The sequence below is a fragment of the Pelecanus crispus genome, chromosome Z, assembly GCF_030463565.1.
Source record: "Pelecanus crispus isolate bPelCri1 chromosome Z, bPelCri1.pri, whole genome shotgun sequence".
Taxonomy (NCBI): Eukaryota; Metazoa; Chordata; class Aves; order Pelecaniformes; family Pelecanidae; genus Pelecanus; species Pelecanus crispus.
The window spans coordinates 58,382,149-58,526,327 of record NC_134676.1 but is presented as its reverse complement, the minus strand read 5'-3'; the positions used below and the strand labels follow the sequence as shown (position 1 = coordinate 58,526,327).

General features: G+C 40.1%; 2 protein-coding genes across 2 annotated transcripts; one reads left to right on the top strand and one right to left on the bottom strand.

Moving 5' to 3' along the window:
• The first annotated feature begins 35,122 nt into the window (after window positions 1–35,122).
• CHD1 (chromodomain helicase DNA binding protein 1) lies at window positions 35,123–89,795 on the top strand. The gene is made up of 36 exons (XM_075725831.1): window positions 35,123–35,316; window positions 52,808–53,012; window positions 54,078–54,182; window positions 55,471–55,538; window positions 57,737–57,886; window positions 58,179–58,456; window positions 60,023–60,248; window positions 61,099–61,199; window positions 61,455–61,633; window positions 62,660–62,787; window positions 63,346–63,562; window positions 64,182–64,271; window positions 65,114–65,304; window positions 66,420–66,608; window positions 66,930–67,092; window positions 68,706–68,858; window positions 69,666–69,737; window positions 71,588–71,737; window positions 72,336–72,484; window positions 72,773–72,869; window positions 72,958–73,053; window positions 73,997–74,173; window positions 74,377–74,537; window positions 75,863–75,904; window positions 76,633–76,763; window positions 77,177–77,315; window positions 78,051–78,201; window positions 79,194–79,316; window positions 79,693–79,830; window positions 82,135–82,398; window positions 82,826–82,966; window positions 85,108–85,286; window positions 87,098–87,194; window positions 87,408–87,465; window positions 88,392–88,602; window positions 88,811–89,795. The coding sequence occupies exons 1-36, from the start codon at window positions 35,264–35,266 to the stop codon at window positions 89,172–89,174; spliced, it is 5,436 nt and encodes a 1,811-aa protein (XP_075581946.1). The 5' UTR covers window positions 35,123–35,263; the 3' UTR covers window positions 89,175–89,795.
• A 14,283-nt stretch (window positions 89,796–104,078) lies between these two features.
• Window positions 104,079–121,176, bottom strand: RGMB (repulsive guidance molecule BMP co-receptor b). The gene is made up of 3 exons (XM_075726645.1): window positions 121,056–121,176; window positions 117,254–117,765; window positions 104,079–104,767 (listed from the first exon to the last, which is right to left on the bottom strand). The coding sequence occupies exons 1-3, from the start codon at window positions 121,174–121,176 to the stop codon at window positions 104,099–104,101; spliced, it is 1,302 nt and encodes a 433-aa protein (XP_075582760.1). The 3' UTR covers window positions 104,079–104,098.
• Window positions 121,177–144,179: the final 23,003 nt, after the last annotated feature.

Here is a 144,179-nt window from a genome sequence, read left to right as displayed (position 1 = left end):
GTACAGCAGCACTCAGTGGCGGCATCACTTCATTCAGGCCATGATAGTCTACTGTTAACCTCCACCCTCTGTCAGACTTTTGCACTGGCCATATGGGACTATTAAAAGATGAGTGAGTCTTGCTGATCACTCCTTGGCTTTCAAGTTGATGAACCAACTCATAGATGGGAGCCAGGGAGTCTTGGTTTGTGTGATACTGCCACCGGTGCACCGTCCTGGTAACAACTGTCCTGCTGTTGTTCAACTTGCAGAAATCCCTCTTCCAACAGGTCAGACAGGGTGGATAACTGTTTGATCTTCTCTACGTTAACAGCTGCCACACCAAAAGCCCATTGGTACTCCTTTGTGTGCTTGAAGTGCCACCTCCTCAGGTAGTCTATACCAAGGATACAAGAGTCTAACTGACCAAACTGCTGGAGAATTAATTCAGTAAAGCAGTGGATAATATCCTGCCATTCCAGTGAGTTAGGTCAACTTGGGGAAGAGTCAGGGCTGGTGTCAGAGGAGGAAAAACAAACCCCCTCCCTTCAGTTACATCAATTGCATGTGCAGTAGACCTTCTCAAAATTTCAGTCCCATGATTGTTAGGCAGTGCCTGACTGATTGCTGTATTTACTGTATGTTAAACAACTTTAGGAGGAGAGACCAATACTGCAACTTTACCTCAGAGAAATAGAAAATACAGTTTCTTTGAAACACAGCAAGCAGATACTTCACTCTAACAGAGGTGCTGTTGATTATTCTGCTGTACATCCCATTAGTGTAACTCCTGATCAAACCAGAAGCAAGCTTCCTATTTGAAATAAAAACTCTCTAAGAAAGACAATATTTTCCTCTTAAGGGAATTTTATATTCACAGCTGAGAAGCTACAGAACAAAATTAGGACAACTAGTAATCTGACTTTAATATCTAAGTTAGTTTTCCAAAGCACACTCTAATTAAGCTTTTTAAAATATTAACCTAAGGAGACAAAAAAATACCAAAGAAATACTATTAATTGTAGTCTCCAAATTTTACATTGACATTCCCTTAAAAATGCCACCACAGTGCAAACACATTGACATTTCAAAATCTACCTATGGAACAAGCTAAGCTAAGATAGTAAAGTCAAAGAGAACTATTTACCTCTGCATAACCAGAAGAAAATAAGTAGTAATACGCAATCAGTTCAATCTGTCCTGAAACTCCATTAGTTTCTATTATACAGATATCCTAATCTTGCATGTCTGTTTCCTATCAGTAATATAAATGATAGCCTATTTCATATTGACAATTCATTTTTAGTGAAAAAAAAATCATTTATGATTATTTATAAGGTAGTTCACAGCATGTAAACAGCACCTGAATTCCTTTGCTTCTAAATAGTGTTGAACTTAGGTACAATATTATATAGGAAAAAATAGAAGTTACTGTGTTATCTAGACCTGTTTCCTTGCATTTTTTTGAATGTAAGCTGATAAAAGTTTTTGATGTAACATTTACTCAACAAAGCTTTTTAATAAGTATATTCTACTCTACCCCGGCATGTTCCATGCTCTAGCTGTGCTTTTCTTCAAATTGCTGTGCCTAGTTACTCCACAATGTCTATGGGCACCAAGAAGAACCCAATCCACCTTCAAGTTACAGGGAAAAAAGGTGCAGCAGGGAATTACCTGCTTACAAATAGGAGAAATGGACTGTAGATGATAGAAAATAGAGATCAATAGAAAGGAGACCATATTTTCACCCACTTCTCCTAACACATGTCCCAGGTCCACCTACCGCCAATTCTGTTTGCTGTCTTAGCAGAAGAATGTATCAAGTGGGTTAGGCATCTGCCACACTGCAAAAGCACTAAATTTGGCTTAAGCGACAAGGCCAATGATGTTTATTCACTGGATGAGCTGTAAATTTACTGAGGCACTTAGATTAAGTAATTGATATATCTCCCTATACATATCAATCTTATAAAAACCTACTACTTACAACATCTTGGACAACAAAAACCACTTGCCCTTCATTTGATCTAGATGCCTTTCCCTGCTTCCATTAAATTATACCTTAGGTTTAACCGCATGTGGCTTCTATGAAGACAGGTTTTTAAACACCCCTCCATTATTCAGCTTTATATCTTTAATTTTTTAATTCCATATTTAATTTTTTTATTCCTCAGGTACTATTATTTCCCCTCTTCCACCTCAGTTGACAGGTAGCATCAAGACTTCCTACACATCCCCTGTCTACCAGCTGACATTTGGGACATAAATTAGAAATATTCAGTCTGTTTAGAGTCCTAGAAAAAAATATCTCAGAGTTTATTAAAATTTATAGTTAGAGTATCTGTATTTTCTTTTACTCTGGTCAGCTACTGGAAGGATATTACCCATGTGGTTCAAGTCATCAACTATTCAGAGCTGTTAGCTTTGTCCAATTACTTTTCAATTGGGGCCATTATAAACACCAATAATGTTTGCAATGTGATTCTCTAATCCTTAGAAAGAGCAGTTGTTAATATAATCTAGGGGTCATTTTCCGAATAAAGGCAGAATGCATGTACATGTTTAATGACTGATAATATTCCAGATAGACCTGGAATTTTTACACTGTGCATAGCTATTGTATTTTTGGTTACTCTGCATGGCCAGTATATGGGTATTTTATTCTGAGCTGTAGTGACTTTGGTGTTTCTCTCACAAAATCTACTTTTAGCTTTCTTCAGATGGTTTTAGTCCCTTGTTTATGGATAAAATGTAATTCATGTGCACCACTGAAGCTTAGAAACAACAGAGAAAAATTAGTTTTCATTTCTGTAATGTTTAGCAAGCAATTAAGGATCTTGGACTCTTGGGCAAGGTGTTTTATTAAACTTCTAAATATTGTTACAAAAATGCCCCACATAAAGCACATCAGAATAGGCTTGATTGGTTTAAAATACACTGTAGTATTTAGTGAATGATTTACAATCTAATTTCAGTATGACACACAAAGATTTCATTATCTTCCCAGATCTCTATTGTCAAATCTCACCTGTCAGAAGAAGCTTTTTTTTTCCATGCTTATAATTACTGACTACAATGAAATCAAACTCATACTTGATTTGAGTTTTCAACTTTCTTCTACTAGTTGTAGAACTTGTAGTAGAAGTTTTCAACTTCTTTCTTCTAGTTGTATACTACCATCAACAAATATTACATGCTGCTGAGCACCAAGTATAAATTGATACTCTTTTCAGGCAAAGTTTTCAGTTGAGCTTGCTTTTATTTTCTGCAAAATTCAATTCATTGAATTTGTTCTTACTCATACAGCAGGAAAACCTAGCATTATCATTCTGCCTCTGAAGAAAATGTGGCCAAGTTCCCACGTCTGCTCTTCCACCTTTACCTAAAAGGGCCAGCTTTTCAAGCTCACCATCTGAGACTTTACCTCAAATTGCAACAATCTTATATGCCCTTCCCAAGTTTCTAGTAGAACTAACAATCAATTTTCTTCTTTTAAAAAAAAAATGCAGCTCCAACCACAGGTAAACTGCAACATGAACACTTTCTTTCCATCACCTTCACTTGTGAGCATGCAGTTTCCTAACAAAGAGTAACCAGTTTTCTGATAAGGCCACGCTTAAACTTCTCTCTCTCACTCAAAGAAAAATCTTACCCAGACATTTATTTTGTGCACTCTTACTCCTGTTTGGTGCAGGAGAAAAGGTAATAACTTTCTGGGAAACAGTTCCATGTGTTCTGCAGTCAAAAACATATAAGTAGGTTATCACATAACAGAGTTCTGGTTTTGTCCTTGATATACATTTCTATGGACTTGTGGGATATACAGCTTAATTATCCACGTCATTCTGCATTTTTTTTTATTTTTAATTACCAAACTCTCAATTTGGGAAAAATTAAGTTTGCTTAAACTGATCTTTTATTAAGTTCTGAATCAGTTAGAGTGATGAGAACAAAAACCCCCAACAGTCTATTTTCTGTTGAACTTTGCAGAAAATCGGAAGTGAAGTTTTACTTTTCATACTGTGACCTGACAGAAAAAATGAATGGGAGAAAACAGAATTTTTAAAAAATCTTGACAAATTAGGAAAAAGAATATACTTCTTTTTGCTGAAACATCATGAACTCTACCTTCTTAGGCCTCTGTCATTTTGAGTAATTAGTAGAAAGTTTTGAAAGGTTGCAACAATCACTTTAAGCAAGGCTGTGCCAGCTGTGCCATCTAGGAGAAGTAAATAGTTTATACCACACCAACAGAGGTTGAGACCTGACAAGCTGTTCTTCAGCTGAATATTGACAACAGTAGTCATTACCTTGTTCTATTGTCAGTGCTCTTGTTCTCTTTTTAGACATGTCATTTTGCTATATCCCTTAATTTTTTCTCGCATTTGGGTTTCCTAGTCTCCTCTTAGGAAAAGAAAAAAAAGAAAAGTAAGTTGATTTATGGACAACTAGAAACAGAATAGGCATACCCAGAGTCCCCTTCTGGATAGAAGTAGATCTATCTTTTTTTAAATGCTGCCTTCTTTACCACACTCCACCTAATTCACTACTCTCCATTCTTTTTATTATTTTGAGAATTCACAAGCACTTTAATACAACAGGAGTAGCTGTTAAAAAAAAATTTAAAAAATCAGCTGTCAATCAAGTACTTAAAAGCAGCCTTTCATTCTACGTACTTGTACAGAAAGTCCTGCATTGATCACCCTGTGTAGCAGATGGAGCTCCTACAAAGTCAAACATCCTGTAATGATTTCCCCTCAGAGATCCGAGTGGGGAGCCAATGCATCACTTGACTGTTTGTGCATTTTTTCACTAGAGGGAGCCAAAATCTCTAAATATGTTGTTTCAAGTACCAACATTTACCAAGTTTTCAGCCTGTTTTTTTGTTGGAATTTAGGCAGCTGAACATAAAGTCTTGGTGTATAGCAACAAGTTATGCATCTGCATCTAGTACTAGTAAGGAAGTTATTTTATATCTAATCATCTCATGTACTCATTCGTGCTCAGAACTGCGTTGCGTCTGTGTCACTGTTTTCAGTGACAGAGGATAATCCAGAACACATGCTAATTTTGGGGTTTTGATCATGAGTTGGTCTACACAACACCAGGCCTGCTGGCGACAGATGGGGTACACCTTTCTCAAAAGACGAAAAGGATCTTTGCACAGAGGTTAGCAGGACTTATTGAAAGAGCTCTAAACTAGGTTTGAAGGGGGAAAGGGATAAAACCAGGCCTGCTAGAGATAAGCCTGGGGGTGGCAGACCAATCATTGAGAAATGGTGTGCTAGTGAGCTCCTTCAGTCTGCTACACGATGCGCTGAGCACATTTGAAATGTCTCTGTACTAACGCATGCAGCACCTTAGCCATCTCAGTGGGGTTAGGGGATGGGGATCCACACGGCAGCAAAGACACAAGCGTTATTGATGCATTTGAAACCATGGAAGCACCTGAGAACAGTCACATAGGAATTAGGGTTTCTCCCCCAGAAAAGGTGGCAGGATCAATATCCCAACTGAAGTGCATCTATGCCAATGCATGCAGTATGAGCAACAAACAGGAGCGGGAAGCCATTGTGCAGCTGGAAAACTATGATATAGTTGCAGTCACAGAAACAGGGTGGGGTGGCTCACACAACTGGGGTGCTGCAATGCATGGGTATAAACTTTTCAGAAGGGATAGGCAAGAAAGGAGAGGTGGTGGGGTAGCCCTGTATGTTAGGGAGCATTTTGACCCTCTAGAGCTTGCTGATGCTGATGAAGGGGCTGAGTGTTTATGGGTAGGAATCAGGGAAAAGGCCAGTAAGGCAGATACCATGGGTGGGAGTCTGTAATAAGACCACCCAATCAGGATAGAGGCAGATGAAATATTGTTTAAGCAGCTGGGAAAAGTCCCACAATCGCTAGCCCTTGTTCATGTGGGGGTCTTCAACTTGCTAGATGTCTGCTGGAAATACAATACAGCAGAGAGGAAACAGTCTAGGATGTTCCTGGAGTCTGTGCAAGGTAACTTCCTGACACGGTGGGTGAGCCAACTAGTAGGAAAGGTGCCCCACTCGACCTGCTGTTTGGGAACAGAGAAGGACTTGTGGGTGATGTCATGGTTGGAGGCTTTCACGGTTTAGCCCCAGCCAGCAATAAAGCACCACACAGCAATTCACTCACTCCCCAACCCGGTGGGATGGGAGAGAGAATCAGAAGAGTAAGAGTGAGAAACACACCTGGGCTGAGATAAGAACAGTTTAATAATTGAAACAAAATGAAGTACAATAGTAGTAGTAATAATAACAATATAATAATAACAATAATAATATACAAAGCAAGTGATGCACAATGCTCACCACCCACCGACCGACACCCAGCCAGTTCCCCAGCAGTGATCGCAGCTCCCCAGCCAAATGCCCCCAGTTTATATACTGAGCATGACGTCATATGGTATGGAATATCAATATAGCCATACAGAATATGGCTAGCCCTTTGGTCAGTTTGGATCAACTCTTCTGGCTGTGCCCCCTCCCAGTTTTTTGTGTACCTGGCAGAGCATGGGAGGCTGAAAAGTCCTTGACTAGCATAAGCAGTACTTAGCAACAACTAAAACGTCCATGTGTTATCAACATTCTTCTCATACTAAATCCAAAACACAGCACTATGCCTGCTACTAGGAAGAAAATTAACTCTATCCCAGCCGAAACCAGGACAGAGGCCATCTTGGGCATAGAAATCAGGCAATAATACTACTACCTGGGACTTCCAGAGGGCAGGCTTTGGCCTGTTTAGGGGCCTGGTTGACAGAGTCCCTTGGGAGGCAGTCCTGCAGGGCAAAGAAGTCCAGGAAGGCTAGACATTCTTCAAGAATGAAATCTTAAAGGCACACAAGCAGGCCATCCCTATGGGCTAAAAGACAAGCTGTCAGGGAAGATGACTGGCATGACTGAATAGAGACCTTTTGCTGGAGCTCAGGAAAAAAAAAAAGAGGGTTTATGACCTTTGGAAGAAGGGACAGGCAACTCAGGAGGACTACAAGGATGTTGTGAGTTTATGCAGGGAGAAAATCAGAAGGCCCAAAGCCTGACTGGAACTGAATTTGGCTACTGCAGTAAAGGACAAGATGTTTCTATAAATACATTAGCAACAAAAGGAGGGCTAAGGAGACTCTCCATCCTTTATTTAACGTGGGAGGAAACGTAGTGACAAAGGCTGAGGGAAAGGCCGAGGTACTAAATGCCTATTTTGCCTCACTCTTTAATAGTAAGACCAGTTGTTCTCAGGGTATCCAGTCCCCTGAGCTGCAAGACACGGATGGGAGCAGAATGAAGCCCCCATAATCCAAGGGGAAATGGTTAGCAACCTGCAACACCACTTAGATACACACAAGTCTATGGGGCCAGATGGGATCCACTCAAGGGTACTGAGGGTGCTGGCAGAAGTGCTCACCAAGCCACTTTCAATCATTTATCAGCAGTCCTGGCTAACCGGGGAGGTCCCAGTTGACTGGAGGTTACAAGAAGGGCCAGAAGGAGGATCCGCTGAACTACAGGCCTGTCAGTCTGACCTTGGTACTGGGGGAGGTTATGGAGCAGACCATCTTGACTGCCACCACACAGCAGGTACAGGACAACCAGGTGATCAGGCCCAATCAGCATGGGTTTATGAAAGGTAGGTCCTGTTTGACTAACCTGATCTCCTTCTATGACAACATGACCTGCTCAGTGGATGTGGGAGAGGCTGCGGATGTTGTTTACCTAGACTTTAGTTAAGCCTTTGACACCATTTCCCACAGCATTCTCCTGGAGAAACTGGCTGCTCATGGCTTGGATGGGTGTACTCTTTGCTGGGTAAAAAACTGGCTGATAGCTGGGCCCAAAGAGTGGTGGTCAATGGAGTTAAATCCAGTTGGCAGCTGGTCACAAGTGGTGTTCCCCAAGGCTCAGTATTGGGGCCAGTTCTGTTTAATACCTTTATCAATGTTCTAGACAAGGGGATTGAGTGCACCCTCAGTAGGTTTGCAGATGACACCAAGTTGGGCAGGAGTGTTGTTCTGCTTGAGGATAGAAGGGCTCTACAGAGGGATGTGGACAGGCTGGATCGATAGGCTGAGGACAGTTGTATGAGATTCAACAAGGCTAAATAACCGGTCCTGAACTTGACTCACAACAACCCCATGCAACCCTATAGGCTTAGGGAGGAGTGGCTGGAAAGCTGCCTGCTGGACAAGGACCCGGAGGTGTGGGTCGACAGAGGCTGAATATGAGCCAGCAGTGTGCCCAGGTGGCCAAGAAGGCCAATAGCATCCTGGCTTATATCAGAAATCATGTGGCTTGCAGGACTAGGGAAGTGGTTGTCTCTTTGCATTCAGCACTGGTGAGACTGTACCTTGAATAATCTGTTCTGTTTTGGGCCCTTCACGACAAGAAAGACATTGAGATGCTGAAGCATGTCCAAAGAAAAGCAACAAAGCTGGTAAAGGGTCTAGAGCACAAGTCTTATGAGGAGGGGCTGGGGGAACTGGGCTTGTTTAGTCTGCAGAAAAGGAGACTGAGGGAGACCTTATCACTCTCTGTAACTACCTGAAAGTAGGTTGTAGAGAGGTGAGTGTCGGTGTCTTTTTCCCAAGTAACAAGAGATAGAGCAAGAGGAAATGGCCTCAAGTTGCGCCAGGGGAGGTTCAAATTGGATATTAGGAAAAATTTCTTCACTGAAAGGGTTATCAAGCATTGGAACAGGCTGCTCAGGGAAGGGGTTGAGTCACCATCCCTAAAGGCAGGTGTGTAGATGTGGCACTTAGGACATGGTTCAGTGGTGGACTTGGCAGTGTTAGGTTAATGGTGGGTCTCAATGATCTTAATTTTCCAACATAATTGATTCTATGATTGTACTGCATTGCTAATACTTGTTATTCAAGATGTATATTTGAGCCTCAGTTTCTCTGAGGAGCCAAGGCAAAGCAGGGATAGTGAGTATATTGAAGAAAAAACATGTGAGAAACAGTATAACTAAAATTTGGGGTAAGTCTTTCCTCATTGAACATTTGCTTTCCTTCCCACAGAAAGATTTTGTATAGGACCTCAGAGCAGATGAGGAATTTTAGAACAGCACAGCCATGCTGCAATGTTAGAGCAGCTTCGCTGAAATATACATTTCGTAGGAACCCAAAGGCAGTATTCACCAAGCAAGCATACAGGAAACTGCACAGAACAAAACCTGGCTTAACAAAGTACGTAAGAGTACAGCTAGAGAACATAGTACTGATTTTGAGTGTAACAAAGGGAATGCTCAATTGTGCCTTTACACTGAATAACTGATCTTCTCTATCATTTTGATAGTGTGAAAAAGGTCAATTTTTTTTTATATGGATCTATGATGATTCCAGTGGTGTTGCCGTACTAAACTGGATTTCTGTTTGGCAAAAGTTTTCATGCAGAGACTGAAGGAACTGGATTTTGGGACTTGAGAGTATGTTTTTTTCAGGTTTTTCTTTTTTTTCCCCTTAATAACTTCAGAATACTATGGCCTTCATGTTACTCAAAATAAAATTTACTTTTTCTTAGCTATATAATTCTCTTTATCCCTCTAAAAATATTTGATACAAGAGGGTTCCATTTTTTGTGTAGATTGCTATGCTCTTCTATTTCTTATGTGGTTTTGGCTGTTAGCTATAATTTAGCTAGTACTCAGAACAGGACTAAGAACAAAGATCAACTATAGTGTATCAGCACCATGCATTGCTCTTTCTTTAGGTGATTTACCAGATGAAAAGGACATAAGGGACATTAAAAAAAGAAAAAAGAAGTTAGAATCTGAGGACTGCTTAATCCTGAAAGCAACATGTTCTTCTTGGCTTCTAATAAAGAAGGCAATTACCATGCTGTGTTCCAGGGGAAATGTTAATTGCCCACATCAAAATATCTTTTAGATGCTCCTTACTAGAGTGTTCTTTCTTTTTTTTTTAGCCAATTTCCATATTTTTTTACCTAAATGAGTTTTTCCTTTTCATCCAATCTCAGTGTCTAGGAGGGGGAAAAATACAAGAGTGTAGGGTAATTACTCTTTACCAGGGGAAAGTAACTGTCATAGATTTGCTATTGTAACAGATGGACAGCATAGCCATAACTAAGGCAATTTAAATAAAGTTAGCATTCCTCAAAACCTGAAAGCAGACTTTGATGTCTGAATTGCACTGCATTTGTGCTTTGAACTTACAGTCACATATTTGCAAAGTTTTGGTAAGATTTTAAGCTGGTTTCAAGAAACGCCATAAATAACTTGGATATAAAAATACAAATTTCCTACACATAATAGGAGTTAAGATCAGGTAACATTTGTTTAAAATATTTTAAAAGGTTGCCCAAAACAAAGCCAAAAGATAAATACATAATATTTGCTTTAGTATCTAAAATCCCTTCAATTTTCAGACCTGGACAATGTTGGATTGTGAAATCATAATCATTGGCTGCATAGTAACTACTAGTGCCAGCTTCAGCTTCTCTACCCTAACAGTTTATGACAGTCATTCTAGCCCATCCACTGTATTAGTGAAGTTAAGAGCACTTTCTAACTGTCTGTGTTGTTTATACAATTTTGTTGTCTAGAATATCTCTCCACGGCACAACAGCATAAGCATTGTCTCCTCTATCACCTACTGCCACACTACGTAAGTCTCAGTATAAACAAAATGCAGCTGGGGATAATTTCAAAGGAAGCTGTCTCAGTGAAGCATACAGAAACTGTAACTTACTTTGCATAACAGAATTGTGCCTGAAAGCACTTTAGAGATCTAATAAAACTCTGTGTGTACAGAAAATAGGAAATAGCAAACAAGCAGTAAAGATGTTAAGACTGTCTAATAAGTTGCATCATAATAATATTTATGCATTATAGTCCAAAAATATCACTTGGGGTACAAGTACGTATACTTGTACTGGCTCTGGCTGGGATAGAGTTAAATTTCTTCATAGCAGCCCGTAAGGTGCTGTACTCTGCATTTGTGACCAAAACAACATTAAGAACGCACCAGTGTTTCAGCTGTTGCTGAACAGTGCTTGCACAGAGTCAAGGTCCTCTCTGTCCCCTGAAGGAGTAGGCCAGGGGTGAGCAAGAGGCAAGAGCCTGGGACAAGATACAGCCAGGACAGCTGACCCAAACTGACCAAATGGAAATTCCATGCCATATAATGACACGCTCAGCAGTAAAAACTGGGTATGCAGCCTTTCCAAAGTAGCCAATGCTCAGAGACGAGCTGGGAATTAATGCACTGGTTAGTGATGGTGAGTAACTAACTGCCTTTGCATCATTTGTTCTTTTCTTCCTCTTCACTTACTAAACTGTTGTTATCTCAATGCATAACTTTTTCTTGCTTTTGCCTTCCCAATTCTGTACCCCATCCCACTGGAGGGAGGAGAGAGGTAAGCAGGAGAGGGAGTGGCTGTCTGGGTCCTTAGTTGCTAGCCAGTGTCAACACATCTTTGTATAAAGTGTATAATTGTTATCTACTTGTGTGTGACTTCTTATGTGTTCTATGATTGACAATAAATTGATCCAAACAGCAAGAAGCATCTCTTTAACCAGCTTCCTTATTCAGTCCATAGACCATCTTGCCCAGTTTCTATTTCTTAGTGGTTTTGAGGCAGTAAATACTTTAAAACTAGTAATATCAGGAATAATTACTAGATTTTCTCCCTGTTCTAACAGATCAATGTTATACAGCAATATTGTATATGTTAGTGAAAATACCAATACATGACATTTAGAAGGATATGAGCAAATAACTTAGGCATAGCAAGTTTTTTCATTATCCTGGACACATCATAAGAATGCATCAGAAGTAATCTATTTCCTTTCATACATGCAACTACATTCCATATGAAATTCTGTGACCTGTCATAACAACCTGTCACTGATTGCCTTTATTAAAACTTCAGGAAAAACATACCTCAAAATTTAGAATTTGGCCTAAGTATCTCCTTTTGCTTAAAGCCTGCAATAGGACAATTTTTTTCAATTATTAAATTAACAGTTAGAGGCTGCTGATCACTTTGATTGGTTTTCAATCAATTCATAAGTGTCTCCTTAAAAAAAAATTCCTTTGATCATGTATTTAAAGAAAGTTCTCACTAAGCTGTCATTTAAATCAATCAAAATTGAAGTACAATATTACAAACTCATTGAAAAATATTACGCTTGTGTGTGGTGGTACATCCCACCCACCCACCCACCCACCCGGTTTTTCTGTTCTGTTTTTCCCCTTCACTTCGGCAGCTTTACAATCTCGGGAATTCCAAGCCGCAGCTTTTGTGTAGCAAGTTGGTCAGTTAAGTGCCCCTTAATTGTACCAGAAACTCCTACACGGCTGGAGCAGAGAGCAGCTCTGTTCTTATCAAGATTCATATTATGGCTAACGAGGGGAACAAGAACAAACAGCTACCCCTGACAGCCTTGAAACAGGGTGGTATCATTGCTGCTAAAATTCCAACAACAAGCCGACCCGAATTGTGGCTCAGATGGAAATTTACTGGTGATTGAAGTCAATCATCTCACAATCCTATAAACGGCAGTCCTAAGTGAGGCCCTTTGAGCTCTCCTGGACTGCTGCGGGCTACAGCAGCATCTCCCTCTGATCGAAATGTCTCTCAGAGTCAGCAAAAACTAGCAGATTCCGAAAGCCTGCTGCTACCAGAACTCCATTGCCAGAGATCGACAACGGAGCCTGGGCTGCTGATATTCTTCACTCCTCGAGACTCTACTCTCGCCCGTTGAGAAATGCCAAGGCATTAGACATGAGTATTTCACTAAACTTGAGAGGAATTTTTAACAGGTATACTATTTTCATATATGCATTTATACTTGTGAGTGTGCATGCATGAATCAATTTAAGTAGTTTGTAGATGTATGATTGAATTTTAAAGGGAGTTTTATACTGCTGTATTATTCTTATAGCATTACTCTCACAAACCATTGACCAAGTCTGAGACTAAGAGTGGGCCCAGCTGCACCTAGGCTCCTCTCTGAGAAGTAATTTAGAAAGCAAGGGGGTCCATTCTGAACCTCGTGACTCAACGGGAGGGTTTCTGTATCCCCTACATACAATTTCTCTCTCTCTCTCTCTCATATAACCCGATTTCCTTTATACACTTTTCCTATGTACTAGACATACGTATATACATATATATACATTATCCTTATCCATATAAACCGTTGACCAAGTCTGAGACTAAGACCAGACCTAGCCGCACCTAGGCTCCTCCCTGAGAAGGAGTTTAGAAAGCAAGGGGGTCTAGTCTAAACCTCGTGACTCAATAGGAGAGTCCCCCTTATTCCATATACACGCAATCCCTTTATGAATCATTCTAACTCAGTGTGATTTAAGTCTCTTTTATTGCGCTTCTATGTAGCAATAGAGTGAACCTTGCCATCTTCGAATCTGTAACTAAGTCACTGTTTTGATCAATTTTGTCTAATCACTTTATTAATCATTGATGATTGAGTGCTATTAAAAATATTATAATCAAATTCTGCGATTTGCTACAAGTAAATTCTAACTGTTACTAAATCAAACTGTGTAAAGTCACTCATCCATAGTGAATTGACATAATCAGCAGGATTCACAAACCTGCATTCGTGACATTATGTTATTTCTAACAGCTGTATAAAATAACAGGCCATTTTGATAAATACATTTGAACCCCATTCATAGCTCAGGATGTATTCCCATGTACACAGAACTTCAAACTTTTGCATAAGCCTTCAAGAAAAAAAAAAAAGAAAAAAAACTGTTGAAAGACTAAGACTTTGCAAGCATGATGTGAAATAATGAGGAGTAAGGAAACAAAGGTCCTCTACCACATTACCAACTCTGTACTTTCATTCAGTAGTAAACTTTGCCCATAAATAATTTTAATAAAGGTAAAGCACTTGTTCCTGTCTATTACCTTGCATCTGGGAACATCTCTGTTCCCTGAACCTGTAGTAAGTATTCACAAGTCAGAACCATCCACTCTGCCAAAGCCACATCAACAATAAATTTATATATAGGAAATTACTCAAAGGTCATGCAAGACAGGGCATAAGAGGTCATTCATAGCTCATGAGTCTGTTTGATGCAGTTCACACAACCCTAGTGAAGACAGTTAAACTTCTGCCTTGGCATAAAGTGTATACGCAATGATTCGAAAACATTCACCAAGGCTTATGGTTGCCCTGCAACTTGCACCTGTTACACACAGTAAATACCGAGCTACTTGATTAACAAATGCCTTTAAAAAGGTACATAGCGAAGTTGCTGATGACTTACAAGAAAGAAGTCTTAAGACAATTGAGCTGGTTTTGCCTAACAGAAGGCTGCATTATCTCAATACTAAATCTATTCTTAAGGTCACATTATTCCCATACTAAACTGTAAAGAGCTCTTTGCAAGCTTTTATATTTTTATAGCATAATTTTGATTTGCAACTAAAATTACACCAGTTTCCACACAGGATGATATTTAATACAAGATTTCTAATATGGTGAAAACCATTTTCTCTTATTCAAATCTCTTAGTAGAAAAGCTTTTCTACTCAAAATTTACTTTTGTTCCTCCTAACTTGGTGGCGGTGGGGGGCTAGAAAGAGTTTACCAAAGGCAAGGGACTCATATCAATTCATGTGGCAGGGACTGAAGAATGACATGCTGAGGAAGTAAAAGTGTATTATTGTATGGGGAGGGGGGGAGTAGAGAGGGCTGTATTTCTTTTTTAGATCAAATGAATATGCAGCCCCTTCATATTTTCTTGAAGAAGAAACAAAGGATTCAGAAAAGCAATTTTCCCATCTTTTATTCTATTTTTTTTTTTTTTAACTAGCAAACTCAGTATGGGTAAGGCAGCAGCAATTTTATAGGTGTTAGTAGCTGGTAAATATGAAAATTTCTGCTGAGTCTGACCTTGATTTCCAACATTTCTTAGAACTGCACCTGTTTTAATCCAGGATTTTAAACATTACAAAATTATTTTGTTTCCTCAGGTATATACAGAGAATTCCAATTCTCATGGTGTTTCAACAATTTTTGGTAGCTCTGCTGAATTTTTACATACCAAGTTGCTTAGTCCTCCAGAACCACATTTACTACTTCACCTGTACTCATAGTTTATTATTACAAAAGTATACTTTATAAAAACCTTTATACTTCAGTTACAGCAGCGCAAGAAGAATTTTAAGCTGAACTTTTGACTGAAATTGGGTTTATTTTAGAGATTTTAAGGAATATCCTTGCTCTAAGGTTTTCTTACCTGAGCTACCAGTATTAGATCCTATGTTTTGTCATAAGTAAGGCCTTTCAGTGTCACTGGTTTTAAATTTACAATGGAAAAAAGCAGTGATGTATCTTACATTCTAGTAGAATGATTGATGACTGCTCCTAACAAAAATGCAAAAATGATGGTTCAAAACATTACAATGAAACTCCTCCCTCTACTGCAGAATTTGTAAAGAACATAAAATGTACTGAGATTCTCCATAAAGAACTAATGTTTAATTAATTTGTAGTCTTAATGCCAGCTGCATTTTAACACATGATGTTCTTTCCTATGATCAGCTCACCCTGCTTAAGCAGTAATTGTTCAGAGCTCTTCATTCAATCAAGAGAGAGCATGATGACACTCTGAAGGAGACAGTGTTAATAAAATGCTTATTCCAAAAAAAATCCACCATGATGTCTTCAACGATTAGGTGAGTATTTGCTTTTTTTAAAATCAGATTATCTCTTACAATTAGTTATCAATCTGCCCATTTCTCTGTCCCTTTCTAGCATCTGCTTTATTGTACTAAGTACCAAAAAGATCAACAATAAAAGATGTAGAGTGATGGTCTTGATTTTTAGTTTAGTTATTATGCTTTAATGACAATGTTTCTCAATTATCTACAGAGTTCATCCTTCTAGAAGGGAATAAGATCTTCCAGTTTTTGAGTTAATGTAATAGTTATGCAAAACAATCTAGAAAAAAAACAAACCAAAAAAACAAAAGGCAAGTCATCAGCAGTTGGTTTAGAATTAGTGGACCTACATACTAGTTTAATATAATAAGTACCTGTTGCATCAAGAGGGCTTTGGAAGGTACCCAATTTATCGTTATAAGTCCGGTCACATTCAGTGCACTGAACTATCACAATTACAGATGCACAAATAATGTAGGCACCTTTCGTCTAGTCGTGCTGCATGAACTACCACGGCCATACTTAAAGCATCTGGTCGCGTTCAATGAGAACTATCACAGCTAGACCAATGAATCAAAGCAATTTATTAAAGCAACAGACACAGAGGTTCTTTGGATTACTGGTGATAAATTCACTGACTGCAAGGCACATGCAAATACTAAAGCATGGATAACAGAGATGCATCAAAAGATATAAAGCAACTCTATATAGAGGTTTCTAAGTTTCCCGGGGAGGCACTTGGTATAACCAAGTGTTCAAATCTTACCCAAAGGCATCCCAATGTCAGGGGAAGAGAGGCTCAGCCCGTCGACTGATCCCAGAAGTCAGAGTGGTATGCGATGATATCTTCCCTAACATCCCCTCTCTCTTAGGTTAATTTATACTATTTTTTACCTGTCAGGTGGAGCTTGAGTGACTCTAGTCATACACACTTTGTTATGATTGGTGTAAAACTTTCTCGCTTCACTTTAAAGGTATAGGCTAGGAAAAATTCAAAGCGCAAGCTCAGTGAGGAGTGGTCGCACCTTAGAGGCGGGTAGGTTTTGGGATGGAGGTGTGTTTTGGTATTATAATGATATTAAAATGAGCAAAGTTTACCAAAGGGCAGCATTTGGCAAAAACATGACAGGTTGTTGGCCCAGGGTCTCATATTATACCCTTTCCTATTGTCCTTCTTCATTCATCCATCGATCATTTGCCCAAGTTCTCGCCATGTTCCATTATACTGCACTCTGTTCCTTTGGTAAGTACATCTACAATAAATTGCCATGTTCTGGCACAGCCAGGACTATACAGGGACTAAAAGCAGCAGCAATAAGGCAACAAATGCTTCGTCTTTCCATGTCCGTAGATAGACCAAGTCTTGGGGCTTGACAGAGTGTACTGGGGAATCCAAGGGCACAGGATTTGCCCCAGCTGGGCAGAATGCTTCACAGCAGTCCCATCTGGGGTTCCACACAGAGCCTGGCTGTGGTGTTTCCACATCACTCCACCCTCTGGGCAGTTCCTCTTAAAGCTAACACCCCAAGTTCCCCTCATGTTGCCGACATCTAAGGTTGCAGGCCCAGGGAACTTCCATGAAATGGATTCCTTGCGTGCCAGCTGCACTGCACCATGGAGGCTTCTTCAGTGTTGTGCCTTTCCTAAAATTGTGAATCTTAGTTTAATCTCTAAATCACCTCCAGCCATTACTCCACAGTACCTTCTATAGAACAGCAACTGTGGGTTATTACAAGTCAGTTATGACTACTTCAGGACTATAAAGATTAAAGGACTATAAAGATATGTAAAACTAACTTACACTTTAAAAGAATACTGAAGATTCAATTAATTGTATTGGGTCTGGCTGGGATTATCACTGGTGCTCTATCTACTGTACACTGACCAATCAGATAAGATCAAGTTTCAACAATACAAACGTAAGAACTTGTTAGAACATGATTTTCTCCAATTACTACATTTAGTTTGAATAAAAGTTCAAGTACCATTGTAACTTATATTGTAACTTACATTGCAACTTACATTGCAACTTATCAAAGTTGAAAACACCACTTGTAAAATCTATTACAAAAAATATTCCAATTATGTGGAAGTAATGGTTTGATGACAATGTGCCACTTTTCAATTCCTCTGTTCAGAAAGACGTTATTTGGTCGCTGAGCATTAACTGTTGCAACAACATTACAAATTTAGTTTTATTTTAATGTGTGATAATTTGGTGTGCACTAACACCTCACACATTTAATACGTCAAAACCATAATCTTAGCATGAAATTTTTAAGTTGTTCCAACACAGTAAGAACAGTGCATAGCTCAGAGGAAGGAATGCAGCTGAAAAGCAAGACTCAAAAAAAAAAGGAGGGTGGGGGATTATACACATTGAAGAAGACCACCATCACAGTACTATAGTTATAAACTATTAGCTATTATCAAATAAAATAATGCAGGTACTTTTCTAGATTAAACTGTTCCAAGTTTATAGAACTATACCAATTTCATAGTTAAATAAATGTTACACTATGACTGGAAAACATCCATGGTTATTGTTTTGACAAATGCTGATTGTTCCACCTATGTTTTTTTAGACTTTTTTCATATCAGTTGTAAATTATGTGCTTTTTTCTCTGAATTTTACTAGTTTTTCATAACACATACTATTTCAGATAAAATTAAACCCTCATATTACTTTGTAAACTCAAACTCAGTATATTGAGTTTAAATACCTGAAAAATAGTTTTAAAACACGAAGCTGCCTACATGGAATTAGCTTCCAAGTAGAATTTCCACTGAAGAACAAGTTACTTCAAGAAGAAGGAAGGCTACTACTTTAAGAAAATTTACTGTATTAAAGAAGTTTGAGTTTTCATTTCAAATATTACTAATTATTAATGAATTCACAATTTAACACTTTATAGATTAATATCTGCAGCTCAGATTGCATGCACACAGAAATACTTAGAATGCACTGAATACAGACTTTTGCACAACAGCTAAACAATAATCAAGAATTCCTAAGTGAAGAAGTATTATTTTTAATTTACCAACAGCTTCCCAGAGTGGAACTGCTGCAGAATGGATTTAGTATTTTTAATGTTGGGTAATGTTAGCCACCATAATAATCCTGTTTTCTTCTTAAGAATGACCAGCAGGATAGTACAAACCACAGAACTCAGCAGAATTTATAGTACAAAGAAAGACACAATACAGGCACTAATCCACCTTGTTGGAAGCAATTTAAATTGGAAACGAAATTTTGGGAAGTCATGATCACATGCTTACTTAAAGCTCCCATATAAGCATGAAATAGACAAATCCCTAAGATTTTAAATTATAGCACTGCTTTTCTTAACATGTCAGAAAGCAACCATTCAATTCTTTAACACGATCCTCAAAGCCATGGAAGTGATCGTCTCTGTTTCTTATACAAAAACTAACTCAGCTGAGAGCTGAATTCTCACAAGTTTCACTTTCCCCATTCTTTTATACCATCTTTCCTCAAATCTTGAACCATTCTTGGAAAACTGCAGTATTCACTAGTTAGAAAATACAACTCTGCTATTGTCCATGTCTCATTTTCTCCCTATGTGCTGATTCTGACTCATTGGAAAATAATTTTCTTGGAAAAAATTAAACATTTAGGATTTCCTTCTTTACCCTAAAATGAAGTTAAAATCTGAGTTCATAATGAAACGGTTAAATCTTATAAGAAAAGTCTATCAGAACTTAGATCTAACAGTTTAATTTCCAGGTTCCCACACAAAACAAATGTGTGTGCAAATCCTACTTGTGAATCAGAGATCAAAGAATTAAACTGATACTCCAAGTGCCAATTGAGGACCCAAACAATGGATTTACTACCTTTTCTGATGACTCAGTCTTCCTTGGGAAGCTGGCAGCTCATGGCTTGGACGGGCGTAGTCTTCGCTGGGTAAAAAACTGGTTGGGTGGCAGAGCCCAGAGCGTTGTGGTAAATGGAGTTAAGTCCAGTTGGCGGCCGGTCATGAGTGGTGTTCCCCAGGGCTCTGTCTTGGGGCCAGCCTTGTTTAATATCTTTATCAATGATCTGGATGAAGGAATTGAGTGCACCCTCAGTAAGTTTGCAGATGACACCAAGTTGGGTGGGTGTGTCGATCTGCTGGAGGGTAGGATGGCCCTGCAGAGGGACCTGGACAGGCTGGATTGATGGGCTGAGGCCAACTGTATGAGCTTCAACAAGGCCAAGTGCCGGGTCCTGCATTTCAGTCACAACAACCCCATGCAACGCTACAGGCTTGGGGAAGAGTGGCTGGAAAGCTGCCTGGCTGAAAAGGACCTGGGGGTGTTGGTCAACAGCCAGCTGAATATGAGCCAGCAGTGTGCCCAGGTGGCCAAGAAGGCCAACAGTATCCTGGCTTGTATCAGGAATAGTGTGGCCAGCAGGAAAAGGGAGGTGATTGTCCCCCTGTACTCGCCACTGGTGAGGCCGCACCTGGAATACTGTGTCCAGTTTTGGGCCCCTCAATACAAGAAAGACATTGAGGTGCTGGAGAGTGTTCAGAGAAGGGCAACAAAGCTGGTGAAGGGTCTGGAGCACAAGTCTTATGAGGAGCGGCTGAGGGAGCTGGGACTGTTTAGCCTAGAGAAGAGGAGGCTGAGGGGAGACCTTATCGCTCTCTACAACCACCTGAAAGGAGGTTATAGTGAGGTGGGTGTTGGTCTCTTCCTCCCAAGTAGTTAGCGATAGGACGAGAGGAAATGGGCTGAAGCTGCACCAGGGGAGGTTTAGGTAGGATATTAGGAAAAATTTCTTCATGGAAAGGGCTGTCAAGCATTGGAACAGGCTGCCCAGAGAGATGGTGGAGTCACCATCCCTGGAAGTGTTCAAAAAACGGGTAGACGTGGCACTTGGGGACATGGTTTAGTCTAGTCTACCCTTAATTGGTTTAGTGTGGCCTTGGTAGTGTAGGTTAATGGTTGGACTGGATGATCTTAAAGGTCTTTTCCAACTTAAACGATTCTATGATTCTATGATTCTATGACTCTGACCTCTCCCCTCCTTACTCAAACCTTTTTTGCCCGTCCCACAGGTGACTCCCTAGGGTGCATTCTTCCAAAGAAATCATGTCATATTCTGGTTCATTTTTGGTGAAGACATGCTTTGTAACTACAAAGGACAACCAGCATTAATATCACCCTTTGCAAGCAACTTTCTACAACGTTCTCTCTTACATAATACAATTACTTCAGAATCCTAGATCCTTCAAACATGTGAAAGAATTAGGGTGCATTGAAGGAAGCAACATGTATCTACATTACAATCCAGGCTTCTCTAACAAAGGTAGAGACATACATACTGTCATTTTGATGTACAACCTGTACATGGGCCCCTAAGCTTTTTCTGAAGTGCCAATTGTCAAAACGTTTTTAAAAATCTGAATAAACAAAGAAAAACCCCAAACCCACAGCACTGCAACGCAAATATTTCTTACCTAGCAGAAGAATTACTTTAAGACATTTATTTATATGTAACCATTTATGACAAGCTGGTTCAATACCTTGGTTTGCTTGTTATAAAACAATATCTTCATTTTCTAAGAGGAGAATTCATGTTTTGGAATCATCAGTTGTAAGAAGGTTTTTCAAGTTTGACTTATCTCACACAACTGTGATATAACAAGTAAAAAAAGCAGTTTTAAAATAGATATTATTTTTAAAATCAGTATGAGAAATCCTCAATTGCATCATTTTCAAGGTAAATCTCTGCTGTCCACCATAGGATATTTCATTAAGCAGAATCCATCTCTATGGATGATACATCATCTGTATCCAAGAAAATTTTTCTTAATTGCCAGCTCTGTCTCACACAGCTGTGTGATCTCAAGAAATTCACAATCACTATTTATCTTCTCACTTTCACAAACGCAACTCTGGAATTTTTTTCATAGCAACAGAGTGTACCAAAGCAGGGCATATGCACATACTTGTATTTATAATTTGAGGCACTCTGTCTTCCTCATTAGTCTTAACATTTATCTAATTTCTGGAGCTCAGGAATAAAATTTAGTAATATACAGAATAAGTAAATAGTTTTCTCCCTTTGAATATCTAAGCATGTGCTTCCTTAATGTCAGCATATATTTTAAATGATTTACAAATTGCTTGGCATACCATATGAAATTAAAATAAACTGAAGGTAGCACTCCTTCCTATTCTACACAACCATGATATTTAATATTGAAAAAATATTTTCCTGTCTGGTATTTATAGCCAAAGTCAAAGTCAAAAGTTAAGAGCATTATTTGACTTAAATTTCCTGGACTTTTAAAACAGAAATTGCTATTTTATCCTAATCTAAGACATTCTTTTTCTTTTCTTCAATGAAAACTCAGTACTTTGGCTATTCCAAATTCAATAATATAATTTATTTTTTTAAACAAACTTTTGGCATCTAAAAGATTGAGAGAGGGGAGAGCAGAGTCTGTATTTGAAGTCTGGGTGTATAGAAAGATCTGCTAGAATTTCTTGTGTATGATAGTATCTTCAACCACAAAAAAAAAACCCTGTAAGCAGCATTTTGCATGAACAGCTGAATTGAGGCATGTCATTTAATGTGAAAATATTTTTTATATCTGTAATAATAGTGAGAATCATCATATACTGCAGCTAAAGATCAGAAGAATTAACTAATTGAGCACTAATGGTTTATTTCAAATGAAGACACTGGTGGTATGGTTCACTAATTTGGTGATATTATTGTATTCCCCATGTCTTCAATGCAAAGCAAAAAAATAAAAAAAGAAAATCAGTTACTTCAATAACAAAGTTTGGGGGTTTGGGTTTTTTTTTCTTTTTTAAATGGATATTAAAAAATTGTAGATGTATTTTTGCAGTAGGGTTTCTAATTCATGTATTTGTATATGTATTTCCCAACTAAAAGATTGGATTAATGCTGTCCATATATTCTTCCTCTGACATTTTCTAAATTTTAAGTTGCCAGCTGCCTTAAATGATTAAGGGCCTCTTAAAGACAGTCACACATTGAAATGACATCACACTGTTGCTTTACCCAGAGTGCAGAGGAATGTTTGGTACCCATATCACTGAATGTTCTCCATCTAAAAACACAGAATGGCCAAGTGCACTCCTGCCATGAATATAAAGGTACTAGATTCCTCTGAGGCTTTTTTTTAACAAAAAATATTATTGCATCTTCTTGTTTCATAATAATTTACTAAGCTTGATGAAATCTCTCTGAGGTATAGCAATGCTTTTACTTCAGTTCTGCACCTGGCGAGCCACACTGCAGAAACTTAGACCAGATGTCCAGTATTTTTGCATGCCTAATTTGAAAAATCCAGGATCTGATTTGTCACCATCCCAACACATAAGTTTACTCATATTGTTGTCTTGAATATCATGCTAAAAGCAAGCAATGGAAAAGATGGAAAGACAGGCAGGGGACAGCTTGTGTTCACAGTCAGCTCCATACCTCCTGCTTTTTACATTTTACACATGTAAATGCAAGGATATAAGAGGACAACTTCCTGCAATACAATACAGCATTCTTATTTCCAGTCATCAGATTCCTCAGAGTCTTGCCACATAGCTAGCAATTTACTATGACTTCCTCAGGAAGTGGAGGAGCATCTCAGCAAACTACTTTGTTAGGGCCATCAAAAGGAAGAGATAATTGCTAAATCTCTGTTGCATAACCCACATCTTGGTGCACACATAATTTACAGCCCTCCGTGGGACAAAAATCAGTCCTGTGTTGTGTCTCCCGAGCTGGGCTTGGAAGGACTATCCAGTCCTAGAACAAATATTACACACTCCCTTTGAGGCTCAGGAGTGCAGAAAAAAACAGAAAAAACATCTTACTCGCAGAATTTTGGAGGACCAGCTCTCAAGCAGCCTGAGCAGCTCAAGTGGAGGCACAATATGAAACCTTTTGGAGATACTTTTTGGAGTTGTTTGCTATGGAAGTGACCCAAAATCTTAGTGTATTGGGTCTTACAAGGCAACATTTTGGTAGCTGGGGTGGTCTGCAAGGGTGTCCCTGTGAGGAGAGGCTGGGGTTCAGCCAAGATGGTGCCACCTCTAGGAAAATTTATTTAAGAAATGGTAAAAAGTGCTGCACAACAGTTGAGAGAGAGGAGTGAGAAATATGTGAAGCAGCCCTGCAGACACTAGGGTCAGTGAAGGAGAGAAGTAGGTGCTCCAGACACTGGAACAGAGATTCCCCTGCACCCTGTGGGAGAGACCTCAGTGGAAATGTTATTCCCCTGCAGCCCATGGACAGCCCATGCTGGAGCAGGTTTATTCTGAAGGAACCATGGCCTGTGGACCACCCATGTTAGAGCAGTTTGTGACAGATTGTATCCCATGGGGAGGACGCATCATGGAGCAGGGGAAGAAGTGGCAGAGAAGAACTGTTACGGACTGATCCCAGCTCCCACTCCTGACACCCCTGCACTGCTCAGGGGGAGGAGGTAGAGGATTTGGAAATGAAGGAATGAAGTTGAGCCTGCAAAAAAGCAGGAGGGTGAAGGGAAGGTGGTTTAGGTTTTTTTGTCTTTGTTTCTCACCATTCAATTCAATGTTAATTGGCAATAAATTAAATAAATTTTTCCCAAGTCTAGTCTGTTTCCCCTGTGACAGTAATTAGTAAGTGATCTCCCTCCCTTTATCTGTACCCATAAGCTTTTAATCTTATTTTCTCCCCATCCTGCTGAGGAGGGGGAGTGAGAGAGCAGCTCCATGGGCTTCTGGCAGCCAGCCAAGGTCAACCCACCACACGTAGTGGAATTTATCGCCATGAAGAAACAGAAGAGTCAGATAAAAGGATTCACTTTCATTGACAGACAAGTTAGAACGACAAAGTAACTTGTTTATTTAAAATTGCAGATTGTAGCAGAAACAAACAAACAAACAAAAAAGAAAATGTTAAAATTCACATTACAATTTCTCCTCCACCACGCCGCCTTCTAAGCAAGTCTATGAGGTTTTCTAAATTGCCTCTACAGTTCACATCTGCCATGAACTCAGAGAACTTTACTTTTCTGCTCCTGCTTTCACATACGACTTGATACTTTCTAGCACATGTTGTAAACCCTCTCTTCCTATTTCCTTGCCTCTTGTGACAAGGCAGTAGAGTCTTAAATGATAGCCTGACAGAAAAGTTATTTCTCTTAACTTTCTTTGGATTTTAGGGTTGACTTAGCCCTCTTCTACCTCAGTTAACAGATTCTTGGCTCTAAGGTATTTGTTCCTGCTAAAGTGAGTTCTCAGGTCTGCAGTCATTAACTTCTATAATCTTTTGGCAGAAGAATTAAAACTCAGTATCAGTAACTTCAGAAAGAACTTTTATCCCAGCTTGTAGGCGGTAAGACCCTAAGATAGAGATCTAAATTTCAATATGTTAATCAACTATCTCAGACAAGGCCTCAAAAATTGCAGAAGGTCCCATTGCCCTTTTTTTATTTACATTAGCAGTAGATGAATTATGCAGTTAGTGTCTTGAGAAAATAGACAGTCAGCGACACCATTGTGTCTTTTATGTCTTGCTGTAAAGTCCCTGCAGATTAGCATTTTATAGACTTTTTTTCTTCTGCTGCTATTATATAATTTTAATTCTCATTTACTGTGTAAGCACTTTTAGTGTTCATTCTCTTCCTATAACCTGGGGTAATACTGCCTCACAGGAAAATTTTGATGATCAAACTCTTAATGACAGTACAAACACTTTGAAGGAATTAATATATTCTGCATTTGTTGCGACTCTTCTCAGTTTCAAAATCATTGCTTTTCACCACTCTCTGTGTCAAAGAGCAAGTTATGGGTCTAACCCCAATTGTTACTGTTGTATACAGCAATATAATGCAGACCTTTTCAATAGACCTCTGCATATTTTGTATGTTATATGGTTGGGTACAGAAGGATGATTCCTCTTTCAGACAGAGCTCCTGTTTACCCTCCCTTTAGTAACTGCAAGAAACAGTTCACATGTGATTCCTTTGATTTCTTTGGTCTATTTTTCCCATCAGCAGTAGGGTTATCTCTGCTCAACCTTAGCTTTGAGCTGAACTTCTGCATGCTCAGATTATACTCAGTTGTCCACCCTTCGCAGAGCTAGTCTAAACTAAAGACTCAAAGACTGAAAACATTCAGTGACTCAAAGACTGAAAACATTCAGTTACTTTTTATAAACTTACTTACACCTGAAAGTAATAAAAGTACTAAAGTACTAAAAGACTACTCATTAGTATAATTGCTAGTATGACCCACCCATTATACTGGCTCAATTGAAAGAGAAAAAAACCAGTCTCATACAACTTGGACCAAGTCTAAGGCAATACATGATTTCAGTTCTCTAGTGAGAAAACTGCATTACTCCAGTATGCAATAGGCACAACGTTCAAGGTTTTGGCCCAGTAAATAGTTATACTAGTGTAACATATATTGGTCTGTTAAAATCAATGGGTAAGAGTAGCCTTCCTGCAGCTGAGGGGAAGCTCCAAACATCTGCATTTGTAAATGTTTGTAGTGTAAACTATGTCAGGTTGGGATATGAGTAGGGGAGGTTTGTGACTGAAATAGCTGTGCAAACAAATGGTCCAGGTGTAAATATAGTGTTATATATAGTGTCATATTGTTATGCCACTTTTTGCCTCCTAAATTCCAGTGAATTATAAAATCCAAGACTACAGTGATATGTTACAAAGAATGGGCATTTTATGTATAAGGTCACGTAACAATAATGCTTATCAAATCAAAAGTAGGTTCCCAGTAATACATGGTCACAGAGGAGGGCCTACGGCACAGAAGATGCCTTATGGTGGGAGTTCATTAACCAAAGGTGCATATTCCCTGATGGCTGCCCAGTACCATGCCTTTTGCTGTGGCAGTCCACCTGCCAACGTGTATATGGCCAATGCTCTACCAACCAGGCCAGCTGGCCAGCCAGCTGAATTTGGGAGGACTGGTCAGGAAGGAGACTGCTAGAAGTTCATGATACACCAGCATGCAAACACAAAAAGAAAGAAAGGGGCCAGATGAACAAGACCTATATGATATTACTGTTGCAAAACCTGAAAAAGGAAATCTACCATAGGAATAGTATAACAGCTCTCTAAAACAGACTTATGATGGCTTAAGTCTACATGTAGGAGGTCACATTTTTTGATTGTTCAGGCGATGTTTTAAGTAACTTCAAACTTAGTGTTTGCTTATGAGGTGTAAGCAAAGCTTTGAATCATACTTGCGCAATTATCAATGTGTTGTTTAATTTAATTAAACTCAAATAGTTAAGAAAATTTATGCATACACTTTTACTAGTTGAAACTGTTATATTTTGTTTTAACTTTAAAATAATTTAATTGAAGCTGATGTACAGATTTTTAAGGGATTGCATAAATAATGCAAGAAATTTATAAATAAACTATTAAAACCCATGCTTAGTCGGTCAAATTTACCCAATTTATTGAACTAGTCACTAGGATTTTTTATTTTTTCTTCCATATTTCCAGTTTCCATGTAGTTAACAAATCTGCCTGCATTTTAAGTATCTACAGATCAGTGACATTTAAAGCTAACAAAACCTTGTATCTTATTATGATTTAAGTATCTACACACAAAATTGTTTTGAAATGACTACCTCTGATCAGCTGCATGTGAAGACAAGACCTAAGCAAGTAGTGGATTTAAACTAAACTGCTTTCTAACAAGAGTACTCTAAAAATGGCCCATAGGCTAAACAGATAAAAAAATTTAGACTAGCTTTTTCCTGCTATAATTGAATCTTTTATTTTTCTTTTAGCAAGTTCTACAAAAGAAGTGATTTTTTTTGTCACCTTTGTTTTCTTCCAAATCTTAATCTCCCTAATCTTTAGCATTTTGCAGCTGGCTGATTGATGAAGTCCAAATGAGGAAGGGAGGTAAATGAGAAGGGTTATTTGGGTATAGTAAATAAAAGAGCTAGGAGGAGTGAAGGAGAAGGCAAGAAAGATGTAGTATTTAAGTGACAGGATAATGATTGGTTTACCTACATAAATTGTTAATGATGGTTTCTTAGTAGAAGGGAGAATGCAAAATGAAATGGAATAACAGTAGAGGTATGAAATGAATGAAAAGCAGGTAAACTAGGCTATGCCTGCTACATGTAACATTTATTGAGGCAAAATAAAATGTTTGTTGTTGTATTATATCGAGTATTGTGGTCTTTGAGCTCTTCAGGACATGTTTTAGAATTAACTGAAGAGTAGAAGGAGAAAAAACAAAGTACTAAGGGTGGTGGGGGAGTTGTTTAGAAAGAAGATAAGAAAACGGGAAGAAACCAGTACGTAACTTAGTGCATAGTTTAACGTTAAGGATATTTCTTGTGTCTATCTTGCCTCACTAAAGACTGCCAGATACATTTAAGGCTTCACTGCTTTAAAAAGAAAAAAGCTTCTTTGTTTAGAAGAGCTTCTAAATGTTAAGAACAGAACAGTGATAAACCTTGTCTTTAACATAAGATACTGTGATAAACATGAACCACTACCACTATCAAAAAGATATGTTAAGGTAAATGACCTGAAAACATTGACATTGAAATGGATTGTGCTAACTGTGTAACGGTGCACCTATCTTGGATCCTGTATATATTATGTTTGGTCCACAAACACAAATCCAACTCAAGAACAGACGGGGCCGGGAGGATAGGGGTGGGGTAAATCAGTGACACCTTAGGCACAATAAATATTCTCACCCACATCCTGGAAGCATGCCAAGAAGCCAGAAACCTGTAATACAGTTTCAGAAAAAACACAGCTTATTCCCATGGGGGATAGCTTTTCTGTAATAACAAAAATCTTTGTCCAGTTGTCCTTAAAATGTTGTGAATGTTGTGTGTCACATGTATTTGTCTCTTGATACAGACTAAAAGCTATGTGTATCGAAGTCAGTATACTTATGGTGTGAAATGCATACTTCTACGCCATCTGGGGAAGAAGGAATTGGTTAAAAACGCAATACAAGCAAGTTCTGATGTGAAAGAAAAATCCATCTCCCAGGGATGTGGAGAAAGATCTCCAGACATTATTGCGGCAATTTCTAACTGCTCTAACTAACCATTGCTGCTACTGTCTTACTGCACAAGGATCACTACATGTGCAGCTGTATGGTGAACTAGTTCAGAAAGTCAAAGTTGCCAGAAAGCAATCATTGGGCTAGTGGGCCTAGTTTTTAGCTGGTATGGCAGACAAGAGGATGGGATCACAGCAGCTCTAACTCCAGTTAATTTAAACAATTGTGAAACGATACCTTCCAAAGGGGATTTCCAAGGTAGCTGAGAAACCCTACCAAAAGAATCTAGGTGAAGGAAACTGAAGAAGCTAAGAAGGCTATTAAGTAAAACACAACTAAAAATGTAGACTTCTTCCAAGTTTTGTAATTAGGAGTTCAGTTCATATCCTGCTGAAACAGAAATTCATTCTGCTTGAATCTTAAGCCTGCCTTGTATCGCAGTGACTCCAAGTGATGTTACAAAATGTGAGGCACCTTTGTTTCTCAAACACAAATGAAAGGGCATGTGCAGGTACATCCTGGGGAACAGCACTTTGGGACATATTTAGAAGACTTAGGGAATGGAGGTTATCTCCTGGGTTGCAAAGCATAGGCTAGTATTTGTAACTGGTGTGTTCAGGAAACAAGTTTTAGTGAGCACACAGGCCAGCATGTCTGCTACAGACGGGAAGCAGAAAGACATCTCACACCTCTGAAACATGCAACTGTAAAAAAAACCTAAGGATTGCTCCTCATTGGAAAGGAGGTAGGTTTAACCTTATTAATTTGGATATGAAAACTACTGGTGTTGAAGTCCTGGAGGAAAAAAAGACTGTTTATAGCAGACTACCCAATAGTAACAGATTATGGTAAAGTTTACACAAAAATCCCATTCCGGTAAAAGGGTGTTCATAGCAGGTACAAGTATGTGTGTATCGCTTAATTAATCTAAAGCAGCACTGCCCACTTCAGAACCTTCTATCCAGCTCTCCAAGGACATCTGACATGCTGGGCTGCATGTAACTGTAAGGAGGATAGAGGTGCTATGCATCTGCAAATGGAATGTGCCAACAATTTTACAATCTTGATAGTACTGTTGGTAAAATTCTCTAACACTGACTCTGATTATTAATTTATGCTAATGTTCATTCTGTCATATGTTCACAGTTAGTTACTTTTGATAGCTGAAACAAGCTATTACAAATATACTTAATATAAATACAGTCAGACCTTCATACCATGCAGACAATCTTGCAGAATACAACCATCTTCTTTATGAAGCAGAGGCCACAAACACTCAAAGGAATGCGAAGAAATTGTACTTATATTTAAAATGTTTGATAATTTGGGGCATTAACCTGCAAAGTAAACTGTGTATGTGCATCGTGATCAGTATATAAATATAGAAACTGTCATGACAGTAACTCTAACCATGCAAAAGACAAAGTAGTAGTTGCCACATGAAATGGAAAACCTAGACTTTCTCCCTCAATTCTTTTCCTGAAAGAATACGTAGTTTTTGTTAATTCCTGTACTAATGGCTAAACCAACTTACTGGACTTACGGGAATACTACTTTACTTTCATTTCTTAACAGAAGTTGATTACTATTGTTGATGTTACCATGGACTAAAAATTAACATCTATCAAAATGAAATTATGCACAACTCAAAGCAGCAGCCTGGAAAGATATTTTCTAGCAGAATAACACTATTTTCTATACATAATTTCTCACAGAGGCGTAGGAAGGAGGAGAAACAAAGAAAAGAGAAGGATGAAAGTCACTGTATCCCTGTAAATAATTAGGAAATTGAAGAGAGGAAGTTGGCTAGCAAAAATAGAAGAATTTGACTAACATCTGCCCTCTTTATTGATGTTTAGCTTTTTGGATGGTTAGTAAGAATTGAATGCATTCTGTAGCTAAGCAACTGGAATTGCTGGAATTTGTTTAGTTTTTCTCTTTTTTTTTCATTCCCCTATCTTCTTTCTTCCCTGAGCATTTTTCATGTATCTCCAACTAGACAAAGTGTAGCAGTTTGTAAGAGATATTCTGTGAACAGAAAGGGATGCCAAATTCATGTATTTCCTTTTATTTGTATTTAGGTGTGGTTGGACTATTAAAGGTTTTACTGATTCTGTGGTTCATATTGATATTAAAGGCATAAATGATGTATTTACATATCTGTATTGACCTATTGGAATTTTACAACCAGCTCTAAAACCCACTGAAAAATGTTTTGTCGTTTATCCATGTTACTCAAATTAGTCATCTATGTAAGTCACATCATTTGTACACATAATACTTAGCATGTATCCAGATTCTTATCAACTTGGTCTTACCTCCTGCTAGCTGCAGGTAACTGCTTTTGTCCACAATTTCTGCATAAGGCCTATCCCTTCTGCTTGAACAAGGCAGTAGCTTTCTGCTGTTTCTTTCCTTAAAATTAACAAATCCCTAACTGTAATAAAAATCCTTCCATCAGGGTCTAAACTATCCTTGGTAAAGTGTTTTGGTATTAATTACCTTAATTTAAAAGTTACTTTCATTTTGACACTCTTAAATTCAAACTTCAGTCCATTGATCTTGCAGCATTCTTGTTTATCACAATAAAATATTCTCCCTTAAACTGACTTAGGAAAACTTAAGTGCTTCAGTAAGGAACATAGTGTAATAAAGCCTTCTTTTAAACTTTAAAGCTGTTTTCTTGTCTGAGCAATTCCTGGTGCATTTTTTTAACTCTAAGGGTAACTTAGGGTAACCACTGAGATTTTGGGGTACTTTCCTATACGGTGCTTGAGAGCTGGGCTAGTGTATATGCCTTGTCTAGCCTCTGCTGCTCCTCAGAAAGCATGACAGCCAATCCCACAATTCACCTGGTAGGCTGAAGGCACAGCTCGAGGAAACCCCAGCAACCCAGCTGAAGGGCAGCCGGTATGTTGGCTGCCCACCCTCCACTGAGCGCTGAGGCAACCAGCTTTGCTCCCTCTGGAAGAGCAACCATGAGGTAAGCTATAGGCCCTAGAGGTCTCCAGCTGATTGACTGTGGCTCAGACATTGGCTCCTGGCCAAGACAACTCTTCAGGCTTGAATTGTTTTGACAGCTACTGTAAGCACCTTTCTCTAGTATACCCACACAGTGAGTCGCTTCCTTCAAGCTTCCCTTCGTTGATGAGCAAACTGTTTCCATGCTGATCTTGACCTCTTTCACTCTTGCAGGGTGCTAAACAAATAAATGTCCAAAGGCCTGGTGCCAGATGTCAGTCAGCAATGACCCCACAATCCTCCTTTAGAGTGACAGACCATCACTGCATATGTGTCCCTCCAAAGGGGAGAAGGCAGCTAAATTGCTTCCTTTTTCCAACAGTGTTTGGCTGCGGCATTATGCTGTTTATAGCACATTTTTTCACTTAACGGCCACTACTGTCCTTTGCCACTCCGGGAACATTTGGACACACAACTACATGACTTTTTTCTTGCGTGGTTTATTTTTGGTTGGGCTTTTTCTGAGTTTTGTTTTGTTTCTCCCTGTAACTATCGTGAGGCACGGTAAACAAACGGCTCACGTTAATCACTTCGAAAAGAGAGAGGGTTACGTTCTGGAATGGAAGAAGGCCAGCCCCCATCCAGGGGATAGTCCTTGCGGAGGCAAGCGTCCTCCCACCAGCAGCGCGTCAAGCCTTCCTAAATACGCCCCGGTACTACTTGTAACTGCGTAGGTAGATTAAGAAATGCGGCCCTGTTTGTCGCCGGGCTATGATTTTACACGGAAAAAACCAGAGCAAACACAAAAACCACGCTACACAGAACGGTAACGGGCGGCGCGCGCCACCCTTACAGCCGCGCTGCTCGGGTCATGGCGCCCCTCCGGGCCAGGCCACGCCCTGCGCCTTCACACGGGGATGGGAGCTGCAGCCGCGCCGGCCCCCGCGCCCTTTCCATGTCGGCGGCGAGCAGGGAGAGAGGGCTGGCGCTGCCGCTAGCCCCGCCGGCCCACGGCGCGGTGAGCGCCCCGTCCTGCCTCCGCTACCCCTCTCTGAGAGGCCCGGACGGCGCTGCCCGTCACCCCCGGCTGTGGCTCCTCCTCCTCCTGCCGCTCGGTCCCAGGGCGCAGGGCTGACATCACGCCCGGGGTTTCCATCCGACTGAGGGAGGGGGAGGCTGAGCGGCAGCGTGATGGCGGCGGTCGGGAGGACTTAAGAAGCAGTGGCGGAGCAGAGCGGCGCAGCGCCCACCCTGGTTCTCCCTGCGCCCCTCCCTGCCCGGTTCGGGGCCCCATTGTTCGAGCCGGCGAGCTAGCCCACTGCGCGGGGCTGTGAGAAGCCGGCGGCCAGCGGGAGGAGCGGCGGCCCAGGCCCCGCCGTGGCCGCGGGAGCAGCCCCCGACCCTCGGCTGCGGCACGCACCTCCCCGTGGGGCATAGCGCAGTCCGGGGCGGCCCTGGGAAAGCCGGACCGGGCCGGGCGCACGCAGGTAGGCAGAGGCCCGCCATGGCTCCTCTCCCTTTCGCCGGCCGGGAGTTGTGCGCCTTCCGAAGATGGAAGGGGGTGAGGGGCGGGCGGTGCTGAGGAGATGGGGACCGGGGCTCGCTGTTGGCCGCAGGGGGGTCTGGATGCCCGGCGTGGCTCTGGGTTCTTGGGCCCTCTCGCCGTTTTCCGCGGAGGGAAGGAGCTGCGAGGGCCGAGGCGGGCAGCGGGGTTGAGCCGCTCTCACTGGCTCCTGCGGGGGGAGCCAGTGTCGAGCCGCCTGGGAGGCAGGAGAGCGGCCGTGGCTCTCCTCTGGCCATGGGGGGCGCCGGGGGAAGCGAGCATAGAGGACAGCGGCGGCCTTGGAGACGCTGCCAGGGAGCCTTGGCTGGGAGCGGCGCCTGTGCAGGCCGCGCCGCTAGCGGAGGGCCGTCCCCGGGGGGGCGGGAGGCAGCTCTGTCCCGGACTCCCGCGGGAGCGCCCTGGGGGCGGGCAGAGGGAGAGCGGTCGTGGGAGGCCGCGGGAGCGCGATGCGGGCAACCAGAGCTCGCGGGAGGATCGCCGCAGAGCAAGAAGCGGGCGGCACGGAGCAAGTTCCGCCGCTGCTCATGGTGTTTCCCCGGCTCCAGAGAGTGCCGGGACCGGAGGCGAAGGGGTATTCGTCCGCGCGGGAGGGCAGGCGCCGGGACGCCTGCTGCTGGGCGGCGCAGCGCGCGGCCTCGCTGGGCAGCAGCGGCAGGGCCGCCAGGATCCTCCCGGCTCGCCTCCGCGGGGTACCCGACCTCGCTTCGCGGCCCCTCAGGGGTTGCAGGGCTCCTTCCTATCACTTTCCCCTCCCTCATCGCCTTTGTTTGCAGGCCAGAGTGGCCCGGGTGTCTGAGATGGTGGCTGAGCGTAGGGCATTTCCCACCCCGGAGCGAGGCTTCCGCCACCGCCCCCGCCCAATGAGCTCAGGGTTGGGCAGTTGTATATTAGAGGAGAGCACCTCGGAGCAGGCAAACAGCAGGCGAGCCCCTAATCGCTTTCACAGTACTAAATCTGTGAGAAGCACGGCTCTTTATCTTATTATCAGTGAGTTTATACTTGCAGTGCATTTACCGTGAGCCTGAACTTTCTCTAGCTGCATACTGCAGTGATCTAAGATGCTCTTGTATGTGAAATAATGATCATTCACTGTGTGGGATCTTGCCAGTTTGATTTAGTTGAGACAGTTGTTTTAAAGTTGTTTTATCTTCCTGCGTCTACCCGCAACTGGCTGTAAGCATTATGTGTGTATCTGGAAATGCTTCTGTTAAATTGTCTTGTGCATGAAATACATTTTACTAAACAGATCTTAGCAGAACACCAATATCTATGTTTTTTACCTATGTGTTCAGGTAGGCAGTTTTTCTTTAAAATTTAGATGTGCTTTGTCTTGAAGTTAGTACTATGGCAAAAGTTAAGCCATGATGTATAGTGCAGGCATGCAGTAAGCTGTTCTTCTCACCCTGCAATGCTAAAAGGAATGTAATTTCCATAACATTTCCTATTCTGCAGCTAGTGGTTCAACAGAAATTGCCATCTTTACAGCACCATCAATGAAAAGTTCCATAAAGAAGCATAATGGTGTGTATGCTGGGACCCAACTGCAGTTGCTACACAGCTCTTTCCTTTCATGTGTTTGTGTATTTCATTTAGTTCTTTAAATTTTTTTAAGTCTTAACTAATAAAAAGACCTCTTCTTCTTTTGAGAAGAATTTTTTGTGGTTTTCACAGGTGTCAGGAAAGATTTTAATTTTTTTTCGGGCAAGAAAATGGTGATAGAATGATCAACCATGAACAGGTAACACACAAAAAGCTATTTTTCAGTTACAAACGTGACATCAAACGATGCGCCCTTTCAGTGTTAGTGAGAAACCAAGGGTTTTTTGTATCTTTTTAGTTGCAAACATACTTTGAAATTGTGTGAATGTTTTCCTTTACTATTTTAGGTATTTTGGGAGAAATCTTGAGTACCTGCAGAGAACACTAGTGCAAACGCATCACCTGGAAAACGTACAGAGTACCAAGTGGATTCTTGATATCCACCTTGTAACCTGAGTGGGCTTTTATTTACCTTTTAAACTTCTTAATACTTACAATGAATGGGCACAGTGATGAAGAAAGCATAAGAAACAGTAGTGGAGAGTCAAGGTAAGCACTTGCTCGTTTCAGTTATTCTGGGCTATGTATTCTCCTGTATTTTGTTTGGTAAAACTGGTTTGTATTTGAACTTTGTGCCAGAGCTTCCTGCTTAGCAAGCAGACCATATTTAGGAGGACTGGATGTGCTTTCTTACAGGTGCTTAATCTGCTTGTTACAGTCACATCACTTCAGCTAAGAATTGTAATGATCTTGTATACACCTTACAGAGTAAAGCTTAAATAGTATTAAAACCGTGTCAGCACCCAGCAGAATACTATTATTCTTTTGAGGGGAAAAAAAAAGTCTGAAATGTCAAAAGCTGAAACATTGGATTAGAGTGTTGAAATAAAGCTACTGTCTATAGCAAGGCACACATGCATAATATGTGTTGTATAAAACCCTAACTAGACTATATCTAGAGGTGGAGCAGTGAGCTGTTCATTTTAGGTTTTGATATACTTTGATTCTTCCCTCTTTAGAGCTGTCAGAGCAGTATAACTGAAAGTGATAACTTTGTATTTGTTTTCTGAAGTGAGAGTACAGTTTTCCAGCTGTTTTTTTTAATTTAAAAAAAAAAAAAAATCAGTCCTCTAATGTTGAATGCTAGTCTTCTAGCATGTGCAGAGTGCTCAGATGTTTGGAAGAGCCTGATTAGAACTTCCTTGCATCCATGCAGGGTGGCAGCCAATTTGTAGGGGTGAAATTAAGTTCCCTTTCTAGAACAATGCTAAGTTCCAAAAGTGCCTTCTGCGCTAGAAAGTTTAGGTTTCTAAAACTGGAAATATGATGAATGCTGAAGGTTTAAGAAGTTAAAGTAATCTTGCAAACAAAAAGTGGTTTTAGACTTCTAAGAGGTGGTTCTGACTGTGCTGTTAGTTTACCCATCTGTGTGTCTCAGCCCCTTTCTGATCACAGTCTGTTGAACCAGTTAGCTGATTCTGTCAGTCAGAGGGTCGTAAAGAAAACTTGTGTTCTGCAGACTTTATGGAAACGTCCATCTGGGTAGAGAGAGATCTAACTTATTGCCTCAAGTGAAGAAATGGAAAAAGAATATAATATCCAGCTGGTAGTAAGCATGTGCTGGCCATTAAGCTTGCACGTAGTGCAGCGTATGATGGAGTGGGAAGAAGAAGAGTGTTTAGGTGATGGTGCAAATCACAGGGAAATCTATGAACAGTAAAACTAACGAAATTTTTGTGTATTTTTATGTCAAGCTTCCTGTTATACAAAGAAATGTCCTAGAAAGAACTTTCAATCTTGTGAATAATTTGTAAGCTCTAATACATAATAATTTCTTCATATTTCTGCTTCCAATAAAGTTGATGCTGTTCCAGTTAGCAAACAAATTTGGAGTTCTTCTAGTAAGGGGCAAAATATTCCTGGTTACTTAGGGGGAAGGAAAAAAAAGAGGCTTGTCAGGTTGTTGTGGTTTAATCTCAGCTGGCAGCCAAGCACCACACAGCTGCACGCTTGCCCTCCCTCCCTGCTGGGATGGGGGAGAGAATTGGAAGCAAGAGAACTCATGGGTTGAGGTAAGAACAGTTTAATAATTGAAATAAAATAAAATATAGTAATAATGATAATAAAATGTAGTGAAAAGGAAAACAACAACAACCAAAAAAAAGGGAACGACACCCAGGAAAAACAAGTGATGCAACTGCTCACCACCTGCTGACCAACACCCAGCCAGTCCCCAGGCAGCGATTGCTGCCCCCTGGCCAACTCTCCCCAGTTTATATACTGAACATGATATCATATGGTATGGAATATCCCTTTGGCCAGTTTAGGTCAGCTGTCCCGGCTGTGTCCTCTCCCAGCTTCTTGTGCACCTGGCAGAGCGTGGGAAGCTGAAAAGTCCTTGACTAGCATAAGCAGTACTTAGGAACAACTAAACCATCAGTGTGGTACCAACATTATTCTCATCCTAAATCCAAAACACAGCACTATGCCAGCCTCTAGGAGAAAATTCACTCTATCCCAGCTGAAACCAGGGCACAGGTGAGAAGAGAAACGTGAACGAATAAAATGGTTTGAGCAAGGGTAGTCTTCTGAACTATAAGACCTCCAACAAACATGAACTTAACCAATGACAAGCCTCGTTATTTTTTGTGTGAATTTTCTTACTACTTGTGTGGGAAAACTACTTTGTTGTATCGAACTGTGACTGCCCATAAACACTAGTATATCAAAGTTATTTAAAAGCTGTAGCAATTTGTAGGACTAAACCAGCTAAACACTGTAAAGTTCCCAGCAACTTCATTAAAAGTAAGTATCAGGAGGATGCACTGTACTCAAAACTTGATACTTGCCTGTGAACTTAGACTTCGTTCCTCATCTTAAATGTCCTACTGAGCACATCTTAAAGTTTTAAAATGCTAAAAGCTTTTTTCCTAGGCTTGTATCAATCACTAACTTCATAGCCTAATTCACAGGCAGGTCTTGGAAAACTTATTTTCATGTTTGCCATGCATTGTCAGGGAACTGTTTTTGTAAATGAAAGGTGAAAGTTTTCCATTTTAAATGATGGGAGCCCTTTCAGTCTAGCCTAGTTCCATTATTAAAATAATTATTGCAAAAGGAGGGCGACATTTACGGTATATCTTTGTATGATTTGCCTAGTCGTCGTCGTCGTCGTCGTCTTCTTCTTTGTAAGTTTCCAGAACTCTAGATGCTTTTTGCTCAGGGGTTGAGGGCAGTTGCCTTAGCAAGCTGCAACTGCAGACAGATAGCTAACTGTAATTTGGGAAATGTTGCTGTATTTAGCCTTCAAATCTGGAAATGTGAATCCTACAGAATGGAAGTAGAGATCAGTATCAAAATATGTTTAGTAAGCTTCTAGTGGTCCTGTTCTATTAAGAATGCTAGGGAGGGAAGTGGAACAAGTGAAAGCAGTTGAGAACTGCTGCTGGGAGTAAATTGCAAAGAAGATCAAACTCTCAAGAACTGGTAGAAAAGAAGAGACAAAGGCGAATACAGTGGTAATTTAAGTAGTGGCACTGGTGATAACTACAGCAAATCTTCGGAAATTTGTGTCACTTTACAAATTTGACACTTTACAAGTGCAGTAAAGCCATTCCCTTCCCTTTGATGTCTGGTGTAAACTTCCAAGGACTATCATTCTGGAGTGACAGTCTTGATAACAATTAAATATAGCCTGATGTAGGGGAGCCACCATCATTACTTTACGAAGTTAAGAGAAGCAATGGATGAGGGCTGGATTTACAAAAATAGGCAGGCCTCATGGATACTGCATTGTATTGTTTTACGGAAACACTGTGACTTGCAAAATTTGTGGAAAGCCTGTAGTAGTCTGAGCAGTATGAGGGCTGGAGAAGGGACTGATCATAAACCTTCGATTTTACGCACTGGTCAGCATTGTGGTAAGGAATTGTAGCTGTCCTTTACTTGCTGTGAATAGCTGTGAAGGTGAATTACTTCTGAACTGTGTGAAAGAAATGGCCAATTTGCCATGCTCCTGCACTCCTTTCCAGCATTGCATCTATTTCTCTGTTTGGTAGATGAGCAGAAAACTTTCCCTTGCTGCAGGTGTTGAGCCTGAAGTTCTGTTTTGCTACAGGTGGAAAAGTGCATCTTTTATATTTTCATGGTTGAGTAACTGGCTGCACTGTTTGGACTTTCCTTGCCTGCTTCAGCTCTGAATCTACAAATCAGTACTAGAACCAAGCACGATGGAAATTGTAGACTAGCATAAACACTGTTACCTAATCTTGTTGCTTGATGTTCTGATTTCTATGTAATAATTACAGTAGTGTCTACTCTCCAGCTTCTTGTTTACTTGAATCGCTACTCTGGAATATTTTTAATAGTAGCTCAAGGTAAAATACCACAGATACTGTTCACCTGGACAGTGTGTGTAGACACAAAACCTTTATAGCAGTACTATGACAAGCTGACTCTTAAGCAAAGAATCTTTGTGTAATGTTCTTGAAAACATTCTCTTGCAAACTTGAATGTGAGTAAATACAGTCTAGTTAGATAGTAATAAGAAAGCTTAATCAGCAAGGAAGGGCAGTTATACCTGAACTGCAAGATAAGCTCCAGGTAGAACAGGGACTGCAGAATTGAAACATTGGTGCTAAGTGAGTAACAATCTGATTTCCCATCTCTCTGCTCTTCCTATGTTCCCTGCAGAACAAGAGAACCTGGAGTAAATCTTCCCTCTCTGTAGGTAAAAAGGGATGTATGTGCTCAGTGCAGCTTATCTGGAAAGTAGCTGGCTGGAATGTATTGTACTCCCATTTTTGCAGAAAGCAGCTGCTTACACCAAAGACTTTTACCATTCTTTACACACTTGAAAGCTGATGTTGATAGAAGATAGTAATTTCAGTGGGTTTAATTCACTTTGTGGGGTGAATAGCCTGTGGACCACAAAAGATAGTTAAGACACTGTCAGCAGGCTTCAGTTTACTATATGCATTCATACCTTCTGTAGGAAGTAAAAAAGATGAATTGAAAGCCATGACTTCGGGTTCTCGCTTTCAAGAAATCTAAGTGAGTTAAAACAGAGATTCCCCAAGCATATTTGCAGAATTACTCCCATGCGCTGGTTTCTTTTTGGTAGAAGTTTAATAGATAATAATAAAAATGTGTGTATATAGTAAGAGAGAGAATACACATAAAACTATACATATGTAGATACAGACTTATATGTTAGTCCATAGGAATTCTCAGATCAACAAAAGTACCTGAATGGTAAAGGAACTGTTGGTAGAACTTACTGTGAATGGCTAGTAAAGCAAGGTCTTCACTTCTGTTAGCAGTAAGTTGGTTAGTAAGTTGCTATTTTATCAGAAATGATCTCTTACAGAATTAAGCATACTAAAGCATGATAAGGTGTCCCGATCCAAGTTAAAAGCATCTTTTTGGTTCTTTTTGGGAGAGTTCAGATAGAATATGTATCAAAACCCGAGTGGTTTTTGTCTAGAAACCTTTCCAACTAAAAGAAGACATTATAAATTCATGATACAGCTTTTATTGTGCATATGGTCTCCAGTTTGGCTTTGGGACTCCTGCCGAGTTTATCCAGGTCCCAGTCTTTGTCTGACCTAACTGACTGGCAAATACTTGTTCCACATATTTTAGATTTCATTCCACCATTCTGAGAGTTTTAAAATTTTAGCTGATGTGTGCTTTTCATGTTCCTCAAGACAGAGTGAAGTTTTGTGATACAGGCAGTGTATACACTGGACTTACCCAGATGTGGCCCCACAAGTGGGTTTTTTTAATTACATTCCATTTATCTTTTGCTTGTGATCTATAAGGAGCTTCTGGTAAAGATATCATTGTGTTGCTCCTGGAACCAGCTACATGTCGAAGGATGGTCACATGGCACAACAGGGTAGTAGATCCCTGGGTAACCACTGATACCTCCTGCCTGTTAAGGATTTCAGTGGAACTTCTTTGCGCTCTTAAGATCTGTGACTTCTGGCTCTCAAATAAAGACTTCCAATGTGGTTCAGTAGGGTCATGAAAGTTGGTAGATGATCAACATAGTTTTGATGCCTTTGCTTTGGGGAAAGTTTATAGCAGTGGCAGCAGATAATAGTCTGCAGGACTGGAAATATAATGTGTCTCTTTGAGTTGTTAGCCTATATCAGGAAAATTCAATTGAGCATGCTTTGTAATAGCTGAGGACAGGAAATAATACTTGGTAGCCTGAACTTTATACTCTTTGTTCCCTCTGCTTTTTACTGGTGGTGATAAATAAGATAAATCTTCCTTATGCATCTAAATCAAATTAAATAGTTAAGATTTCTTTAAAAATAAAACAAAAAAACACTTAACGTAGCATTTGCCTGAAGAAACTTACTGGTGAACTTGCAATTTTAAGAGTTTGGCATTTAGTGTCTGCTAATTCTGCACATTTTGAATGGGGTCTTCATATTCAAACTTCTGGTTTATTTTAAAAACAAACAAGTGCACCCCCCAAAAACAAACAAACAAACAAAAAAAACCCCAAAACGAAACAGTCCACTGTCATCTCAGATGCTTTTCAAAGACCCTGCAGAAAGTAATCTTTTTTTTTTTTTTTTTTGGTGTGTTGAACTTTATTTTCCTCAAGTTGGTATTCTTTCCTGCTGTTCTTAGAACAGAAGATTCTTAAGGTAGCTTAACCTAATGAATGCACTTGAAATCAGTGATGATAAATTATCTGCTCTTCGTTCCATTATTAACCTAGACCTTACACAGGAGTTTAAATGCTCAATCATTTCTTTTACAACGTGGCTTGTGTAGCTTTCCATATTAAGATTTCTCTTCCTAGTGCCTTGTGTAAATTAGCAGACTTTGTTCGTCATTGCATGATCTTGTCAGGGGCACCTTATTTTAAGGGGTAAGCTAGTGAAGCTAAACTGAAGATTACTGAAAAGGACTAATGACTCTGTGACAGGATACTTGCTTTTAATCTGTTTCAGTGATCTATCTCTTTAAGACTGTCATCTCCCCAAAGCATTCTCCAGTTTCATTGCATTGGGGGGGCTGAAAAATTAACAGGTAAAAACAGATAAAAACAAATCTGAAAAATTATCTCCTTTTGTATTTTCATTAACCTGTGTTGCTTTTCTTGCAAAGTAGTTTGTAAATAAATACTGCATTCAGGCAGAAATTCCTCTTGAATATGTAGGGAGTATCCAGAGACAGTGTTTATAAAAAATGAACAGACAAATTAACTACAGTGTGTCAAAGTTCCATACCAAATCAGATTTGACATGTGCTGCTGTACAAATGCAACTACTCGACTCAAGGGCTAGGGGTGAGAGAGGTTTCTTGACTACGTCCTGGAAGGTGCTCTACATAGATTTCACCCCAGTTTGTCAACATGAATGAAACCTTTTTCATGCAGAAATGCCATCCTGAGAACGTCCTGCTCATTTTTAGTATATACTGTTGCATGCATGCTACTTCAAGTTCTTATTGACACCTAACTTTGTCATCACTGCTGTGGCTTGTTTGCATGGTAGAGAAATAGTCTCATTCCAACAGTACTGAAGAGATCATCATTATTGCTTTATCCATCATGTTTGTTTCTATTTCCATAGTCTTATGATGCTTCACTGTTTCGTACAGTCTTGTGTATTGCTGTCTTTGTTTCATTTTGTTTTTTGGGGTTTTTTTTTTCAGTTGAACAAAGTATGGTGAATGTCATCTAAGGTTTCTTATTCAGCAATGCCTTTAAACACATAATAGTGTTTTCATTTTACTGATTTTTTTTTTTTTTAAATAAGCAATATATATCATTTGCTTGGAGCTGGAGGAGTGAAGAAAGCTTATGTGACACATTATTAGAAGAAGGACTTACAAAAGCAGGAATCCCATTTTGAGTAATGGAGTTACATGCCTAAAAGCATAAATGGTCTTCAATGGTTAATATTAGCAAATATGTATTTCTGTATACGTTGTATTAACAACACCTCTATTCTGTAGCTTAACTTGCTTTGTCCTGTTGTTTCCATCTACCCCTCCTATTCTAGTCTTGATAATGTTTATAATTTCTGTTAGCATTTGGTTTCTTGGAAGCCCATTCATCAGTGAAGAAGATAGGAAGAAAGGCAAGTTAGACCACAAAATAGAGTTGGTTAGAAGAGGTCAGCAGTACAAGACCAGAGCAAAGGGAAGATATAATGTGACATGGTGGAATAGGTTAAATTTGACAAACATAGGTGGATAGTTAACTGAGAATGAAGTCTTGTGTGCTGTTTCTCTGATTATGTTTAAGGTATGTATGACTTTTCTACCAGAAGAGTTGAACGAAGAAGGTAGGCTCCAGGTCTGGATTGGCCTGCAGAGAGATTATCTTGACTGTGCTCGCAAAGGGTGAGGGAAGGACAGGAAGGTCCCAATTTATGCTAGCTGCTTGAAAGTAGTGGAGATTTTCTCTTACTTTCCAGCTTTAATCAGGATTTTTTTGAAGAAGGAGAAAAGCGGATACAGACACACAAGCCAAAGGCTGGTTAAGTTGTACCCAAACCATGTCTCTTACTCTACCTCAAGTGTCCACAGCATGGTGGGTATGGTGTCTGCTTTTGCCTTTTTCTGAACTGTTTAAGTAAAAGCATTTTAAGCAAAGGCAGTGACCCTGGCCTGTACGTTTTTATTGCAGAACTTATGTCCTGTTTCTTTAATGGAAGTAAACTGTCTTCCTCTCAGACAGGGTTATCTTGCCTTTTTTAATGCAGCAACTGGTTTAAAAGTTAAATTTTAGTACTGTGTGAAATGCTCTTGTCATTTGGTTTGCAATGGTAGCTTCCATTGATTACTTATAGAAAATATACATGTTTTCTTCTGAGGTTGTATCTCCTTTCCTTTTCTGCTTCAATGAAGATTAAACCATTTCTGGAATGCTGATGATACCAGTTGTTAAAATAAGAGATTACTTGGCTCCAAACTCTGAAAAGCTTGTAGACCTCTCTCAAGATGATTATGATTGGTTTTGCTTTGTTATCTGGCTTTTGGGGTATCAATTTCAGCAGATGAAGAAAATGTCATCTGAGCTACTAGAAATCTGTATGACGCTTCCATATCCTGTATGTCTTTTCCTATGAACTTCAAAACCAATTATGTGTTAAAAACTCTGGCAAACAAGCTCTCTGCATTTCCAGTGATGCTGGTAGACACTGCAGTGTAATAGGAGTTCTGCATGCTGTTGCCCTTTTTCTTAGTCATGTCAGCAAATGCCATGCTCCATGGGAAAGGGGAGAAGGTATTACACCTCCTAGCAGTTTAAGCACTTGGAAAAATGACTTGCAGTATGTTGTGATGCAGTGTGCATATTAAAATTGAAAACTACCAAAAATAACTTTTTCATTTTAAATATCTTTAGTTTTTTCTATACTCTGTATTGATTTGCACTGTTTTATACTTCAGTTTCAGGACGGCAGTCTTAAGAAATACTGCCTGTTTACCCCTGCTTGTTTGTTCCACTTCTTCATCAGCCCTTTAGAATGTTTATGAAAACAGAGGCTGTTTTACAACACTGAATCTGTTCCCTCTATGGATGGTACTGACACCACAGGAGGGATTGGAGAGGGCAGCTGTAACAGTGTCAGAAAAAGTTACTTGTGTAGAACCCTTTACCAACAGGTGAATGTATTGGCGAGGACTGAGAATGTTTTTCAAATTGTGGTGGCTCATACTACTGCTTGTACCATTGTTCAAATTGTATGAAAATTGCTGAAACTCAGAGCAAAGGTAGGAGCCGTCAAAGGGAGACTTTTAAGTTTGTTGTTCCTGAGTTTTCCCTTTACTGTGATAAGACAACAGATGTAAATTTTCTTCTTGAATGCATATGTGTGTATAAATGTAAGTACCTTTTCTTAAATAATTCCATCTTTACTCTTAGAGTTAGCATCTAGCATAGTAGGATTTAATCTGAATTAGTGCTGATGTGGAAGAAGGTCACAGGTAATCCTGTGACAGGGATTACAGATTTATATGCATTTTTAATAGCCAAGGCTTGCTTAATGCGTCTGGGTTAGGGAGAAGAGAAGGCTTTTCTCCATAACTTTTTTTTTTTATCCCGTAGTTCAGTCTCCACAATTTTTGTTTGCGTATTCCTGTTGATAAAATATACTTGAGCATGCACCTCCAATGTATGTATTTTCATTTATAAATTATATATGTGTACTGCTGTACTAATTCCTACATTATAAAACATATACAAGAAATTTTAAAAGGATGAGATAAAGATTAAATAATACTTGAAAATGTTTCACTCTGTTAATGGCAACAAACCCCTTTTTACACTCACTGAAAAATAATTATGAATATTCTTTATTAAAATTTTGGTTTAACACTGTGATACAGTGGTTTGAAGTTATGGTTCTAAGTTCAGTTTATGTTGGTACTTGATTTTAATGGCTGGTGTAACTGAAAAAGATATCTCACAAAGGTATTTAGATCCAAATGGAAGTGCATCATTGACTGTGCGTACTAAATCATGAGACTAATTTTTTCAATCCATCCACTATGCAGTGTTTTTTCTTGAAATTTGCCTAGTGTATTTCCATCTGCCCTAGGGTCAATCAGTTCTTGCAAATTAATCAGAAGGGGTTGCAGTTTTATGTTTCTAACAAATGGATGCAAAACCCAGTGAAACTTTTTTGAAGATTTTTAAACAGGTTAGAAGTTTCTGTCTCCAGCTTGTTAAGTTTACAGACATAAGTGACATGCATTGTTTTTGGCAATAAAATCTCATAATGATGGAAACCTTTCCAAACATCTGTTTTCAGAATGCTCTCTCTGTAGCATGAGTTTCTTTTGAAAAGCAGTTGCTTTCTCATTGTTAAAATGTCACCTTCACCTGGAAGGGATACACTAAGTGTGGTTGTTTGGTTTTGTTTTTTGGGTTTTTTTTTTTTTAAATATATGCTAGGTAGCATGCTGCTGGTGACCAGTTGTTTTCACAGAATGGGTCTGCAAATTTGGAATACTTGGGGTTTTTTTCTTCAAAACAAACAAACAAAACCCCCAGACCCCACCAAAAACTAATCTTCAAGGTCAACAGTGCTTTTAAACAGTGAACCTCTCTTGGTACGAAAGATTTTTGTCGTCACTCCCCATCTGATTGCAAAGTATTGTAAAAATGTTACTATGTAACAGTCTTGTTTTCATAAAATTAGTCACATCAATGACATCCGTTCATCCTTCATACACTTCTGGCTCCAGATTCTTTGCTGCGATAACTTGCCTGTGGTTGATGCAGTGGATGAATTTCACGTGTGACGCTGTCTCTGTCACCCTTGCAAGAATCCATTTTTTATTCCAAAGCAGCCACTCTGTCAGTGTTTACACTTGCACATTTTTTTCCTTTTTTTTTTTTTTTTTTTAAATTAAAGAAGACCTTTACCTTAACATATCTTCTCTGGTACATCTTCCCTTTAGTGGCTCACAAAAAAGTAGTTCTTTGTGTATTTCATCATTGGAACAGAATCTAGCAAATACCATAAGTTGGGACATGTTAGCAGGATCTGTACTTTAATCCAACCATAGAGCAAACCTCCTACAATGCATGATTTGTTCTACTACTTGTTTCTTCAAATCCCCACCAATGTTTTCCATGTGTCTTTCAACAGTGTTTGCTGACAATGAAATGCACTTTAGTTTGTCACTATTGTTTTCCATGCATTATTTTAGCCATTTTATACAGCACCAAGAAGTAAATTCTCCAGTGGCATGTGGCATTTTTGTCCCTTGCTCTTAGGTACAGGAACCTCAAAAGAGGCTTCTAAACATTTATCATGAAATCCAGTGAAGTGTTGTAAAGTACAGGATTGAGTATCACATGACTTGAAACATTGCCGGGAAAAAAAAAAAGAGATTTGTCTTTGCATTCTGGATGGTTAGTTTTCAAATGTCTTGCTGATTGGGATAACTTCATACTATCGTTAGCTAATATCTCAAGGCACTTAGGGTGAGGTTAATTGTTAACAATAGTGAATGTAAATACATATTTAAAATAGTCTTGATAATTGCAATTTTTTTGGTCCAACTTCTTGTCAGATGTGATTAAGTTGTTACTGTTTTTTACTTCACAATGTGGCTGATGAGCTTGTACGAGGAGTAGGAGAAGTGTCAGCTCTGTGATTTTCTTGTTTACTTGCACTCACTGTATTCCTATTACCTTCAGTCCACTGTTTCTTTGCAGGAATCTTTTTAAACCACTTCTCTATCTTGTGAGGGTTAGTTTGGTTAAAACTAGGTAATATAATCCATAAATCCACCTAACCAGGCAGAGGCAAATTGCAGTATGTCACAGAGCACAGAAAGGGAATGAAAGAGTGATTGCAGCACTGTCACCCCTCCTGCGTTGTAGAGCACAGGCTTCCCCCAGGACACCTCACCTACCATATGTGACGCAGGACCCTCAGACATATGGACTGAGTAAGACTGCCAGTGTCAGTCCATGTAGTAAAGGTTTATAAAGCTGAATTTGTGGTGGTCTGTTTGTTTTTTATCTGGGGTGTTGGTTTGTTGTGGTTTTGGATTTGGGGTGGGTTTTTTTTGTTTGGGTTTGGGTTTTTTTTTTAGATTAAAAATAAATCTAAATAGAAGTTGCAATATTTTCTTCACATACCCCCATGCATTGCCTTGCACACCTCCTGGAGACTACTGCCTTCGTGTGCCAGTAGTTTTGTCTTGACAATGAAGTGTGGGAGAGGAGGGAGCTGTTTCTCTTTAATAAACACCTTAGGACAAATACTACAGCAAAGAGTTTGGCTCCTTAGAGGATGGTAGAGCCTTTAGTTAAATCCTGGCATTCTTCACATCAGTTCATGGAAGTATGGATTGTCTTTCTCACCAGGGAGGCTGGCTTTCGGAGATAGGTTTCTCAGTTAAGTCCTGAGGCAGGGTGACTCTGGTTCTGCTCATGTGATGATAATGAGAAGCAATGACTCATTGTTAGATTTTGTCTAGGTCAGCACTACATGTGAAACAAAAATAAAAAGCCAAATACAGATAATGTCCCAGTGATTTTAATCTGCAAAGGCAAAGTGCTAGAAAAGGTTGGTCTCTGGATGTTGAATTGATATGGTATAGCAAACTGCTAGTATCTATGCTGAAGAGCAGTTGAAACTGAAAACTACTGCTATAGTAGTTTTCCAGTACAACTTCATTTTCAGTACCCCATTTTTTCATTATGGACGCTGTGTAAGAGACATGGCTAGAAAATGCCACAGAAACATTTTACTTTTCCATTTGTTGTGAGGGGAGAGGTAGTTTTTTATTCTCCTCTTTACATAACACTTATTCCTTTGTTCCAAGCAAGTCTTTGCATATTTTGGTGGCTTTCTTGATATTTAGAAAAAGATAGATAGGTCTATGTTTTTACTTTATTGCTGCTGCTATCTTACAAGTATGGTCTAAAAAGGAAGTAAGGTGTGCCTTTATATCAGAAGTTGATCAGTAGTCTGGCAAGTTGGTAGTCTGGTCTGATGCTGGTCTAAAACTGTTTCCCATGAGTGATTAATAAAACCAAGAAAAACCCCGGTAAGTAATGAAGTCCGTTCTTCCTTTCTGTCTGCCTTGTAGATACTTACCTTTAGAGACAGTAGAAGTAAGTCTTAGGCTTAAAATTTTCATTCAGTTTCTGTTTGAATAGGTAGCTAGTTCTTTTAGGCAATAGAGGGTTGGTTTGGGTTTTTTTGTGGTGTTGATACAAAAAGGAAGAAACTGCTGGCATTTCCAGACAGTTTGGTTAGGGAATGAGTTTTCCATTTTTTCTCTCCCCTTCCCACCCCACCCCACCCCCCCCACCCTGCCCCTGCATTTAAGAAAATTCTGTGAGAGCAGGAGCAGTGACTTTGGTAGAGAGAATGGCTGAAGTTAAGTTCTTTGTTCTTTGGCCTTCTCATGATGACACGTGTTAGTGTAAAATGGCTTGGTATTAGCTAGTAGTAAGTTTTTTCTTTTAAAAAATAAAAAATCAGTATCATAGTTTAAAATGATGACATATTAGTGTTACACGTTGTGAAAGAAGATTATCATTAGAAGTGTTAGACCAAACCTTTTTTCTTTTTTGAATAAGTACAGGAAAAGCAAGGACACAGTCTGCACCCAGAAGTGTGTGATACTTTGATCTTGGCATAAACATGTTCTCTTTTGGATCTTTGACTCCAGTAACTTAAGTGATGAAAATAAAAATACCAATTTTCTCCCTAATTTTGAAAATATTTTTTATGCTGAAAACTGAGGACTTAACTTGTAGCTCTTACTGTATGGTGTGTATTTTGCCTCAGGTTCCCCATCACTATTACTGTTGGTTCAAATACTTTAAATTTCTCAGAGGAAAGTCCTTTGATGTATGAACTGTTGCAGCTCTTGGGGTTTTATAGGTATTACATGTCATGCACTGCTGCTCAGTACTGTCTCACTATCTACAATGTGCCTTTATTGCTTAAGTTTATGCAGAACTTACTCATGTATTACCCCATTTCCTACCTCCTTTGCAAACAAGACCTTCAGGTTTCTGGGTTATAGTACTGTCTTTGTAGAGGTTGTGCCTCCAAGTCAACATTCTGCTGAAGCTCAGGTTGAAACATCGTGTGAAAGGACATGGAGAAATAAACGTGTTGGTAGTCCTCAGAGCCCATCAGTTACTTGTCCTGTGGCCAGTGAACAGGAAAGTTCTTCACAATTCAGTAGAAATTAAGTCACATTTGTTAACCTTACCTATTTTTTTATGTGCTGTAGTTGCATCAAGATCTCTGGGAGTATGTGGTGCACATGAGGAGGTATACAGGCGGCAACTCATAGTGTAGTTGACACATCTGTATTAATTTGGATGATTAGAGTTGAAGTAAGTTCTGCCCAACATAGAGTAGTCTTATGTGCTTGAACTCCTGTAGTGCTTTTTACTAGTTAATTTCAAACTCTTTTTAAGCATGTATGAATACTGCTATAGCATCTTAAGATTTGATAAATGTTTTAGCAAGTCCTTGCTGTTTCTCTAGTTTTAAAATGACTTGCTGCTACTCAGTTTGTGTTTTCCCATTTCCTTGTGCTAACACTGTGGAATAAGAAAGCTTAGTAAGACATTACTGATGCTTTTAAATTTCATTTTTCTGTTTTTTTCTGTTCTATGTACCAATTAGCTGTTAGTCTACAGTAGTGATCCTGCATTGTCCTTCATATGTGGTATCATTAGGGCAACCCTAAATCAGTTGTGAACCTTATTACATGTTCGTTCTTCTTGTTTCTTGTAATTTCCTTTCTTTTTCTCCCCATCCCTTTTACTTCTACCTGCAGGTTTGTTTTGTAGTCTTGCATTTATTAGTAACGTGCTTGAATATTGACTTCAAGATTTTTACTCTTGTCAGATGTTACTATTAGTTGATAATGCAGTTGGCTTGTATTAGTCTGCTCTTGTCCAAATCAGGCCAATTTATTGTGAGAAGCGGGGTTTATGAAATAGCTCTTACATTGCTGGTCCTGCTCATAAGCCTAATGGGAATTCATTCCCAGACTCCCAGCTTTGCTCAGAGGTAGTTGGCAAGGTAAAGAGTCTATGTGTTTTGTCTGAATATTGAATATTGTATGATCCACATCTGTTGACAGGTTGGTATTTATTACTTGACGGAGACCTTAGGTGGTAGTGAGCTGGTCTCTTCATAAAGAAAAAGATTTGGAATTGTTTTTTTTTCAATCCAACCCCAGAGCAACTGGCATTATCTACTAGACTTTTTTTTTTCCTATCTCAGTGCCTTTGTTTTTGAGCTTACTACTTAATTCCTGTGTTGAAGAACATCAAACCACTTAAAATTTCCCATCAGCTGTGAATCTGACTGATGTGATTTTGCTTACTTATCTAAGTAAACTGGATTTTTTTTTCTCCCTGCCCCGGCCCCACCCCAATCTCTCCACATCTACATCTCTTGTAGCTGGTTTACATGTTTCTCATAATGTTGGCAAGTTGTTTGACCAAGATGGCTTATTCCAGTGTCGGTTCCCCCATGTTACCTTAGAAAAGAGGTACTTTGTTTTGGTTGCCTCTGGCTCTATGTGCAGTTGAACCTATGCCTAGCGCTGTATTAGTTTGTATGAAATATTTTACTGTTGTATGGAAAGGTAACTTAATTGCCATCCTTATGGCTTAGTGTTTTGCGCCTTTTTTAGATTTGATAATCCACATCATTATTGCTCTTTTTGAGCAAGCCTTGTCCTGTATGGAAGTATTTGATTCCCTTCCCCTCCTCCAAGGTTATGTAGGATTTAGACTTTTTGTGTGGTTTTTTGTCACTGGGACTTGTCTGGCTGGTATTTACTTGCGTTTCACGGTTTTTCCATGCTGAATTTTCTTCCGTTTCTCTTCATTTATAGTTAGTGTTGACTTCCAGAGTCCCCCTGACATTTACTAATCGTGCTTTGCTATGCTGAGAAATGCTGTTGTTTTATAATGGTGTGATTTACCAGGCATTAAAGTTAAGGTAACATTTGCATACAAGACCACTATTACAATTAAAAACTCTTTGGAAGATCATCATGGAGTGCCATTAATTTCTGCTAAACAGTTTAAACTCTGATCATATTCTGTAGCGGGTGCCCTGCTTTATTTGGCACGTGTGAAGTTAGTGTTACAGCACTATGCCTGAAGTAAGCCTTTGATGACAAAAGTAGGAAGTTTGGGAGCAGCCGTGTTGCTTTCCAGTTTTCCTCTCAACACGTGCAAGGAAGCCCAGCAGCAGTGTGTTTCTCCTTATCTTCCCCCTTCAGAACAAGGAAGCTTCACCATGGTCTGTTTCTTTCTCTTTCTTTCTAAGTTGGCAGGTGCAGATGGCTCATTGAGGTGCAGTCTACAGTCTATTTATGGATAGCTTCATTTCTTCTTTACTGGTACAGTTTTGTTGGTGTTAGCAAAAGCAGAAAGAGGAGCAATTTTGCTTTGTTTTGTGGTTTTAGGACAGAGGATGATCATTCTGCCCTTTACCCCTCCCCCACCACCTCCAGCTGACTGCCAGCCAGATGTGCTGGCAGTGATCCACTAGGTTTTGATACCAGTTTTTGTTTCATCATTTTCAATTCTGGCTTCAAGTTTGCTCTGATTTTTAAGCATTCACAGTCAGCATGTACATAATTTAAAATTATTTTGCTTGATGGTGGTGTGATTCCAATGTTTTTTCTCATGGTATCTTTGAATTACAGTAGTATTAACCTAATGAGGAATCTTATGAAAGTTTCAACTTGGCTGCTTTATGAAGTTGTTGTAGAAAACCAAATATTTCTAAGGTTTTGAATGGTCCTAAAATAAATAAATATCTTTAAATATTGTGCTTTCTAAGTATGTTAATGTGGTGTAAAATGAATACAGTACAGGTGGAATAATCTGGCAGCTCACGTATATGCCAAGGAAAGTGCCTCGGCGCAAGTCATACTATCAGTGACAAATTCAGAGTTGTCTCCATGGGGAGTTTTTGTGTTGTTATTTTAACAGGAAAACACAGTCTGCATAGGTTGGTTAGTTGTTTTAAGACAGATACGTGCTTCTACTTTTTTTTTTTTTTTAAGAAGTACTGCTGATCTGTAAAGACTGAAAACAGTCTTTTATATTTTAGTTGGACATGTCTTTGTGGAGTAGACTTTACTGTTAAGAGGTATGTATGTAATGTGGGGTTTGATGGAGCTAAACAAGGATTTTGGAGCGGGTTGGGGTGGAAAGTTTGTGTGGGTAAGAAACATTTCTACCACTTTTATTTCTCTTGCTTGACTCATCGATATTGATTTCTTTATCTTTGATATTGATAAAGTTCTTGCTTTATCTTGCTTTTTTTAGGCTTCACAAAGAGTATCTGCTACACTCTGCATTCTCATTTCTTGTTTATTTTTCACTTTGTTAAATAACCTCAACTTATTTAATCAACTGTATCCAATTGTGTGCTACCCATTTGTCTGATCTAACTTAACAATTTATAGGTGAAGCTAAGGCAACTTTTTTTCTTTTAATTCTGTTACCCTGGCAGTTGTGTAACTTACTAACTTCCTGTTGCAGCCGATCAGATGATGATTCTGGGTCAGCATCAGGCTCTGGATCTGGTTCAAGCTCTGGAAGCAGTAGTGATGGAAGCAGCAGCCAGTCAGGCAGCAGTGACTCTGACTCTGGTTCAGAATCAGGCACTCAGTCAGAATCAGAGTCTGACACATCTAGAGAGAAGAAACAAATTCAAGCTAAACCGCCAAAAGTTGATGGATCTGAGGTAAACAAAACATAAATGAACCCTTTGTGGGGGAAAAATTATTTGAAAAATTATTTAAAAAATTGTCCTGTGCAGTTAGTTTCAAGAGCAGTTTTCATTTCAAAAAATAAAAAGATGTAATGAAGTGGTTTTAATTAGATTTTAACTTGGTTGGGTTAGAGAATGCATGTGCTTGGCTGTCTTAAACATTGAGCTAAGTATCTCATGGATAAGTACTTGAATTGATGCTTTTAAAATTCTCACATTTGTAAGTATTTTGAGTTAAATGCTTACCTAAATTTCATTGTGCAGAAGCCTGCACTAATTTACTGGAGCTTAGGGAAGACAAAGGCACACGTAATGTTGTTATTTCTGAAATTCTATTTTTTCCGTTGTTTCTCTAATGCTTAGTTCCCTTGTATCAATAAATGCTTGTATAAAAGTTTCAAGCTTACATACAGTTAGCTTTCTATATCAATGTCAACTAAATTCAGGAAGAAGTGGTGTTCAGAAATCTCTTAAATCCAGTGGGCCAGAATTACCTGCACTGTCCTGTGTTATATGGACTTAATTGGCATGGTAGACCATGTATATGAAAGGTAGTCATATATTAGTTACCACAGGAATTGAAGACTGTTACAGATTCTCTGTTATATTTATGTTCGTATACTTCAGTATTACTGTATGAAACAAAACCATATCAGCTAAGTGGTCTGAAAGGATTTTATTTGGCTCAGTTTAGAAATGTACTTTATAAATGTTTTACCTTAACAATACCTACACAACTGTTGTTAAATGTGCTGTAGAAATTGTCCTGGCAATTATTATATATACATATGTATATAATATATTTACACATAAGTACATATACATATATATACACACACATTCTCTTTTGTAGAAATCTTACTACTTTAAAAAGCTATCTGATGTTGTTAGTGTATGCAGTATTTTGTAGTGAATTTTTTTAACTGATAACATGTAAGATCAGTCTTAATAGTGATGCTACTCAGGAGAAGTAAATATGTGGTAAACTGGAGACTTTCAGTATGTTTAACTGACTCTTGCATCTCCATTCCTGTTCAGTTTTGGAAATCTAGTCCAAGTATACTTGCTGTGCAAAGATCAGCAGTGCTCAAGAAGCAACAGCAACAACAAAAGGCAGCCTCATCAGACAGTGGTTCAGAAGAGGTGAATAACATAATTTAGATTTTTAAATGTAAACATGCCAGTCTCGTTGTGTCATATATTAGAATAAAATTACATAGAGCCAAGGAATTTTCTCAAAGTGTGCATAAAAGTCTGGTCTTGGTCTATAAAATAACATTCGAATAACCAACATTTTTATAAAGAAAAGTAAAAATACCCCTAGTTACTTGCTTTCAAGTGAGTTGTGCCAGGATTATAGCAGCTTCAGTTATGTGGTATTTTTAGGTAGATATTCTGTGATGTATGGACAAAATTTTCAAGCCACGCAGTACTGACTTGCATTGTATTTTTGGCTTGAGTTTTATAAGGACAGTTAAAAATGCTAAAAGATTTTTTTCAACTTATTTCTGTATGAAGGTAGCTGCTGCGGTTTTCAAAAATTCTGCATGGAGTAGAAGACTACATTTTTACAAATTTTGTAATAGTTACTACAAAAGAATTCTTGTATTTTAAGAATGACACCCTGTATTCTAGGTGTTTTAAAACCTAAATCATAGGCTAAAGAAATGTTGATTTTGTGCAGTAGGAACATCTTTTAAGGACACTAGTGACTATGAAATGGATTGTATTTATAAAGTACACTTTTTCTCCTTCATTACAAAAACTATGCAGTGTAGTCACACTCGTTGGATTTCTGGTTTTGTCTGGTTTAGCAGCTCATCATTAAAACTAAACACAAAAGTTAATCACCTATCGTTAAAACATTAATTTACAGCTGTTGTTAAGTACTCTGTGAAAGACATTTTTCAGGATAAAACTTAATCTAAATCTACACTTAATGAGATTGGTTTTTTGAAAATTAATTTTAAGAGGGTTCTTGTTTTTTCTTTAGCATCTTTCTTCTTTCTCTATGCACATTCTCAAATTTTTCTTAAATTGGTGTTTAAATGTGAAAGACTATGGAAGGCGAGAAAGCTCCTGAGTGTAGGAGATTTTATTAGGACTTCGACAGAACCATCATCTTGGTTAACTTGGGGCAGCTTAAACCATAACTGATTTTGTGTAGGCAAAATGGTTATTTTTTAAGATGGATTTTTTTTGTGATGTTCTCTGAGCTGTACTGACACAATATATTCATAGATGGATAAATACAAAAATAATAGCTGTCCTTATCTCATTCTGTATTAACAGCTACCCTGTGGGGGATGAAGAGGGTGAAACATGAATAATACGCCTCCAATTTGAAAGTGGGAGCTGATTTATCTTTTTAATGTTAGAAGTATTTCATTCCTTTTGTGAAAATGAATTGGGTTTTTTTCTTCACCTGCAGGACTCATCAAGTAGTGAAGATTCTGCAGATGACTCATCCAGCGAAACCAAGAAGAAAAAACATAAAGAGTAAGATATTTTCATAAGTAATGCCACTTTTTTTTGTCATAATGACATATGTTTATAATTCATGCTTCATTTCTCCACACTTGAAATGCTTAAGTTCCCTTTTTAATTCATCTTGATCTTGCGTTTCCAATTTTGATAAACATTTTGGAATATTTAAAATAAACTCCCAAAGGAACACCTATATCATACTAATTTCTAAGCAAAAGGGTCTGCAGTATTGTTCAAAAACATTCATCAGTACTTTTGTTTTTAAAATACTTTGTTGCAGTTTATTTTTGAGATGAAGGCCCTCCCTAAAAATTCTTGTAGAAATGGGAAACTACTTACATAGGTTGTCTCACAACAGTTCAAGTTAGAATCCCTCAGTTAATGCCAAATTCTTTTTGTTAGGGTTCCACCCCCCCCCTCCCCCCGCCCCTGACAGGTTTAAAAGTTGTTTTGGTTCTGACAGTCGTTAACTTTATTGACTAGCAAAGAATTTTAACTGAAAATAAGCTCCTTCTAAGTGATAGATTAAAAAGTTTGTGAAAAGGATTATATGTTGTTATTATTTATATGTGGCAGTGAGAGGCAGTACCTGTGTTTTTTATGAATGGTGTGTAGAACTTGAACTGTTCGATCATTGGTCTTCTCCCAGTTCATGAATCACCACGGTGTTCAGGGTTGGTAGTATAATATCTTACAGAAATGGCAGTTTTTCAGGGGGAAAAGGCGGGGGGGGGGGGGGGGGGGGGGGGGCAAAAAAAAAAAGGGCACTAACTATGCAAAATGGTACTTTCCTAGCAATGAGCTGTTAGTCACAGTCTTTTGTTAGTTAAGAATTAGATTGCATCTAATAGCATACTCTGTTACAGGAAGGACATTTAAGTAATCACTTCATATATCCAGTACTTGAATTTTTGTCCTGTGGATCTTCTGAACAAGTATGTCTGCAGTTATCTGACATGCAGATGAGAGACTTCTCAGTATATAACTTGGTACATGATCAAGCCTTAAAGGATGGTGCTTTATATCTGTTACTTTTATATTTCCAAATAAATACAGGTCATGGATTGACATTATTTTTTTAATTTACTGTTTGCAGAAAAAGTATTTTAATAAGACATTCTGTACCATTGGCCATGTGCCATCTGTACAATAGACACATATTTGTATTTTTCTTGGATGACTGGAACAATGGGAATGTAATTTCCTCCAGGACCCAATGTCCTGGAAGACAGGAAAGAGAGAAGAGAGGGATCAAAGCCCTGATTCCTAGGCTTCCTGACTGGAAATTTCAAGAAGAGATTTCTTGGTAATATTCCAGCTTTGGACATTACTACTGCTGTAGCATCTTGGTCAAGTAAACCTAAACCAGATGATAGTATAAAGATTTAGCAAGGTTTCAATAATGTAGACCACATATTTTTTCTTTCTTTCTTTTCACGAAGCTATTAAGATTAAATTTGCCTGTATAAAGTCAGAGTTTGAAGCAAGGTACTGTTCATCAGTGGGTACATCTTCCTGTTGCAAGTAGAAGATCTCAGGCAGGAACAAGGAAATCCTGCTGCTCAGTCACAAGTGTCTTACTCATAGTATCTTGCCTTGTTGTAAAAGCACTCAACTGGGAGCTCAGTGGGAGCTTTTGGGAGCCAGTGCCACTCACAGGTTACTGCAATTCATGTTTTTCTGGGTGTTTCTCAAACCTGCCTGTATTATTTTTTGATTCCTGTTGCAAAGTTGCTGATTCTTCACGTGGGCCACAGGGACTGTAGGAGTTAGACAATATGTGACTCTCCAGAATATAACATGACAGGGCTTTATGATTTGAGCATGCGTAAGTTCTGATAAATATGTATACTTCCAGTTAGGGTTGTTAAGTGCTTTGGTTTCTTAATGTCATGTTAACTTATTTCTTCGTGCTGAAATTTATATAGAAATCCAAATTTTTGTTTTAATTTAGATTTTAAATCTAACTTGATAACAGAAAACTTAGTCCAACTCCCTTTGAAGCAATTGGGCATTTTTACTCATCTGTTATTAATTGATGACAATTTTCTGTCTCATCAGCTGAAATAACTGTTACAAGATTTTTATTTCTGTGAAGAATGTTGAAATTGCAGCAGATACCCTGTGGATGAATACCTGATTTAAAAAAAAAAAACAAAACAAACACCACCACCAATGTAAATTACTCTTTTGTCTTTCAATATGTATAGTGAAGACTGGCAAATGTCAGGTTCAGGGTCGGTATCTGGAACTGGTTCCGATTCTGAATCAGAAGAAGATAGGGAGAAAAGCAGTTGTGAAGAGAGTGAATCTGACTATGAGCCAAAAAACAAGGTCAAAAGCCGGAAACCCCCAAGCAGGTAAGAAGTCATGCATTGGGTTCTCTGGTACTATTTCTAATAAGCAATCAACTATTTACTCCTACTATACATGCAAATGAAACATTAATGCTTATTTAAAAAAAAAAATTCTAAAGCTGCATAAGGTGTTAATATACTGATGCTTTCTAGTGAATACCTTTTCCTGTCTGCTGTAACTGAAAGAGGAGTAACTGAGCATTCATGAAATACATGTATTCAGAAAGCAATACAGAAGATACATAGTTGTCCCTGTTGAAACATCATTGTTGTGTCATATCTTATTGTCTCCAAGAATTAAGCCAAAAAGTGGCAAAAAGAGTGCAGGACTGAAAAAGAGGCAACTTGATTCATCGGAGGATGAGGAGGAGGAAGAGGATGATGATGATGATTATGATAAGAGAGGATCTCGTCGTCAGGCAACTGTCAACATTAGTTACAAAGAAGCTGAAGAAACCAAGACAGATTCCGATGATTTGCTGGAAGTTTGTGGAGAAGATGTCCCACAAACTGAAGAAGATGAATTTGAAACTATAGAGAAGTTCATGGATAGTAGAGTTGGCCGAAAAGGAGGTAATGTTTTTTTTTGTTTGTTTGTTTGTTTTTGGTGGTGGTGGTCTTAAGATCCTGAAGTGCATTGTGGTGCAACTTCAGTAAAAGTTTTCAGCTGTTGGTCACCTGTGAGGTTTATAAACAGCAATAATTTTAAAGTTACCAAAAAGTCATCTTGTTTTGTCTTTCATATTCATAAGGATGTTCCTTTTTAAAGTACCTAAGTGTTGCAGAGTAAAATGTAGAAAAGTTGCACACCAAAGTAGAAAATAAAAATGAAGTGGAAGATAGCTCTGTATTGCATAAATGCATACCATATTGTTACACCACTTTTTGTATGGAGTAGTCTTATGTGATCAGTATAAATTATATACAGTGGAGTGGAGAAGGTGGACTAAATAGGAGAGCTGACTAGTAACCTGAACCCTGAAAGATGGTGTTGGCAAGGCTGAACCACTGAGGTTGTGATTTCAGTTATTGCTGTACAAATGGTCTCAATACAGTGCAATGTGTGGAATGACTACAAAATGCATCTAAAATTTCAATAGTGCACTTGCATGTGAACTCTTAAAAGTATTTTGTGAATAGGCATGTCATATTTCCAGCAATAATGGGATGCAGTATCTAGCAGTTCTGCTTATGTGTTTGAGTCTGCAAATTAGGATTCTAATTACAAAACCAAACACAAACATGCATCACCACCACCCCCCACCCCAACCGCCAAACCCTGGGCCCCTTGCACTTCAGAGCTACATTTCTCCATTAGTTTTACCCAATCTCTAAAGTTTCTGACCCATCTCAGAACTTGCACTCTTCTTCCTCTCAAGTTTCTTCTCCTGTGCTGTCCCAAATTCTAGTGTATCCTGGTCCAATGCATAGTGTTACTGCTGTGGTCAAAGCCTTTGGAACTAAGCTTCTTATATTCTTCCTGCCCAGATGATGTTGCTGCTTGTGCTGTCTTTTGCTGTTGCCACTCTCTGTTGTTTTATCTGGCCCCTGCAGCTTGCTGGGCTCATTTCCTTACCTGGCTGTCCTCACAGAAATGAGCCTGTTTCCTGCTGCTAGTATGCTTCAGCTGTGATACAGACTGTACTTAATTAAAAATTTTCCCAGGTAAGATAACAAAGGCAGAAAAAGTAGTAAAACATGTTTAGGAAGAAATAGATTTATAGTATCCCTAGTACTACCTTATTGATGTCTCGAGGCTGACCAAGCTCAGATGTCTCTTGTATGCTTGGAGATCAAAGCAATATAACAGAGAAGGTGATAAAGCAGCATAAAGTGTCCCTGGTGACACTTTAAAAACTAAGAATGCAAAGAAAATTCTCATGACAAAAGATAAGATATTGTAGGTTAGGTACAGAAGTTTTGGTTGCTTTTTTGATTCTCTTTTGACTACTTGTACACGTGTTAACATATCTACATCATAATTGTTCAAATAAGAGTAATGACATGAGAGCTGTAGATACTAGTCAAGTATATGCTCATCTAAAAGTATCACTAATTGCTTTCTACACTACATTTCTTACTAGTTAACTTTTGACAATGCACGCTTTATTAAGGCTTATGATATGGTTTCTTTCTCAGCCACGGGTGCTGCAACCACCATCTATGCAGTTGAGGCAGATGGTGACCCAAACGCTGGGTTTGAGAAGTCGAAGGAGCCAGGAGAAATACAGTATCTTATTAAATGGAAAGGTTGGTCACACATCCATAACACTTGGGAAACTGAAGAAACACTGAAACAACAAAATGTTAAAGGAATGAAGAAGCTGGACAACTATAAGAAGAAGGATCAGGAAACAAAACGATGGTGAATATTTTTATGTAGACTTCCACAATACTTATTTTGTAACAATGTAGATGTTCTTGTGTGTTTCTGAGACGTGCTCCCTCTTTTTGAGGGCATAATTTCAAGTGTCTATGCAACAGGAAGACAAAAACTTTAAAAGTTAAAGCCTCCCTAACGTGTTCCTGTAAGATAATCTTCTGAACCTGATTTTAGTGTGTGTGTGTTTATAAATGGAGAATTAACAAGATGGGTAGTGTTTAAAAATAAATAATAAATTGTAACTTTTACTAATTTTGTCATTATACTTTCATCAGTGTTCTTCAGGAAGCACTGCAGAGATTATGTGTTCTTGGTGCATTACCCATTTCAGATTACTTTGAAGAATTCAGTTTTCTTGGCTCAAGCCTAAGAACAAAAACGTTGAAGAAATCCATACATTTTAAAGTCACCTTTTTGATGTTCACTTTTATTAGTATGTTTAATATAATCAAGGAATACTGGTGGGATTTTTGGTGGCTTAATCATAAGATGGATTCTTATAGAGGGAGCCACCCTGAATACTGTTCCATGAAAATACCCTGTAAAGTACACTACTTATTGTTGAGAGTAGGTATTCTGAATTAGCTGCATGACTAGTACCACCTGTAGCTGTAGTAGTTGTGTCTCTTGATAAGTGTCCTCAGTCATTAGTGATGAGGCACCTAGGCCAGATGCAAGAATTTTGTGGTAGGAATATCTAAGTTGTCCCTTCAAAGAAGCTCTCTAAGCAACATTCCTGTGATGCTTACATTCAGACCTTTAGAGTTGCCAAATTTTCGTAGTTTTAGAACTATACAGTGTAATAAGTGTTGTAAATTAATTCCCATAACAGGCTGAAAAATGCTTCTCCAGAAGATGTGGAATATTACAACTGCCAGCAGGAGCTTACAGATGATCTACATAAACAATATCAGATAGTGGAAAGAATAATTGGTATGTTACAAACTTGCGGACAGAAAACAGTATTGAGCATTCTGTATGTTCACTGCTTGTATGTTGCATTTGTAGTTAAGAAATTTAGAACACTAATATCATTAACTTTAATCCAAAACAAAACTTCAGGTAAGGAGAAAAGTTGTCATACTGTCTGTGCTATGAAGCTACCTTATGTTGTCTTATTACCTAAAATGAGTGTTTTCGTAAGATACAGAAGTAAAATGCTGATTGGATATCTCTGTATTTCTGCAGCTCATTCAAATCAGAAATCAGCAGCTGGTTATCCAGACTACTATTGCAAATGGCAGGGTCTGCCTTATTCAGAATGTAGCTGGGAAGATGGTGCTCTCATTGCCAAGAAGTTTCAGGCACGCATTGATGAGTACTTCAGCAGAAATCAATCCAAGACCACTCCCTTTAAGGATTGCAAGGTGAGTTTGTAATTTGCAGTGGATTTATAATCAGTTTTACTGAGTCTGGCTGTGATAGAGTTATTTTTAGATTTGTGACCTAATCAGTCTTGATAACACACTAGTGTTTTGGCTGTTGCTGAACAGTGCTTGCAGAGTGTCAGGGCCTTCTCTGTTTCTTGCTGTGCCCTGCCTGCTGTGAGTAGGCTGGGGGTGGGCAAGGGGCCGGGAGGGAACACAGCCAGTACAACTGACCCCAACTGGCCAAAGAGATGTTCCATGCCATTTAATGTTGCGCTCAACAAGAAAACTGGGTGGGCTGAGCAGCGGGTTCAAAGGTGGCTGTTGCTGGGAGGCTTGCTGGTCATCAGTCTGCTGGTAAGTTAATGCATGACTCCCTTTCTGTCACTTGTGGGGTTTTTTTTGGTTGTAGGTTTTTGTTTTCATTGGTTGGGTTTTTTTCTTTCACCCAAAACTCTTCCTTTTGACCCACAACTTTTTCTCACTTTCACCCTTTCAATTCTCTCCCCTGTTCCACTGGGTTGGGGAGTGAGTAAGCAGCTGGGTGGCAGCTTAGTGGCTGGCCAGGTTCAAGCTACCACATCAGTTCATAGTAAAAATGTGAAAATCTTCTATGAATCCAGAGTTAAGATACATATTATAAAATATTTTTTAAAGGTTGTTTAGAATAGTAATAATGATATATAGTAATATATATGGAAAATATCACTACAAGGAGTAGGTTTTTGTAGATACCAGTCCCCTGCATTTTTACTGGCATTCAAAGATGGGCTTGTTTAGTATGGTAGTTTATTTTAAAAGGAGACTTTGAGTGACTTGATGTCACTCCCATTGTGAAATTTAGATTAGCAATCAAACTAATTTCAACTTGCAAATTGCTTGGTGTTTTTTTATGGCCTCATTTTCATCAATGCATAATGACCAGACTTGCTGACCCAGTAGATCCATACTGCTATTTTTTCTATGCGAAGACATTTTGCTAACTTCAGTCAGTAGTAGGACTGATGATCAATTTGCTTTTGACAGGTTCTAAAACAGAGGCCAAGGTTTGTTGCGCTAAAGAAGCAACCATCTTACATTGGAGGACATGAAAGTTTAGAGTTAAGAGATTATCAGTTAAATGGATTGAATTGGCTTGCTCACTCATGGTGCAAGTAAGTATAGCCTGAAATGAGTTTTTCTGTTTGTAAGCTGTAAGCACTTGTAAAACTTTGAAATTTACTTTTATGTATTTTTTTGTTTTGAAGATGGAGGGTTTCATACAGTAAGCTCAAAGTAGAGATCTGAGGGGAGTAGTTTTGCTCTAAGTAGTACCAAAGCTTATTATTCCATGGCTGTTCTCAGAAAACAGCTAAGCTCTGTTGTTGCTTTGCTTTTAATTTCATATGGGGTTAAGTAATATTTTTTTAAAAAACCTAAAACAGTAAAACCAAAGAACCCAAAGCAAACTCTTCTGAAAAGTCAACATTAGTGTTACACTTTTAAATTTAGACTCATGAGGAATACTTGCAGGCTTTTTGCTAATTTTGTTAATTAATTCAAGTATTGGGGGTGGGGGGGAGGTATGGAAAAACAGTGGAAAAACACTTCTTCCAGATGTGTACTTGCAGAGTCTTGCAGACTTGTATGAGTGATTTTTATGCTAAAGATAATAATTTCTTGTTGTCCAACCCCTTCCCCTCTCTGTGTTGCCTCTACTTTTTTTCTTTTAGAGGGAATAGCTGTATTCTTGCAGATGAAATGGGTCTGGGTAAAACAATACAAACAATTTCTTTTCTGAACTACCTGTTCCATGAACATCAATTGTATGGGCCTTTCTTGCTGGTTGTGCCACTTTCTACCTTGACATCTTGGCAAAGAGAGATTCAAACTTGGGCTCCTCAGATGAATGCTGTAGTTTACTTAGGAGATATAACTAGCAGAAATATGGTGAGTATTTCTCTTTATTATTGGAAAGGCTTATAGATAAACAAGACTCGCTTCATATTCCTGTCCTCTGCTAATCTCCAATATTTTGTTTAGGACTGAGCAAATACTTACTGAAACACTATGTGTTCAAGATGCAGTTTGAAAGCTTAGGTTTTGACCTGATATAAGCATGTGAGAAGGATTTCCTTCCTGCTTAATAGTGAACAGGATTAAGAATTTATTCTTGCATTTGAAAACAAATTATCTTCTGCCATATGATTATTTAGGTGGATATAGTAAAAATAAATGTGTGAGCAAGCCAGTCATGATCTTAATTTATTTTCTGAAAGGTTGTTGGTGTTTTCTTAATGTTAATAATCGTATCCATTAAAGCAAAAAATGTTTTGTAGAAATTCTTTGCTGTTTATTCAGAAATTTAAGCAAAATAATTTTGGATTGCTTAGGTTGGAAGTCCAGTCTTTTGTATGTTAATATATTGTGTTTCTGTTTTGTGATCATACTATTGTATGTCATTAAACATTTACATTGCTGCAGTACTTAAATCCATCCCAGTCAACAAGACCTTTTTTCTCTAGCTTGTAGTTCACTTGATTTTTTTGATTCTTTTTTTTTTTTGTAGATTAGAACTCATGAATGGATGCATCCACAGACTAAACGATTAAAATTTAACATACTTCTAACAACATACGAAATTTTGCTGAAGGATAAGGTAATCACACTTCTTCAGGGAAATAAACATCATTTCTCCACTGTAGAACTTTCTTTAGACTTGTATGTATTTGTGGGTCATTAAAATTATGGAGAGTGTCATAGCTTTTGCTTTTGGAAGTATGATAGTGTGTGGCTTGGGTTTTGGAGTTTTTTTGGTGGGGGGGTTAAGCACTTTTAGATTTTCTGTATGTGTGGTGAGGCTTTCAGCATTTTTGCATTTCATTAAGTGGGTAACACTTCTCTTTCTCCAGTTTGCTTGGGATTCTTATTACTGTAATAATCTCCCATCTTCAAGAGCTCTACTTCCTTGCAGACCACCATCAAGGAACTGAAAAAGAACCCAGCCCGTAGCCCCAAACATGATACAGAACTCTGAAATCCCACATAGTTTTTCTTTATTGTTGTGCATACAGTAGTATGTGTATATTTATTAATACTGCCTCCATAGTGGTAGCACATAGTTATTGTTAATGTGTCTAACAGTATGTGGAAATTTTTATAGGTAGTCAAGAAACAGAACATTTTTACTTCATTTGTTTGTACATGCTGGGAAGAAGTCAATAGTGATTTTTTTTTTTTTTTCCTGTCATATCAAAACATGGGTCAGACTTTTGGCAATTTTTTTCCTTTTAAACTTAATTTATACTTTCTTGGGGTGCTTGCACAGCCTTTCATTGAGCCTGGCAAATGTAAAAGCCATAATTAGTACTAAAAACATACAGCTGTCTGTACTGTATTAAAATAAACAAAAAAGTGATGGTCTTTATAGCTTGATTATAAAATGTGGCAAATTATGCAATGTGTTTATTTGTATAATGTTCCCCCCCCCCTTTCTTTAAGTCATTCCTTGGTGGTCTGAATTGGGCGTTCATAGGAGTTGACGAAGCTCATCGCTTAAAAAACGACGACTCTCTTCTGTACAAGACTTTAATAGACTTTAAGTCTAACCATCGTCTTCTTATTACTGGAACACCTCTGCAAAACTCCCTCAAAGAGCTTTGGTCTTTGTTGCACTTCATCATGCCAGAAAAGTAAGGAGGAATTTTACATGATTCTTTTTAACATTTTTTGGTCAAGTTTCTTGTTGTGAAGTAGTGTAGTGATTTGAAAACCAATAGAGGTAGAGAATCATACTGAAAGGTAATTTAAATATTCTATCTAAAGTATATGCATATGGGTTTTTTTGTGCTACTCCTGATAAGTAATGCTGGTAGCAGTTGTCACCTTTTTCCATTTTAGCAGACCACAGAAATGATTGATTGATGTATGGGTCAGAACCTGGAAAAAAGGCTTCGTCTTAGCCTAAGAGGAAAACCATATGGATTTACTCTGTGGAAATAGAATGGAATCTTTTCTGTGTTAGTACTACTAATGAAAACAAATTTGTACCAAGATGCCCAATATCTTGTAGTTCAGTCAGCTGGTTTTCCCATATGGTTTTCATACAGTAAGCTTACTGTATTGACCTCATTTTGTACTGACCTCTGCTTATACATAAGAGAAATTAGAGCTCATGTGTGAGAGCACATGTGCCTGTCAGAGGTCTTGTAAATGCCAAGCACCATAGCTCCATTTAGTTTGAGCTATAGATGGTACTGACTTCTTCAGAACTTTAAAAGCAAAGCAGCTATGGTCTAGTAGCCATTCTTCATTTGATCATAAAATCTGTTCTCCTAGTCTGTTAGCATAGAGAATAGTTACGCTTCAGCTAGACCATACAAGCTGTAAAAAGTACATTTAAGTAGTCTTTTGTTCTCTTGTGCAACCATGCAGCTGTTTTTTCATGCTGCTTTTGACACATGTAATAATGGAATTTCTGCAACCATCTAGGTGAGTATCCTTGGAGAAAAAGAAAAATGTTGGGTTTCCACTGGGGAAGTTAAAATTCCAAAGTTTTCATTCTGTAAATGTTTTTGGAAAATTCTGTTCTTCTATTTACATGCAAAGTACTTCGAATTTCTTGTGAGACGGCAATTCAGAAATTGGATAAATTAAACAGAAGGGAGTCGGGAAGAAATCCAGATGTGTTTGTGCTCTTGTGGTATATTTATACACATTCCGTGTTTGTGTTATCTTCTTGAATTTTGCTTCCTCAGGTGATTCAGAGTATATCACTATTTTGTGTTCATTCATTATTATGTTGAAGGTTTTCCTCCTGGGAAGATTTTGAAGAGGAGCACGGCAAAGGGAGAGAGTATGGTTATGCAAGTCTTCACAAAGAACTTGAACCATTTCTGCTGAGAAGAGTTAAAAAAGATGTAGAAAAGTCTTTACCTGCTAAAGTTGAGCAAATTCTGAGGATGGAAATGAGTGCATTGCAAAAACAATATTACAAGTAAGAAACAACACTTGTAAAATTGTTCTGTTTTAGTGATAGGTCTGGATACAATTTACTGAAGTACAGTAGTTCTTATAATGCAGTTTGAACTTGAGGATTCTATCGGGTTTCACAACAGTAAAATTCTATGAAGCAAGGGCTCAAGAATTACACTGGTCTAATGTCTAGTCATGTAGCTTCTTCTGTTTGTCATGTTAGTATGTTCTTTTGGAAGCTTCTTTTCTTCTTTAGCTTGTTTATATTTTGAGAGCTTACATCTATCTGCCTTGCTTCCACATATGGTTAGAAATTACTTATATTGTACAACTTACATCATAGGTGGATTTTAACCAGGAATTATAAAGCCCTCAGTAAAGGTTCAAAAGGCAGTACGTCAGGCTTTTTGAACATCATGATGGAACTCAAGAAGTGTTGTAACCATTGCTACCTCATTAGACCACCAGATGATAATGAATTCTATAATAAACAGGAGGCCTTACAGGTAATGTCACTTTTTTTAATTAAAAAAAGTTCTGGTTTACATCTGTAATATTCACACAATTTTACAGTGCTCTGGCAGTTTATTAATTCTTATTGAAGTATATTAAGAAAAAACGGGTTCTCTGGAAAATGTGCATCCTGGGTTTTACAGCTGAGTTAATTGATTCTTGTTTCTTAATTGGAACTGAATAACTGACAGATAATTGACTAAATAAAATATCCCCGATTTTAGTTACAGTCAAAATAAAGAGGAAGTAGTTTGAAACAGGCTGTGTATTTTTGTGCAAAATAAACTTGAGACCTATTTTAAACCTAAGTAAAATAAAGCAGGTAAGCAGGTTAAATGTAATGTGAGTGGAAATGCAAGTGACTGGCAAGGATACACCAGCAATCTGTGTGATATCAGGAAGTGATCTGCAGAATGCTTTTAAGCCTTTTTTATAATCAAATACTGTTCTCTGTATGCCTGCAAACAACCAAAGTGGAAGGAAAGTAACAAGCATCCAAAGCTCAGTCTGATTTTGTTGTTATTGTTGTAACAGATTAAAACAATTCTCATCACTACCAAAGATGGTCTGTTGTTTCTTTTTTTTTTTTTTTTTGTTAAGGTTAACTAATATTTGTACCAAAACTGTTGAGAAGCACAGCAACAGATGACTGTTGGTGGTGGTGCAGTTTATACCAACATAAATGTTTGTAAAGATGATTTTTTTTTCTGTAAGCTTTCAAGTTGATAATTTAAGTACCTTCCCAAAGCTACTAGTTTGTACGGTTACAAATATTCTCCTCCTTTCTGGCATAAAGAATAAAATCACCTAACTCAAGATTTGGCATTCCCTAAAATTCTGTCCCAGGCATCTTCATCTAAAGAGGCCTAAAGTTTTCAACATTAAATTTCACATTTGCTTGAGTTTCTGTTCTAGTTATTCCCAATAGACCTGAGAAGGCTTAACAGGCCTTAGGTGTGTTACAATGTTAGGCACCACAAACAACATTCCTCTCACTTTATCTTGCTTGAGAAACTTGATTGATAGGCTTTAAAAATACTTAGAAGGTTAAGCAGCAGTACTTACTTCTTAAAAGATGGGAAGTGAAGAGAAAGTAGTACTAAGATAGTTTTTTTTTTCTCAATCTTAGATTTTATTGGTTACCAAATTTTATTCTTTCCTTGGCAGAAAAGAACTGCTTAAATTTTTAAGTCCATATATTTACTTCATGTTTTAATGAGATGTTAAGATAGGGAACTGAACAGTGCATTTCCTTTAAAAATATAAGTTTGTAACCCTGTTGATTTCAGTTAGAATCAAATAAACTAAAATCAGAGTAAACTTTTGTGTTCCGTTAATGCTGCATACTAGTAAATTTATATAGCGATGTTGTCTTATGGTCACATGAATTTGGTGGGTTTTTTCTTTTTTTAAGCTCTAGAAGACTATATATTGCATGCACATTTTAAACTATAAAATTCCTAAGGGATGTCAGAATTTTCCTTTTTTTTCTTTTTCTTCCTACAGCAATAGGAAAGCAAACCTCGAATGAATGTCTAACCAAATGCAGTGTATATTAGTGTTGAGATGAACTTATTTTGCGATATGTATTTCTTGGTTTTTGTAGCATTTAATACGTAGCAGCGGGAAACTAATCCTTCTTGACAAGCTACTGATTCGTCTGCGAGAACGTGGCAACAGAGTTCTGATTTTCTCACAGATGGTGAGGATGCTGGACATCCTAGCAGAATATCTGAAGTATCGTCAGTTTCCCTTTCAGGTCAGAATCTTGGTGGTAGTAGCCAAGAAGCTTTGATCTTGAATATAAGAAAAATCTTTTCTTTACTCTGAGGGTGACAGCACTGGAACAAGTTGTCCAGAGGTTACAGAATCTCCATCCTCTGTGACATTCAGAAGCCACCAGGACGTGATCTTGGGCAACCTGCTTTAGCTGTCCCTGCCTGAGTAGGGAAGTTAGACAAGATGACCTCCAGAGGTCCCTTCCAACCTCAACTGTTTTGTGGTTGTGATCTTTACCACTTTCTTTAAGAAAAGATATAAGAACAAGTGTTCTATTTCTAGAAAGACTGGCAATTGCTATATGCTAAATAGTATCTTAATTTTTTTAACTAATCAGTTTAATTTCATGTGAAGTGTTGCGTTACACTATAGGAAGGATGGGGGCAATCTTTTTTAGCAAGGCCTGTTGTGACAGAACAAGGAATAATGGATTTAAACTAAAGAATAAATTTAGACTAGACATAAGAAAGAAATTTTTTACAATGAGGGTGGTCAAGAACTGGAACATGTTGCCCGGAGAGGTACTGGAGGCCCCATCCCTACAAACATTCAAGGTCAAGTTGGACTGGGCTCTGAGCAACCTGATCTAGTGAAAGCTGTCCCTGCTTACGGCAGGGGGGTTGGGCTAAATGACCTCTAAAGGTCCCTTCCAACCCAAAGCATTCTACGATTGTGTGATTGCTTTTTTCCCTTCACATAACAGTTTTGGCAGTTGAGAATTGAAGTTGCTCTAATTTTGAATGTAGTATAAGAATTACTCTTTAACTGTAGTATTCAATCTCTTTAGAGACTTGATGGATCAATAAAAGGGGAATTGAGGAAACAAGCACTGGATCATTTTAATGCAGAAGGATCAGAGGTATGGAATTTTTTTCCTAAGGAATCTGTTTTATTTTTCCCAAGAAGTACAAAAAAATGAAGGCTCAAAAGCACAAAAAAGTGAAGTCTCAGAAAAGTGAGGAATATATCAATAAGATTAAATTCATTGTTATTGCCTAGATGATAAGGTTTACAGCTGCTATTTTTTTGTCCTCTAAGAAGAGGTTAAGTAGAAAACATATAACTTACGAAAATGGTATTTAATCAGTTGTGTAGCTATAATGCTTTTTCTTTAATGCTCTTTACCAGAGTAATTTTAATTACTGTGTAAGTGCTGCAGAAATTTAACCTCAGCCTTGTTGCTGTGTAGAACTTAACCCAACGATGTTTACAAACACATTGAACTTACACAAGCAGTTAGCATCAAAAACATCCCTTGGCAGCGGGCAGAACTAGCTTGTGCATATCCTTGCATAAAGAACCATCTTTAACTGTTTCAAATATGGCTTCTATTATCTTCATTTGTTGCCACCTACTTACTTGCCTGGGAAAAAATAGTGACAAACTGATTTCTAGCCATTCTTTGTGAGCAACTTGTGAATATAAGTGTCTTGTGACAGAGTCTTTCTTTTCTCTTTGGAAAATTTGTAGCTTATTTAGCATTCCTAATATGCAAGCCATTCTGTACCTTTGATCAGCTTAAATCTTTTGTCCTACACTGGCAGATTTGGGGGAGGGGAGGTTTTGTGGGGGGGGTTTGTTAGTGGGTGTTTGGGGTTTTTTTGGGGGGGGGGGGTGGTTGCTGGTTTGGTTTGTTTTTTTTTAAATCAGTAATTGAAGGATAGCATTTGTCAGTTGCTGCTGAACTTGTTTCTGCTATGTTGGAGGGAGAAGGACCTAACTCCATAATGTAAACTTCAGATATTTGTTAAATATAGAAGTTAATTGTGTTTCAAATTTCTAGCACAGACATTGCTGCCTTTTTCTGAAATCTTTGCAGTCACACTGTACATTTTTTGAGATGAAGAGGAATTTAAACTTCATGCATTTAAAAAATGGAGGCAAACTATCCATTTGTGCAGCAACAAATTTATGTTACCAGTTTTATTTTTTATTTCTTTCCTCAAACTTCAGAACATTCTGTATGGTTTTTGGCCATTACTGAGCTAAGGTCTACATGGAAATTTCTAACACAATTTTTAGGACTCATACCTGAGCATAATGGTTTGCTGTTTCCTGTAACTGTACTGAAAATTGTTGTGGTTTGGTTTTTGTTTGGTTTTTTTTTTAACCCATTTATCTTGAATTTCATATGTTGTTTTATTGCATGTCTCAAGATCCTTCTGCAGTCCTCCATAGTTGTCTCTGAATGAATAATTCTGTATCATCTACAGGCTTTTTCACCTCATTGCTTATTCCATTTTCATATTGTTAATGAATATGTTGAACAGCATTGAACCTGACTTTTGCTTCCTGTCTCTTAAAGTTACTTGTAGAGTCAAGCATCTTCCCTGCGCAGACATGGCTGCTTAGGCTTCCAGAGCTTGGGGCAAGGGATGTGGGAGAGGGACTTTGTAACATACAAGGATTGAACAGTAGGGTTTTTGTACTTCTTGGCCAGTCATTTTTTTGGTTGGGATTTTTTTGGTTGGTGATCATCTTCTAGGATGCTGCTTCCTTTAAACTGTTGAGAAGTCAGTAGCTATTTATGAAAGAAATTGATATCAATGTTTGCTTTACACTTAAGCTATAACTATAGAACAGTTACGGAATTGGTAGTATATGATTTTGTAGTCTGTGCCACAGACTGCATAAACAAGTGTCATGTTGGTTCCTTTAAGAATATTACAAGTACTGTATATAAAACTATTTCTTATTTTATGATTTCAGGACTTCTGCTTCTTACTGTCTACTAGAGCTGGAGGATTAGGTATCAACTTGGCTTCTGCTGACACTGTAGTAATATTTGATTCTGACTGGAATCCACAGAATGATCTCCAAGCACAGGCTAGAGCGCATAGGATTGGACAGAAGAAACAGGTACGCCCATACAGCTTTAAGCTTCAAACCTGGAAGGAGGGTTCTGTACAGTAGGTGTCTACTCTGCACCATTCAGTCTTCACATTTTTAAAAATAACTAATACTTGCTGCGTATGTCCAGAAATGTTAGTAATGCTCATTTAACTTTCTTTTAAATCTCCCTACACGGAGAGATAATATGGCAGCTGTGATATATGGATGGGAGAGGGAGAAGAGCTGTGGGCTTGTCCATCCCACATTCATTGGCATTATGTCATTCTAGAAAATAATTGGTACATCAGGCACATCCCCCTTGCTTAAATATTTCTTAGTTCTCTTTCTTGCAGAAGAAAGGGTTCTTTCTTGCAGAAGATACACAGTAATAATGGGAAATATGACAGTTTTGCCTGTAGCAATGCTTGTGCCAAACCACTGATGTTTAAAAAAAGACGGGTCTACGAGTTTACTTCTCTGCTTTTTTAAAATGCTTATGTGAAGACTGTAGTAACATGATTGAACTAGTACTTCATATTTGAAACCAGTCAATAAATTCAGACGATATGTAGTGAAGACTGAGATTTCTCCTTGTTGTTGCTTACCTTTTTTAAAATATACATAGGTTAATATTTATCGGCTAGTCACAAAAGGATCAGTAGAAGAAGATATTCTTGAAAGAGCCAAGAAAAAGATGGTGTTAGATCATTTAGTAATTCAGAGAATGGACACTACAGGGAAAACCGTACTACATACAGGCTCTACTCCTTCAAGGTATATTTCTATTTATTTCCATATCAATTTACCCTTAAGTATATTTGACAAGTAAGTAAAAATGTAAGTTATTTTACTTGGTTAATGCAAGGCAAAATAAGGGTAAATAAGTAAAGATGCAAAGTATATTGTCTTTGTAGATTTTTATTTGCATATTAAATATATGTATTAAAAATATATGTAGTTTTTATTTAACAGTAAAAAGAAAGCTTAATTGACTTGTGATTATAGAGAACTTTTTCAGGTTGCTAAGATAAAATGTTTTCCCTGAAACATCCTTTGTTTCAGCTCAACACCTTTTAATAAGGAGGAGTTATCAGCAATTTTAAAGTTTGGTGCTGAGGAACTTTTTAAAGAACCTGAAGGGGAAGAACAGGAGCCCCAGGTAAGTAGTGTCTCTGGACTAGATACATAAACCAATTGAAAATATATATGAATTATTTCATTGTAAAGAGAAACTACTACTTTTTTAGGAAATGGATATAGATGAAATCTTGAAGAGGGCTGAAACTCGGGAAAATGAGCCAGGTCCCTTAACTGTAGGAGATGAATTGCTTTCACAGTTCAAGGTATTGCTCTGTTCCCTCCCTCCTGCCATAATTACACTTTCCTTTGTGAACGGTAATATTTTTCTTTTGTGTACCTTTCCATCTTTTCATTCTTACGAAATAGATTTAAGTAACTCAGCTCTGTATCTCTTTCTGATAAAATGTCTTTTCACATATACAGGATACCTACCATCAGTATAAACATTTAAAAAGACATTAAGTATTTTGCTAATAAAATAAGAGATGTTTATGAATGTGTTAGTGTTTAGAATTCTAGGTAGTTGTGTTTTATTTACTGCCTTTGTTGTTAAGTAGCTGTGGTATTGTTGAACACAAAATAGAAGGTTTGCATTTCTTAGTTGATGATTTCTAGAAATAGCTTTTAGCCCTGAAATAAACCTGAATGCCAGGTATTTTAAGAGTTACCAGTTAAACATATCATAATTTGGGTGCCAAAAAGATGTGGGGCACGATGTATTTATTTACATGAGCAGATTATTAAATAGCTCTCCTGCCTGATTATTCATTTGCAACATATTTTGATTTCTACAGTGTATTAATGTCTGGTTAGTTTTATATTATTATAGTTTCACATTAACTTAGGCATTCAGATGTCATTAGCTCTGTTTTGAAGGACATCATTTGAACATTCATACAGCTGTTGGGCATGTGTTTCATTATGCATCTGTATTAGTCAACTTTTAAAAGAAGAAAAAGATTCTCATCTTTTCTCAGCCCATGTTGCATGGAGTCTGTTTCATAAATGAATAAAAATACTTCCATTAGCGACAGTTTCATGAAGCATTTTGTATGTATAAATTTTATATGTATTATAAACAGTAGTATATATATAAATGCATAAAATATGCTATCTAGAAAGTTTCCTAAAATATTAGTTGCTTAGTCTTTTTCACGTAAAGTCATATATTGATGTGATCAAAACATGTATATTCTGATATACAAGGTGGCCAACTTTTCCAATATGGATGAAGATGATATTGAGTTGGAACCAGAAAGAAACTCAAGAAATTGGGAAGAAATCATTCCAGAAGTCCAGCGGCGAAGAATAGAAGAGGAGGAAAGACAAAAAGAGCTTGAAGAAATATACATGCTCCCAAGGATGAGAAACTGTGCAAAACAGGTGTCTCTTCATTCTGACTTGTACTTTTATGTTGCTGTTGGTTTAGTTTGTTTATTGGGGATTGTTGTTGGATTTTGGGTGTGGGGTTGTTGTTTTTTGTTTTGGTTTTTTTTTTACTTTTCTGAACACACATTTTTGACAGGCTAGGTAAAACTTATGTTTGTTAATCATGTAGCTTTGAACTACTTATTCTGAAATTCCAGATCAGCTTTAATGGAAGTGAAGGGAGGCGCAGTAGGAGCAGAAGATACTCTGGATCTGATAGTGACTCCATCTCAGAAAGAAAACGGCCAAAAAAACGTGGAAGACCACGAACCATTCCTCGAGAAAATATTAAAGGATTTAGTGATGCAGAGATCAGGCGGTAAGATATGGGGGGACATGCATGTTTAAAGGGACAAGACAAATTTTTTATTACTATTATTATAGAGCTTGAAAGTACAGAAGGCAGTTTATTTTTCCTGAATTTATTTGAAATTGTTTTATTCTAGGCATTTAATGTTTTACCTTGTGTACTTTGTGGTGCTGACATAGTGAACTGTCATGGCAAGAATTTGAACTCATTTTAATGAGGGATAAAATTACGTTTGAAAAGTATTCTTGATTGTTTTAAATTTTTTAATTTCTGCAACTCATGAAGACACTGATTTCAAAAAGCAGTTGTTACAATGGGTGAGCTTTTCTTTTAACATACAAGCAAAATAATCTGCTTCCCACCATTTTATCTAAAAACTGCAGTGCTGAAAGAATATGTAAATCTTTGGTGACAGCTACAAAAATTTGAGTGGATTTTGTTTTCTTTTTAAACTGGTTAACACTGTCATTGAATTAATGTTATATCATGCTTTTTTGAAGTAAAAAAATATAAAATCCTATTTGTACAGCAGGTCCCTTCAATATTTCATGCTAAAATATTTTTTTGCAAGAAGGAGGAGTAATTGTTTTGTTTTACCTTTTTGAGTTGGTGAAATGCTACTTTGCTTCTGAAATTTAAGTCTACATGTTTCTCTAAAAAGCTGTAAAGCTCTCAAAATATTTTTGGTTAGAGAAATAACTTTAAAGATCCTTTTTGCCTTTCCATTTCATCTAACACAGTAAATTGGTACTTTTTTCAAGGCTATTCTTGTGCTTGCACTAGCAATTTGAGGCCTTGATTGTTGAGGAAACTTTTTTTGAAATTACTTCTATTAATTTTATTTTTATTTAATTTCCTTTCTATTGTGGGTATCTTCAGTTTCTTTCCATCACTTACACATTCCTACAGAGAGTATCTTTCATGTCATATTTTCCAAAATCTTCAAATCATCTGTTGCAGAGTGCTCATTTTACTATATAAGGCATAGTGTAATGTTTGAAATCTCTATTTACTGTAAATCCACATCAAATTTTTTTTACTAGACACATCCAGCTGCTGAATCTTCTGTCTTGTGAAATTAATAAAGCAATTTCTGAAATAAATCGTACCTTCTATTGTTTTATTTACATCAGTTCTTAAACCATTATAACTCTGACTTTGTTTGGGTTATCTGGATATACTGAACTGTCCTACTCTCTGTACTCCCCTCCCTCCCCCCCGCCCTTTGTCCATATAGCATTATACTAAGATTAATAATTGTATTAATACAATTTTAAAACCAATGTAGTTAGTTAAGCATACATTTAAATGGAAAAATTATTTTCTGTTACTAGGTTTATCAAGAGTTACAAGAAATTTGGTGGCCCTCTTGAAAGGTAAACTTGTTTGATAATTATTTGTGTAGCAACTTGGAACCTTGTTTTCATAAAAATTAGAACAATATACTACAAAGCCTTAGGCTGAAGAGAAAATACAGTGACTAATCTTTTGCCTTGACTGTAATATGACTTTAGCTTAATATCTTCCCTTTCTTCATGTATGGTATATATCCAAACAGCCACACAACAAAACTTTCAATTTGCAGGACTGCTTACTCTCTTTCTTTATACTTTACCTGCTGTCTTGTTTAATCTTCATTGGTGATAATCATTCAGTTGTTGTGTTTGATAGCCTGTTGAAAGCCTATCAGTTTATCCAGTGTGATTGTCAAAGTTAGTTTTCCATTTTCCTTCCAGTCAGTTCTTATTTTTAAGATTCTTTATTATGCCATATTTTAAGGAAAACTTTCCATCCTCATTTTCCTTAAAAATATTTATAGTCTATATGAACATATTACATATAGTGATTCCTTTTCTTTTTTTAAAGAGATGTACAGCAATTTAACTCAAAACTGTAGGTTTAGGGTCCTTTACAGTTCTTGTTGTATCGTCCCCTGATACCTGAATCACCTTTTTTTTCCTTGGATCAAAATTGTACACAGCATAGCAAGTGCCAGGTGACTGATAACTTAACATGACCATTTCTCTAGTTTCAAAGTCTGAAGGAGTCATTCACAATTACTAAAGTTTCAGAGCTACAAAAATGTGTATTTGTTTTATTACAGGTTAGATGCTGTAGCTAGAGATGCTGAATTAGTTGATAAATCAGAGACAGATCTTAGACGTTTGGGAGAGCTTGTACATAATGGATGCATTAAAGCTTTAAAGGACAATTCATCTGGACAAGAAAGAGCAGGTACGATGTGTTCAGGGGGCTTGGGGGGCAATAAAAAACGTCAAGAAGTCTGAATTATTCTAGCACTGCTCATAACAGAAAACAGTTTTGTTGGGGAAAATGCAAACAAAAATGTTGGTATGCTGGGTGATTTTAAAAAAGGGTTATAGGAAGATGACTTCTTTTTTTTCCCCTTTCTGTGTGTGAATTGTCATTGGAGAATGTAGTATGGTTTTGCTTTGCTGTGAAATTTAAAAGTAATCTGTTATTATCTGGAAGACCTTTTGATTCTGGAGCTTAATTCAAGCATTTGGTTAAGAAAAAGTCATGTGGTGTATTTGCTGCTATAGCATCAATCTGACTTGGTTTTTACATTTTCCTGTATGATATTCATAAAGGTAAATACTTTTAATAGCTTTGTCCTTTATTTGAAGGAGGTAGACTTGGGAAAGTTAAAGGTCCAACATTCCGCATCTCAGGAGTGCAGGTGAATGCAAAGCTAGTCATCTCTCATGAAGAAGAGTTGGCACCATTGCACAAATCCATTCCTTCAGATCCAGAAGAAAGAAAAAGGTATTGTTTTCTTTTGGGGATTTTTTTAAAGGAAGTAGTAATGCTGAAAATTTTTCAAGTTTTATCAGCTTTTTTCAGACAACTTTGACTCAAAGCACACTATGACAGCATCGTCCCTCTATTCCTGGTAAGGACTGGCAGCAGTAAGCTGCTGCACATCTGTTCTTCTTTCTTCCCTTGCCATAGAAGCCAGTACCAGCTTTGGCTTCTCGATTATATCCACTGGGGACTCTGTTCAGTTACTAATAATAACCAGGACTCAAATTCAGGCTTGCTGAGGAGCTGGTTTATGTGTCACCTCTGCTTGAGGGGAAAGCAGTATTTCTCAAAGCACAGCAGTAGCTGTTTCTACCCTCTGAACTTTTCCCCTTGCCACCTTGTGTATCACAATCCCTAAACTATCCACTTAGTTAGCAGTTACACTTGGATGATGATTTATGCTTTTATTCATGGTTAGCCAACTCTGTGACACAGGTCATGGCCACAGAGAGATGTCTGTTCTTCGTATTTTAGTCTTGATCACCTTTAAAATACAGTTCAGTGCTGATTTCAATAAATATTTTATAGAAATCTTAAGAAAATGTAACAATAAATGTTTGGACTAATTTCCTAAACATACCAGCATCTTAGCAGAGAAGATAAATTTAGCTACATCACTTGCAGTGTTCCCTTCCCCCTTGCTAAGCTTCAGAAGTAAAAATCCCTTATTTGTCTTTTCTAATTTATTTCTGCTAGATATGTCATCCCATGCCACACCAAGGCTGCTCATTTTGATATAGATTGGGGTAAGGAAGATGATTCCAATCTGTTAATAGGCATCTATGAATATGGTTATGGCAGCTGGGAAATGATAAAAATGGATCCTGATCTTAGTTTGACACAGAAGGTATGTCATCTACAACATTTCATCAAGGACTCTTTTTGTTTCGATAATAATGCTACTAAAAAGTTACTGAAAGAGCTTATTTTATGATAACTGAAATTGCAGACATTATACATCAATGGTACTTCTTCATATGCTTGTGTAGGTCTTGTGTGTTCAGTTTAAGTATGCCTTCTTGCAGTCAGTTATATTGCCATATTTCCATGTAGTTTCGGCCTCTGTCATTTGACTTTTCAGTCTTTTCCTCCTCTGTTTGAGATGTTCAAGTTTTGTGTTCTTGAACTTTGGGAAGGGAGGGTTTTCTAGAGATTTGATTCGATTTCCCCATCCCCACTTAATTCCCAGGTTCTTCACTTGAAAGTGTCTGTCTTTCACTCACAACAAGAGAATAGCTGTACTAGAGAATTAGTGCAATAGCTCCATAGCAATAGTGAGCAACAGGTATTGAGGGAAAGACTGGGGTGAAGTAATCTTTGTGACAGTGCCAACAACCTATAGTTTCATGATTTGAGCAGACAGGGTTGTGTCCAAATTAGTTTAATTTCTACTCCTGCCTTCCATTAATTTGCCTGTTTTTTGAAACCACCCATTTACATTTTTGGCGTCTGCAATATCCTGTAGTGAGTTCTGCATTTAGATGAATGAGGCAGAGACAGGAATTCTGTGGATGACTGGTACAGGAGCTCAGAATTTCTTGGATAAACTATCAGAGTGGAAACAAGAATCTGAGGTTGGTTTCTTGAGTTTGTTTTAAACTACAAGGCAATTTCCAAGACTCTGCATTGGCTGCATGATTGGAGAGAAATGAAAACGTTTAAGAAATGTTCCATTGCTTCAAGCATGCTGGCATATTTGCTAGGTATAGTTGAAGTGGACTGGTTTTCCACCTTCTTTTATGCAGCTTTTTCTGTTCTGCATACTCCAGGCTAGGACTAGCATCTTCCAAACTTGATAATATGTACTCATAGCTGTGATACTACCATTGTTCTCCTCAGATTTTGCCTGATGATCCAGATAAGAAACCCCAGGCGAAGCAGTTACAGACCCGTGCAGACTACCTCATTAAATTACTGAATAAAGACCTTGCAAGGAAGGAAGCACAAAGGCTTGCTGGTGCAGTAAGTAAAATTTGTCATTCATTAGTGAGATAAAACAATACGCTTATGGGCATGTCAGCTGATCCTTTTCTTTTTCTTTTTTAGTTCTGCTCTTTGTGTAGTATTACTCTGTATTGCTAATCATATTACATGAGACTAACTCAAGAGATTAATTGCGAGTTTCATATTGTATTACTGTCTTATTATTTGTATGTATTCTCTACTGTTCCATTATGCTCTGTCTCCAGTCCTGAGAAAAGTGGTGGTCATTAGTGGCGATAAATAAAATAAAATGAACCCTCTGTTTGATGTTTAAAAAAAAAAAAAAACATTTTTTGTAACTGTGGTGCAAAGATGCTTCTCAGTTGGCACATTAAAGAGACCAATTTGCATTCAGGGCAATTCAAAGAGGAGGAAAACAAGAACTAAGAAGAATAAGGTGATAAAGGCTGCAAAAATGAAAGAAGAAATAAAAAGTGATTCTTCACCACAACCCTCAGAAAAATCTGATGAAGATGATGATGAGGATAACAAGGTAAATACCTTCCATATGGTAAAGATGGCTATTCAGTTCTTCCTATTAGTATTGATTTCTATTTTATCTTCTGCTTGACTTAAAATTGAAGCACCTGAATGTCATCCTTTTCCTGTGGCCACTACAGTTGATGTTGCATCAGTACAAGCACATGGAAGACTGTACCTATTTTAATTTAATGATAAGTCAGTAGCTGAGGAATTATGAGTAGTTTTCCAAACTGTATTATAAAAAAAATGTGGTGGTCTAATTACAAGTGGCATTGCTCGGTTTCAGCATTCTTTAAAGACTTCAGCATTGTGTCTGCTAGAAATGCAAACCTAATGTAACACACAATTATAATACTAACTTTCTGGCTATTATGTTACTACTACTAATAGTGATTCTTCAGGTGAAGCTCCTTATTCAGGTGCAGAAAAAGCCCATCAAGCTCAATTAGAATGAGCAGCATGAATAAGTGGTATTTCAAGACTTGCATGTGAAAGCTCCTGTATATGGCATGGCTTTCATTATCCAAAAAGACTGTTTAACCGACTTTTTAAACTTGTGTTCTGTTACTTCTGCTGTGTTCTTTGAGGCCTCTGCTTTTGTTGTGTCTTTTTATTTTGAACACTTATCACACAGCAGAAACCAGTAGAGATAAAAATTCAGATAAAGTTTAGGGTCATTTCACACCTAATTTCAGTGCAAATCTATGCATATCATTAAAATACTACTTGGTATAAACTAAATTGAAGTGTCTTACATAACCACTTTAAACTATTACAAATTATTTTAATTGTCAGCTCACTCTAGAGGAAAAAATGCTTATATGAATACATAGTTAAAACTGAGTCAGCCTTAGAAGAACCATGATACATCTATTAAAAAAATAGTCATTTTTAACTAAAGCATTCCTGTATGTATTTAAATTGTACTACGAAGAATAAAATGTAAAGCCAGGGGGAAAAAAAAAACAAACCAAACTAAAAACAACTTTGAATGTAGACTGGCTTATGTTTATAGATACAATAATTTGTCTGGAATGTGAGACTAAGAACTGTAAGTGGTGTCAGTGTAAGTGTTCCCAGTAAATTAACATGGGCAACTGAATCCTAAAACTAAGCAATGAAGTGTTTCATACTACTTAAAAAATGAGTGTTAGATGTCATCTCCACTCAAAATAGAAGATGCTGCCAGTCAGTTGGTTGATTTGTTTATGTTTTGGAAAAGTGCCCAGAATGTAAATACACAAATGCTGTTTGTATATTTAATAACAGATATTCATCACTTTTAATACTTTTGGACACAGACTAACAATTGCACTTCTGAAAACTGAACTATATGTAAAAATGGGCTTTAGCCACCTAAACAGTTGGCTTTAGCTATTTAGCTTCCATACTGTTTGCAATATTTGAAACTTACCTGTTTAACTGCTAGAACGTTCAGGAAACTCTTGAGGTCATTGGATTTTTGACGGGAAGCTTCCATGATACCTAAATACTGAAGTCCTGGTTGGGCTGATTACTTGATATCTCATCTAAGTAACCTGTTCGGATTCATGTATAGGGCATTCTTTCATGTTTTTCTGCAATGGATTCTATATGTGCCTTTCCACAGTGTACTTCAAATCAATTCAAAGATCATAATGAATCTTGCACCTGTACATAATACTTTTATTGCTTATTATAGCAATTTTCTTTGTCTGAAAGGATTTGAGTTTCCATTTCAAACCTTCTAAGTGAATATTACAAAGACCAGTGGTGTGGTATTTTGTTCACCTTCAAATAATTAAATGGGCCCCTATCAGACAATCTGTAACAGACCTTTTCTTAAGCCTAATAAAAAGAACACCTCTGGAAAAGAGAGAGCTGGAGCTTTGTTACCTTCTCCTGTGAATGTTTAATATGGAATTGGTAAAAAGTTACTGAGACAAAGCTAACTAGAACCGAGGTCTTCTAACATCCCCATCACTTGAGTGTGACAGGTCAGTTTTGTGGGACCTACTTCCTTACAGTTTTTAGCTCTTCAGAGCCTAACTACCTTTTAGAGGGACAGAATTCTAAGTTAATTCTAAGTTAAAATGGACATAATTTCTCACCCTGACTACCACTGCCAAGTTAGTAATTGCTTTGTCACATCAAGGAAGTGAGTGAGTAGTTCTCATCTTTCTTCATGACTCCATTCAGTTCTATTTGACAGGTGTTAAATCTATGTCCAAAAAGAAAAAAATGCACACATAAAAAGTATGTTTTAATCTGATGGTTACAAAACTTGTATAGATAGGAACTCAGTTTGTGTGACATATATGCTTGCGTATTGCAGGATGAGATTGTTTCAGTGAAACATCCACATAAAAAAATTAAAGCAGAAAAAGAAAATGAAGAAAAGCCTGAGCCAGATATTGGTATAAAGAAGGAAGCTGAAGAAAAAAGAGAGACAAAAGAAAAGGAAAATAAGAGGGATTTGAAAAGGGAGAAAAAAGAAAAAGAGGATAAGAAAGAATTAAAGGAAAAAGATATTAAAGAAAAGAGAGAAAACAAAGTAAAAGAATCTACACAGAAAGAAAAAGAAGTGAAGGAAGAGAAGGTAACTAGGTTTACTTATCTTATATAGCACTAGAAAAGGCCACTAGGTTTTCGTGAATGATTTTGAGATGAAAAGGTATTCTAGATCTGATCAGTTGTCATTTCATTGAAGTCTTTTACATAATTTAAGGTTTTATTTTTACTACCTGAAACCATGAGGACAGGCATATGAAATGGGAAATTACATCTTCAATGATATGTATCTTAGTTGGACTGAGAGTATAGTGTGTGCAAAATTGCTTTTATACCTTTTCCATTCTCCTTTTCTATCCCACAGAGAAAGTAAAATGTACTGTCATTGAATGTCAGCATAATTTTTATTCCTATTATTGAAGAGAATGCGGTAGTTACAGGAATTGTCATATATTATAGGATAGTTCCAGAGCCAAATTAAAGCTTATTTAAATATTTTTATGTCTTGTTCTTAGGTGAATGAAATCAAATCTGAAAATAAAGAAAAAACTAAAAAAATTTCATTGTTGGATACTCCAGTTCATATTACTGCAACTAGTGAACCAGTTCCTATATCTGAGGAATCTGAAGAACTGGATCAGAAAACTTTTAGCGTGGTAAGTCCCTTTTTGGTAAGTTAGCGTTTACGCTTGACAGTCTAAATGAGGACAATTTCTGATGTTCTTGATTGTTACTGGGCACAGTAACACAGGTGATCTTTTGCTAGTAAAGTCTCAGATCAATTAATGTTACTGACACTGTACTAAAGTAATTTTTGTCTTCATTCTAGCAGTTTTATTTTGTTTACTGTATTTGTGCAGGGTAGTAGGAAAACTTATCCAGTTATCTGCATGCTGAATAGATTTAAAATACAGACTGTAAAGATGTATCCTCAAGAATAACTTGTGTATCCTGCTTCTTAAAGAGCAGACATGAATGAACTTCAGTGCAATTGCTGGAGTCTCTGCCTTTGCTTTATATATGCCTTTATTTGTATATTTGTAAGATAACAAGAGAAATTTAAGTTTCAGCTGCTTCCCTCCTGAAGTATTGCAGACTTAAATTAGTAGACACAGGAAGGAACAAATGCTAAAGCCCTTAGAAAGGGCTGGGCTCCAGCCCATGTATGCTGGAGTAATCTCTCTGACACCGAAAGAATTGTGTTTAATCACTACTTCTGACTAAGAACAGAATTAATATTAGAGGAAAAAAGGTACGTACACACAATTTCTGTAAAGTTTTATAGGTCAGCTGGGGCCTTTGGAAAGGTAGCAGTGAGTTACTTTGGGTAGCTGCTCTCCTGTGGGTGTTTTGTGATTCAGATTTCAAGAGTTGTTTGTTTCTGCCAGGCAGGTTTATTGGGGCTGTTGTGGGTGCTGGCTGTGACATGCAAGTAAGATTCTCTTGAGTATGGCAGTGACTGGTTATGTATGGTTTTATTCTAAACATTCCAAGTAACTCACCTGTGAGTTCCACGATCAGCCTTGAGTAATTCAGGTGGATATGTTTGTGTGGCCAAGTGACAGAAAATGACTTGATTTCCATGTACAGTTACATTTTTTTCCGATCACTTCTATACTTAAGCAGTGCACTCTGTAAGCTGTCTTTTAAAGGCTACTTTAAGCTGTGGCTAGTGCAGTATGTAATGCAGCTGCTTAATTACATAGAGGCATGAGCTGGCAATGGAACAGCTTCACTGATTTTTCTGAGTTGTGTCTAGATGCTTACATGGTAATGGTGATATTCCATTTAATTCCATTCCAAACACTTGTTTGGTTTTTCAAAAATTTTTTTTTTTTTTTTTTAAATCTACAGACTTTCTTTTGGAATTACTGGGATTAATTCTACATTGGGTCTGTGTATAGAACAACATTTTTTTTGTCCAGGCTTTTTGTTCTGGAATGTGTGTATATCATTGTGCTGTGGTCAGATGCAGCATATTTAACTACACTTTCAAATGGAAATTACTACCATGGGTTGTTCAGGCTTAACTAATTTGGCTCTTTGTGACAAGGAGAATATGCATTTCATCTGTTTGCCATGCCATTGTAGTTGGATGGAATTCCTAAGCAAGTGTCTGTAATTTAAGTCATGCTAACTGGTTTTATCTGGATTTATTATTAAAACATTTGATTAAAAATGTGAAAATTCAAGAATGCACATATGACATATAACTGTGTTGCCATCACTGTTGTTACTAACCTAGATATACCCAAACTAGCTTTACTCTAGATAGCACAAGTTCTGCTAGTATCTGCATAGGACAGACATTTAAAAACTGCTCAGAGAAGCAATATTGATCCTCTGCTGAGTGCCACGTTTAATTGTTGCAGAAAGTATCTGTTTGAAATTTACTGAACACTCTTATATTTAATTTTGACATTGAGTTTGTATAGATTTCAAGGTGCTAAAAAGTGTAAGTCTTGTCCTATATACTTATGCTGAAAGTTATGATTATAAAACTCAGTTGTAGTAAGTCCTTTTCCTCAGAAAATCCCTTATATTAAATTACTGCTTTCTTAAATCCTTGATATCTGTATTTTATATAATTTAATGCTTTCATAGAGGAGTAGATTTCCAACTGGGTTTAAAATACAAATTTTTCCAAAAGAAACCTGTAAAACATTTTTAAGAGCTGCGAGCAAGTCTTGTAACAGTACTGTCTTTGCCTGTATATATATCTCACAATAAAGTCTGAGTCGCATTTTAGAATTTTTTTTTTCTTTGAATTAATACATCCCTTTTTTCTGTTTTACAGTGCAAAGAAAGAATGAGGCCTGTCAAAGCAGCATTGAAACAGCTGGACCGACCAGAGAAGGGCCTTTCTGAAAGAGAGCAGCTGGAACATACTAGACAGTGTCTAATCAAAATTGGGGATCACATTACTGAATGTCTAAAGGAGTACACAAATCCTGAACAAATTAAACAGTGGAGAAAGTTAGTTATTCTCATTGGTTTTGCTTGAAAAGGAAAATGTATAATTGCTTCTATTAAGCAGAATAGTTTTTAATTATTTCTCTCATTTCTTATTCTTGCTTTCTTGTATCTTTCTGCTGTTTTAAATAGGGATCTATAAAAAGATTATTATAGATGGTTCTGACTTTCAATGGATTGACTTTTACATACTGAATAGCAATGCATTTTGTACAGTAGGTGGGGTCATCTTCTTACAACTGAAAGCAAACACTAAATAACTTGTTATTTAGACTGTGTTTAGTGGAAAAGCATTCTTGCCTTTAAGGATTTGGTTTTTCAACTTTGAGGCTTTTTTTTTTAATTCCCGCTAAAAATAGGCAATTTTAAATTTGTGCTGAACTTTGTCTGATTTTGAGTTGCAGAATTCTTTATTCTAAAATATAGTCTAAAATTAAATCACATATTAACTATGACTTGATAAAAGTATTTGTCATAATGTACTCGGATGTATTTCAAAAATGAAAGAGGAGTTTGCATCTCTATGAGGTGACAATTTAAAAAAAAATAAGAAAAATTGTTGGTTTGCAAACTTCTTATATTTCATTGTTAAGGTCCTAATGCAATTTGAGTTACCTTCCTCAGAATGTGCACTTCTAATCTTCTGTGATTGCAAATACATCCTGCACTTCCATATACAAAAGTCTTAAGTGTTTCATTTTCTTGAAGATTTCTGCTAGAATAGAATGCTTCTGCTGTTTTTACTTGCTTTACTTCAAAATATTAAGGCGATCCGAGATATACAAACAAGATCCATGTCTTACATTTTGGTAAATGCTACCTTGCTTTACATAGAAACTCTTAATAGAGCAATTATTCATAATAATGTTACAACATTACATATAGGTTATTAAAATACATATTTCAGCTATCTTTGATAAGAAGTGTAGTTCAGCTACTTAGCTTATATAAAGTTATACAGGTGTCATTAGGCACACCATTGACTGTCTACTTTTGTAAACCTCTAGACCAAAATTACAATGTTTAACTAATAATGCTAAAATAAACACAGTGAAGGAGCAAATTTGCTTCCTGAGCCTGCATGCTTCAGATACTTCTGAACACTAGTATTCTGTAGTCTCTTGGACTTCAGATCTGTTACCTGTGATGATAGAAGCAAATGTTTTCTTCAGGGTTTTGGCATCTTGACAGCAAAACACTTAAATTTGTTCTTCTTTCATTCCTTCAAGCACAGATTAGGCACAAATTTATTGTCATGCCACTTCCATCCTCTGTCACAGTTCTCATTTGGTTTCAAAAGCTTTGACCAGGCTTTGGAATTCTGTGGAAAACTTCTCACTGATATTTTCATTAAATGAGGCTTGTAGGTCAAATGTCTTAAACTGTAAGAGATTTCAAGGTTTTTTTTAACTTACTTTACTTACCTAAATTTTTATTTACTGAGTGGTAAATACTCAAAATTCAAACAAACTTTCAGAAGACGTACATAAACTGATAACATTTTTAAGCAGTTTCACAAATCATTCTAGTAACACAGTTGTTATTAGTACTACTTTCCATGCACTTTGCACTCTGAAGTACTTACAATAAATATTACAAAATGGCAAACTGTTAAAGGAATTAATCTTTCAAATGTTTGAAATACAGCTAGGTAATGTTTGCTGTGCAGCTAGGCAATACTGTGTAAATTTTATAGTGTTTCTGGTTTACTGAAGTACTGTTTAAATAATTTCAGTTAAATTCATGTTCTGTTGCATAATACAAGAAAAACAAATGTATAGAAGAATTATAACTGCTCTTTTCTTTTTCCTCAGGAATTTGTGGATTTTTGTCTCTAAGTTTACAGAATTTGATGCCAGAAAGTTGCACAAACTGTATAAACATGCAATCAAAAAACGCCAAGAGTCTCAGGTAATGTTTTCAGACCCTTTCTAAATATACAAATACATATTTTAAGTATTACAACTCTTTTATTAGATTTAAAGGATTATAATGAACATAGAAATACACTTCAAGTAGCATTTGTGTTTTCAGTAAAGTAGTCTCTTTTGTTACGATATTTTTCTAATGAATTCAGATGAACTTTGGGATTTAGCAATGAGTTTTTGTACTTGTGTCTTTTAGCAACACAATGACCAGAATATTAGCAGCAATGTGAATACACATGTAATTAGAAATCCAGGTAAGAAACCTTGAGTTTATTCTTGTGTTAGATATCTTAGTTTTCACGTTTATTGCATTTCACATGTCTCCTAGATCTGTCTCCCACACTGCTAAGTATCAGAGATAGGCTGATCAGTAAAACTTTACTAGTTTGCTGATGAAATCCAGCTGAGGGCAGACTGAAGCTATTACTTCCTGGTTTTAGTAGCAAGTTTTGACCATACTTTAAAAAAATTTTGGAAGCAGTTTTTATGTTTAATTTGGGGGAGGGAGAGAGGTCTACTCAAAACCTGTACATTTCTTGGAAATTCTGTGCCTGTTTGTAGCTGTTGTAATGTCACTACTGTGTAAGAAAGCAAGCTATTCCTTGAGGTTTGTAATTAGTTACATGCTCTGTCTGGTATTGTTGACAATAACTGATTTTTCTATGCTCCCTCACCTGTCTCATTGTATAATACTTGCTTTTATCTTGTGTTGTGTAACACTTCAAGTATATATTCATGGACTTATAATCAGCATACTGTATTTTAGGAATACCACTGAAAGTCTTCCATTAACAAGGTGTACCTTTAAAATTCTTACTCATACTAAGGCCATCCCTTCTTAGAAAGGAAGTTGCTACCATTCTGTCTAAAACTGCTTTACTAAAGGTACCCCTACTCCCTGCTCATTTGGACCACATTTAGCTTCACAGACTGAATGGAGAGGTTGAAAAGTTCAGTTTCCAAGTCCTATACATCAACATTCTAGCTTGCTTCCCTCTTACTTCTAGGTTTCTTTCAGTTGACTTGCATTAGTGCATTTGTCTTTCAACGATTTAGATCTTGTTTCTGTCAAATTATAATGTCACTTTCATAGTGCTTTAGATCTGACAGAAGTGCTGTTTGAATTAGGTGAAGAAGAGACTTTATCAGATTTTCTTTTAACCTCTGCTTTATTAAACAGATGTGGAAAGACTAAAGGAGAATACAAACCATGATGACAGTAGCAGGGACAGTTACTCTTCTGATAGACATGCTTCACAATACCACGATCATCATAAAGACAGGCATCAGGGAGATGCTTACAAGAAAAATGAGTCTAGAAAAAGGCCATATTCAGCCTTCAGCAATGGAAAAGATCACAGAGACTGGGATCACTACAAACAAGACAGCAGGTAAGTTTCTTCAGCAATTTTAAAATCTGTTCAGAATTCCCTTCCTGTTTTTGTAGTATGCTTGCAGCAAGCACCAAAACATCTTCTTTTGCATTACTCAATGCAAAATTGCAAAGATATCTCTATAATGCAGTTCTGTTGATTTGACATAATTGTGGCTCTTAATATTTGTTCACCAACACTAATAGAAATAATTTCTATTTTTTAGATACTACAGCGATAGTAAACATAGAAAGTTAGATGACTACAGGAGCAGAGACCATAGGTCAAACCTGGAAGGAAGTTTAAAAGACAGCCGGGCTCATTCAGATCACCGTTCCCATTCAGACCATAGGATACATTCAGATCACCGTTCCACCTCAGAGTACAGCCATCATAAATCTTCTAGAGATTATAGGTACCACTCAGACTGGCAAATGGACCACAGAGCTTCGGGTAGTGGCCCAAGGTCACCATTAGATCAGAGGTCTCCTTATGGTTCAAGATCTCCCCTAGGACACAGATCTCCATTTGAACACTCATCAGATCACAAAAGTACACCTGAACATACATGGAGTAGCCGGAAAACATAACGAAGACTGACATTTTCTGGACCTTCTTTTAGCCATATACAGTAAACTAACACAGTAATTGCCTTACATGACTTGAAAGATACGGACTGGATATTCTATCAGTAGCGGTATTGTTACTTCTTTCCAGGATGCAAGGTCTATTATCCCAACAGAAGAAAAATATTTTTGTATTTAAAGTTTATGCTGCACTGTGCTGCAAATGTTGTGGCACTCTTTTTTTAAGAAATGGAAGATGTTTACTTTTACAGGGACCTCAACACTGCCCCTTTCAGACTGGATCTTACTATAAAATGCTTCATGTCAAAGTGGTTTTAGGCTGAACACACTTTAAATTATGTTTGTAAATGAACTTTTAAACACTGACCTGTGCTCATATTTCAGGAAGGAATGAGGAGTTTATTTTCTTTTGTTTCTTAGTAAAGAATTCTCAAGGACTTTGTTCACTTTCCAAAGCTACTTGTTTACATTGTACACTGCGACCACCTTGCCGCTTTTCATCACAAGCTTGAATATTTAAATTCTGTACCTATAACTGTAAAATAGCCAGGATTTCTCCTGTTTGTGATCAGTTATAATGCCTTTTTACAAAACAAACAAACAAAAAATAAAAAACAAAACACAGAAACAAATGGCTGTAAATTATTGTAAATTAATTAAATGAGCTTTTTTCCCTCAGGCTTTTTCTGACTGTTCCTTTCCCCACCAACTCAGGCCTTCTTGTCACAAGTATGAAACACAATCAGTGTACTTACATGTAATAAAATATCTTGATGGAATCACTGTTCAGAATGTAAAAATGGGGAAAGGGAACATTTTATTCCATTTAGTGCTCCTTTTTTATTGGATACTTTAGATACACGTTTTTGGTTTTGGGGGTGTTTTTGGTTTGGATATCCCCCCCCCCCCCCCGTTGAACTGTCAATGTTGTGATTGTTTGTAATGAAATGGTAAGAAATATCCAGCTAAACTGTGCTCTGGAAAGTTTTTCAGGTGCATTGGTTTTAAAGAAGGAGTGTTAAATATCTGAACACTTCAGAATCCAAATCAGCCAAAATTTATTGTAAATCCATTTGTGTTCCCTCTTCAACATGGGCAATAATGTCAAATGTGCTATGCAGCCAGTTAATATTTTAGATTTGAATTACTTTATTGACAGAATTGTTACAATGCACACTGATTGTACATAGATAACTTCTATCTGACAAATTAAATTTAAACTAAAAGGATATGTGGGCTCTTGTAGTTTTCTGCTCTGTTTTTCTCTACAGTGTTACTTTTTCAAAGGTTTACCCATAAAAACATTAAACGCTTTAAGTACTAATTTTAATACACAATGTGATAATTAGGGAAGGTATCTCACCTGGCATCATGTGGTGGGAGCTGTATCTGCTGCTCCAATTTTTCTCTGTCCTTGCAATGTTGAGCATTTTTTCCAATTAAACAGGTTTATGTGAAAGCATTAATATAGAACCAAAATCTGTCTACAGACTATCTGTTAGGATCTAACTGTAGGCATAGTTGCTGCACATTGTTTTAAGCTTATTTAATGTAGGCTGGGACTCGGTTTAATGCTGCTTCATTTCTTAACTCTTCATCTTCCCAGAATCTGGAGGTTTGAGTTATTCTGCTTTTGAGCTTAATTGCTGAAGCAGTATTTAGGCAGTGGAGTGGTGTCTGATAAGCCTGTGCATGTGTGCCATGTGTCTTCCACTTCCAGTAGTGAAAATCTAGAAAGTTGGGAGCATCTCCAGCTGCTGACTGATTCTTACTGCTTGGGTAGCGCATAGATCCATCAACAGAGCATAGGGAGCGCAGTCCCACTAAGCCTGGCTTACCATCAGTGTAGCTATATTATGGCATTGTGGCCGAGTCTAATGTGAGATGGTTAGTCTGCATCTGTTTTTGTGCATCTGCATCTCGGGTCTCTCTGAAATGAGCAAGACAGAAAATACTTACCTGGTGGCTTTGATGATTAGGGTCTTTGGCAATTGGTCCTCTTAGGCTGTGTTAACTTCTTGATGAGATATTTTATTGCAAGTTTCTCCATGATCAAGTTTTATTCAAAGAGCAAACTAATGAAATCCTAGCTTCCTTTTGTGTACTATGGCTAAAATGAGGTCCTCTCATTTTTATCTTTAGAGAAATAAATGTAGACAATCTCTTGCTTCTATCACAGAACAGTAAAGACTACTAAAATAGGTAACACCTGGTATGAGTCACCCACTTGTACTGACCAAGGTTTGTTTTACTGAACTATGTTGGGACAGATATGTAGAGCTGTCACTTGTATCCCTTCATTCTTCCAGCAAGCTATTAATGGTTGCATCCGAAATTTAAGCTGTGTTCTTAAAACTTCATGCTGAAGATTTTATTTGTGAAACACTCCAGAAGCAGTAGCTAAGAAACACAATTGTGTGAGACACTGCTAGGAGCAGAAGGAGGTTCATGGAATTCGTTATTTGTTTCTATATTTTTCTCTGTAGTTCAATTACCTGTCTTAAGATAAAAGTTCAGAACAAAAGAGTAATGGAGAGCACATTCTGGACCACCCATCCTTATATTCTTACACTGTATGGGATCAGTGAAAGAGCTTCCTTTAGATATGGCCTGTTCAGATATATCCTTTAGATAAAGCATGTTTCTAGCATGTATTTTCCAACCCCCTAGCCCTACCAATTTATTGGTAATTATCTTACTTTTTTAATTTTCAAAACTTTTTTAACAAGTGAAAAATTGCTTTGGGGTAAATAATAATTTAATGATGATTGTTAATTTGAATTTAAAAAGTAAGCATTGTCATTGTCATGTTGAAAAGAAAGTAACTATTTCTAGACCTAGCATACAAGGAAAATAATTATGCTTTTTTAATTTGTAGCATCTTCGTAAACCTGTTGTGAAAGCTGCTTACTTTGTTTTACACCCTAAAGCAGAGTCAGCATTAGGCTTTTAATTTATATCATAACAGTATAGTTGCCACTTAAGATACAGCAGCAGGAAAGATTTTTAAAAAATCTTAGGTATTTTTTCATATTCAGTATTATATATATTGTAGAAAATATTAAGGGGTATGTGTGTGGTAAGTCCTGGTCAAGTGCGTAATTTTCAGTTTATGCCAAAACTTCATTATTTACGTGAACTGATGAATACAGAAAATTTGCATGCATTTATTGTGGTGTATCAAGACTGTATTTCAAATTTGTTTTCTTCCATTGTGTAATATGACTTATCTTCATGAATCTTAATCATTCACAGGAAGTAAACTGAGCAACAGTCCTTTGAGATACGTAAGTGCTATCTGGATTTCATGAAGAAACCTCATAGCGCTTAATTATAGTTCTATGTTTAGTCAACATCTGAGATCTAACTGTAACTCCAAACTACTTAGTCCAAGCTTGATTCATTACAGTACTTCTTTTACTTTAGCTATAAGGAAAAATGTAGCTGTGTAATGGTCTACAAGAATATATATGAATTGTATGCAAGGGAGCTGCTCGTTGAACGTTGGTTAACTGCTTAATCTTTCTGCAACAAGTGACCCACAATGTTTGGCCACAGCAAGTAATGTGGCCTCATATGGAAGTTCCTGTGCACCTGGACCTCTCTTCCATTATGGGACTAACATAGAAGATATCTCTTGCACATATCATGGATGTATCAGTAGTCAAGGCAGTGGTGGTCTATTTCACCTAACCCTCCTGAACTGTTTCCCTGGCAGCATATGCTATCTGTTACATGATTGAATATAAAGAAGATAGTGATCAATTTGCTTCCCACCACATGGCCATAAAGGGCCCTGCAGCACTGTTGAGAAAGGGCAGCAGGACACAGACTGCCAGAACATTGCACAGGTCATACATTGCATCTTGGGCCACATTTGAAGGGCCTCTGGTAAAGTCGTCTGCAAGGGATGGGCCATGGGCTGGATCTGCCTGGCAAACCACAGCATGGCACACTCTTGCTGAGAAAATTAATTCAGCTGTACCAGACCTATTCTGGAATTGATTTGCAAACTTTTAATACAACATAGTGCCTTTTTGTGCAAAGGTTGTAGATGAACGCCGGTGAAAATACACACTACTAGCTAAAGCCATATGAAATATTTTTCTGTTTAGGATTTCCTGCCTAAACTTGAGCAAACTAGTGTAATTGTGAGAGCTGGGCATTACCACAGTTAATCCTGTATAGGTAGAGGTACCATGTTTGCACAAACAAAAAGGAGGGCATTGCTGGAAGGATAATAATCTTACAGCTGTGTATGGGGTGCCTGGCTATGCTTTGTGGGGAAGAGGAGTCAGGTGAGTGTGTATTTCTTGGGTGCCAGCCAAGTGATCATTTGGGACATTGTGCCCCAGGGTACTGCCAGTCCCTCTGAGCCCTGCTATTCAAACATGCAGTATCCAAGCCTAGCCTGGTACTGACGCCCCTGATTTTCCCAGCCCAAATTCCCACCCCACAGCTTCACCTTCAGTGTTCCTCAGTGTGTGTTTTTGTCAACCCACCCCAGATGCAAGGAAGGAAAGCCTTTTTCTCATCCTTCCTCTCCCCCTCACCATTGCTCTGCTTCTGAGTCCATCTTCCCAAATCTATTCCAGCTTTCTACCAATGCCCTTAACTGCACTCTCCAACCAATTTGTTCTCTCCAAGGCCTTCAACTCACTGCACTCATGCATGTAGCCTACAGCCTCTCCACAACTGAATTTTTTTTTAAAGGGTGCTGTGTCTGTTGCTAGCCAACACCACCTTTACTCTTGGCTGGCTGTTGCAGTTAGTGAAGTTTGTGCACCCCTGTAACATTGAAGCTTGAGTTCTCATTTTGGTGAGGATTTTGAAAACCCAGACAGATTGCTCTTCCTCAAAATCAACCAAGATAGTTTTCAGAGAACAGAAAAGGAAGACATCCCAGGGGAAAAGTTATTCATGTAACATATCTAGGATTCTGTGAAGCATGTTTTGTTCTTGGGAAGTGCTTAGTGAAGAGTTCATATCTGACTTAAGTTCATAAAGCTGAGTTCATACAGCGAAGATGGGGGCTTACTGTAATAACTGCTAGGCTAAAAATCATGTAGAGGAATGAAGGTGAGAAAGAGAAGGTGAGACATGCTGCAAGTCATTCTTACGCTGTTAACAAGGAGCTTGTAAAACTGCTAAAACTGGTAAAACCAGAGTGCTCCAGAGCAGGGAGGTTTAATACAGATGCTGCTGAATGTTGCAATAGCCCTGTTTTTGACAGTACTGCAGACCATCAGAGTAGTTCAATGGCAGATGAAATACTACAACCAAAAAACTTGTCATCCCAAGAGCAGCTGCTGTCAAAGTACATTTCATGAGCTTAGTTGAAAGCTGAAAAACACATTGAAGACACAGAAATTGTTGATGCCAGACTTTTGAGAGGTTTTAAAATACAAACTTTTGGTCCTGTTAGAAGGCTTAAATTTAGATCTAGATTGAGTTCATACACTAAGGCTGAAGCCCAAAGAACATACTTGGACATTATTATTTATTTGCTAAAAGTAAATATTTTGTCACAGGTTTTTCAGCAAGCTCAGTTTTAAGTCTGTTTTCTCTGAAAATAAACATCCAGAAATCATGTCAGAAAATCACATACCACTGATCGCATGTAACAAATAAATCAGAGAGCTTTTATTACTGCAGTACTCTAAGACCTCAGCTGAGTTTTAATTGCAATAGATTTAGCATTTGCTGAAGTAACTGGAGTATTTGGAAAATAATCTTCTGTAGAGATGGCAAGCGGTTGAATGTAATCTTAAAACTAAACACATTAGGCCTTGTTGGTGTCCCACATATAAATACCCTGGTATTCCCAGATGCCAAAATTACGCAGAATAAACAACCTTTGGGCTATGTAATTTACATTATCTGTGGAAAGCATTTTCTCAAAGTAGGTAGTTGTCTCACCAAACACTGTGGATGACTACTCCAGTGTATCTTCCATCTGCTTTAGGAGTGTGACAGCAAAGTAAATCTGTAAGGCATCAAATCTTTTGATGTTTGCCAAACACTGAACCTACCTGCAAGGCAGATACCAGCTTTGGAAGACTGGCCCTGAAATAACTGTTCCACAGAGACAGTGAAAAAGTCTGAATTTAAGCCAGCTGTGAAAGAAGTTGCTCCATAGTCATTCATGGGAATGCTAGCACACAGCTACACATGAAAGAGCACGTGTGCTCTGTGACAGTCAACAGCACGTGGCTCTCATGGCCTGCCCCTCCATTCAAGCTTCTTGGGAGCTGGGAGAAACAGGGAATTTAAGAGTTGTGTGGTTACAGCTAGTTAAAGAAAATACAAAACATCCTCTGCCAACACCCTCTCCTTGCCAAACAGCAGACTGGTGGATGCTACAGGAAGTTATTCACTCTGCCGTAACTGATTCTTCAACTACAACATCTTTAAGAATCGTAATTACTATGCGGGCTATAAGTAGCTATAGCACCCACAAGTCAGTAATTATAATTGTTTATTTAATGAACATTTGACCACCTAGATTAGGAGGCTTTAGATTCTATGGGGCCTGAGATTTTGGGTAGCAGGATATCCATTTAGTCATATGTAAAAGGAAATTCCGTATTATTAGTGGAAGCATTCTTTTGGGGATCCTAGTAAGGAAGAAATGCCTTGAGTTTTCTTCTTTTTTTTTTTTTTTGTGGCAATTTTTCAGATCCTGTTGTCCCAAAATATCTGTTGTGATTTCTAGCTTATTACTTTTATAACATTGACTTAAAACATTTGAGTTCTGCACTGTTCTCAGACTCTTTTGAGCCAGGTGCCTGATGTTATCATTGTGGGTGTACAGAAGCTTCCAGAAAATGTGAAATACTTGGCAAACAACCCCATGCATCTACAATGGGATTTTAGACTGAGTAAGGAGTGGATTTTTGAAGTGCATTTCCTGATCCCTTCCACTGTCTGCACTTTGATTTGCACTGTAGAGCAGTCTCCCTCTGCACAGAGCTGGTTAATTTCAGATTAAGCCAAAGGGGAAGACATCCCCAAGCACGCAGGCCACAAGAGCAGGCTAAAGCTCTACTGATGTAACCCCATCGTCCCTGAAGGTGTGGGGTGTGGACGTTGGGTCCTCAACTCCTTTTTTTACTCTGCAAACCCACTCCTACTGCACTGCATGATTTGCTAATGTAGACATAGCTTTCCTCCCCCCTGAGGAAACCAGTGAAAGACCGCAGAAAGATTGAAAACCTTGCAAACCCCACCCCAGGTACATCTCATCAGGTTGGTGCTTCCCAGCAGATGCAGGGATGTCCTGTCTGTCTTTTCCATGCCAATTCCAGCAGTTTCATGGTTACTCTAAGTCTTCTACACAGGGGTACAAATTAGTAAAGTGACGGGTCCTGCACTTTGGTCACAACAACCCCATGCAATGCTACAGGCTTGGGGAGGAGTGGCTGGAAAGTGGCTTGTCAGAAAAGGAGCTGGGGGTGTTGGTCGACAGTCGGCTGAACATGAGCCAGCAGTGTGCCCAGGTGGCCAAGAAGGACAACAGCATCCTGGCTTGTATCAGAAATAGTTTACCAGGTTTGCTGAACAGGTCAACAATAAAAACTGATCCATCTAGACAATGCCAAAAAGTAACCCACAATCTTACAAAGGTTAGCTGAAGCTCTGCTGACAAAGAAGAAACTCTTAGCACTTCTGTCAATGAACATGCATGTCTACTTCTAGAAAACTTTCAAGAACTCAAACACAGAGGGTCATCACTGAAGGACTTGATATTTTTTGACTGAGGAGTCTTAAGTAGTTGCGGGGAGAGGGCAGACAACTGTGACTGCCATAAACATAGGTGCATCTGAAATTATTTTTCACCAGTTATTCTTATTATAGAGGAATATCTATATCCGATTTCCCAATTAGACTATTTATTGATCACTTTAGCACACATAAAGGCCATCTCATTTGCAAGAAGAGGTGAGACGTGTGACTTTTTTATATGCACATTAAAAAAGAAAATTCTGAAATGGTGGCATTCCAAAGAATCACAAATACTACCTGTGCAAGCCACAGCTTATTTAAGGCATTTTTACAGGATTTATAATTGCTAAATTATTGTAAAATTACTAAATGAAAAAAAAAAAAAACCCAAACTTTATTTTTTCAGAAAGTCTATTCAGAGCTGTCTCTCATGGCTTAGTATCAACTTACTTACTCTACAGAGACTTAGTTCATCATGTTTTAAGCTGGGGAGAGATTATTGGCAGCACCTGAAGAAGCAAGACTAGATGAAGGTAGGTCATGCCAAACCACCGGCACTGCATTGAGGTCAGGACAAAGGGATTAGAGATGGCATCACAGACAGTGATGTACACTGCTTTTTAACTTGTCCTAGCCACCAGGAGGGTTTGCCACTGTTGAGCCATCTCTACAGAGAGACAAGGTTAGCGGAAGAGTTATTCCTCTGACATGAGATGCCACCTATAGAAAGTGGGCGTGACACATTTCAATCATAACACAGTCTTTGAAGGCAGGTCTCATGCTTCCAAGCAGACTGGTGTGAAAAAGCTGAGCATTTGTTCTGAGAAAGGACAGCTCCTGAATCAGGCCTCTGGGGTTCTTATAAAAAGGGGGGCAGAGTTAAAGGATTTAATCAGATACAGGTAGGTACTAAGCTATTTTTATTGAGGATGTTACAGACACCTGCAATGATTTCAAGGGTGAGCTGGGTTTTAAAATCACATAAATCATACACTGGACCTACGGTTCAGGCACTGCAGTGCTAAGAATCATAGCATGCAGACATCTGGGTTGCACTGCTATCTAGACTTTTTGAGAGTGACATACGTTGGACCAAGTAAGACTGTCAGAATGCACAGTTTGTAGCTTTTAGCTATCCAGTAGGAAATACTGGGGTAAAATTCTCATAGGACTTGACAACTGCAGACGTAGTGCTCTCCTCCACCAGAGTTCCCAGGGCCGCTTGCACTTTCACTTATCACTGCCACATAAAAACACATAAACCCAGGGGGATAATGATCATTACAGTCACCCAAAAAGGAAGGAAACCTTTGTTTAAACATGTCCTTTACATAATTTAGAGTGGGGATTCCAACACACACAGATCTCTTACTTAATACATTAATAATTTGGCTGCAGGGTATTTAAGGGTTTTAGCAATCTCACCTGTTGAAACTGTTCTGCTTTCTATAAAACACTTGTATGGTAATGACAGCAAGGAACACACCAAAAGACAGCCTAAAAGATAAAACACACTAATTAGAAAACAAAGCCCTTGCTCCGATGCAGACTTACGTTATCATTCATTGGTAAATGTAAACAGTCTGGGAATTAAAGGCCAAAATTGAGATTTGAAGCCTTGCCCACTACGATCCCACCCAATCTCTTCTTTCCTCTTTGTCCTCTGACTCCTGCTTCTCTCATCCCCCTGCCTTCCCCGAACTGCTTTGGGAGGGAAGAAGGGGCCAGTACAGAAAGGGTGGGGTGGCCTTGTTGTCTTCTTCAGGTATACTTTCAAGAGAAATCAAATATTGAAAGTTTCATTGTACAGGCCAGGCCAAGAAGGTCAGGTGTGAGGCTTTCAGAGGCCAAGGTGTATCCATCAGTCAGGCCTGGGAGACAGATGTGCTGTGCAGGAAATGCTGGGTCAGCTGTTTTGTCTCTAGCAAACATAGGTAGTCCCTGAATAGGAACCCAGGCTAGAATTTAAAATGTACCCATCAGGGCTGGACTAATTTCATCTGACTTCAGCTATTTAAAAATTACCTGCCTGGGTTTACCCTCTACTGAAGGAAATCAGTAGACACCTCCAGAAGACAATTCAACCCAACCTACAGCATTGCTATTTACTCCACTGACTACAGAGAATGCCTACATGTTTAGTTTACTGAATTCAGGTGAAATAACTCTCAAGTGTGAAGTATGCCTCCAATCTCTTTCAAGGCACCTAAGATCCTGTTTGGATAAAGCTATCGCTTTATAACAACACAGAATGGCACTTATTTGATAATAGCGCTCTCCCAAGATGTGAAAGATCGAGGCAGAGGAGGAATTTTAACCTGCCTCTCCCAAACTCTGGCAGAATGATTACCGCCACTACACTATAAACAATTCTTACCATCATTTGCCAAACATAAGTTAGCGGGGTCAGGTACCTGCCAAAAAAGTCCTGCAAGTAAACCATGCAGATGAACAACATGTGAATCTGGCTAGGGTGGCCATACAATCCTCAAGACTGCATTTTTCTTTGCTCAGCAGCAAAAATACAGGTTCCTTGAGGGACTTAACTGGATTGAGAAAGGTAGAGATCCTAAAGAAACGTCTGGGTTCAAGCTGAGAAGCCTTTACTGTGTATCTCAATTTTGGATTTAAACACTTCAACACACCAACTACATGTATAAAATCTTTTGTAGACCCAGCCTTCAGCACACAGTAGAATCAATGACATGTACATGTTTTGTGTATATCATAATGGATTATTATTCTACTGTTATGGTGTACAAACAGGTGGAAATTAAGCTTTAAAACTACATTAATCATGCAAATAATTCCTATAAATAAAAATTATTGGCACTCCACATACAACACATTAAGTCCTTTTTATATCTAGTTATCAGTTCTGATACATACCCTGCATATATTCAAAGTCTGTAATCAATCTTACTGTTCACAGTTGATTTACTAATCAGCAGCTTTTAATTTCAATGAAGTGTAATTTACAAACATAGTCAGACTAAAAGAATTCTGAATCAGATCAGATGCAGTTGTTCTACATGAGCATCACAATAAATTTACCTGCATACTTGTACTTGATCGTGGCTATGTTGCTCTCCAGAACAAGCTAATTAACAAGAATGATAAAATCTAATTAACAACATTGACCCACACAATCCTTGTTTGTTTTGAACATACATAGAGAAAACTAGCAGCACCACACAGAGAACACTTATCTTGTAAACAACAACAAAGAATACGTTCTAAAAAAAGGGACTCATTACTAGTCATGTCTAGGCTTTGTATAGATAGCAGTCTTGAATAGCTAGAATAAGGAAAGACAGGAATACAGTTTGTATCAGTCAAGACACAGATGAGAATTAAAATAATCCAAAGCATGAAAATTTCAGTGTAAAACACCACAGCTGTACTTGCATGAAGAAAATGAATGCAAGATTTGAAACTGCTATGAGTTTGTCAAAAGAGAAGAAAGCCACAAGCCACTTGGGCTTTTCTAAACCTGTCCACTAATGAAACCCTCATTAGGCAGTGCAAAGCTTGCAACATTGCTTGCTTCACTTCAGGGTGTATCACTTGCACATCCTCAAAACTCATAAAACAAATGCACGGTATCCATAATGCTAAAGTAAGAGAATGTAAATAGTTGGTGATCTATTTTCTGGCAGTACAGCAGCAGCTTGAAAGGAAATGCACTGCTGAAGGGCCCTAACTTGACCACCAGAACAAAAGCCAGGTTGTTCTCAGACCCTGCATTCTCTCAGGTTGTGTTCCACTTAACAGATGTTCTATGCAGATTATTCTTCCAGCCAGATTTTCCAGGGAGAGAGAAAAAAGCATTTTCAGGTTGACAGTCAGTTGAGCGTACTATTTCCTTTTATAATACCCCTGTTCAGGAGCCGTATGTACATACAAAATGAAGGATTAAGCACCAGGTTATCTGCTCAGTTCTGTGACATGCTTCCTAGGGAAGTTGTCAGACTCTACAACTACAAAGAACTATCCTCCACTGTTGCTAAGAGCTCTGTTAGCATAGCATTTCTACTCTGGCTAGAAATGCTCTAGAAGATACTTAACATAACCTTTTGAATAAGCCACTAATATCCAAGGCATCAGCCAACTTTTTTAAGTCAGAGGCCAACAACAGATAGCATCAGTAATTGCCTACTAGTTGTTACATTAAAATACTGATGATCATGGTATATTGTCTTCTGCAGAGCTTGTGGTGGTAGATCAACACCTTTGAAAGTAAGCTCTTACAGATACAATGGCCACCTTCTGTATACACTAAACATATATATTTAAAGTTCCCTTTGCTTTCTACACTCGTTTCCACAAAGCACTTCAATCATGTATCTACCACCTTAAGATTGTTCCCCACACACCGGAAATTCTAGTTGTAACACAAGCTTAGCAAAACAACACTCAAAGATGTGTTTATTAGGTCTACCTTTCTTGGTATGTATCTGACATAACTTGTTTTAAGTTTTGGCACTTTCAATTTACCTTCATACTGTGTGATTAGCCCTGCCACTGAAATATTAAAGCTCACATGTATACTTAGCAGATCACCTTTGTTATACAAAGATCTGTAATCTTATGGACTCTTTTATATCATTTCTTTCTTTTCTCAAACTTTTCTTCAGTTTCACAGCAAGTAATGATCTTTTTCAGGGTTCTTCTGATCTGAGAGCTCTCCAGTAACTTTAGAAGAGGATTTTCATAACGCCTCTCAAGATGGATGCAGCAGTATCAGATCACTGTGCTAAAGCTCTTCTAAGTATCTCCGCAAACACTGCAAAGGAACTGTACAAATGGGACCCTGAGGAGATGGTTCCTGCTGTTGGTTTCCTATACACTGTCTCTTCAGTAAACTGGCCCTGTTTGCAGCTGCTGGTCATAAATTTCACTACACAGCTTATTTAGCAGAGGAGAAACAAGCATCTGCAAGGAAGTATAATGACTGTACTAAGCACATTCCTATCCAACAAGTGATGGCTAGGCAACAAATTGGGGCTTTGTTTACAGATTGCCTGCCCAGTATGTGGCCCATGTCCCCAGTTTCTCTGCACCCCACCAGGGGTCACTAATACCACATTACAGACATTCCTCAGCAGGATAGGTGACTTTATTCTTCTATCATAATAATTTAAAGTATTTACACACTGCACAGCCACTCTTTTACACAAACATAGACTTACTGGGATATTCATGAACCACATGTAAAAGGTTTTGCAAAGACTGACACATTGTGGAGTTCCCAAGCATGAAAAAAAAAGATATCTGTAGTTATCTAAAAGACAGCTATTTGGAGGACCTGTGAAAAAAGTGTTCCCTCTAAGTTCTCCCCAGAGACCACTCACTAGCTTCAAAACATCCACATTTGGCATTAACTAAAGCTCTCTAGTGATGGCAGACTTCAAGAATGAACATGTGCAAATAACATTTTCTCAAGAAATCCCACAGCAGGAACAAGAAAATGGAAAACTCTTTAGGGGAATTACTACATTTCTGAAATATTATTTATGTGAGGGGCTCACAACTCAATGCTAGTATACATATATATAGCATACATATGTATATACAGACAGGATCCAGGGACAGAGGGAATTATCTAGCATATGGTGCCTGCCCAGTAAGTATGTGCACCACTGCAAGCAACACTAGGTTCATCCATCAGCTTTCAGACACAGGAACTTTAAATTCAGAGCACTGATGAGGAAGTTCAGCCACACAAAATAGGGAGAAGCCTGTCACCATCAGGTGAAACTGCAGAAGCCACATTATCAGACATAATAAATCCACAAGTCCAACTCATCTGAAACAGCACTGTCAGACAGCACAGACAGAACAAGCTGCCAATAGTCTAATCTAAAATAAATTTTTACCTTCAGCCTTAACTCCGTTCTCACTACTTTAATTTCAAGTATTCACAGAATAACACCTGTATGCAGTTACCCAGCCATACAGGGAATTACTTAGTTTCCTTGAGAAGACTACTCCTGTCCTTACCAGTCAGCAGTCCCTAACGTAGCCAGAAGTCTTCACAAAAACTAGAAGCTTTCATTCCATGAATAAACTCCACCTCCCTCCACCAAGGCAAACACTAGCTCAAGTTTGCTTGACACAGGCAAGTGCTCTTTGAGTCTTTCTCACATAGCACTTCTGACATATCAGTCCAGCCTCAGATGAACAGTTTTAAGAGTGAAATAAGCCCATCTTGGAGTTGGGTTTATTGTAGCACGTATTAAAAGCTTCCACTTCTTGCAGCAGGTTAAGGCACTAAGTAAAACCAACCTTTAGGCCATGAAATCATTCTTCCAGCTCCTCAGTAAAAGTAGTCAGAGCCAGCAGCCTCATTCCCCTCCTTCTTCTGAATGTATAGACAGAATTAGCACCTAAGCAAGGGACAGAATTCAGGCTTGTGATTTCTCCAGTCCATCTTGGCGAATGACTTAACCCTCCAGGTTAGAGGCAGCTACAATAGTTACGTTACAGGCTTACACAACTAGCCCATTGATCTCTTTTAAAATTATCTTCCCACTGGTTCTATAAAGCTACGTCTCACACTCCAGTGCATCCCCTTTTATTCTTTTGAAACTCATGCCATGAAACTAGGAAATGGCAGAATTACAAAGAAGGTTCTGTAACTCATGTTATCCAAGATGGTCATCTGAGCTAATGGGAAGAACTTCACTCTCTCCCTCCAAAGAAGCAATGGCCATTTGTTTGAGGGACAGAATAAAATTCCACTCTTAATGATTTTAACTAGTGAATCCAGCAATCACAGGACAAGAGACATGCTGCCTCTAGAGTAAGAGAAATTATAGAAAACCCCCACAAATTAATCCAGTTTAAAAAAATTGTTAAGCAGTAGTTGGAGGAAGAACTGAGTATTATATGCACGTGTTCATATGTATAATACATAGTTACTCGGATACACACATAAATATTTAATATATAAAAATAAAGTGCTTTCTATCAGGTCTCAATGCAGGGACATTATAAAACATTTTACCAACTGCAAAACAAATAGATACAAAGAATACTATATCAAACATACATGAAAACAGTTAACACAGTATGTACAATCTGGTGGGTGTCCCAAGACAAAACATCCCTTCATATACATGGTATATACATACATACTCATCTTTACTTAATATATTATGACAATATTTATTTCAAAACTTTGTTATAGACAAAAAACCCTACAAAACCACAACAACGATCAAACACACAAATCCAAGACCAACAAAGAATTTGCTACCCTTGCCCACACCACCACCTCCAGTGCTGGGAAAGATATGCCAGTGCTCTTTTCTGGGGTGCAGTGCTTCCACATCCTGCAAGGCACTGTGAGCAGCAGCCGTGAAGTTAGCATCACCAGTGGTGAGTAGGTCAAATACACATGAGTAAAAATAGATGTCTTTCACCAGCATCTTCTCATGGCATTTGGTGGTGGCAGTTTCCAGTGTGTACACTGACCAGGGATGAGCAGCACCACCCTGAGGGAGTAACTGCCCCATCGCAGGCAAAGCTAATTGGCCACTGTCATCAATACGTTCACTTGAAGGGCAACCGTTCACACACAGCTGCAGATCCTGGCTCTCCTCGTAGGCCATGACCAACTCTTGAGGCATGCGAATGGCCAATGTTAAGTAGTGCCCAAGCTGGCGTAAATACACCGTGGTCCCAATGTACTTGGCATGCATTTCGACATATTTGCCACTGACTTTCTCCACAATTTGCAAGCTCTTGGTGTTCCCATCACCTCCACTTGTTGTACCATCAACAAAAGCTGCCGGCAAGTCATCAGTCACTGCTTGATACACTTTCTGATCTGTACAGTCTTGGTATGATTTAAAGATAATAGTTATCTGGGGGGGGTATGGGGAGGAAAAAAAAAAAAGCAAAGTTAGTGAAAAAAACCCATCATTTCAATCCCTTTTCCATTTTGCAGCTGAACACCTCTGGGACTGCCCACTAGCTCAGAGCTTGATAGTTGTCCCAAACTCACGCCTAAAGGAAAACAGTCTGTACCCCCATGCTTAAAGCAATATTTTACCACATGGCAATGGTTAAATTTGTTCTTAGGTTGGCCTGGAATCAAGACTATTAGCATGTGGCAACAGCCACAAGGTCAGGAAAGGAAAAGGCTTTATATTTAATTAAGCATCACAAGTCCCTCCTGCCTGATGGTTTCTTAACACTTTGGAATGTATCCTGCAGTCACAGAGAAGTGCCAAGTAATTCCCACAATGCTAGCCACTATGGCAAAACCAGAATGCGACTGCGCAAAATCACAGAACAGTACAAGAGAACTCAGCTTCCCTAACTCACAGTATTTCATCGCTCCTTTTACAGTGACTGTATGACCCTTGTTGGGGTACTGTGCACTTGTTGGATGTGTTGCCAGGATTAGCTGTGTGAGACTACTTTAAAAAGCACTTACGTCTTTAGTGCTTTATCAGCCATCAACACAACAGGCAATGAGATGAGAGGTGCATGACCAGGAAGAACAAATAGTCAAATAACTGCTTAGGGCTCCTGGATCCATTAGTCCTAGGAACTGGGAGATTTGACACTACCAGTCCACTGTTGCTAGAAAATATGCCCACGAAGAAACAAAGCAAGACTGAAAGATACTCAGACATGCTTTTGAAGAGTGACTTCCAACAGAGAAACCAGGAGCATAAAGCAATTACTCATTGTTTTACAATTAAGACTGGCCTTTTAAACCTTTACACTTATTTGAATAAGCCACAACAGAAAGAGTAGGCCCTCCAGTCTTACTTGAAGGGAATAATTAGGCTACTTGGCAGACCAAGTTTGGAGTGTCTAGTGGCTTTTCCTAAAATAAAAGTATAATGAGGAATCACATACAAATATTAGAAACAGATATGCTACTTCCTTTTCAGTTTCAGAGTGGAGTGACTTCTTCACAAGTTCAAAGGGAATTTTGCACCAGGAATAGGTATTTTATTCATTATTTTCATCACTGACTGATTACATCAAAATTACTTAGACTATGATTTAAGCAGTCTGCTACAAGATTCAGAGTACTCCAAAACATATTAAAGGCATTTTCAATCTTATGTTATACTTCTTCCTTAAAATCTACTCTATAGCAACTCCACATTTTAATTTCAGTTAACCAGCACACTTCTGCACAACAGCTTTTGTTTCCTGGCCCTCTGCTTTGAAGTAAGAGCTAGAGATTAAATAAACAGCTGATTATAGATAACCCAAATAAAACCTCTACCCTCACTAGCCTCACCTCTCCATACCAGTTGTATAAGTCTTCCCTTCTCTCTCCTCCCACTGCAACAACTCCTCCTTTGGAGTATGCAGACACCCTAAACAGTATTACATTAGTTTTCAATGTTTGGTTTGTCCCAGTTGGTTGACACTCCATCAGTCTTTGTGTCTCACACACACAGACAACACTTGCTATTTTGATTTCATATGTTCCCACTGGTGCTGTCTGACTAGAATTTTTCAATGGTTTTTCTTTGCATTAATCAGTTATACAGCTAGCTTGAGACCATTTGTGGTCAAGCAGTTTGGTAAACTGATGTCTGTGGGCTACAGCTAAGCTTGAATGACTATGCCCAAAATCCAGAAAATGCCTAAGTGCCCTTGTTGCTGTAAAGGCCACTCTATGCGTAGTGAAGTAAGCTCAGCAACCCAGAGAAGAGAAATCTGAGATCTGTCATGTGATTAGTATGTCTGCATATAATCCAGAACCTCATGCAGTAAATTAGGTCTTATATTTTATGTAACACAGTTTTGATGAAACAGAGTTCTATCTCAGCCTGCTCAGACAAAGAAGCATTCCTACTTCCTTGAACACATTTGCATTGCTCTGCAAGGAAATAATTACTCACATTTCAACAGAAGTAAAGCTCTAAGTCTCCTCAGCACCTGAACAAGTCTGGAGTCAGAAAGAGTTAATGGTTTTAATGAGACACAGAACTGGCTACTTGATAAAACAGTTAAGCAAGGCAGCTGGCACAATTTATCAGGAAGCAGCCACCAAACTATTCTCTCCAAAGCTCTGTCCTCTGCAAGAATGAAATGCACACGATTTCAGAGACATAGAGGGAGAACAAAAGCCTTCACCCTAAGGCAAGATCAGCAATAAGACTCCATGCTGAGTGAGGGCTGAACAACTATTAAGTGAATGAAGGCCTCCACATACCTTGCAAGGATACTCCAGAGAAGCAATAGAGACCATTAAGACTTTCCAGGGACATACTCATATTTAAACACTGTGGCTCAAGAGATGAGGTTTGGATTTTGTGTTTTCTGTTGTGTGACATCCATCTAATCCATAAGCCAGATCAGTAAAACCAGAGTTCTGTTAAGATCCTTCCCTTATCACCCACTCCTACCTCAATCTCACACCCTGCTACTGAGGGATACTCAAGAGCTTGTTGCAAAGGGAGATGAAGCAAATTTCACTGCCAAGCTTTCTCTGTTTAAGTTCTCAAGGTAACAGAAAGCATTAAATAGTGAAAAAGGTTATTTCAAACAAATTTGACATGTGTTACAGAACATGTTTATGTTTAACGTGTTCTAGAACTCAATCTGGCCACGGTTGTAAGAGATAATAAAAAATGTTTTTACAAATACATGAACAACAAAAAGAGAGCCAAGGAGAATCTCCATCCTTTGTTAGATGCGGGGGGGGGGAACATTGTCACCGAGGATGAGGAAAAGGCTGAGGTACTTAATGCCTTCTTTGCCTCTGTCTTTAACAGCCAGACCAGTTATCCCCAGGGTTTTCAGTCCCCTGAGCTGGAAGGCAGGGACAGGGAGCAGAATGGAGCCCCCATAGTCCAGGAGGAAGAAGCTAATGACCTGCTACACCACTTGGACACTCATAGGTCTATGGGGCCAGATGGGATGCTCCCGAGAGTACTGATGGAGCTGGCGGAGGAGCTTACCAAGCCACTCTCCATCATCTATCAGCAGTCCTGGTTAACAGGGGAGGTCCCCAATGACTGGAGGTTTGCCAATGTGACACCCATCTACAAGAAGGGCTGGAAAGAGGATCTGCTGCACTACAGGCCTGTCAGCCTGACCTCAGTGCCAGGGAAGATTATGGAGCAGTTCATCTTGAGTATGCTCAACAGGCATGTGCAGGTCAACCAGGGGATCGGGCCCAGACACCATGGGTTCATGAAAGACAGGTCCTGCTTGACCAACCTGATCTCCTTCTATGACCTGGTGACCCACCTAGTGGATGAAGGAAAGGCTGTGGATGTTATCTACCTGGACTTCAGTAAAGCCTTTGACACCATCTCCCACAGCATTCTCCTAAGGAAGCTGGCAGCTCATGGCTTGGACGGGCATACTCTTCACTGGGTAAAAACTGGCTGGGTGGCCGAGCCCAGAGAGTTGTGGTTTATGGAATTAAATTCAGTTGGTGGCTGGTCACAAGTGATGTTCCCCAGGGCTCAGTTTTGGGGCCAGTCTTGTTTAATATCTTTATCAGTGATCTGGATGAAGGGGTTGGAGTGTGCCCTCAGTAAGTTTGCAGATGACACCAAACTGGGTGAAAGTGTCGATCCGCTCAAGGGTAGGATAGCCCTGCAGAGGGATCTGGACAGGCTGGATCGATGGGCCAAGGCCAATTGTGTGGGGTTCAACAAGGCCAAGTGCCGGGTCCTGCACTTTGGTCACAACAACCCCATGCAACGCTACAGGCTTGGGGAGGAGTGGCTGGAAAGTGGCTCATCAGAAAAGGACCTGGGGGTGTTGGTCGACAGTCAGCTGAACATGAGCCAGCAGTGTGCCCAGGTGGCCAAGAAGGGCAACAGCATCCTGGCTTGTATCAGAAACAGTGCGGCCAGCAGGAGCAGGGAAGTGATTGTCCCCCTGTACTCAGCACTGGTGAGGCCGCACCTCAAATACTGTGTCCAGTTTTGGGACCCTCACCACAAGAAGGACACTGAGGTAGTGGAGCATGTCCAAAGAAGGGCAACAAAGCTGGTGAAGGGTCTAGAGCACAAGTCTTATGAGGAGGGTCTTCTACACCTACTACAGGCAAAATTCCTGAGGAAAGAGTTCCATCAAAACCTGCCTAAGAATTAGACTTCATCTAGATGTTAAACAACACAGATATGAGGTACCACATGCAAGAAGGTGACACTACTTACTGAACTGGCAGTAACTCTGGAAAAATCTGAAGGTTGTTGGTTGTTCTTTTGCTGGGTTTGGGGTTTTCTGGGGTTTGGTTTTTGGTTTTGGTTTTTTTTTTTTTTTTGAAACGGAACAGGACAGAAGGTTCCTGTCCTTCTGTGGACAGATTTTGATCTTGCCTGGTTTTACTCATAATTTTACTGTAATAGCCACCAAGTCCATTTTACTTATCATAAAATCATAGAATGGTTTGGGTTGGAAGGGACCTGTAGAGATCATCTAGCCCAATCCCCCTACAGTAAGCACCGACATCTTTAACTAGATCAGGTTGCTCAGAGCCCCATCCAACCTGACCGTGAATGTTTCTGGGGATGGGGCCTCCACTACCTCTCTAGGCAACCTGTTCCAGTGCTTCACTACCCTCATTGTAAAAAATTGCTTCCTTATATCCAATCTAAATCTACCCTCCTTTAGTTTAAAACCAGTACTCCTTGGCCTGTCACAACAGGCCTTGCTAAAAAGATCGTCCCCATCTTTCCTATAGGCCCCCTTTAAGTACTGAAAGGCCACAATAAGGTCTCCCCGCAGCCTTCTCCTCTCCAGGCTAATCAACCCCAACTCTCTCAGCTGTCCTCGTAAGAGAGGTGCTCCAGCCCTCAGATCATTTTTGTGGCCCTCCTCTGGACCCGCTCCAACAGGTCCATGTCCTTGTGCTGAGGGCTCCAGAGCTGGACGCAGTACTCCAGGTGAGGTCTCACCAAAGCAGAGTAGAGGGGCAGAATCACTTCCCTCGACCTGCTGGACACACTTCTTTTCATGCAGCCCAGGATACTGTTGGCCTTCCGGGCTGCAAGCGCACTTTGCTGGCTCATGTCCAGCTTTTCACCTACCAGTACCCGCAAGTCCTTCTCCACAGGGCTGCTCTCAATCCCTTCATCCCCCAGCCTGTATTGATATGGTTGCCCCGTCCTAGGTGTACTTGCCAGACATCTGTCATGACTGGGTTGTGTGTTCAGACAAGGGCTTGTATCACCACGCAATCATGCACAACTTACCTTAACACTACTGAAGACCCAAGGTGCTACTAAATTCAAAGACCCACCCCGTCCTCCCTAATTACTACTCCAAGCACAGATTGCCACAATACATGTCTTGGAAAGATTACAGTCAGCATTCAGGTACATAACACAGAAAGATAGTTAGAGAGGCAGGAAACATTGATTACAAGTATGTTGTATTTAACAATTGAATACCCAACGAGTGGAATATGCGCATTGAAAGAGGTCTCCACAATGTTTCTTATAACATTAGATTTTGCTACTGAGCATTTCTTTTCCTAACAGAGAGCAGCAGGGAAGCAGATGAAATCCCACAGTGGATCTAGTGACATGTCTGTAAGTCTGCATAAAGCGCAGTAGGTCAAGCAGACTGCTGAGATGGCACTCTGATGCATGTGAAGAAACACCTTGCTATTCATGCTTGTCAGCTTTACCTTCAGCATAGGTCTGCATGCCCTACCTCACATCTAGCATCATGAGAAAACAGTCAGGTGCTCACCATTCAGTCTATGGGAAAAGATAGGGAAGAATGTTTAAAGAATAACACAGCCCTGATGATTTACTTATGATTTCATCAAGCACTGGAGAATAGGTAGGCAATGTTTCAGCAGGAGGTTTTAGGATAGTGGCCTATCAAATACGCCTGGGAAGCCTGCAAAGGACTAATAACCGATTTGTGAAAGGCAGCTATTGAAAGTTCATGGGCAGATAACTGCATAGCATACATGACATTTCTAAAGGGATCTTGCAATGCCATCCAAAAGCTTTTAGAGTTCATACACACATGCAGGAAAATTTAAACTTGAATAAATTAAATAACCTTCCAATCAACTGAAAATGTCACAGCTTCCCTTACCAGAGGCCTGCAACAGGTGTGAAGCATGTGAGTTTATCTCAGAAACCAAGCATCACTCATCACCTATTGAAACATGGCCTATGCCAAAAGGTGAAGTAGAGAGATTTAACAAGGGAAAATCATAAGGACTCATTGTCAAATTTTGATTCAATAGCCTCATTTCAAGTTACATCACAGGCTAGTTCCTTATATGCATAGCATGTCTTTTGGGATGAAACAAAACTGAAAGGTGTGTTACAAATGCTAATGACTACTCAGTCCGTCAGACAGCACTAGGCATCCAAAGCAGGATCTCTTTACATTTCTCTCCATATACCCCTGCTTTTGTGGTGCTCTATTTCCTGAAGTCAACATAGCTCAAGGATACCAGCAAGACGTTTATGTGCAAATGACACTTTGCCTCTTCCATGCATCTTGGGGGTGGGGAGGGCATGAGGAGGGCAAACTGTGCGGTGAAGATTTAGGGACTGCCTCAGTGATGCTGCTGGGGTAAACTTCTCAGAAGAAAGAACTGCTGGGAGCATTACAAAACTATAAACAAAGGAACGCCTCTTCAGCCTGCTTCTGTGCAGCACCACAAGACATATTACCATGACAGAGGAGAAAATGGGAAGGGAAAGCGTGTGGATTGCATGCACAGCAGAGAAATAGAGGAAGTCCATCTGAAAACAAGACAGTTCAGCATTAGACGATTTCCAAAAGGAAAGCCAAGATCACTCAGGAAAGCGTTTCTTGAATGTGGTTATGCAAGAAGGCCACCATTCATAAATCAGTCTAGAAATCGATCTACTATTGATTAATTTCAAAACTACCCAGAACTTGACCATAGTTAAGTATCCTTAATCAATGGGAACAGTAGCTAAAACATTCCACCTCCTTTTCTCAGAAGAAAGGTTCTCCCCTCTCCCTGCAGTGGGACTATAAAGGTTATATGGCAGCAAATAGGAAAGTAAAGCCTGTTTAAGGGCTTAACATTAACACTGAACTCCCATTGCCATGTCTGAGAAAAAAATGCCACTTATTAACTTATTATCTGACCTACTGCTGTCCCCAGAGGCTTTAAAGAGAGATAGATACTGCTGAGTATGTATGCTCTCTCCTTTCCTCTCTGACCCCCAAAGGCAGCCACTGAAGGCACTGAAATGCCTGTAGTAGTTGTCCAGCAGCCCCACAAACATCACAGACAAGACAACAGTTTAATGCCTGACAAACTGCCCCGGATTGTCTTAGAACACCACCTCCAGCAAAGCCAGGCTGTCCTCAACACCAGTAAACAGCACTGTTTATCTGTACACCAGTGAAGCTCAGTCAGTTTGCAGATGATCCCAAGTTGGGCAGCAGTGTTGATCTGCTTGAGTGTAGAAAGGCTCTACAGAGGGATGTAGACAGGCTGGGTCGATGGGCCAAGGACAACTGTATGAGATTCAACAAGACTAAGTACTGAGTCCTTCACCTGGGTTGTAACAACCCTATAGACTTGGGGAGGAGTGGCTGGGAAGTGGTTCATCAGAAGAGGACCTGGGGGTGTTGGTCAACAGCTGGCTGAATATGAGCCAGCAGTGTGCCCAGGTGGCCAAGAAGGCCAATAGCATCCTGGCTTGTATCAGAAATAGTGTGGCCAGCAGGACTAGGGAAGTGATCGCTCCCCTCTACTCAGCACTGGTGAGGCTGCACCTTGAATACTGGCCCCTCACCACAAGAAGGACATTGAGGTAGTGGAGCATGTCCAAAGAAGGGCAACAAAGCTGGTGAAGGGTCTAGAGCACAGGTCTTATGAGGAGGGCCTGAGGGAACTGCGGTTATTTAGTCTGGAGAAAAGGAGGCTCACGAGAAACCTTACCAGTCTCTACAACTACCTGAAAGCAGGTTGTAGCAAGGTGAGTGTCAGTCTCCTTTCCCAAGTAATATTGATAGGACAAGAGGAAACAGCCTCAAGTTAAGGAGGGTCAGGGGGAGTTTAGATTGGATATTAGGAAAAATTTTTTCACTGAAAGGGTTATCAAGCATTGGAACAGGCTGTCCAGGGAAGTGGCTGGGTCACCATACCTGTAGGTATTTAAAAGATGTCTAGATGCGGCACTTTGGGACATGGTTTAGTGGGAGCTGGCAGTGTTAGGTTAACAGCTGGACTCGATGATCTTAGAGGTCTTCTCCAACCTAAAGGATTCTATCATTCTATGATTCTATGATGTCCTCCAACAAAACTGTAGTATGTACTACTTCTGAAAGATAAAGCCACATTCATCTTTACCTTAGGCAGGATGTCCATAAAGATGAAAAAACTGATCACACGTGATCACTTATCTGATGCTCCTACCCTAGAACAATTGAATGGTAACTGGAAGACAAATGTTTTAATATTACTTAAAGGACACAATGTACACTGTGTTCAGTCTGCAACAATTTCCTGCAAAAACAGAAACCATGCTGCAGAAGAAATATTTAAATGTTTTGACTCTGGGAAAAAGAACACTTATACCCAATGTTACCCTACCCAGCTAATACCACCAGTTCCCAAGTTCAAAGCTTTATGCCTAGTAAATCCACGACAGTGTAAGCTCTGTGGTTGTTTCCTTCCCTGTCCTCCCATTCACTCTCTCACCCTCAAGCTACCCAATATGAAACACATGGATAGGAAGAGCTCCATTTCCAATTACTGCAAACAAGAAGGAAAGTTTTCCATAGGCAAGCCCAAGCATCTCTGCCTCATTTGCTATTCAGGGACAACTACACTAGTGATATCCAGAACACGTTTTCGCAGGAATGAAAGCCAATAAAGACTTTGTAGCCCTCCAAATAAAGCACACAATAAATACAACCCTTTCTATTTAATACAGTCTACAATACTCTTCCTACCTGCTCCCTACCTGCCCCTTGTAATAGCCATTTATCCTCAAGAAATCGCAAAACTGCTCCCCGGACAGGGGTGCTCTTTATAGCTGGAGAAATCAGACATAAAGATGGCAGTGACCTACTCAAAACTCATACAGGAATTCTGTCAGAAAGAGAAAGAAAGCAGAGATTGAACTCAGTTTCCCAGCTACTTTGTGATGATCCTTCATCCTCCATCTGAAAGGCCCTAGGATCCTCTTGCCAAGGGGCATAAGCACATCAGACAAGCTCAAAAAAACTGGAGTTTATAGAACATACAATAGCTTTGCTCACTGTGAAGAAACAGATGTTGTTACTATGGGCATCACAAATATGCAAAACACCTACAGACAAACTGCCAAGAGCATTTTGTGAATACATACACAGCTTCCACAAGAGGACGTACCCTTCCAATTAAGGAATTAAAGGAGGAGTTTTCGTGCTTTTCATACTTTCCTGCCAGATGCACAGTTTGGGGGTGGAGGGCAGGGCAACACTTCTATTCTTCACATTCTTTTTTAAAATCTCCTCCTGGCATTCTCTTGTCCTTTATGAACTTACTGGATAGCCCTCAGACTGCTGGCGTTACTGGAGTCTCATAGGTTTTGGAGAAAGGAGACAACTTACTTTACACATAATGTTCCCTTCAGTGCTGATTTCCTTCAAGCTTGGTATACCAGAAAGCTATGATGAATTTGAAGGTAATAACTACCTACAAGGCCAAGTGATGGAATGCCCCTTTCAAAAGCACACTGTATGGGGTGAAGATTAAATATTCTGTTCCTACAGCTTCTTAAATCACTTCCCCTAAAAACATGCATTCAGAAGAAACTAAATTTTCTACTCTTTTTGTCTTTGCTTTCATCAGGTCTGCTTTAGAGTGGATTAAGTAGGCTAGTTAGCAATTTGGTATTTGCTCTGGCTTCTGTACAATTTGAGTTCAGCACAAACCTTTGTTATTATTTCCATTAAACATCTATCTCAATTATCTGCAATGAAAAAGCAGCAAAACAACAGGTAATGTTCTGGAAACTTTTCTTACAAAGAAGGCAGAAGACCAATTTGCATGCTCTCAGCTAGGGAAAAACTACTAGGTAGAAAAAAAGTCACTGAACTTCTCTTGGTAGTTCTTCAAAGGTGCCTTAAGCTACCCTGTGCCAAAATTAGGAAAGTACACCCAGCAGCAGATAGTCCACCACCACAACCAAAATGGAACACTTGCAGATAAAAATATTAGAGGAATTAAACTAGCAGTGGTAGTGCAGTTTAACAAGCCTTTTCTGTAACTTTTATAGCAGCCTGCTCCATAAAGAAATACAGAAGTCAAGAGGACGCATTAGAGAGATTAAAACTTATCTTGCTAAGTTACTTGTACATTCAAACAACCTTCATTTTCTACAAACAGGTGTGCTGATAAGTTTGATTACCTGACAAAGAAAGAAAAAACTCAAGGACTGTACAACATGTAACATATTAGCATTAGAGGCATTTCTAATTTCTAAACCATGCATCTTATTTCATTTAATTGTTTCTACACACTTAGCTGTACTTGTACAACAGCACGGATCTTAAACCACTATTATAAAAGAGAAAAATGTATTACCACTTTATTCCAGAATGATGAGTCAAAGAAAAACATAAAAACATTGAGAATAAATAAAGACAGAAGGTACGCCCTTTAAAACGTACCTTCCCCCAATACGTACAGACATCTATCTCCTGAAGTTCTCCTCTTGGTTATCTGTTTGAGAAGACATATTCCAGCATAATATGCTACCACAGTCAATCATTTTCAGGATGTGGCTAAATGGTAAGACAAGATCACTTATCTACTGCCATCACACCCTAGCCACCCACACAATTTGTACACAAGACAACTCTCAACTTTTTCCTCCAGTACTACCAGGAACAAGGAAATAAAGAACATTCAGCAAGACTTCAGCAAAACTGAGGATAAAAGCTTACTGCAGATTATGAAATGCAGCTTTTTCTTGTATTTATTTAAGAGTATTTTAAAAAAAACCACTGGAGCAGATTTCAAGGGACCTAAGTCTCTTCTGCAAAGCTTGCTCAGGTTAGCCTCGTTCCCTCATTTTATGCTCCTTCAGAATTCATTCACAATGCAGACTGTTCTTGAACAGGCACAATTTTAGAAAAGGTGATTCTGAATTTCAGTGATGTATCAGTCCAACCTCTGGCTTCTGGCAAATGCAAAAGTTTGCCTCACTTATACAAGCATTGACATTAGTCAGTACCTCAGAATCCACCACAAATGCAAAAGCAAGACTGATTTTCACTTATTAATATTACTGCACAGCCGTCTGCATAGATGATGTGCAGGCTTTAACCTACTGTGACCGGCACCCCCTGCTCTTGACCCCGGTAATAAAAAACCTACGTCTGAGCTTAATTCTCCAATATTGATGGTCTTGAAACCATGTACACGTAGCCTGATACACCTTGACAATACAAGAGCTAGCTACACTACCACAGTTAAAAAAGGCCATTTCGCTCCAAAAAGAGAACGAGATATGTGACAGCATCAGCTTCAAATGTATGTTCCAGTAATTTCTTTTATTGATAGAAAGACAGTCCCAAAAGTTCAGAGCATTTTTCACCCCTGGTTCTGGAGCTAAGTCTAAGGACATATCAGCCAGGCTCATGCTTTATACCTTGTTTTCTTCCTACAGACATGCTTGCTATCTGCCTTCAACAGAAAGAGACAATAACTTTTCTTAAGATAAAGAAATGGCACAAGCTATCGATACTAGTACATGTATTCCTTCTATAGTCACCTCAAGTGGCTGAGAAGAGAGCAACCTTAAGTCTTGCCTGTCTGGACAGGGACTTACAGTCCCAGAATTTTCAGGCTGCTACTTCTTTAGTAAAGACAGGGTACTAAGACCTTCTGACAACCATCTGGCATCAGTGTAGGTTTTTTGCTACCTCAGTTCTCCACAGTTCCCCTTCTTGTCTCAGCTCTGAACCCTCAGTGTCTTGGTAACTCATTTGCTGTGCCACTCTGTCAGTATTTTTTGTTTTCTACTGTTATGACTATACAATTTAGAGAATTAATGAAAAGCAGAGACTTATACTCTTTCCTTGCTCCTTGTCTAGAATTTCTTCTTAGTGCAGAGGCAGTCACAGATGCTGCAATCTGGTAACTGTTTCAAAGCATTACATTTAGTATCCTTAAAAGCTTATGTGGTGGTATGTACGGGGTTTTCCTGTGGTGGGGAGGAGCAGAAGGAAGAAAAAGACCTGTTTCAAGTTTTGTTTGATTCTCAGAAAAGAGGCTAACAGTTTTACTTTCCTAGACTACCACATGGAATATTCTCAAGCTGCTACACTTCTTACCTGTTAAGGGCTCAGCGACTTACTCTACTGTTTTGGACTTTTATGCATGCACAGCAGTTAAGAACAATTCATACCTTATTTGTAGCAGTAGCACTGGATCCTGGGACCACAGGCACATTGGTCACTTGCACTGATAAGTAGTTATTGTCTATAAGGGGCCAAGCACCTTCCACTTTGCATGTCTGGAAGTGATCCTTAAAAGTCCTCAGATGAGGATCACCAAACAAGCCACAAAATAAGTAAGTATCAGGAGGAGTCTTCTCCCCTCCCTGATGTTCTCTGGCTTCCGTGTGGCCACTGTAATTGCAGGGATCATGGGTCACTTCAGGGTTGGTGGAGGATGTAGGTCCATCTTTGGAACAGTTTCTCTGGCTCATGAGGTCACTGATCCCAAGCACTGCAGAATGGTAAACTAGGTTTCCACGGCATACTTTGGAATTGCGATAGGTACAGGCAGAGTACGCTCGCAGGGCCTTGCAGAACTCCAAATCAAAGCCCTCAAGAGCTGAGTTTAGGTGTGAAGTTAAGGATACAAAATCGGTGGTGCACTTCTGGATTCGACAAGGTGTTTGCAGCTGGCAGTCACCTAAGCACAAAACAGATGGCAGAGAGAAATCAAGCAAACCTCTTAGATTGCAATACCCCATTCCACACCCACAGGTACTGTAGAAAGCAACTTGAAGACAACATACAGTGCTCACCCATTGGGGAAACACTACAGAAAAATGGGTCGGTAGGCAGAAAGACAGCAATACAGACTATCTCAAAGGCTGAGATAACCCATGCATCACTTAATCCATTACCTGATATTGTCTAGGTGGAAATTAAGAGCACTAACTCCTGCCAAGCATGACCCCAGCATTTCTTTCCAGATATCAAGGTGATGATGCAATTCTGTGCTTAAGTTAATCACTTAGTAAGCAAGTCTCCATTCAGTCTTTCAGTGCTTTACACTAGTTACTGAACTTTTAAATAGAATCTTGCCCCTTACACAGATGTGGTAAAGGTGGCAAGTGATACACGTTTAGACAAAAACAGACTGAATGAAGCAGAAATCAAAGTTTCTCTTCCAGAAAGCAGGGTCGAGGGAAGGAGGGTAGGTCATAAATTCAGTTTGTTTTATTTCCCTGGCACTGCCATAGCTAAAGAATCACTGCTTGCTTTCTGGGACTAATGAGTGAGAAAATCCACAGCTATCTGAAGTGCAAGTTGCCAGCTAAGGAATCCATATTCTGCAATAGCACTATCTCTTACAGTGCGTCGTGGTTTAGCCCCAGCTAGCAACTAAGCACCACGCAGCCGCTTGCTCACTCCCCCTACCCCGATGGGATGAGGGAGAGAATCGGAGGAGTAACAGTGAGAAACACTCCTGGGTTGAGATAAGAACAGTTTAATAATTGAAATAAAATAAAGTAAAATAATAATAATAACAATATAATAACAATAGTAATAATAATATACAAAGCAAGGGATGCACAACGCAATTGCTCACCACCCGCCGACCGATACCCAGACAGTTCCCGAGCAGCGATCGCTGCTCCCTGGCCAACCCCACCCAGTTTATACACTGAGCATGACATCATATGGTATGGAATAGCCCTTTGGTCAGTTTGGATCAACTATTCTGGCCGTGCCCCCTCCTGGCTTCTTGTGCACCTGGCAGAGCATGGGAAGCTGAAAAGTCCTTGACTAGCATAAGCAGTACTCAGCAACAACTAAAAACATCAGCGTGTTATCAACATTCTTCTCCTACTAAAGCCAAAACACAGCACTATGCCTGCTACTAGGAAGAAAATTAACTCTATCCCAGCCGAAACCAGGACACAGTGTAATTCAGTAATAAGACAAGGGGCAAAGAAACCCTCTCCCCACAAAAACCTGAAGCACTCATCAGATGTACACAACAGGTACATAGTTCAGTTTACATGAACAAACCAGTTAGACCTTAACCAGTCACCTGATTTCCGCAAAGAAAGCGTAATTACCATCCCAGCAAGCAAACTGGAGTTTTACAGCCCTCTCTTCCACAGCTCTCACTGTCATGATCTGAAATCCTTCCAGATTCTCATGGCAGTAACAATGGTCTTCTGCAGGTAACTTTTACACAAGAATCCCTGAGGAGCAGAAACGAAGCAAACAAGACTGCATGCTGTACTAAAGGAAACAGAGCCACACACTCCATGGGGGTTAAAACTAGGATGACCCCAGTCAAAGAAGAGATCAGGTTCCCTCCCATCCAAAGAGCCAAAAACAGCCATAACGGAAAAAGGACCTTCATAAAAAATATGTGCAAGACTACATGCAATAGCTGTCCAAGCACCCAAAAGTATCTACTAAAAACATGCTGTGCTTATTTGTTGCTTTTATGACCTATAAATTTAGCTGTGCATACATTAATCTGTAATTTCAAACTGCCATAAAGCAGAGTTTGAACACCACAAATATGCTTACAAAGATACATGGAAATGTCAAAAAAGGGAAAATACAATATACTTAACAGATACTCTTTTCCCTCCCCTCAACCCCCTTTTTACAACATTTCCCACTTGTTTTGTGTGTCCTCAAAGTAAAACAGGCATGGGTCTAGTCTGATTTTAACAGCTTAATTTAAATGTTCCTGAACTCCTGAGACACGAGGAGTGGAAAATGGACTGAATAGTAATGTAGCACTTTTTATTTTTAAACACAGTTGTTTTCTGCAATTCACACAGTAATGAGAGGATATTAGCTATTTCTTTGCTTGCCCCTTAGCTGACCTGTGAGTCAATACTCACATGACTTTGAATATCCAAACCATGAATTTATAAGGGCAACATGTTTTGCCAGTGATAGGTAGCTAACAAAAATCTGTCAAAATCCCAGGACAACACAGAGTAGAAGGAATAAGTCTCAACCTACAGCCAAGCATGATGATGACTTCTGTGAGGAAGCTGTAAGTTTCTCACTTGACCTATGTGCAAGTGATATGTACTTTGCAAAAGAACAGAAAAAGAAAACCCCAATCAAATTCTATGTTTTCAGGTACACAAAGAAAAGAGACCTCTGCCAAGCAAAATGACACAGGCAACATTAGTTCAGAGCCTGACTTTCAAAGCATCAAAACTTTTCTTTTATTTCCCTTCAGTTACGATTTGTGATAATATCTCAATCATATATAAATTAGTCTAGCTGAGCAAGTCAGTCAAGTTATCAAATAGCCCAATAAATCTGTCCCTCCACACTCCTTGCAACTTTAAGAAATTTGCTTGCTGCTTTCAGTGGATTCTTGGTACAGAGAGGGGCGAAGGAACAGCAATTTGACTGAAATCGGATGACCTCTCCCTAGAAGTTATTTCACTGAAACCATAAATTTATAAAAGCGCTCAAGCTAGACACATTTTCACAGAACTACAACTGCTCAGATCACTTCTGAGTTGAAAACACAGAGCACTTTAGCAGGTACCTGCAGAGGGCGGGGTACCCTCAACCTTCTCCCCAGTTTTCAATCCGCCAAGCAAAAGCTGGCTCTACCTAAATCAAAAAGGAAGTTCCCCGCGTCTTCACGCAGGCCGTCGCACAGCCTGGTGCTGCCCGGCTTCGCTCCCATCACTTCCAGCGCTCCTTCAGCCTCCCCATCCGCAGGCTCCCGCCCCGCCCCGCGCAGGGCGCTACCCGCACGCTACACACGCGGGGGGAGGGCGTGCCCAAGCAGACACCGCTCGCAACCCCGCACCAGCCCACGCCCGCGCCGCCCGTGCGCGTAACACCCTCCCCCTCAACCCCGGTCCCGCCATGGTCAGGCCGGGGCTGCGGCCGCACCGCCCCGCGGCTGCAATCGCCGCCGAGCCCGGGCCCCACGCGCTACGGCCCCCCTCGGGCCCCGGCGCGCCCCGGTACCTGAGCCCAGCAGCAGTCCCAAGGCGGCGAGAAGGCCGAGGGCGGCGAGCGACGGGCGGCGCGGCCCGCGACAGCGCAGCGGCTCAGCCCCGGCAGCGCGAGAAGGCGCAGCTCTCCCCATGCCCGTCCATGCAGGTCCCCGGGCTGGTGGCCGGACGGGGCCGCGGGCATGAGGCGGCGGGCGGACACCCTCCTCCTCGCTGCTTCCCCCTCCTCCTCCTTTTCCTTCAGTGGCGCGGCGACGACTAGAGGCCGCCGGGCCACAGCGGGACGGGCGCGGCGCGGCGCGGCATGGCGGCAGGACACGACCACAAAGGGAAAGACCAGGTGAACGGGCGAAAGAGGCAAGGAGGAAGGGAAGGTGGGCGGGCGGGCGGTGGCAGCCCACCGACCCCGCGCCGCCGAGCGGACTGCGCCCGCCCCGCGCGGCCCCGCCCAGCCCTCCGTCTCCCATTGGCTCTTCGGCCTGTCCGACAAGTCCCACGACGTGCCGTCACGCGGCCCCGCCCCCGGGGCCGGGGCTGATTCGACGGCGAGGGGTGTCCCCAGCTCCCCCGCCCCCTCGCGCTTCGCCTTCTGCCCGCAAGGCGCTGCGCAAAAAGGCCCTCCTCCCTCCCGCCGGACGCGGCCCCGCCTGCCTGCTGCCGGCCCCATTGGCTACGTCACTCGGCGGCGCGCGACCAATCGCGGCGGCAGCGCCCGTGGGCGGCCCCCAGCGGTCCGTGCGGCGGTGATTGGCTGCGCCGGCACACACGCGGAGGCAGGGACCGCAGTGCCACGCGCTGCCACCAGGGGTCGCCCGCGACCCGCGCGGATCGGGCCCGGCCGGGTGTGGCAGCGTCTCCGGGGCAGGGCGAGTAGCACCGCAGCCGGAGCGGCGCAGGGGATCTCCGCGAGGCAGGGATGAAACCTCCTGTAGACGGGCCCGTCCCGGCACAAGCCATATCCGCGGCTTTTTCATAGCAGCCAGACGGTCCGCACCGCCCGCTCACCCCCGGACAGTGTTCCAAGCACACCCGCGGCAGAACCGGGAAAAATAGAGAAATTAAACGGACGGGTCAGTGCAAGAAACATTACTGGATTTTGAACTAGCCGTGGTTTATTTTCCAGAAAGCAGGTGTGATGCCTGAGCCGCTCCCCCGTGGGCAGCACCTCCAATCACAGGAGGCAGCACCACGGGCGGCTCCTTCCGGGCCGTCCTGGGCGCCGCAGGTCGCACCGTGTTCCTCTGTACCCGCCCACGGGGAGGGCAGAAGTCCCAGCACTGCGCAGCTGGTAACTCGCCCGTGCCACACTAGGTGCCTACGTCTTGTTTGACTCTAGTGGGCTGAGTCGCTCACTAGGGTCAAGGCTGCACCGTGCTCCCCCATTGGACGGCACGAGACGCTTTGCAGATTAGGACCTGCATATCAAATGCGTGACAACACGGACATGGTGAGTTCTGCTGCTGTGGAGGCAAGAACAGGGCCTGCACAGAGGTGGTTCTGCATCCACGTTGTGGAGCATGCTGCTGTGGGCACGCCAGCCGGTGCAATACACATTTGGGGCCTGCCTGCCAGGGCTGCAGAGGTAGCATGTTTCTTGCTCATTCCTCTGGGGAAGCTCACACCACCTTCCTGCCCAATGACATTAATGTCATCAGGCAAAAACTGCAAAAAGATACCTGCAGAAAATGCATGCTGCTGGCACTGACCCCACCGGGGCTGCCTTTTCAGCAGCACCCAGTGGGGGCTACCCTCTCACCCACCTCGACTTCAAGAAGGGAACATATTTTAGGCACAGAGCAGGGAAAACCCTGTGGTACACCTGAAGGTGGCATTCATGGGAAGCACTCCATATCAGTTTGCTTTATAGGGTGCAACCTGCAGTTCGTAAACTCACAAGTGAATCCAGATGTGTGCCTGGACAGCTCAGCAGTACTTCCCTTCCTTCTTCTGTCCCCAACCTTCGAGATCTCGGCATCTCTGAGCACCAGCTGAGACTGCTTAAACGCAGGTGGAAGAAACTCAACACAAAGAACAAGCAAACTCGCTATCTGAAACGCGTCCCTCGTCACAGCCCCAGAGTCGAGCAAAGGCGCACGACAAACGACTCACCCCGAGCATCCCCTTCAACAGCTTGTGTTGCAGGTGGCGGGGTCCGGGCACAGCGGGGCTGGCGGGCAGCTCCCGAGGCGACGGGGTGGGCGGCTGTGCAGCGGCCGGGCTGGCGGGTGAGCAGCTGCCAGGAGTTGACGGGGCAGTCGGCGGGTCAGCGCCTGGGCGGGGCGGCCGGGTGGCACCCATAGCGGCAGCGCAGTGGCCGGCGTCGCAGGAGACGCAGCAGCAGAGCGAGCGGCCCGCCCCGGAGTGCTTGCCGAGCGCCCCTCTCTCTCCGGCACGGGCACAAAAGGAGGAGATGTGCTTATAATGACAAGATGATCTTTCTGCCACCTACAGAAAACTAATGGGAGTGGGGGTGGTGTGGGTAGGACAAAGCAGGCAGCATGGGCAGCCCCCCGGGAGTGCGGGGATGCTCCTCCACCTGCCTCTCAACTCCCCTCCCGGCTGGGCGCTGCCCCACCGCGCCCACGGCCAGCACCCGCCTGCCTGTATGCGCACCATCGGCCCGAGCCCGGCCCCTGGTCCCTCGCCCTCGACATCTGGCCTGAACCCTGACCCGCCAGGGCAGCTCCAGGCAGCCTCCTGGCCCTGCTGTGGCTCAGTGCACATCCTCCCCCCACCTCCGGGCTCTCAGGTGCCTCAGCGGCAGCAGCCACCAATACATGCATACTTATCCGAGTCGTGGGAGCCCACATGACAAGCTGTACACACAGCACAGCCCCCGAGTTTGGGTTTCCCCCTTGTAAGGCTGCCCACATCTCTTTTGTCTTTGCACCTGCTAGTGGGCTTCTTATGTTGGGCACCCCATGCAGGGACTATCCACCCCTGTACGAATAACAGTGACAGACCAATATACAACATCTGTCTGGAAATCTGACCTCACACATGCAGAGGCAGAATGTAGTAGATGGGCAGAAGGGTGAGCAGAGAGGTGGAGAAAACTTCCAAACTTGGCCTTGTGGCTGGGGAAGTCTTGGCTGGGTTGTTAGAAAAGCTATGGGTCCAACCTGATGTTCTTTCTCTGGCTCATTACTTTTTCACCCCTGAAATTGCTACACAGTGTTTTGGGGAGCAGATGTGCCTCTGATGTTTTGGGGGCTAGGGGCTGTGTTGTGCCCTGGGTAGGTACATCTTGAAATGACCAGCCCTTTGCCTCCTCTGCTGCATGTGTCACTGGTCTCTCTGTTCCTCAGTCCAGCAGTAGATAAATCTGAAGAAAGCCTGTTGGAAATTTCTTAAGAGGTTCAAGGCGCTTTGGGTGAGGCCCTACCCCAGAAGGGAGGGAGACCTTATGTCCTGGTTTTGGCTGGGATAGGGTTAATTTTCTTCCTAGTAGCTGGCATAGTGCTGTGTTTTGGATTTACTATAAGAATAATGTTGATAACACGCTGACGGTTTAGTTCTTGCTGAGTAGTGCTGACATTAGTCAAGGACTTTTTCAGCTTCCCATGCTCTGCCAGGTGCACAAGAAGCTGGGAGGGGGCACAGCCAGAAGAGTTGATCCAAATTGTCTAAAAGGATATTCCATACCATATGACATCATCCTTAGTATATAAACTGGGGGGCGTTGGCCAGGGGGCAGTGATCACTGCTCAGGGACTGGCTGGGCATTGTTTGGCGGGTGGTGAGCGGTTGCATCACCTTTTTTCTGGGGTTTTGTTCCTCTTCTTGTTGTTTTCCTTTTCACAATATTATTATTATTATTATTATTATTATTATTATTATTATTATTATTATTATTATTATTATTATTATTATTAAACTGTTCTTATCTCAACCCATGAGTTTTTTTACTTTTACCCTTCCAATTCTCTCCCCCATCCGACCAGGGGGGAAGGATGAGCGAGCGGCTGTGTGGTGCTTAGTTGCCAGCTGGGCTTAAACCATGACACTTCAGCTTGTTCACAAGTCTTCAACCACAGCCTGCAGTGGTCTATCAGTCATAGATCACTGTGTGGGGCAATGGGAGCCCAAAGGTCCTGAAACTTCCTTCCCCTTTCTGGCAGCAGAAGCAGGCTCTTCTTGTTAAGAACATTTCAAACAGCTCCATTCATAGCCCATAGGAACATGGGATTTTAATTTACACAATTGCTTTGGAGCTTGAAAATCCACTGTTGCAATCAGGAAAGTTGCAGCTTTGATTAAAAATCCTAAAGGGAAGACTCATGTTGTTTCTTACCCTCCTTGTATAAGCACAAAGGAGATTGGGTGCATAAAATAATGATGAGTGAGGGTTCAAAGCAATCCCAGAAATATGGCCTTAGAGGTTGTTTTCTAATACAATTCTAGCTCTTTACCGTTCTTCTTGTCGAGTAAGTGCCAACACTACAAATGTAATTTAGCAAGGCAAAGCTTCCAAAAACATTAGTCAATGTGTCTTAGAAGTTAGGTTGTCCAGTCTTTAAGAAATGCAGTAATTAAATAAACAGCTTGAATAGGGTCTGAAACAGAGCTTTCCTCTGTTATCAAGGCAAGGGGCCTGGTAAGGGAAATGTCTCTTCACCTCTGACTCTTGTCAGATTCCTGAGCTGTTTGACATCAAGAAGCATTATTACTTCCAAATTACTTCCAAACCATTTTTTTCAAGTGGTGAATAACTGAGGGGGTGGGACCAAAAAAAAAAAAGAAAAAAAAAGTAAAAAAAAAGCACAAAGAATAGACAACTCTTCTCTTTTGTTACCTTTTACAGATGAGCTGTCTTTTATCATTTACCTAGCAATCTGGTATCTCTGTACTTTTATAGTGATGTTCATTATTAGCAGGTTGAAATGTACCTCTGGTATCACTCTGACTTTAGCAGAAGTGATGTTTCACATCTGTATCACAGATATTTAAAGTGCATTCTAAGCAGGAATTGATGTTTGGAATATTCCCCTGAGACATGGCCCCTACACATTTTATCTGTACAGAAGCACTGTCATGCCAACACTGTCCCGGCATACAGAAGATTATAGTTCTCTTTTTTAAAAGGCAAAAATGGAGGGGAAGGTAAAAGAGAGAGGTCAAATACTAGAGAGAGAAAGAAAGCACTCTTAAGATTCTGTTAAGTCTGTCAAAATTTTAAAACTTTTATGATGAAACTTTATATTTTAATGTAAAAAGGCTATATGCCATCTTAAAAAATTCAAATTAAACATCACAACTACCTTCTGCTCTGATACTCATTTCTTTGCTGTGACAGAAATGCTACATACAGAAGACCCAGATCCATCTGTCTAATGATTCTGTGCAGAAAAAAATCTATTTAACTTAGTTTTCCCTTTTTTTTTTTTTTTGGCACCTAGAAAATTAATTTAATCCAGTAAGTTCCTTTTTATTTTGCAGAGGAGGTCTTAAGAGAAAGGGGTTTTGCCAACAACATGCGTGCCAACTGTTTCACATAACCTCATTCCTCTCAGCCCAGTATCTCTAAGCAAGTAACAGTTATTGGGATAGCAAGACTGGAACCTTAGCATTCTGTGACACACATTCTCTCAGTAAAGGGGATAGAAAAGGGAGGCACAACACACTTCAAAGAAATCAAAGTTTATAGAAAAGATTTTGGTAGAATGCCATTTTATGCATTCCTAAATACCACTGAAAGAAAAAAAAAGACAGGAAAAAATTACAGGAAATGCAAAAGAAAGGGTGACGTTACAGTCAAAGATGGAAGGTGAGCATCCTTCATCCCTACATTACTAGTACAGCCACTGTCCTAAGTAATGTTACTGGTTTACCCACATTCTTCTTTACAGAAATCCCACTGCTCAGTGTCTGGTGTGGCAGCTGCTAAGGGCTCAGTGGTTTTAAAATTTAGGACTTTCTTATTGCACATAGACCTAGGCAACACACATTTTTCCTTGAAGAGCTTAATTTCCTCCTCAATTACACTGATATACTTGCATTAGAGCTACTCCCAATGCCCTCTGGTAATAAATAAAAGGAGAAAGGTTAACAGAAGTCTTAAAACTAAGGAGCTTCTTTACTAATGTAAGGGCTCTTAAATAGTTGGTTTATCTATAAGTCTGGCAGCTGATGCATGTGAAGCCAGATAGTTTGGTGATTGGAGTCTTCTGAGGCCAGGCACGAACCTGAAAGGGACAAGCTAGTGGGAGGTGGGCCAGTTTGACAACCAGAAGCAGTGTAGTCACCTCCTGTGGAGGTGAACCCAAGATAATTACTCCTGAAGAAAGTGGTTAATTATTGTCACTAAAGTGACAGTGTAGCAGAGCTGGTATCTCTGCAGGCACATATGCTGAGTTTCCTTCTGCTAGCAGGCTACAGACATATATGTAATGGTGATCAAGGTCCCATTGCCACCAGAGAATCCAGAGGTGACATTGACACCTAGGCATAGGCTATAAAATGGAGGCAGGTAAGGCATGTCTGAACATCAGCTACTGTCAGATAAGAAAAAATTATTTTGAGTGCATCTACTTCCATGGCTTATTTTTGGAGACTTTCAGACAATCTTTTGGTGTGAGAAGATGAATGAATGGAGCTCACTTATGGAAACAGCAGCACAATTCTGACAAAGGAAGTGCCAAAAGATGGTCTCCCAACATCTGGTACAAAGTGCTTGGCAGCTCTTAGAGAAAAAGCTGGTATGCATGGCAGAAGACTGAACCTGCAGGGCAAAGCTGGAAAGTTAAAGGGGGAGTGCCAACCTCCAGTGAGCTCAGAACAAGCTCTAAAGTACCAGTCCTTGCTTTAATAGAATCTGGTTGATTCACTTTTTCAGGAGATGCTCCTGGGAAGGGTTTGGGTTTCTTGCCATTAAATGTTTGGATCCTGCAACATCCAAGGCTTGCAATGTTCTTAGATATGAATGTAGATGTGATAAAAACTTTTGACAGGTGTTTAATTTAGAAGTAAGCTTGCGGCTGCTTCAGATAGGAATATGGGGTGTGGCTCAAGAGCTGTTTTAACTGGCTGGAATGTGGCCCTTAAAGGTGCTGACATTGGAGGCTGTGGGTATCTGCTGTTGTGGGTATCTGTCCTGTTTCCTGAGTGGCTGCCATTTTTCATGAAAGCAGAACAGATTTTGCAGATTGCATGGAATTTGAATGGGGACCCAGTAACACAGCCAGTCATATTTAGGTCTTGAACTATACAAGGATTGTTCTTGCAGTGAGGGAAGAAACATGACAAAAGCTTTTTTGGAATTAGATGACAGTGGATGGGAAAAGACTGAGTGAATTTCAGTAGGATGATTAGAGGCAGAGAAAGGATAACCAGATGGAGTTTGGCAGAAAAAAATCCAAAGCCAAAAATTTTTTGACAGTAGGCCAAAATGATAGATATCTGTGAGACACCAAGAGAGAAATAATGTCCTGACTTTTAAATTGTTATCTATCGACAGTATGTAAATACTTAGATTTATCTAAGACAATCCCTTCCAAAATGGAATAAAATTATCTGAATGGCAGAGAAACATTATTTCTGTAGGGCTGACAAAAGAGGTGTGAAGGAAGCTAAGTTAAAGTTATAAGATAATCTCTTCATCTTGGATTACTGAGTCTGGTATCAAAGGAACATATCCTGAAATATGAGCATCTGAGAGCATCAACTCCAGTGTTAATATGATCAGCTATCAGAGGCATTTTAGGAAGCAAGTGTAATCATGACTTTGCAGTGTTCTGTGAATCACAGTTCTCTGAGACATGATGACAGATGACTTCTCAGATTCATCACCAGAGCATTCTTAGAGCATGAGGATGAATTGTTGCAAGAGAGACACTGGAAGGATAAGTTCTGTGGCCAAAAGCCCTCTGGGATAAGAAGAATGATCTCATTCCATGATTCATTATAATAATTTTGTTGTTCATAAAGCAAAGAGCAAGTTCCAGAGTCAACGTTAGGGGTGTGATGAAGGCTTTCCAACCAACAAAGGACTCCTGCAGGCAAATCTAGAAACTCCACAGTCTGATTGTCAGTTTGTCCTAGTTGCAGAGATTTTGAATGGGAGGCCTGGAGGGAGAGTGGTCCTTTTCACAGCCAACTGTGTTTCCAGCAGTTTGGCAATGAATGAAAGTGAGCTGTCAGGAGGCCTCTGAACTGGAATGACAGCCTTCAAATTCTCGTCTTGTTTGAGCCTACCATGGTTACAGAAGCAGGCATCCTTGTGTATGTTCCTTCTGTATAAAAAAGACTGCATCAAAGAAGTGACTGATCCCCATCTCCTCTTTAGAGAAACGACCTGCGAGGGCACAGATATTGGCTAATCTTTCAAGCAAAAATGAGCAACAACATTTTAGATCATTGCCTCAGGGACAGAAAAGTCTAAGATGGGCCAGGAGACAGAAATCACATAGTTGTATTCAAAAAACTTTTGAGTGCTCCTGCTACTGCTGCTGTTTCTTGTCTTTGTGTCCCTGTTTGGCCAAATGAGGTATTTTCAGTAATGCCAGTTTTATCCAAAAATGGTTGAACTAGCATTCTTGGAGACACAGCCATTTAAGTAGATAAGTAAAATCTGGATGTGTTAACTATTGCAGTTAACAGGGTTATTGAAAAAAATATGCTATTAAAAGTTTTTCCTGCTTGTACTGCTTTGTCTCCAAAAAGTTCCTGTCCAAGCACAGACAAATTGTGCTCGAAGGCTGTTAAAATAAAAGAGGAGCAAATGAGAAAGAGAGAGTAGATGGGACTGCAGAAAGGCATGAAAGTAGGGAAAGAAGAGAGCAAAAGTAGAATATGACTGTTTAGGAAGAAATTATATCTATGCTCTTCAGTATGAAACATCTAGTAGTTAATATCTGGTACGTGGTGGAACTTCCCATGAACAAAAACCACTCATGGAAGCCTCCCTCCCTGCTTTGAAACCGGATGACCCACATCATGTGTGTTTGGCTGTGAAAGTGCTGGCAAGGGAAGGTGCGGACCAGCTACAGCTCTAAGCAATTAGAGCTCTGGTGTGGGAGAAATGGCTGGATGTTTGCACTTTGAGAGCTGGTCTGTGCTGACAGTGAGAGTGAGCTTGAGAATGTGTGTGTAGTGGGAGTGCTGGGAGGGAAGGCACAGGTAGATCCCTAGAGTGTGTTTGGATGTGAAAGCGCTGTGAATGGAAGCTGAGGAGCAGCAACAGCTCTCAGCCCTTAGGCCAATGGTGTGTGAGAAATGGTGGATGTTTGCAGTTTGGGAGCTGGTCAGTGTCGAGAGTGACAGTGAGCTTGAGAAAGTGTATTGGGAGTGCGGGGAGGGAAGGCAAGGGCAAATGCTGTAAGTGTTTTTTTGCTGTGAAAGCACTGTCAAGGGAAGGTGAGGAGCAGCAAGAGCATTAAGCCTTCAGAACTATGGTGTGGGAGAAATCGCTGCACGTTTGCAGTTTGGGAGCTGGTCTGTGCCGAGAGTGAGAATGACCTATAGAATGTGTATTGGGACCTATGGTGTGGGAGAAATCACTTGATGTTTGCACTTTGGGAGCTGGTCTGTGGCAGGAGTGAGAGTGAGCTTGAGAATGTGTGAGTATTGGGAGTGCTGGGAGGCAAAGCAAGGGCAGATCCCCAGTGTATGTTTGGCTGTGAAAGCGCTGTGAAGGGAAGGTGAGGAGCGGCAACAGCTCTCAGCCCTTAGGCCTATGGTAGGGGAATAATGGACGTTTGGACTTTGGGAGCTGCTTTGTGCCGCGAGTGAGAGTGAGGTTGAGAATGGGTATTGGGAGTGCTGGAGGCAAGGCAAGGGCAAATGCTCTAAGTGTTTTTGGCTGTAAAAGCGCTGTCAAGGGAAGGTGAGGAGCAGCAAGAGCATTAAGCCTTCAGAACTATATGGTGTGGGAGAAATGGCTGGACGTTTGCATTTTGGGAGATGGTCTGTGCCTAGAGTAAGAGTAAGCTTGAGAATGGGTATTGGGAGTGCTGGGAGGCAAGGCAAGGGCAGATCCCATTGTGGGTTACTCTGTGAAAGCGCTGTGAAGGGAAGGTGAGGACCAGCAATAGCACTCAAGCCTTAGAGCTCTGGTGTGGGAGAAATAGCTGGACGTTTGCAGTTTGGGAGCTGGTCTGTGCCAAGAGTGAGAGTGAGCTTCAGAATGTGCATGTATTGGGAGTGCTGGGAGGCAAGGCAAGGGGACATCCCCAGAGGGTGTTTGGCTGTGAAAGCGCTGTCAAGGGAAGGTGAGGACAAGCAACACCTCTAAGCAGTTAGCGCTATGGTGTGGGAGAAATGGCTGGACGTTTGCATTTTGGGAGATGGTCTGTGCCTAGAGTAAGAGTAAGCTTGAGAATGGGTATTGGGAGAGCTGGGAGGCAAGGGCAGATCCCCAGTGTATCTCTGGCTGTGAAAGCACAGTCAAGGGAAGATGAGGAGCAGCAAGAGCTCAAAGCAATTAGATCTATGGTGTGGGAGAAATTGCTGCACATTTGCAGTCTGGGAGCTGGTCTGTGCCGAGACTGAGAATGAGCTATAGAATGTGTCAATACACTTTATGTGTGCACTGTGGGAGCTGGTCTGTGCCAGGAGTGAGAGTGAGCTTGGGAAGGTTTATTGGGCATACTGGGAGGCAAGGCAATGGCAAATGCTGTGAGTTTTCGGCTGTGAAAGCGCTGTCAAGGGAAGGTGAGGACCAGCTACAGCACTCAAGCCTTAGAGTGCTGGTGTAGGAGAAATGGCTAGACACTTGCACTTTGGGAGCTGGTCTGTGGTAAGAGTGAGACTGAGCTTGAGAATGTGTATTGGGAGTACTGGGAGGCAATGCAAGGGTAGATCCTGAGTGTGTGCATGGCTGTGAAAGCACTGGCAGGGGAAGGTGAGGACAACCAAGAGCACTAAGACTTTAGAGCTATGGTTTTGGAGAAATAGCTGGACATTTGCATTTTGGCAGCCAGTCTGTGGCGATTGTGAGAGTGAGCTTGAGAATGTGTATTGCGAGTTGTGGGAGACAAGGCAAGGGCAGATCCCCGCTGTGTGTTTGGCTGTGAGAGCGCTGTCAAGGGAAGGTGAGCAGAAGCAAGATCACTAAGTAGACCTACGGTGTGGGAGGAATGGCAGGACCTTTGCATTTTGAGAGCTGGTCTGTGCCGAGAGTGAGTGCTCTTCCTGCTCCTCACGTTCATGTTCCTGATACCTTCCTTAACCAGTGCTTTGGCAGCCAAACACAGACGGGGTATCTGCCCTTGCCTTCACTCCGATGAGTCCGCATACACATTCTCAAGCTCACTCTCACTGGCACAGATCAACTCCCAAAGTCCAAACATCCAGCCATTTCTCCCACACCAGAGCTCTGAGGCTTGATTACTCTTGCTGATGCTCGTCTTCCCTTGCCAGCGCTTTCATAGCCAAAAGCACACAGTTGATCTGCCCTAGCCTTGCCTCCCAGCACTCCCAATACCCATTCTCAAGCTCACTCTCACTCTCGGCATAGACCAGCTCCCGAAGTGCAAACGTCCAGCCATTTCTTCCACACCACATTTCTAGGGCTTGAGTGCTGTTGCTGCTCGTCACCTTTCCTTCCCAGTGCTTTCATAGACAAACGCACCCTCAGGATGTACCCATGCCATGCTTCCCAGCACTGCCAATACACATTCTCAAGCTCACCCTCACTCTCGCCACAGACCGGCTCCCAAAGTGCAAACGTCCAGCCATTTCTCCCACAGTATAGCACCAATTGTTTAGACCTCTCAATGCTCCTCACCTTTCCTTGCCAGAGCTTTCAGAGCCAAACACACATGGGGATCTGCCCTTGCCTTGACTCCCAGCACTCCCAATACACGTTCTCAAGCTCACTCTCACTCTTGGCACAGACCAGCTCCCAAAGTGCAAACGTCCAGCCATTTCTCCCACACTATAGTGGCTAATTCCTTAGAGCTGTTCCTGGACCTCACTTTACTTTGCCAGGGCTTTCACAGCCAAACACCCTCTGGGCATCTGCCCTTGCCTTCCCTATGAGCACTGCCAATACACGTTGTCAAGCTCACTCTCGCCACAGACCAGGTCCCAAAGTGCAAATGTCCAGCCACTTCTCCCACACCAGAGATCTAAGGCTTGATTGCTCTTGCTGCTACTCACCTTCCCTTGCAGGTTTGTTCACAGCCAAACACACACAGTTGATCTGCTCTAGCCTTGCGTCCCAGCACTGCCAATACACGCACATTCTCAAGCTCACTCTCAATCTTGCCACAGACCAGCTCCCAAAGTGCAAACGTCCAGCAATTTCTCCCACACTATAGCACTAATTGCTTAGACGTGTTGCTGCTCCTCACCTTTCCTTGCCAGTGCTTTAAGAGCCACACACAGAGGGGGTATCTGCCCCTGCCTTGCCTCCCAGCACTCCCAATACCGACTCTCAAGCTCACTCTCACTCTCAGCACAGAGCAGCTCCCAAACTCCAAACGTCCAGCCATTTCTCATACACCAGAACTCTAAGGCTTCAGTGCTCTTGCTGGTTCTGACCTTCCCTTGCCAGCGCTTTCACAACCAAACGCACACTGGGGGTGTGCCATTGCTTTGCTTGCCAGCACTCCCAATACCCATTCTCAAACTCACTGTCAGCACAAACCAGCTCCCAAAGTCCAAAAGTTCAGCCATTTCTCACACACCAGACGTCTAATTCCTTAGAGCTCTTGCTACTCCTCAAATTCCCTTACCAGCACCTTAACAGCCACAGACACACAGGGGATTGCCCTTGCCTTGCCTCCCAGCACTCCCAATCCACAAAAATTCTCAAGCTCACGCTCGCTCTCGGCACAGAGCAGCTCCCAAACGGCAAGCGTCCAGCTATCTCTCCCGCACCGTACAGAGCTCTCCGGGCTGAGAGCTCTTGCGGGTCTTCACCTCGCCTTGACAGCGCTTTCACAGGCAAACCCACTGTGGACGCTTGCGGTTTGGGAGCTGGGCTGTGCCGAGAGTGAGCGTGAGCTTGAGAACGTGCATTGGGAGTGCCTGGAGGACAAGCAAGTGCAGCTCACCGTTGTGTGAATGTGCGTTTTATTTGGAGTGCTGTGAGGCAAGGCCAAGGGCAGGTGCCCAGAGGGTGTTTGCCTGTGAAAGCGCTGGCAAGGCAAGGTGAGGATCAGCAAGAGCTCTCAGATCTGAGAGATACGTATGTTTCGTGAGAAATGGCTGCGCGTTTGCAGTTTGGCAGCTGGTGTGTGCCGAGAGTTAGAGTGAGCTTGATAACGTGTGTATTGGGAGTGCTGGGATGCGAGGCAAGGTCAGGTGCCCAGAGTGTGTTTGGCTGTGAAAGCGCCGGTAAGGGAAGGTGAGGAGCAGCAACAGCTCTCAGCCCTTAGAGGTATGGTGTGGGAGAAATGGCTGGACGTTTGCACTTTGGGAGCTGCTCTCTGCCGAAAGTGAGAGTGAGATTTTGAGTGTGTATTGGGAGTGGTGGGGGGGAACGCAAGGAGATGTCAGCAGTGGTTGTTCTGCTGCGAAAACGCTTGCAAGGGAAGGTGACGATTAGCGAGTGTACTAAGCCCTGAGAGCTATGGTGAGGGAGTAATGGCTGGACGTTTGCACTTTGGGAGATGATCTCTGCCAAGAGTGAAAGTGAACTTTAGAATGTCCAGTTGGAGTGCTGAGAAGTAAGGCATGGACAGGTGCCCCTGTGTGTTTGGCTTTGAAAGCGCTGTCAAGGGAACGTGAGAACCAGCAAGAGCACTAAGCCCTTCAACCTATGGTGTGTTATAAATCGCTCTACATTTAGCCCTTTGAGAGCTGATATATTGCGACAGTGAGAGTGAGCTTGAGAATGTGTAATGGTAGTGGTTGGAAGCAAGGGAAGTTCAGATTCCCAGTGCGTGTTTGGCTGTGAAAGTGCTGGCAAGGGAAGATGTAGAGCAGCAAGAGCACTAAGCTCTTAGATCTATTTTGTGGGAGAAGTCACTGGACGTTTGCAGTTTGCGAGCTGGTCTGTGCCAAGTATGAAGGTGAGTTTTTGAATGTATATTTGGAGTGCTGGGAGGCAAGGCAAGATCCCCAGTGTGTATTTGGCTGTGAAAGCGCTGGCAAGGGAATGTGAGGACGAGAAACAGCAGTAAGCCGTTATACCTATGGTGTGGGAGAAGTCACTGGACGTTTAGCACCTTGGGAGATGATCTCTGCCAAGAGCGAAAGTGAGCTTGAGAATGTGTATTGGGAGTGCTGGGAGGGAAAGCAAGCGCACATCCCGGGTGCGTGTGTGGCTGTGAAAACACTGCAAAGGGACGTTGAGGAGCAGCAACTGCACTAAGCCCTTTGGCCTATGGTGTGCGAGAAATCGCTTGACATATGCTATTTTGGACCAGAGCTCTGCTAAGAGTGAGAGAGAGAGAGAGTTGGGACTGTTAGGCAGCAAGGCAATCATAAATGCTCAATTTTTGTGGGGTTGTTAATGCTTCAGCCAAGGCAATGGGAGGACAAGTTATAGTATTTAGGCCTTGTAACTATGTTGTGGGAAGAATTGCTCGGTGCTTGCAATACAGTAGCAGACATCATCAAGCCTGAGAGAGAGAGAGAAGTGGGAGCCTAGAGGGGGCAAGGCAATGGCAGAGCCCAAGAGTTCGTGGGGCTGTGAACGCTTAGGCAAGGGGAGCTGAGGACCAGCAAGAGCATTGAGTCCTTACGCTTACGGTGTGGGAGAAAATGGTAAACGTTTGGAGTAGTGTAGCAGGGCTCTTCCAAGAGTGAGACAGAGATAAAGAGACACACATTGTTTTGGGAGCGTATAGGAGGCAAGGCAATGTCAGAGCCCGAGTGTTTGTGTGTCTCTGAAATGTCAGCCAAAGGAAGGTGAGGACTAGTATTAAGCCCTTACACCTATGGTTTGGGAGAAATAGCCGAAATGTTGCTCAATTGGAGCACGTCTCTGCGGACGCTGAGAGTCAGGCAGAGACACATACCGTCTTGGACCATTAGGAGGCACGACAATGATAGAACCCTACTGTTTGTGTGCCTGTGAAAGCTCAGGGAAGGGAAGGGGAGGACCAGTAACAGCATAAGACTTACATCTACACTGTGGGAGAAATCGCTGCACATTTGGAATTTTGGAGCAGGGCTCTGGCCAAGAGAAGAAGAGAGAGAGAGAAACACACCGTGTTGGGACCGTTAGGAGGCAAGGCAATGGTAGAGCCCGACTGTGTGGCCGTGGGGAAACAAAAAAAAACCAAACCAAAAACAAACCACCGCCAAAGGAAGGTGACCACCAGCAAAAGCATTAAGCCCTTCCAGCTATTGTGTGGGAGAAAGTGCTGGACGTTTTCAATTCTGGAGGACTGCTCTGCCAAGAGTGAGTGAGAGAAAGTTGGGACCATTACGGGGAAGGTAATGGCAGACCCCCAGTGTTTGCAAGCAAATGCATCCCAGCAAATATTTGGCGATCTGTCGAAGAGTGCCATTAAGATATATGCTGTGGTATAGAGAAGCATGTTGAGTTTTCTTATGTCTGGATCCAGAAGAGCTGGGTCTCCTGAATTCCGGCAATTTTATTAATTTTTCCTTTTTTTTTTTTTTTTTTTTTTAATTTTTAGTGTTACTTTTCTCATGATTGCCTTATTTTTTAAAATTATGATGACAGTTACAGTGAATGTTTTTTGCTAATATTTTTTCAAAGAAATGAATATAGCTTTACTTGATCCTGTGAGGTGATCTTGAAAAAAGACCATTTCAGAATCAATAAAAATTGCAGGTTCAGCAGCCAGTTGTACAGGATGAACAGAACTACAGCTGTTTCCCAAAGAACATTTAAAGGTAGCAAGAAAGACGGGGGTTAACAGAACTACTTTTGTGTAGACAGTTTTATAGGAATTAAAAAAAAAAAAGCAGAGTGAATTCAGCATAATTCCTTTAGCACTGGCTGCCTATGAATGCAATTCAGCATAATCTGTATCCACACAGAGTAACCCTAGCCTGCTACTGTTGCTCAGTGAAACGTTGACTTGAAAGCTTGGAAAGGATAATGCAGTATTGTAGAGGGGGCTGAGAAGTCTTAAATGCATAGTAATTTTGTCGTAAGTCAGTTTCTGCTAGTGAAAAAGGAAGTAATGAAAAAGTGCAGCCTGAACTACTTCCCAAAGAAGATCAGGCTTTATACAAAGCAAAGCAATTACCAGTTACATCTAGAACAAATTATTCCTGTTTGGGATTATTTTTCTTTCAAATGTGCGTATGTAGTAAGTGCACGCACATGCAAACGTATCATGTGGTATGTCAGTATATACCTGAAGAAGACAACAGTACAGGAGGTTATTATTTTCACATCAAAGAAGCAGCACAAAAAAGGGGAGTGTTATCATGCCAAATCTAGCAACCCAGAAAGAAGGCAAAGCTGCTACATCTCCATACCCCAGATAAAACCAGTAGTGAGGCTAGAGATGTATTCTCAGTAGGCATGTGCACAGGGAAAACATATACGCTACATATACACATTGCCAGCGACGCAGATCACAGACAGGCACACAGAGCACTCGTTTAAACACAGACAGCATCACCAGCCTCATCCTGTTCCTCTCTCTGGTTGAGCACAATGGAGGTCCGCCAGTGAGAATATCTATATGCAGTGCAGATCCCTCCAGCAGCTGGGCTATAACACTCAATACCCCCCGCTTGGCCCTGGACCCGGGTATCCCCAGTTCCTGGCACCTGGTCATATAAGCCTCTGAGGCTGCAGCTCCGCTCTGTTATCCCCTGACAGCCTTGAAACGTACCTTACCTGGATTGTAACCAAGTGGAGTGGTACCATCATTACTGGAATTCCAGTAATTATTGACCTGGATCGTGGCTTGGATGGAAATTCACTGATGACTAAAGCCAATCATCTCATGAACCTATAAAACAAGAGTCCTGAGGCCCTTTGAGCTGTCCTGGACCGTAGCAGGCTGTGACCAGCATCTCCTGCTGAGTGGGATGCCTCTGAGAGCTAGAAAACTTTTGAAGTTTGCTAAAATTGGAAGTCCATCGCCGAAGACTGGCAGTGGAGCCTGGCCTGAAACCCTTCACTCCTTGAGGCTCAGCCCTTGCCCGTTGAGAAATGCGAAGACAGCCAATGTGAATATTTCACTGAACTTGAGGGGAATTTTTAACAGGCATACCTTTACATATGTCGATGTGTATGAAGAGAGATATATATATTCATGTCTGTGTGTATGCATGTGTATATCAATTTAAGTAGTCTGGAGATGTATGATTTAGTGACAAAAAGTGAGTCTTATACTGCTGCTAGATATACACATACGGGTTATCCTTATTCACATGGACCGTTGACCAAGTCTGAGGCAAAGATTGGACTTAGCCGCACCTAGACTTCTCTCTGAAAAGGAGTTTAGAAAGCAAGGGGGCCTATTCTGAACCTCGTGACTCAATGGGAGGGTCCTGCTTATCCCATGCATCCATGATCTCTCTGTGAATCATTCTAACTCGAGCGTAACTTCATTCTCCTTTGTGCACGTCTTCCATGTAGTAATAGAGTGGACCTTGCCATCTTCGAATCTTTAATGGAGTTGCTATTTTGACTAATTTTGTCTAGTCACTTTGTTAATTGACTGATGATTGAGTGCTACTAAAACACCACAATAAAATCCTGCAATTTGCCACAAGTAAATTCTAAACTGCTACTAAATCAAACTGTGTAAAGTCACTCATTCACAACGAATTAACATAGACAGCGGGATTCACAAATCTGCGTTCGTGACAGCTTCGTTTCACTCACTCCAGTCACTGGCATCCAGGCACACAGGCCTTCTCGTCCACTGTCCCAGCTCAGTTCATAGCATTACGGAATGGCTGAGGTTGGAAGAGTAATTATATTACGTACTGCTTATTACGTGCTTTGTAGCAACTGAAACAAAAGGTGTGGGATCTGGACATTCTACAAATAATTTCTATTGAGCATGTTGGGATTACTATATCAAAATAATACTTAGAGCATAATTTTGATGATGCAAAATCAGTGCTGGATGACAAATGTTGAAAAAAAAGACATTTGGAATGCAAGGCTGCATCTTCATAATAAAGGAAGAGTTGCCTTTTACATTACCTGAGACCCAGGCTGAAAGTCACTCATAACTCAATTATCCTCATCTCACTTCTTTGTTTTATATAAAGAAGCAACTTTGAAAGTTGTAATTTCTTTTCCTGTCTAAGCTGTTGCACTGTTTATGTGTACAGTAGAACAAAAGCTGGTATGCTGCAACGTTGACAAAGAAAGTGATGCTATTTATTAAATCACAACAAGGAAGGGTCTTGAAAAATCTGGAAAAAAAAAAAAATTGTAACCTCTGGAGTCTTAACGATAATGTTTGAACAAACTAGAATTAGATGCCACTGAACGGAGTTCTGCAGTGTCTACAAGTTACTTACGCAGTAGTTGTTTAACATAAGGGAGTTCACAGAACACCTGATTTGTATATCTGCATACACGGTAGATCACAAAGCAATTCTGACACCTTACAAGCAATTTTGGATGTGGAATAAAAGACTTATAGCCACAACTGTACTGGTCTTCAGGAATAAAGAAGAAAATGTCAGGCCATCGCCAACACCTTAAATTCTTAATGGAAGGGAAATTACTTGGTGGAAATGCTCAGAAGATCTGAGGCAGTAGACCATACTTCATGCCTAGAGGAACGAAAATCTTCTGGCTCCTTTGCCAGTCTTACCTGTTTGGAAAGTTCAGACTTGTTCATCCACCTCTGGAACTGTTTTAAGCATGTGAGTAAAGAACACTTACTGGCCACTTGAGAGCTTTTAGTCAGAACAGTTTGTCCAATCTCCACTATTACCAATCCTTTTTTTTACCTCTGATGAAAGTGAATTGGGAAGAAGACAATCAGAGGTCAGGTTAATTTAAGTATCAGAAACACTCTGATACCTGGAGGTGCCCGGTAGCTGTTCTGAAACATTGGATTGACATAATGAAAAGGTGGTTAACAAAGAGTATTGAACTGTTGTGAGCCGTGCAATAGAAATAAACTCTATTGTAAAGTGAATCAAGAAACATGCGAATAAGTCATATGTGCTACTTGCAGCTGCCTGGGGAGCGGCAGAGAGGATAATTTGTGTTGACACCGCCTGTACTGAAGAGAGAAACTGTAGATGAACCTTAAATAAGTCAAACTTTTAGATTAATCCCAAAGTTAAGTAAAGACCTGAATATATTACAATCGTGTTGTTTCAAAGTGTAAGAAACAGTGAGTGCAGCAGTTTACTAAAACGCTAGAGAACATTTCTGAGGGGAAAAACAACAAACGACAACAACATGTCCTCGATTACTTTACAAATTGATATAATCTATGAACATGCACTATCGTATTGTCAGTCACAAATTGGAAGACAGATGCTGTTATCATCTGTCAGGATGTAAATCAGGTTTAATAGGAAACATTTGTCTAGTCTAACCTAAAATGTTTAGCCTGTGACGGCATAGCTAGAAGAATAATGAGCAAAGGTGCCCGCACGCAGAGCTCCCGTTCCTCCTCTCCTTCCCTTGCCAGCACTTCGGCAGCGAAACACACGGCGGTGAACTGCACTTGCCTTTCCTCCAGGCACGCTGGAGCACACACCCTCCAAGCTCCCTCTCACTCTCGGCACAGAGCAAACGCTGCCAAAGCGCAAACGCGCAGCGACGTCTCCCACACCCTAGCTCCAAGGGCTCACTGCTCCTTACGCCCCTCACCTTCCGATTTGCCACCGTTTTCACAGCCAAAACCACACTGGCGCTCCGTGCTTGCCCACCTCCTACTAGCAGTACCGACACTCTGTGTCCCTGTCGTGATTGGCAGAGCCCTGCTCCGACACTGCCAAACGTCCAGCGAATTCTCCCACAGCAAAGGTGCCAGCACGGAGAGCTCTCGCTGCTCCTCACCTGTGTCACAGTGATGGTGCTTAGAGAGGCAGCATTGCTTTTATTTTATGCATGGTGTAAACGTAAAAAAAATGGAGGCAAATGGGAGAAATAAGCACTTCCACAGTATGCTGCCCTCCCACTTCTCTGCTGTGTACCTGTGGGATACAGCTCAGCTGAGGAGCATGGTCAGTGCATTACTGGTATTCTGCATCTTGTGTTCTAGAAATCAGCGAGTTTATCGCTCTGATTTGATGTCCCTTACTTTTTCTGTTCAGGCTCACACGCTGGCAACAAAGACAGAATCAGGCTGCACCTCAGGCAGTCAAAGGCTTCAGGCAAAGCATTGACAACCTGTGGAAATCAAAAGAAGTCTTTCTACAGCATCCAACAGGTCTTGGTTCAGATGGGGCACATAAACCTCTGATAAGATCAAAAAACTAATCCCCTTGCTCCTTAAATTTGATCTTTCTGCCAAGAGACCGCTCTTCTTGTGCCTCGATCCTTGGGTCCTTGAAGAGACTGCAATATCCAGGTGCATTTTTTGGAGCGCTCCGCACTTTGCAATGCACTGTTATTCCTTGTGCAAATTGCTGTCTGAGAAAGTTTTCAGTACAATGTTGTACTGCCTAGTGTGCCTGCCACTGTATTTCACAATTCCTCAAATGTTTTAGCAGATTTGGAGGCAATGGTGTATGAAATAAAAAAAAAACAAAAAACAAAAACCCACAATGTTAAAGCATATACTGCATTGGTTTCGGCAGTAATAAAAAGATTTTTAGAACAACACTACAGCCAGGCAGATGCTGCTGTACTCTTACCGAACTGATTTTCATTTTCTGTTGCTCACTTTGCAGCAGATACAAATTATACTCTTTGTACTCAAGGCTTTGCATTGATGCTGTGGCTTGTAATGAAGTACCTACAGATTTGGGTGACAAAGGCAGCTGTGCTAAGGATTGAAGTTCCATTTTGTATACACTTTTAGGGCACTAAAATTTGGCTTTGCCTTATTTGGAGCAAAAGAAACCAAAATCCATAGGGAAGAGCAGTAGAGGAGTGTCCTGGGTTGACAGACTACTTTTAGGTCAAATTGGAAGCAAACTTAGTTTTTCAGTGCAAACTTATTCCACCCTTAACATTATATGTTATAAAACCAGGAAAAAAAAATCTATATGAATCATAAATTATGTGAAATTCTGTGAAGATTGAAACTCTATTAAGGGATCGTTACCCATATCTTGCTCTCAAATAAGTCTTTCCCTTTACCTCTATTAAATATTTAGATGTATGCTATATAAACTCTCCATGGATAACTGTAATTTAAACATGTGCTTGCAAAAGGCACGTGCTTGTTACTTCAGCCAGCGCTAAACATAAGGAGATAAGCCTCATCTGTCAAAGAAATTATTGAGGATAGTAATTGGCAAGTTGATTTGTAAAATGTGTGTGTGTGGGAATGGGGCAGGGTGTTTGTATGTAATATACAGGTGCTGCTAAACTTTGTCTGGATCGAGTTGTTTGGGTTTTTTAAGCCTTGGGAGAAATTAAATTCCAATGAATCTGACCTTTTATGGAAGAGGTATAAACTTGATATATTTCCTTTATCCAGGAACACCTGAGATGAAAAGTGTGTGACATACTTGATATGATACTTGGTTCTGGGAAGTTACATGGAAGATTTGTTTAGGTCATTCGTTCTCTGTCCCTTCTTTCTCATTACTTAAATCAATCTACTGAAAGGGACTAAAGTGTTTTGCAAGGAAATAGGCTGAGGCTATCTCCTTGCAATACCGGTAATTTACAAGTTTCACCACACGAAACCCAGCGGCATGCATTTGTATTCCAGATAACAAGTTACACTACTTGAGATGTCCTTAAGCCTTTTTTTTCCTCTCAGCTGTTGGCTGCAGTAAACACTGGGAGCAAACTTCTTGAGGTAGGTCATTTAAATACTAAGTAAAACTTTCATCTGACGAGGTGAGTCCATGGAATAGAAGAGCGTGCATGCCCGTGTGTTGAAAGGAATGTTAGGCATTCCTCAGAAGAACTCCTAGCCTGCGGTTCCATTGCCTTCCAGGTGAGGAAGCATTTGAAGACTGTCAGAAGTTCTGGTTCAGTTATAATCCACACTGATATTCAAACAGGTTAAACTCTGTGCTAGATAAAAACTTGATATCTGACTGTGGTGGACTGACACCGGTTAGAAGCCAACCACGCACCCTACGTCTTTGCTCGCTCCCCTCTCCCAAGGAATGGGGAGAAAATAGAAGGAAGGTGAAAAGGTGTGTGGATTGAGAAAATTACGGTTTAATAAGGAAAGCAAAAGCTATGCAGGCAAGCACAAGAAGGAGAGAAATTAATTCACTACTTCAGTTGACTGGCATATGACCAGAGCCACTTCCTGGAACATAGTGCTTCAGCAAGCATAATGGTTTCTTGGAAAGACAAACGCCATAACCATGAAAGTCCTCTCTTCCTCTTCCTTTTCCTGAGCTTTTATTGCTGAGCATGACGTCATATGGTATGGAATGGCCCTTTGGTCAGTTGGGGTCAGCTGTCCCAGCTATGTTCCCTCCCAATATCTTGCCCACCCCCAAGTCTGTGGATGGGTAAGGGGGTGGGGGAGAAGGGAGAGAGGGCCTCAACTCAGTTGAAGTGTTGATCAGCAATAGCCAAAACACTGGTGTGTTATCAACACTGTTTTGTTCACCAGTGCAGAGTACCGCACAATGTAGGCTGCTAGGAAAGAAGTTAACTCTGTCCCAGCCCGACCCAGTACACTGGCCTCTGCCCTCAGTTGTGCAGTGACACAAATAAAACCAGGTTCATGTCATAACTGTTGAGATCAAACCCTCTTAAATTAAGTGAACGTCCTCTTTTACCTACAGGGCAACTTTATTAGACTGTTCAGTGGGCGTATTCGGAAACTCCATCCCGAATCAGGGTTTGCGTATTTTGTCTTGGATTTTGAAAGGATGAAATCAGAACTTACAGTGAGTACTAAGTTAGGGAATCTTATTTGATATAAAATGCAGCACTGCTAGTTTCTCCTTAATGTGTCAGTGTCCCACTCTTGCTCATAATAACAGATGTTAAAATGTCCAGGAAAAAGGAACTCACAACCACCTGTGTCATTGACTCTAATTATGCGCTTAATGAATAATTTCCTTTGGAAGGCAATGGTTGGGTGTCTGATCAGTTTAATAATTTGGGAATCATTAGCCATTTGGGAATCATTCCCTTCCTTGTACAACTATCCACGTGAGAGCTAGGACTTAGAAGTACAGC

Bases quoted from the DNA above. Each gene is read 5' to 3' on its own strand.
- RGMB (XM_075726645.1), bottom strand. From the start codon at position 121,176: ATGGGGAGAGCTGCGCCTTCTCGCGCTGCCGGGGCTGAGCCGCTGCGC. The intron at 117,766-121,055 runs GTACCGGGGCGC...TTTTGTGCTTAG, and splicing joins GGGACTGCTGCTGGGCTCAG to GTGACTGCCAGCTGCAAACA. The intron at 104,768-117,253 runs GTATGAATTGTT...TACCCCCCCCAG, and splicing joins GTGCTACTGCTACAAATAAG to ATAACTATTATCTTTAAATC.
- CHD1 (XM_075725831.1), top strand. From the start codon at position 35,264: ATGAATGGGCACAGTGATGAAGAAAGCATAAGAAACAGTAGTGGAGAG. The intron at 67,093-68,705 runs GTAATGTCACTT...TGGTTTTTGTAG, and splicing joins ATAAACAGGAGGCCTTACAG to CATTTAATACGTAGCAGCGG. The intron at 88,603-88,810 runs GTAAGTTTCTTC...TCTATTTTTTAG, and splicing joins CACTACAAACAAGACAGCAG to ATACTACAGCGATAGTAAAC.